The sequence below is a fragment of the Kogia breviceps genome, chromosome 8, assembly GCF_026419965.1.
Source record: "Kogia breviceps isolate mKogBre1 chromosome 8, mKogBre1 haplotype 1, whole genome shotgun sequence".
In the NCBI taxonomy this organism is placed as follows: domain Eukaryota; kingdom Metazoa; phylum Chordata; class Mammalia; order Artiodactyla; family Physeteridae; genus Kogia; species Kogia breviceps.
The window spans coordinates 94,206,610-94,349,583 of NC_081317.1; the positions used below are offsets into that span (position 1 = coordinate 94,206,610).

The 142,974-nt window shown below is 49.3% G+C and overlaps 1 protein-coding gene and 3 long non-coding RNA genes across 4 annotated transcripts; all 4 read left to right on the top strand.

The window, feature by feature from the left end:
• The first annotated feature begins 8,726 nt into the window (after positions 1–8,726).
• On the top strand, positions 8,727–52,954 carry LOC136794614 (uncharacterized). The gene is made up of 3 exons (XR_010841624.1): positions 8,727–8,779; positions 49,439–49,827; positions 52,049–52,954. It is a non-coding gene; the product is annotated as an uncharacterized lncRNA (long non-coding RNA).
• A 9,598-nt stretch (positions 52,955–62,552) lies between these two features.
• On the top strand, positions 62,553–65,746 carry GADD45G (growth arrest and DNA damage inducible gamma). The gene is made up of 5 exons (XM_059071594.2): positions 62,553–62,709; positions 63,928–64,341; positions 64,603–64,704; positions 64,836–65,049; positions 65,136–65,746. The coding sequence occupies exons 2-5, from the start codon at positions 64,289–64,291 to the stop codon at positions 65,244–65,246; spliced, it is 480 nt and encodes a 159-aa protein (XP_058927577.1). The 5' UTR covers positions 62,553–62,709; positions 63,928–64,288; the 3' UTR covers positions 65,247–65,746.
• Positions 65,747–78,320: 12,574 nt separating this feature from the next.
• Positions 78,321–96,698, top strand: LOC131761162 (uncharacterized). The gene is made up of 4 exons (XR_010841748.1): positions 78,321–78,662; positions 94,070–94,122; positions 94,581–94,801; positions 96,651–96,698. It is a non-coding gene; the product is annotated as an uncharacterized lncRNA (long non-coding RNA).
• Positions 96,699–112,779: 16,081 nt separating this feature from the next.
• Positions 112,780–117,110, top strand: LOC131761163 (uncharacterized). The gene is made up of 3 exons (XR_010841749.1): positions 112,780–113,027; positions 114,511–114,791; positions 116,988–117,110. It is a non-coding gene; the product is annotated as an uncharacterized lncRNA (long non-coding RNA).
• Positions 117,111–142,974: the final 25,864 nt, after the last annotated feature.

Genomic DNA, 142,974 nt, shown 5'->3' on the forward strand with positions numbered 1-142,974 from the left:
TTTTTTTTCCCCCTGTGTCTGGCTTATTTTACTTAGCATAAAGTCCTCCAGGTCCATCCATGTGGTTGCAAATGGCAGGATCTCCTTCTTTATTATGGCTGAGTAACATTCCATTGTGTATATATTTACATCACATATTTGATGGAGACAGGTTGTTTCCGTGTCTTGGTCATTATGAATAATGGGAAATGAACATGGGGGTGCCGATATCTCTTCTAGGTAGTGATTTCACTTCCTTTGGATAAATACTCAGAAGTGGAATTGCGGGATCATATGGTACTCTATTTTTAGTTTTTTAAGGAACCTTCATGCTATTTTCCACAGTGGCTACATCAGTTTACATTCTCATCAACAGTGAACGAGGGTTCCCTTTTCTACATATCCTCTCCAACACTTGCCATTTTAAAATAATAAAGATTTAAACAGTCCACTTAATGTCAGCAAAAAGTCAGGATGAATCCAGGGAGCTAGATAATCATTTTGCATCGAGGAGAAAAAGCCCGAATCTCCTGAAATTCAGTGAGTGTGCTGTATCCCATCCACTTTATCTCAGCCTGAACTGCCGGCTCAAGTTTTACTGCCGTAGGAATACTAAAAAGAAGGTTAGAGACAGAGAGAAGGAAAGACAGAGAGAGAGGAATGAGAGACAGTGAGAAACAGAAAAGACGGCGGGATAGTGGGTGTTATTCCATGAGAGTAGAAATGCGGCCAGAGCACAAGTTGGGCCCCCTGTGGTTCTGGAACTTGTCTCTCCTCAGCTGATTCTCTTTGCAGCCTGGTCTCCTCTGCAGGCCGCACATGGGATGGGAGAGGGGTTCTCACCATCTGTCCTGATGGAGTGGTGCCTTCTAAGCTTGGGAGTGAACATTTATGGAGAGTGGGGCCATTAAACACGTTGGTTTCGGAGGACCCAGCTCCATGTCCTGAAACTCCAGACATTGTGATTATTATTGATGATTCATACCAACAGCCTGTGTAGTCTTTTATCGGGTGTTTCCTTTGACCCCACACATTATCATTAATGATTTATTATTTGTAATTTCCGATGAAGCTGAAGATGTAAGTGGAAGCGAGTGGTTCCAAAGGTTTAACCGTTTCTTCCATTTCTCAGCTTTCACAACTAATAGGAGGAGGGAGGGGAGGTGGAGGAAGAGCAGGGATAACAGTTTAGAGCCCGTCAGGGGGCAGCACGTGGAACAGCGATAGGGAGACATCCCATCATCACAGGCCTGCAAACCTCCAGCAGCTCACCTGCCAGGGACAGGGGCAAAGCTTCTGAGTTGACCAGTCTGTCTTGGGTTTCGAAATCTTTGACTCAGGACTGGCTGACTTCACTCAGGTAACATCTGAAAGATTTAACCAAGAAGAGAAGACTGGAATTTTACTGTTCCCAAAGGCTTCCATGAAATTCCTGAATGCATCTGTATGGATGTCCTACTTAAAGCTTTTGTGAATTTTCACCCAATAATTTTCTTTTCATCCATCCAGATTATCCCTCCAAAGAGAACATGAAGGTAAATCAAGTCAAAAGTTCTGTTCATGGGCTTTTCCCCTGAGGGGGAAAAAATACTCCAGGAATGTGGATCTGAACCCAGGATGATCCAATGGGAAAACTGTCAACTTTCAATTATCCAACTTTGATGAAATCTTCCATGAATCCCTCACAGCCTCCAGTCTTATTTTCCAATTTCTCAGTCTGTGTTCAAGAGCTGCAGAATCAAACTTGGCTGCATCTGCAGCTTTGGGGCCCCTCTCCTTCATTCTCTTGGAGGTAGTGTTATTTCTCTAGAGGTATGCTGGCTCTCCCCATGTGCCCCCTGGCCTCGCCAAGTCCCTCCAACTGGAACGTTCTTCTTGGCATCTTCATTGTTGAAACTCTGTCCAACATCATCATGTCCCTTGTGGAGGCAATGTGGCCATTTATGTACCAAAATTGTCCAAGTGCAGACCCATTATTGAAGCTTTCTAAGAGTCATTCACACACGCATACACAGACACACACACACACACACACACACAGACACACACACACACAGGGCTGCAAGGATCCACAGGAGAATATTCCCTGCATGTTGTGTGCAAGGGCAGAAAATAATGGAGCTCATCTCTATGTGCAGGGACAAGTTAAATGCAGTATAGCACCACTGCCCTGGGATACACACAACTTTAAAAGGGTGTAAATATGCCCAGACACAGGAAGATGCCTACATTAACAATCTATTGCTACATAGCAATATACTGCAAACTTAGTAGCTTGAAACAAGACACATTTATTATTTCACAGCTTCTATGGGTCAGGAGTCTGGGCACAGTTTAGCTGGTGCTCTGAAATCAAGATGTCAGCTGGGGCTGCCATCTCATCTGAGACTCGACTGAGGAAGGACCTCCCTCCTCACTCACATGGTTGTTGGCAACATTCAGTTCCTTCTGTATTGTCAGACTGAGCATTCTCCATCTTCCCCACATGGCCACTTGCTTCCTTGAAGCCAGCTAGGGAGTGTTTGCTGGTAAAACTGACGTTATAGTCTAAAGTGACATAATCATGTACATTTCATCACTTTTGCCATATTTTGTTGGTTAGAAGCAAGTCACAGGTCCTCCCCACATTCCAGGGGAAGGGATTACATGTGAATATTAGGAGGTGGGCAGGGATCACTGGAGGTCATCTCAAAGTCTGTCTGCCACAAAGCCCATAACAAATTTTTTCATTAAAAAAAACAAGAGAAAAGGAACACAGCAGAGATAGATAGCTGACCACAAAGATTCTATGGAATCGAGCTATTGCTGGGAAGGGGCTTCCAACCTAGGCATCACTCCTCAGCACCCTCTTCTATCTAGCCAAGTGGCTAGTTCTCACCAATGGAACGTGAGTGGATGCAACACGTATCACTTCTGGTCCACAGGGTTAAGAAATGGATGTGACCTCCCCTGAGTTCTCTCTCCTCATCTGCCCACTGAGTTGGAGAGACCTGTGTTGAAGACGTTGAGCCACCAGGGGCAAGGACTTGAGTCCGTAAACCTGTGTTCAGAGGAGAATCCCCAAACGATAGCACCCATATGGATGGTGATGTGCCCATGAAATACATTTTTATCTTGTTTAGCTGTGCAGATTTCAAGACTTATTTAAGACCTTAAGTAATACATATGGTGAAGTATGAACCCATTAAAAAACCCTCTATATGCATGTATGTAGATATGTATGTAAGTAACAATATGAAATTTTCCTTCTCTTAATCAGGTAGGTAGAATCCCCCAGCTGTCTATTGCTATAAAACAAACTACTCCAAGACATTGAATCATAAAACAATAAACACTTTTAATCTCTTTTGGTTTCTGTGGGTCAGGAATTTAGGAGTAGTTAGTTGGGTGGTTCAGGCTGTGGTCTCATCTGAAGGTATGATTGTGGCTGGAGGACCCACTTCCAAAGTGGATCCCTACATGGCTGGGCTGTGGGTGCTGGCTGTTTGCTGGAGGCATCCGTTTCTCTCTGCATGGGCCTCTCCATAGGGCTGTTTGAACATTTTCATGGTGTGTACCTGGCTTCCTTTAGAGCAAGGGATACCAAAGGCTACCAGGGAAAAACAATGTCTTTCATGACCTAGCTTTGGAGGTCACACACAGTCACATCTGCAGTGTCTTACTGGTGACACAGGTCAGTGCTGCACAGAGTATGAGGACCAGGAGATGAGAACCAGTGGGACAATCTGGGGAATAGCTAACCACGGGAGGAACCAAAGGAAAATCCCTTGATGAGATCCTTGGGGCAGGGCATGGAAGCCTGAGGAGTTTAAACAAAATGCACAAACCAATACAATAAATGGAAAGGCTAAGCTGTTACTGATGAGAGCAGGGGCACAGGGAGAAGAGCATGAATGGGGGGCGGGTGCAAGCAGAGGGCAGCACCATATGGGATGGGTAGGGGTACACACCATGTGGTGAGCTCCGAGGGCTCAGTGAAGACAGAGATGGCTTTGCAGAAGCAGAAGCCTTGGCACAGATGACCATGCAGACATCAGCCCTCAGCCCACCAAGTGATTTGGGAACTGATGCTCTCTTCACCTCATGGGAGCTGGAGCTGAAATCGGGGAGTGTCTGTAGTGGGAGTCCTTGGGGGCTCACTGTCCAGCATTCCCATGAAGTGATAAGGAGGCTGCACGCAATTTGTACTCCACATCTGCTGCCTCCACCTCCCAGGCCAAGGAGATGTAGGGGTGGCTGCTTTCTGCTGTGTCTGGGTTATCCAAAGTGGGGGATTCACATGGAAAACTTTCCACTTCCATTCTTTATCTACAGAATAAAAATCTTGCCTGGTGCAGACACTGGGAGTGTGTGCTCACCCTGGCGCTGGTGCCCAGTTAAGTGGGATCCAGGGCTTCATCATCTCATCCAACTGCACCCACCCCCACTAAGGGACAGATGGCTCCAAACTGCAGAGTGAAGATTATACTCAGGATTTTTCAGGGTAAGAGAAGACAGCTGACAGCGTGAAAACATCCACTGTCTCTTAGATCTCACAGGACACCTCTCCCAAAATTACAGTAGCAAGAATTATGTAAAAGAGGGATTTACACCTGGAGTCACTACTGCAAACACTACCCTACAGGTGTATTCTCAACTGAGTACTAACCAGTGTGGTTAAGACCAACATTTTTAGCAGAACATTCAGAAATATTTTTTCAGCTTTGTTTCATCCATTAAAGGGTTTTTTTTGTGTGTTGTAATGTATGTAAAACACAAATACAGCAGTTACATGTAATAATAGACACACATATCTATGCTCTCATCTTTTCACTGACAGTGGTGCATGATCAGAAAATGTGGGGGCCATTCTTCCTGTCTCCTCCCACCTCTACCCTCTACCCCCAGAGGGCAGGGCCAGGCTTCCACCCTGGTGTGTCCCACTCGGCCACCACCCTTGGCAGGCAGGGAGCCCACTCTGCCTTGGGCTGATTCTCTGGTCGTCCCCTCCCCATGCAAGTCCTGCTTCTGAGCTTGGGCAATTTTTGGGCTCTGATCCGGTCAGCAGCATGAGGAGGCCAGGTTCAGGCCCAGGTTGGGAGACGAGGAGGGAAGAAGCCCTCGTCTGGGTCTGGCCCACGGCAGCACCACGTCAAAGAGCATCACTGCCTGCACAGCTCTGTGAGCCCCAGGCAGCACCCCTGCTTGCTGTTAATGCCACCCTGTCTGTGGGACTTGCTCTGCTCCTGGGGCACCCCCATCAACCTCAGGCTCACCCCTGGTATCCTCTGCACCCCACCACAATCTGCGAGGGCCATTCTTTCCCCTGTATCCCATCTTGTTTTAATTTGGTCAAATCATTTGGTGGATCTCCAGGAATGTGTCTAAACAGCAGACACAGAGGCCCAACAGCTCTAGCTAGCCCCTCACCCCTGTGACACTGTCCTGACTTCCTCCAGCCTGGTAGAATGGGGCACAGGGTGAAAGTTGCAGCACGGGTTCTGTTGGCCTTCAGGATGGCTGGTGGCCTGAGGTCAGCTGACACTGGCCCTCCAGCCCATCCTATCACCAGTCCTTCTCACCCCCACCTGGGGCAGGCAGAACTGTTTGGAGCCTTTGTATGATGACTTGCCAGGCATTTCGGTGTCAGATTCTGAGGATGGGCAGAAAATGTCCAGTGTCCCCACATGAGCTCCAGTCCCAGCCTCTGTCCATTGTTACTATAAATAGGGAGCTCTCTTACACCTCCCTGCACCCCAAATCCAAAGCAGCACCCTGTCTCTGGTCTGCAGGTCCTCACTGGAGATGCTCTATCGGGGTGAATATTCCGTCTCCAAGTGTTAGATTGGATGACCAGTCAGATCACTGTCCTGTTTCTCCCCAGCCCTCAAAGCAGCTACCCTTCATCACCTCGAGAACACAGGTAGAGCGTTGCCAGGCTCCCAAGGGGCTAAGGCTCAGCCATTGAGGCCACTCCCCGACACTGGGACCTGCAAACCAGGTCCCGGCTCTTTTCTGCACTGAATAGGTTGCCCCTGGAGCGCCTGACTTTAATCTGCTCATCTCTGGTTGGGGCGTCTCTGTGGGAATGGGGTGACCAGGGGTCATCCTAGACTGGGTTCGCTGCCAGTAAGGAACTTTCTCTTGTTAGGAATGGAACTGTCAGGAATTCATGCACAGGAAAGCTACTCCTGGAGCCCCTGGCCTCTCTGCAAGTTCCTAGACAGGAGCCATCCTTGCCCCATGCGTCCTGGCTTCTATGGTCAGGATTAGAAAGGTAAGAATGGATGAAAGCAATGCCAGGCGTTCAGTCCAGCTCGTCTTTGGGGGCTGTGTTTCCAGCCGAATGAGGCAGGCCTAGGTGTCTGATGTGCCTGGACCATCTCTAGTCAGAGGAATCATTTTCCAGTTAGCTCTGGGAATAGCAACCTCCCCTCTGTCAGGAGTCAGCCTGCATCACTCCTGGATCTGGGATGCTCACAGCCACCATGCACAGGGACACCAGTATCTGGTAGCCGTTCTCTGGCTGGCTGACGGCCTCTGCCTGGAGCTTTGACCTGTCCTCCATGGGGGTGCAGACAGCCTGGGGTGCCGGCACACACAGCTCGACCCAAACAGCAACCAGTGCTGACATCCTAGCCCATGAGAAGCCACGTATTTTTTTAAATCACTTTATGTTTTTTGAAGTATAGTTGATTTACAATGCTGTGTCAATTTCTGTTGTGCAGCAACGTGATTCAGTTATACATATATATATACATTCTTTTTAGTATTCTTTATCCATTATTGAATATTGAATATATTGAATATAGTTTCCCATGCTATACAGTAGGACCTTTTTATTTATCCATCTTATATATAATAGCTTTCATCTGCTAATCCCAAACTCCCAGTCCATCCATCCACAACGATCCCTCCTCCTTAGCAACCACAAGTCTGTTCTCTGTCTCTGAGTCTGTTTCTATTTTGTAGATAGGTCCATTTATGTCATATTTTAGATTCCACATATAGGTGATATCATATGGTATGTGTCATTCTCTTTCTGACTTACTTTACTTAGTATGATAATCTCTAGTTGCATCCATGTTGCTGCAGATGGCATTATTTCATTCTTTTTTATGGCTGAGTAATATTACCTTGTATATTTGTATATATACCACATCTTTATCCATTCATCTGTTGATGGACGTTTAGGTTGTTTCCATGTCTTGGCTATTGTGAATAGTGCTGCTATGAACATAGGGGTGCATGTATCTTTTTGAATTAGAGTTTTGTCTGGATATGTGCCCAGGGGTGGGATTGCTGGATCACATGGTAATTCTATTTTTAGTTTTCTGAGGAACCTCCATACTGTTTTCCATAGTGACTGCACCAACTTACATTCCCACCAACAGTGTTGGAGGGTTCCCTTTTCTCCACACCCTCTCCAGCATTTGTTATTTGTAGACTTTTAAACGATGGCCATTCTGACTGGTGTGAGGTGGTACCTTGTAGTTTTCATTTGCATTTCTCTAATAATTAGTGATGTTGAGCATCTTTTCATGTACCTATTAGTAGCCACGTGGATTTTTTTTTTTTTTTTTTTTTTTTTTTTTTTTTTTTGTGGTACGCGGGCCTCTCACTGTTGTGGGCTCTCCCGTTGCGGAGCACAGGCTCCGGATGCGCAGGCTCAGTGGCCATGGCTCACGGGCCCCCTCGCTCCGCAGCATGTGGGATCCTCCTGGACCGGGGCGTGAACCCGTGTCCCCTGCATCGGCAGGCGGATTCTCAACCACTGCGCCACCAGGGAAGCCCGAGCCAAGTGTTTTAAATGCGGTGGGAGCAACATCAATCATGATGGGGTTTCCAGATGTAGCGGATAAAAATATTGTCCCATGCAATATTTAGGATGTACTTACAGTAAAGTTTATTTGCTGTTTGTCTGAAATTCGAATTTAACTGGGTGGTCTGTATTTAATCCGACAGTCCTAACTGCACGGGCTTTGAATCTGGCTTCTGCCATCGAATGGCCTGAGAGCTGTCTGACCTCCCTGAGATTCAGTTTTGTAGTCTGTAAAATGCAAATGACAACACCTCCCCTCTGAGGTGTGTGAGAGCCTTCTAGCTGAGGGCCCGGCTATCTGGGGCAGTTACCCATCTCAGTGGGCAGGGAGAAGAAGTGAGATGGTGCTGGATGGCTTGCATTAATGCTGGTAACAAAGGTGGCCATTGACAATCAGAATTCCTGACCGGGATCTTCTGTGCGACACACAACAGGCCCTCTCTGAGTTCTGGGCATGTTCCCTTTATCAGCGCCACCATTGGCCACCTGATGTGAAAGGGCCTGAGAGTGTCAGTCAAAAGTTACCACATCAGAACTGCTCCATCACCCCGGTGGCCCCCTCCCTCAGTGCACTGCACGAGGGTGGAGGTGGGTCCCCTTTATGTTGGCCCCAAGAGGCTCCATGCCCAGCAGTCCTGGATGGTGACACTGATGTCTACTGAAGTTGGCCCCAGTCAGGCACTTTCCTTGCTCATGATGTAAGTGACACTGTCTCATCTTCATTATCGGGGGTCCAGCAAAGCCAGGGAACTCACCCATGGCTCCACAGCCTGCCGGTGGCATCCCAAGCCCTGCAAACTCTTGGCTGGCCTAGGTAGCCTGAGGCACCTCTGCTGCTTGGGAGAGTGAGTGTTCATATAGGGAGATACCTCAAGGCTGCTCCTAGGGCTCTACTGTTGCCATAGTGACAGATAAAATAGTGGCAATACCTCAGATTTACAAGATGTGGCATCTGGTGCTGTGATGGATACAACATGCTCAAGACTGGATTCTAATGTGGTGAGTGTCTATGGTTTCGTACCTGGAAGGGTGGGGGGTGGAAAGGATTCCATGGCCCACGAGACAGCTCCACCTCTGCAATTGCATGTTGATGTTATTACGGCACAGAACAGGTCATCCATGAACAGAAGCTATTGTTAATGAAAAATCCACACAGCTGACAGTGGAGAGTAAATTGAGAAATAGACTCAGAGGCAGAGCGAGATCTTTGAAATGATTCAATCCAGGGATTCTTAACAGCAGTCCCCAGCTCACTTGCACTTTATACCTTGGGAGATAATGATAAGGAATGCTTTCTACCAGTTAACCGGGTCTCCTTTTTTTCCTTATTTTTGGTGCCTTTGCTATATTGGTTTTCATTTTTAACTCTGTTCCTTAACGGCTTCTAGAACTCAATCTCCTCTTTTTCTTGCCTTATTCTCATTTGGGGATGTTTGATGATTAATAAAATAATGTTTAATCTATGTTATGATTTGAAAACTAATGTTTATTAACTAGCAACTTGTAAAGAAATAACCCCAGTCACGATGTCCATGCAGGGGTTGGATGTCAGATCCCCCAGATGGCCCCGCCACCAGCTGTGGGTGAGAAGAGTTGGATTTCTTGCTGAGGGGAAGGAGGTCCACACCCCCAGAGCTTCGTGGGCATTGCCCAGGGGTGGCAAGGGAGGAATCTAATGAGAATTGGATGCCTGATTTATGGTGGGCTCCATTAGGATTGGGTCTGGGATTCATGGGGCAGCAAGGTGAAGGATTCCCAGAATCTCAGTGTGCAAACTGTCTGTGGATGTTCTCTATGAAAGAGCTGATGGGTCTCTTGGGAAGTTCCTGTCATGAATAATTAAGCTATTTGCTTGGAATAGGGAAGGAATGCTAATGAAGATGGTCTGAGAGCAAAGCCCTGCTCATGTAGACGTGAGCACGGTGCATGTGCGTGTGTGTGTGGGTTTCCAGTTCTTACAGGACATGCATGGACATATGTTAATTTTGCACATGCTTGCTTGGATTATGATTTATGACAGTTAAAATGGACAATACCAAAAACAATATTGGAAAGTGAAAACATTGCCTTCTGCGCGGCACACTCCTGCTTAAACATCTCTAGGGCTCCTTTTCGCCCAGATCTCAGTTTCCAGTGGGCCATTACGTTCCCGGGGTCCTCAGCACCCACCCCTCTGTCAGGCCAGTGTCTCATGCTGTTCCTGGTGTCCACTGCCCTCCTCTCTGAGCGGCACGTGGTGACTCTCTCCCCATCCCCTCAGGGCCAGCCCCGTCCCCTCCTCCAGGAAACCTCCAGCTTGCTGGGCCTGAGGAGCCCCATTTCCTGAGAGTCAGGCCTGTTGCCGAGATAGTGCTGTCTACACACTATTGCTCACACCGTGTGAGGTGCATTCCTGCAGAGCCTGGGATGAGCACAATGGGTGTGTGTGTGTGTGTGTGTGTGTGTGTGTGTGTGTTTGTTTGTATGTAGGACTCTGTATATGTTTGAGTTTTATTGGGTTTCAGGGTGGAAATAAATGCAGAATAGTTAATCAAGAGGGTGATAGTTTTAATTTTCATTTTAGATAAAAATTGCAGTCTTCACACTGTGATCTCGACACGTAATTGACAGTTGTTACATTTCTAAGAGGCACTTTGCTTTCCTGGAAGGTTGCGCTCAGGTACTTGTGGGCAGATGTGTTCTCGGTGCTTCATGGCAGCCAGGAGCTCCTGCTCCAGGCAGCAGCCCCTGAGCCCCCCGGGGACCCCAAATTCTGTGTCTGCAGAGGGAAAAGCGAATGCAGCCCCATGGATGTCCACGCTCAATGCTGAGGAGGGCCTCAAATGACTAGCGAATCGGAAGAGACACCAGGTGTCCCTCAGCACATCAGGAAGGAAGTCCTGACAGTGGCAGCCAGGATGTCATAAAGTGACTTCAAAGAACTCAAATGTAGGCTTTTGAGGAGGTCTGAGACCCGAGGGGGCGGGGAACACCTGCGGTGGAGAGAAGTCCGGGCAAGCGTGGGGCAGAGAGGAGAGGATGGCGAGGGAGGAGCTCTAAGAAATGCACCAAGTGCCCACGAAACAGGCCTTGGTGAGTGTGCACTAAGTAGAGGGATGCCGGACCGCATCTCCCTTTATGGAGGGATTTGTAGATGATTACTTAGCTCACTTGGTATTATAGTAGAATGAACAAAAAGTCCTAAGCAAACAAGGCCAGGAACTCTGGATAAAGGCATGAGGGCAGACTTTGATTTCATCACATAAAAGATGATTTAAAAAGATGGTTTCTTATCATACTAAGTGAAGTAAGTCATACAAAGACAAACATCGTATGATATTGCTTATATGCAGAATCTAAAAAAATGATATAAATAAACTTATTTACAAAACAGAAACAGACTCACAGACTTAGAGAATGAATTTATGGTTACCAGTGGGAAGGGTGGGGGGAAGGGATAGATTGGGAGTTTGTGATTGACATGTACACACTTCTATATTTAAAATAGATAACCAACAAAGACCTACCGTAGAGCACAGGGAACTCTTCTCAATACCCTGTAATAGCCTAGATGGGAAAAGAATTTGAAAAAGAATAGATACTTGTATATGTATGGCTGAATCACTTTGCTGTACACCTGAAATTAATACAACATTGTTAATCAATGATACTCCAATATAAAATAAAAATTTTTAAAAAAAGGTGGTTTCAAAGTGGACCAATAGGAAAAGAGGATGGAATACCAGAATTGGGTATTAGTTGGATAAATTATGACACATCCATATTAGGTGGGGTTACATAGGCACTTAAACTAACATTGAAGAATGTAATGTAATGGCATCAAAAGATATCCATGACCTTATGTGAAAATACAGAAGGTAAAACACACACAGAAACAAACACACATACATGCACACCCCTCACACATATAGGTGTGTCTACATGTAAAGACAGGAAGAAAGTAGACAAAATTGCTAGAAATAATAGATATGGGAGGTGAAAATACAACAATTTTATTTTTCTCTCTTCTTTCTCTTTTTTCTTTTTCTCTTGTCTTTCTTTTTTATTTTTTAATGTCAGCTTATCTGTATTTAACTTTAGCTTTTCTTTTTTAAAATGAACATATATATGTATGTAACACATCTATACGTATGTTTTAAATAAGTAAAGCAATTTAAGAAAAGGAGTTTGGGAGACACCTACTAAACTCTGACTTAGGCCAGGCCCAGTCCTAGGGCTGTCTCTATTTTCTCATGTAACAATCCCCTGAAATATCTGTACCTCTTCTCATCGGTGGGTGGGTGCGGGCTGTCCCAGGACAGCCGGCTCATCAGTGCTGGGCCCCTGGCCTGGCATACTGGCCTCTGTAGCCTTCAGTGCAGGGAGAGCTCATCACAGTTTTGTGGTCATTTCTGAGCTCTGACTGCCATATGTCCTGGCTTGTCTGGAAGCTTAGTACCCTGCAGGCTGTGCCTGTCCTTTTGGGCTTCCGAAGAGACAATCAGGCCGAGCCAGGTAGGCTTTCTGTGCAGAGAGAGCTGAGGTTGCTTGGCACAGAACTCGGGCTTCACCCTGAGATGGCGCCAGGCCCTCTGCCTGGACTGTTAGAGGGACATTCAGTGACTGTCCACAGTGGGGCCCCAAACCAGGAAAGAGCCTTGGAAAAGACCCCACTTTACAGATGTCAGGCAAACCTCTGTGGGGTGTTGAGCTATAATCCAGATGTTCTTCTTGCTTCCTGTGTTCAAAGCAAAAGAGAAGCCCAGGTCTTTTTGTTGTAAACGGATACCATTTGTGATCAGGATGGGAAAGTCAGTGGTGTTGGGTTATGCGCGATGACAGAATTCCCCTGGCTGGTTACTCTGGGCCGTTTCCTCTTCGTTAGGGCGTTCATCATATTGAGGAAAATAAAATGCAATTCCCACTCTTCCAAAAACACACAAGTGTGTCTCAGTGCCCTCATGCCATTTATAACCCACAAGAGGATAGGAAGTTCACACACACCATTTTTCCTGTTACCTAGAATAGCAGTAGATTGTGTCCAAGACGAAAACTGACTCATAAGCCACAGGCTGAGTGTTCCACGTGGACACCTATTTTTTCCCTTAAACTATAAATTCCATAGTTCATAGTAAAGTCTCAGAGCCCTCTGAAGAGTGGTCATTAAAAGAGATGGGGCCCTTTGGAAGAAAATAGGCCTTGCTTATTAAATTCAGACAACAGTGGGCATTCATACACAGGGCTTTTGTGCAAGTAGCTGCAGGGGTCCCGACAGGACTGACCTCCTCTCCTGCAGCTGGTGGGAGCCCCAAGGAAGCAAGACACTTCCAGTGACTGTGACCGCATGATTTGGGCCATTAGTCACGTCCTTCCACTGTGGTCTTACACTTCGGGGAACTGCCTTTTCTCTCCTTCTAGCCTTTGAACTCACAGAAGCAGGAGTGATGTTTTCCTGTCTCATGCACAGGACCCAGCACTTTCTTGACCATCGTAGGTGCACAGAAGTAGTCTTTGCCACTGTTGACGATGCTCAGCTTTCTGCTGCTTTCTCTGCGCGCCTGCTCTTTTAGAACTGTAAAACCATCTCCATGTAGAGGTGCACGCTCTTGGGTGGGCCCAGGCTGCAGGCACAGGGCTCTCTCCTAGCTTAATACTCTTACAAAGCATTTATGTTGTATTAACGTAGGGAGCAGAGGTTCACCTCTAAATTGAGGCAAAGCCATATCCTTTACAAGAAGCCCAGCCAGGACCTCTAGGTGCTGGCACAGCCTGCCGTGCCCCTTTCCCTGTCCCCGGGGGCTAACTGTGGGCTTAGCAGGCAGAGTTGGGCACCACTCTCCTTTTCAGTCTTTTGGCAAATTGCTGAACCTCTACCATTTCTAGGAGATGGCCATGATGCTGTATTTGCTGCAAGGCGGTCAGGCTGGGCAGTGAGGTCCCTTCCAAAAGGGACGGCCAGTGGGCGTGTGGTACCGACTATCCTTCAACCTTCCACAGAGAGCAGATCTGAGACCCCGCAGGGGCAGGGGGGCTGCAGGTCAGCGAGAGACGGCTGAGTGACCGGGCAGGAGACCATTTTGGCTTTGGTCTGCATGAACATCTGCATGTTCACAGGTGTGCCTAGGTGTTTAGAGGTGGGCCCTGGGTGTGGGAGGGGTGAGGCGGGGCTTCTGTCGTGAGCCTGAGCCGGGAAGGTGTAGGGATCTGCTGTCTGCAGCTCGTTGCAGAGGGAGGGACCTGGTAGTGACAAGCTCCTCCCCCAGGCAGGGTCAGCCTTTGTGATTTTCAGGGAAGCTGGTGCGCTCGAGGGAGACAGGCACCCCCAGGGAGGGAGAGGCCGGTGGGTCGGGCAGTACGGTGTGATGCCCGCAGGCTGCTCACCATCAATACCTTCTCCTCCTGCTGAGACTTCACTGACTCCCCACTCCCCTTGTTGCTTCTCCTTGCATGGGCCACAGGGCTGGCTTTGACCTGGAACCTGAGGCCCGGGAGGCAGCGGGGGGAGAGAAGGCCAGGGAAAGTGCTATACTGGTCGTCACAGCTATTAGATCTGAGCATGTCCCTTCCAGGAGCCTTGGCTAGTCCCTCAGTGAACTGGGGAGGATGCTGTCTTTGAAAAAAGGTCAGTGCCACAGGATGTCCCACTCAGCGTGGGTTCTGGGGTCTACCAGGGTGTCAGCCCTGCTCCTAGGTCTGCCACGTGTGACAGCAAACCCTTACCATCATGTTGGTCCTTAGAGCACATGCATGTGCTTGTGTATGCACGCACACGTACACGCATGTGTGTGCACGCCTCTGTGTGTGCGTTGTTTATGTGTGAATGTGTGCTTGTGTGTATGTGTGTGAATGCCTGTGTGCGCATGTACTTGTGCATGCATGCGTGTGAACGTGTGTATTGGGGAGAGCTAAATACTCCTCCTTCTCTTGTGTATACATACACCTTGTGTCCTCAAACCCCAAGGTGCCACCTTTGCTGACCAGTGCATCTTTGTATGTCTTGGTCAGATGTTCACACACGGTCTTTGAAATGAGGTTGAGTGGACAGGACAGAAACACTCCCCCCATGCGGGTGGTGAACAGCATCTGAGCTGCAAGCACTGCAGCATCATGATGGGAGAATGTCTGACCCCAGCATCCGGCCACCAGGGCTGCCTTCGCCTTGGCCTCCTGTGGGGCAGGGGCTGCCGGAGTCCTCCTGGGTCCTGCCGGCCGCTCAGGCCGCCTGCTTTTGGCATCCCACAATCGGTGTTGACTGCCTGAGCTGATTTGTTTACAGTGTTTTAAAAGTTAATGTTTATTTTCACCAAGGTGAGAGATGCACAGAGTTTTAAGAGCCACAGACTTGAAAGGAAGACCAGAATCCCCTGCCTCAATTCTCTGGTTGCATTTCTCCTGAGAAGGAGCCTTATGTCACCCCAAGAGAGAGAATGTGGTCACAGAGCTTAGTGTGGCCTGTCCCTGGAATCCCAGTGTGTCCCTGTGTCTGGCTCCTCGACTCAACATCATGTGTGATTCCCCCAGGTGGTTATGCGAACAGCTGGGTTTATCCATTCTTATTGCTGCAAAGCATTCCATTGTGTGACTATGCTGGATGCATAATACAAATATCACTTAAATATATAAATAAGTATAATATACTTGTACAAAAATTATATATTGTATAAAAATATATTGGTGTGTATCATTACATAATATGATATCAGCTATATAATAAATGATATATACTATATATACCATGTGATATATAACATATTATTTATTGTGCATAGATCTTATTTATGGTTTATAGGTAATTTATGACATAATTGATCTAGTGAATTATCATATTCAATTACATATACACCATTCTACTGTTGAGGCACACTTGAATTGTTACAGTTTTTAGTTATTGTTTTTATCGCGATACAGTTGACATAAAGCGTTGTGTCAGTTTTATGTGTGCAACGTCATAATTTGATGTATGGATATATTGTGAAATGATTACCACATAAGTTTAAACATTCATCACCACACATAGTTACAAGTTTTTTTTTCCTTGTGAGGAGGACTTTTAAGCTCTACTCTCTTAGCAACTTTCAAATATACAACACAGGATTATTTTAGCTGTTATGAATAGTGTTGCGCTGGACGAGTCTTTGGGTGAGTATTCACCAGAGTGGAATGGATGTGTCATAAAGTGTGCATATGTTCATCTTCAGTAGATATGCCCAGGGGTTTCCAAAGTGGTTCAACCAATTTACATTCCCATCAGGAACACAAGACCATTCTAGTTGCTCTAAATCCTCACTGCTTACTGGTCATTGAGTTATCCTGTTTTATGAAGTGCCTACCCAAATTTTTTCCCCTTTTTTCATTGTGTTGTCTGCTCTTTTCTTATTGGCTTGTCAGGGTGCTTTGTATATGTGGACACAAGTCCTTGGTTGGGTGTATGTAGGTTTATATTTTCCTGACCTTATTGGTCTTTTTAGCGGTGTCCCGGGAGGTAGCTGATGATGATCCTACCCTGTTTAACTGAAGTCTGTCCTAACTCTCTAAGACTGTGAAACTATGCTTCACATCTCTCAACCTTGAGATAGTGGGTGGGAGAGCCTGCAGCTTTTTTGTTTTTGTTGTTGCATAGAGTTGCCTTTTTTCTCTTGGAGAAGGTCAACTTTTCCATTTTTCACCCTGCAGAGGACTGCTGCTAGCTTTGCCCTTGGAGTTCATCTCCCCAGACAGCCTGAAGACCCCCTGCATGTGCAGCAGATGCTGCCTGAGACAAACTTTGCCTACTTCCTACCAGGTAGATTAGTGTGAGCAGATAGATCTGGAATGGCTTACTGTGGCAATGAGAGAAGGCTGGGATCGATTATTTACATCCTTAAAACAAACAGCCTGTTTCAAAGGACCACTGATTTGGTGCCTCGTTGGTTTTTATATAACCCAGTGCTGATGCTGTCGGTGCCTCACCCCGAATCCCCATGGTCCACCTGAGTTCTGCAGTCACAGCACATGTCTCTCTCTTCCTTGCATGAGAGCAATCCCAGCACCCAGGGGAATATCCCCTGAAGTCAGGTGGGACGCAGAAGTGCAGGGACGTTAGCGACCCTGGAACAATCCACTTCGTCACCCACACAGGACAATCCTGGGTGCTCTCTACACAGTTTCTCAGAGGGTCCCCAGTGGGACCGAGCCCCATCACCCACGATGGTGAGCTGCCCACGAATGGGTCTTTGGTGCCTGTTCTCCCTTCCCAGGCTCATTTCCCCCCTGGGCTTCCTGGACTCACATTCCAAAAAGACTGCATGCATTCAAGGCTGTCTCAGGCCCTGCTTTCGGTGGAACCCAGACTATGATACCTGTTTCTTTCCAGGAAGGATTCAGGGAGTTCACGAAGTATATGTAACATATAATATGTCATGATGTGATATGACGAAAACCTTAGACTTGTGTTTTGGTGTCCTTCTCCCAAATTATAGCTACATATGACCATTGCTTCCCCAGCATCTGTGAAAATGTGTGGATGTATGTGTGTGACTGTGCTGAAAAATAATAATGATGACGATGGTGATATTACTGAGCAGGACCCCATGGGGTCTTCCTGGGGACAGACGCCTCTCCCATATCCTCTGCTTTAGCTCCTCTCTGAAGTACCTAGATAATAGTATCTGATGCATATTTCCTGAGTTTTTCAGATGCTAAAAACCACCACTGAAATGGAAGAAGTTAACTACTTGATGATCACCATCACGTAGCCCCCAGAAGGTGCCTAAGGATTGATAATGTTAACCCCTGTGACACTGCCCTGTTACCTCACCATCAACCAGTCAGAGAACTGTGCACAAGCTGATCACATACTCTGTCACCCCCCCTTCCCTCACCTGGCCTTTAAAAATGTTTTGCTGAGAATCTGAAAAATAATATACATTTATATATAATTGAATCACTTTGCTGTGCCTGAAACTAACACAACATTGTAAATCAACTAAACTCCAATGCAAAATAAAAATTTTAAAACATGCTATGCTGAAAACCTTCAGGGAGGGGCTTCCCTGGTGGTCCAGTGGGTAAGACTCCATGCTCCCAATGCAAGGGGCCCAGGATTGATCCCTGGTCGGGGAACTAGATCCCCCATGCATGCCGCAACTAAGAAGCCCACATGCCACAACTAAGAAGACTGCATCCCACAACTAAAGATCCCGCATGTTGCAACAAAGACCCAGTGCAGCCAAAAATAAAAAAAAATAAAAAATAAATTAAAAAAAATTAAAAAAAATAAAAAAAAATTTTAAAAAAAGACAAGAAAAACTTCAGGGAGCTTGGGGTATTTTGAGCACAAGCCATCCCCTACCCCACCCCCATTTGCCTTACTCAACCCTGCAATAAACCCTCTTCTGCTCCAAATTCCAGCATCTTGGTTTGTTTGGCCTCACTGTGCGTTGAGTACCTGAACTTGCGTTTAGTAATAGTAATAATAATAATACGGTTAAGATGTAACAGAAGACTTGACTGGTCTGGTCTGATGTATGTGCTCCCAGCTCATTTGATGATGGGGCAGAAATGCGCACAAACCCACCCTAAATGAAACGACAATTCCATTTTAGTGTGAGCCTTCAGTACCCCAACAGCAAGCCTGCTAGACTACACCCCCCAACCTGTGTGTTTTCTCCACAGCAGATGCTTATCAGCTGCATTTATTAAGTGATCTGAGCAAAACAGAAGGACGTCTTCCCATTGCGGCCGTGTGTCTTCCCCACATGTCTTGGAGGAAAGGACCTGGGCTGGGAGGTGTCCGATACTTCCCACAGGGAGAAAGACCACTGCCTTTTCCAACCAGGCCACGTGTCCCTGAGAGGCTTCTGTTTTTCCCTGTGCACTAACCCAGATGTCTGCACCCCTGTGCACACCCACAGGGTCCTCCAGCCCCAGTGCCCTTGGGGGCCACTTGCCTGTGTGAGCAATGTGGGTTTTCTGGGCACACATCCAGGAACAGACTGGGGGTTCCCAGCCCACGCTGCACGCGCCCAGCTCTCAACATGCAACATGCCACCCAGTACACAGTTCCTCCTTCCCTGCCCTTCTCCCTGCTGTGTCTGCCTCCTTGCCCGGCCCCAGCTCCTGGATCCCCAGGCCCCCAAATCCTTCACCCTTCCATCTACAATGTGACAACAATCTCCACTTCAGGGAATTGACTCAGTTTCTGCCAGAAGCAGCCCTGAAGGTGGTGATCCCAGGGCTTGGTGCCGTGCTCAGTGGTGATAAGGACCCTGCTCCTTCTAGACCATCACTTCCCCCACACCCAGTTTCCCTCCGAGTTGCACATGGAATCCCCTCCTGGATGGAAAGGAGGCTGGTGAAGGGGGTGGTCTTCTCCAAGGCCTCCCACCTCCCAACTCATGGGCCAGAAACAGGACCCCGGTCCCCCACTCCTTCTCCGCATTTGTAAGGCATTGATGTGACCTCATGGGCTTTAACCAATCTTTTTTATTTCTTTTAGTAACTTTTTCGGGGCTACTGATTTTTTTTAAAAATAATTTATTTATTTATTTTTGGCTGCGTTGGGTCTTCATTACTGCACAACGGTTTTCTCTAGTTGCAGCGAGCGGGGTCTCCTCTTTATTGTGGTGCACGGGCTTCTTTCTCATTTGCGGTGGCTTCTCTTGTAGTTGTGGGCTTGAAGAGTTGTGGAACGCGGGCTCAGTACTTGTGGCTCACGGGCTTAGTTGCTCTGTGGCATGTGGGATGTTCCTGGACCAGGGCTTGAACCGTGTCCCCTGCATTGGCAGGCGGATTCTTAACCACTGCGCCACCAGGAAAGCCCAGCTTCAACCAATCCTGCTGTATCTTCTGGCGCTGGCAACTATCCCAGAAATAAAATCTGGGATCTCTGGATGGGCAGAAACATAAGGGGAAGTATCTATCAATTCAGCAGCTGATAAGTTTTTGTTATCCCGTCGTTGAATCAACCTCCTTGAGAAGCAGTCAGTGAGACTAACTTTATGTTACAGATGTGAGCAAACGTAAGACACCCAGAGCACTTAAAATCAATAAAGGCTTGAAACGCCAGTTAAAAAATGGGCAGAGGATATGAGCAACAACTGAGAGCAACAACAGCAATTCCAAATGGCCAGTAGACATTCTCTAAAAGGAGCACAACTTCACTAGAGCCATGAAAAGCAAACCAGTGCAAGACTATTTAGTGTTTAATCCATCAAATTAACCACATTTGAAAAATGTTGTTTAATAGTCAGAGATAGTGAAGATGTGGGGAAATGGAACTCCATATTCTGCTGAAGGCAACGTAATTGGTACCACTTTTAGGAGCAAAATTCGGTGGGGCTAAGTGTCTTTCAAAATTTGAAATGCATATACGTGTCCATCCAGGAATTTTCTCTCTAGAATAACTTTCAAAAGAAATACCAGCACATTTGCCAATAACGTACATACCGTGTTCATCTTTCATAAAGCAAAAAAGCAGTAGAGTAATTAGTTGCCCTCAACAGAGGACTAGTTAAATGAATTATGAAACGTGCATATTATGAGCAGTGTGCAGCTGAAAGAAGGCTTTACGGCTGATGTGGAAATGGCCCTGGGTTTTAATATTAAGAGAAAAAAAGTCAGGTTGCAGAGTAGTAGGTGTAGTTGATGAATAAAAGCCTCCTTATGTATGTACACGCACAAACAGGTTGTGAAACAATGTCCGTCAAATTGCCAACAGCCGTCACCTGCAGAAATGGGTTTGGTGGCAGCAGCTGTGACTTTGAAGGGTCAATTTTCACTTTTACTGTGTACACTTCATATTATCTGAAAACTTTTCCATAAAGAAGATAGCTTTTGCCTCTGATATTGGTGGGCCGGGTACTTTTGATCACCTGTCTTACAAGGACAACCAGAAACGCTGACACAATGTAAAAGGTGGTGCTGGGGGCAGCAGGAAGCCAACAAGTCGGTGAGGCCCTGGAAGAGGCTTGGGACCCAGGAGGCTGCATGCAGCGCTGGGCTTTGCTTTTCTGCCACCGGTCCGTGCCACTTCCTGAGTCAGCCTACACAGGGCGGGCAAAGGTGGGTGGGGGATGGTATGGCCCATACTTCAGGTTAGGACCCCAAAGGGTTGCACCCTGGGAAGTCAGGTAGCCCGTGCATACCTGCATCCCAGCTCCCAGGTCATCCCCAGAACATTCTTGACGCTGAATTGAGGCCAGGGGAGCACAGACATCCTCGCTGCAGGAAGGTGGTATCATCCTCAGCCTCTGGGTGTGTCTATGAATGAGAGGGTTTTCAGAGAGAATATTTGTCAGCACACAGGCATAGCAGGGGCAGGGGTGGGGAGGCTCCCTGGAGGAGAGGGCAGGGGCTGCAGCCCTGGGCGAGGTGTGGGCTGTGGGCCTGCTGGGTTCACAGGAGGACACGCTCCTAGCTGGGCTGTGGGGTGTGGAGGAACATCTAGGGCAGTCAGCTGGCTCCTAGAATTCCCCATGGACTGGGAACCCTTCTTCCCGATGGCTTGGCAATCACATGGACTTTGCTCTCACCTGCAGAGATGACCAGAAGAAACCTCTATAGTCTGTTAACACTGGAAGACATCTTCAGGATGAGAAAAGTCAAGGGTCACTGTTAAGGGCAATAGCTGTGCCCCTAAGAATCCTCAGAACAGCACCTTGATGGAACCACCGGGCATCTGAGCTTCTGTCAGTTCCCGCGACATCACCGAGAGCTCCCCAATGTGCAGAAGAGTAAGATTTGACTTGGGGAATTTCTGGCCATGTTAGACTTGGTCATCCAATCCAATCCTTGGGTTAAAGACAAGCAGAAAAGCTGGCCAAGCAATTTTTAAAGTTTTTGACTGGGGCATCAGAGAACTAGCCCGGAATAAAGAACAACAAGACTGAGGTTCAGGAGAAGACAGCAGTTCAGAGACGTGGGACTGGATACAGTCACTTTTGCCCCGAGGTGCCTGAAGAGCTTAGCAGTGCATTTGCCATGCTGGAGGGAGGTGGGGGGGGCAATGCTGGGGTGTCAGCATGCCCATGGTCAACCCCTATACTTAGGTTGGAGCTCTAATGTCTGCGCTCTGGGAGTAACGCTGAATCGCAGGGAAAGTGAAAAAGAAAAGAAAAAAGAAAAGGCAAAAGACAGCCTTCACCAGGCTGTAGCCTCAGGCCGAGACATCTAGGGGCTTAGAGAGTCTCAATTTTTGAAGACAGTTAGGTAATGCCAGATTGCTAGTCGGCCAGGAGCCTCAAGGGAGTCACGAAAATCCTGTGGGTCTCAAACTATTTCTAGAAGTAATGTTCAGATACAGTGTCTAGTAAACCATCAAATTTAGCCTGAGGTGAGAGGAGACACGATTAATAAGAATAAGCAAAAAGAACCAGCAAGAGCCCCACAGGGGATCCAGAGATTAGAATTAGATTAGAAAATGCATCCTTAACTTCAGTCCAGGCCTTTTTCCACCTTGGACAGGGCAGCCTGGAGACAGTCTCCATACGATGAGTAGTGTATCACTTCACACAAAATGCAAGAAACTTAACTGAGAGTAATTCCATTGACCCTGCTGTCTCTTGTGCTACTGCAACCATGTGTTTTATTTTTACCAAAAGTTGAAGGCTTCTGCAAAGGGTTTATTTAATTTATTTTTTAAAATTTATTTAATTTTCCTTTTTCCCTTTCCTTTTTCTCTTTTCCTTTCTCTTTCTCCTTTCTTTCTTTCTTTCTGTTGTGGACTGAATGTTTATGTCCCCCCCAAATCTACATGTTGAAGCCCTAATCCCCAATGAGATGGTATTTGGACTTGGGGCCTTTGGGAGGTGATTAGGGTTAGATGAGGTCCTGAGGGTAGAGGCCCTGTAACGGGTTCAGTGCCTTTATAAGAAGAGATACCAGAGCTCTCTCTCTTTGTCATGTGAGGACATAGCCAGAAGACAGCCATCGGCAAGCCAAGAAGAGGGTCCTCACCCAAACCCAGCCATGTTGGCACCCTGATCTTGAACTTCCAGCCTCCAGGACTGTGAGAAACGAATGTCTGTTATTTAAGCTGTCCATCTGTGGGACTTTGTTATAGCAGCCTGAGCTGACGGAGGCATTTTCTTTCTTTCCTTTCCTTTCTTTCTCTCTCATCTTTTTCTTCTTCATATTTCAGTCTTACACTTTTTTCCTCCATGCTCATCTCAGCCATAATGTTACCACAGCTGCTACATCTCAAGACCTTCACTGGCCAGGCAGGTTTCCAGGTATTTACACAGAATATTGGCTTTCAGACTGTTTTCCCCCAGGTGAATTTGTGCTTATTTGATTTAACTCTATTGTATTTCCTATCTGGTTTTATAAATCAGATTTCAGTATTCCTAAGTATGATTTTGCTATTCGTACTTAGGTAGCACCTCCTTCTTCAGCATCATTTCATTTCTAATCAGTGGGCAGTTTCCTTTTCCATATCTGTATCTTTGTTGGAAGATAGATTTTAATAGACAACAGTCTCTTAAAATAGCATCCTATACTTCGTTTATTCTGTCTCTCACTTGGACTTGACATACACACTGTGAGTTAAGTGTCATGATCTTAATTTTACAGATGAGAGAATTGAAGTTTCTAAACATGAAGGGACTGATCTCAGGGCTTCCTGCCTGCTAGGTCAGGGAGGAGGATGGAGGGCTGAGTCTTTGGACCCCATGGGTTTTTATGGTTGATGAGGAAGAAACGTTTCAGGGAAACAAATTGATCCCCCCAGAGCCAGCATTTGCAAAAAAGCCTTGATACTAGTCTATACTTTGCAAAGAAGACTCTCAGAACATAGAGTTTTAAAGTAGACTTATTGTCATAGTCTTTTGTGACCGTAGGATCAGTGTTGTACTGATAAATGTTTAATAATTTCTTGGGCGGGTGGAGGTGCCAGCTGACTTACAGAACACGTGGATTTCTGTCGTGTAAGTAGCTCCCCTGTGGCTGATTTCAAGCTACCAACATGATATCACTGAGGCAGAGTTGGGGAGAGCAGCTTACTATTATATATTATTTCTATCACACAGACACAACAGACATGTGTCCTCAGGAGCATAGGTACTAGAAAAACATAGAAGTGGTGGGTTTTGAGTGTTTATTACCTTTGTTTTTTAAAAATTAATTAATTAATTAATTTATGGCTGCATTGGGTCTTCATTGCTGAGCGCGGGCTTCCTCTAGTTGCAGCGAGCTGCGGCTACTCTTCCTTGCCGTACGTGGGCTTCTCATTGCTGTGGCTTCTCTTATTGCGGAGCACGGGCTCTAGGCACTCAGGCTTCAGCAGTTGTGGCTTGCAGGCTCTAGAGTGCAGACTCAGTAGCTGTGGTGCACAGGCTTAGTTCCCCCGTGTCATGTGGGATCTTCCTGGACCAGGGCTCAAACCCATGTCCCCTGCACGGGCAGGTGGATGCTTAACCACTGTGTCACCAGGGAAGTCCCATTACCTTTGTTTTTAATATAATTTAATTATAAGTTTATATAACCTAATTCTTCACGATGGCTGTATTTAACAACCAGCTCATGAGATAGCTGCAAATCCAGCCACTGGCTCATGGGATCAATAGGAGCCCCAGCACCCTGCTGCTTAAGACGCTGGGAAGAAACTGATACAGGAAGAAAGACCAGGGCACACAATTCAATGCCAATCCAACTGGTCAGGGTTGTTTCTGCTGTAGCACGCTAACTATAACTATACAAATGGGCCTGTCTAGCCAGGTCATGAACAGCTCAGGGACGACTGTTTGGGAAGATGCACCCGACGCCTGCCTCTCTTGTCCTGAGTCACTGCATTTCAGGAGGCAACTGCAGCTTCTGCCAGCTTCAGGCTCTGAAACTGCAACCCACCTCTCCAGTGGGCAGAGTCAACTTGTGCCCCTGGGAGGAAGTGAGAATAGAAATAATAGAAGTGGAAATCAGAATTGGAATAGAGATCATGAAAAGGCCAATTGAGATCCACGGATTTGCCACTTCTGTAAATATTTACACGTGCTGATTATATTTGTAATCATCATCATGTGTGTGGAAATGTTTCACCTGCTGTTTGTTTAAAACATTCAAGGGCAACTGATACTGTCGTCTTGTGATTTTAATTAAATGTTTAGGAGAGCTTGAGTTCGCAATCAAATTTTAGGGACATCTGATTTAACTTAGAACGTGTTGTTTGCCAGCTGTGAGAGTCATGCTTGTTTAGAGCAGTTGTTCTCAAAGTCTAGTCTCCAAATTCTCAGGTTCTGTCTCAGACCTGCTGAGTCAGAAACTCTGGGAGGGGCAGCAAGTGTGTTTTAATGAACCCCCCAAGGGGTTCTGATGCACGCTCATGTTTGAGAACCATTGCTCTACAGGGATTGTTAACCCCTTAAGGAAAGTAAATTGGATATTAGATAAAACACCAAAGGTAGCGGACATTTCTCTCAACACTAAGCCTCTTGGACACTAAGGAGTCTATCTATGCTCTTCTGGAGCTTTTCCCATCAAACCCTTGGTTCTCCTCTGAGCCTCACACATTTTTCCCTTTTATAAAGTAGAGGATGAAGTAACCAAATAACAGCTGTTTCCTTTCTAGGTTTGGGGATAGGGGTTCTGGGATTGAAATCTGCCATGGATTTCAGGCAGGGCCAATGCTAAGATCGTCCATCAGATATTGATTTTTACTTGTTCCCTTTCCATTTTCCTCGCCCTTGTTCTAAGCAAAACATCAAGTCTTAATGTTGCCTTATCACCTTTTGCAAGGGGGAAACTGGGCACTACTTAGAGTTAGTGACTTAGGACGTGTGTGTGTGTTGAGGGGGGCAGTGTATATGCGTATGTGTTTTAAATCCTTCCCTCATTGAACAGCTGATGCTGGGTGGACTAATGGGAGGAGGGAGAGTCCAGGAGAAGAGAGAGGGCAGGGAGGGTTTTGGGGCCATGATTTAGTGCAGACCCATGCCCCAGGTCCTGACGGCACCCTGCAGAGTGACAAGGTCTCTGAGGAAAACGGTATGGTGCCCCAGGCAGACATGGCTTCCATCTTCACCAAAGGGTGATGCTGGCCTGCATCCCAGGCTGGGTGCATGCTGGGAAGGGACATCCATGCCTGTGAGTCCCCGAGACCTTGGCACACCCAGTGTAGGGGAAGGGAGGGAGTGTGCCTGAGGGGAGGGAGACTGAATTTTTTATTGCCCATGGAATGATAGCTCACAGCCAGATTTAAGTGGGTCTGGAGTAAATAAACGTGAGCTTTCTTGCACACAGTTGAAAGTGTGGTGAAGACTTTCACGCCAGCTTCGGTTACTTTCCCAGGGTTCTTGCCTTCCTCCGCCACGTGTTCTAATCCTCTCTTCTTTCCCCAAATATATTATCCCAGATGAACACCCAGCACATTGAATCTGTCCCTCCCATCTCTTTCTCTGTCTTTAGACAGAATATTATACAACTTAAGCTAAAGCGAAAACACTGGTAAGGCTTGAAACCTTACACTTTTTGGTAAGTGCCTCCTTACCACGAGGTGGTTCCTGCATGTTGGTGGTACAGAGCCCTTAACTCCCAGGGCCAGGGGGTCTTCGGGGAGAGCATGGGGCATCATGACTGACTCAGAGCTCGGTGACACAGGTCACCCCACTGTCCCCACTCCAAGCCTTTGGTGTGGTCAGAGCCCTCAGTGACCAGGAGCTCCGTGTTCTTCTGAGGCTGGTTTTGAACAAATGTTCGTGCCGGAAGCACAGGACATGCTGGGTGGAGGAGGTGTGCTGACGATGGGGTACTTTCTTCTTGGAATGGTCAGTAGTTTTCTTACTGATTCCTATTTTTAAATGTTAGAGAAATGAAGTCTGTCATATTTGTAGCAAAAATATCTTTTTGGTTTGTCATTTGTCTCCCAACTTCATTTGATATATTTTTGTCTACATACAAGCATAAACCTTTTCCACAGTCAAATACAGTATTTCTCGTCCTTCATGGATTTTTCCATCGCTTTTCTACCTAGTGAGCTTTCTCTCACATTGAAATTTGTTACCTATTAACCATTTTTTTCCACCTAATTGCTTTTATGGTTTGGCTAATATAAAACTAGGTGTCTTTTGGTGCGTGCAATACAAGTCAAAATGTAAGTTGTTTTATTTTCCTTAACTACTTGACCAATATCCCCTCAGCATTTGTTGAATAATCCATTCCTTTTTCATTGGTTTACTCTACTTCTTTTTTCAGAAAGACAGCTTGATTGAAGCATAATTTATATACCATAAAATTCACCCACTTTAAGTGTATGATTTAATAAATTTTAGTATTCTGTAGAGTTACGCAGTCATACCCATAATGGAATATCCCCAACACTCCCTAAACATCCCTTGTGCCCATTTGCAGTCAGACCTCACTGCCACTGCTCCCCTAGTCAACCGTGGATCTGCCTTCTGTCTCTAGGGATCTGACATTTCATATTAATGCTATCATACGCTGCATAGTCTTTTTTTAAAAAACATCTTTATTGGAGTATAATTGCTTTACAATGGTGTGTTAGCTTCTGCTTTACAACAAAGTGAATCAGTTATACATATGCACATGTTCCCATAACTCTTCCCTCTTTCGTCTCCCTCCCTCCCACCCTCCCTATCCCACCCCTCTAGGTGGTCACAAAGCACCGAGCTGATCTCCCTGTGCTATGCGGCTGCTTCCCAGTAGCTATCCACCCTACGTTTGGTAGTGTATACATGTCCATGCCACTCTCTCACTTCGTCACAACTTACCCTTCCCCCTCCCCATATCCTCAAGTCCATGCTCTAGTAGGTCTGTGTTTTATTCCCGTCCTACCCCTAGGCTGTTCATGACATTTTTTTTTCTTAGATTCCATATATATGTGTTAGCAGACAACCTAAGTGTCCATCAGCAGATGAATGGATAAAGAAGATGTGGCACATACATACAATGGAATATTACTCAGCCATAAAAAGAAACTAAATTGAGTTATTTGTAGTGAGGTGGATGGACCTGGAGTCTGTCATACGGAGTGAAGTAAGTCAGAAGGAGAAAAACAAACACTGTGTAGTCTTTTGCACCTGGCTTCTTTCAGGTAGCATGATGGTTTTTAGGTTCATCTGTATTGATGAACATTAGTTTGTTCCTTTTAGTCATGGCATAATACTCCATGGTGTGAACATATCAGATTTTATGTGTCCATTCATCGGTTGATGGACATTTGGGTTGTTTCTACCTTTTGGCTATTGTGAATTTAGCTGCTCTGACCTTTGACATACACATCTTTGTGTGGACGAACGTTTTCATATCTCTGGGGTAGGTTCCTAGGAGTGAAATTACTGGGTCATATGATAAGTTGGTGTTTAACTTTTTAAAGAAACTGCCAATCTGTTTTCCAAAGTGACTGTTCCATTTTACTTTCCTGTCAGTGGTGTATGAGGGTCCCAGGTGCTCTACATCCCTATCAACACTTGTTCCTGCAGGCCTTTTAAAACATTTATATTTGTTTCTTTTTTCTATTTTAAATTGGTATAGTTGTCAGTCTTTTTCAGGTTATGCTTTAAGAGTAACTATGTTTTCATTTCCTTCCATAGTGAGGGGAATGCAGACTGCCGCTTCTCTAACTTAATACTTTCTTATCTCAGGTCATAGTAACACCCATGAAAGTTCAGTTCCCCTAAAATATATATAAAAAAAGTTATTTCTCATCCCCTGTCTAACTCTTAAGCAAATTTTGAATTTTAGCTTTGATCTTTGAGCTTACTTCTTTGGGCTTTGGAGATGAAGAAAACACCATGAAAGTTTCCTAGTCTTAAAGTCCTTTTGGACATTGGGGCCAGAGCAAGGCTTTTCTCCTTGTTAATCATTTGGGGTGTGTGAAGGAGTTCTTCATTCAGTATTTTGCTCTGTGACCTTTACCCCAGGTTTGGCGCTGCCCCCAGGAAACTCTGGGCTGTTCGAACAGGAGCCGGAAGGCCTGTGTCCACGCAGAGATCCGGGACACCCTGCCTGCCTGCTGACCTGGGTGAACCCAGCTTGCAGCCAGCTCTTTGCACCCGCTGGGCATGCCTTGCCTGTGCTCGGTCACAGTGTCCTTGAAAACACTGGGTTTCCCCAGTGTGGACTAGAACTTTTTGTTCCGTGTTGTTCCTCCTCCAAAGACTGTGCGCCAGCTGACCAGAAGAATTAGGCACGAGGGTGAAGAATCCCCTGCACGGATGACTGTCCCTCGGTCACTGTTTCTTGCTGAGAGGCGTCTCCAGCACTCTTAGGTGTCTCACTGCAGTCTTGCAGAGTGCAGGGCAGAGCGGTCGTGAACGGGCATGATTAATTTCATCAGCTGATCTTCATTTCTGCAAAGTCCTTGTGGAGACCAGGCAGATGGACATAAATGGGGAAAGAGGTGTTTCAACACGGGTGCTCCAACCCAATTGCCCTGCACTCAGGGTTTCTCTGAGGATCGTGCCTGTGACAGCACCTTCCTTCCAGAGCTTCCTGCGGGGGACATTGGGATACTTTGGGGAAGAATTTTATAGACTATGAAGAACTTTCTCCTTTTAAAAAATACAGCTCACATACCATTACCATCTATTTCAAAAAATAAACCACTTCATCCATGCTAGTGGAATTTTTAAAACAGAGAGATATTATATAGGTATTTTTGTATATTTCTATTGTGAAATGATACACGTTCAGAAAAGTTCAGAAAACTTATGAGCCATGCGGTCATTAATTATGAAAAACCAAACCCCATGAACATCACCCGGTTCAAGAAACTACACGTGACCTGCCTCGGAGGGCTCTCCACTTCTCCACCCCACCTCCCTGACCACCACCGTCTCCTTAACTCACCCTGCAGGCTGCTCAGATGTTCATGATAATTACTTCCTTACTTTCCTTACCCTCTCAGCACCATCTTCAAACACTAACTATCATTTAGTCTTGCCTGTTTTTGTTTTTTTAATGGTCTCTTTTGATGAACAAAAGTCCTAAATTTGAATGCAGTCCAGGTTGTTCAGCATTTTCTTTGATGGCCAGTGCTTTTCATGTCCAGTTTAAGAAGCCCCTGCTGACCAGAGGTCTTGAAGGCAGCCCGTATTACTTCGGAAAGCCTTGTTTGGCCTTTTACACAGAGCTTCTCAGCCATCTGCCCCCAACCGCGTGAGGCAGAGACCAGGGCTCACATTTGATCCTGATGTCTCGATGCGACTCACTGGAAAGATTCAACTGAGCTGCAGTACCATTGTCCCCAGAAATCAAGGGTCATACTTGTAAGATGTCATTCTGAGCTTTCTAGTCTCTTCCATCAGCCTGTTTTCTTTTAATCCTTGTGCTAATATCACACTGGCTTAATTCCCAAGCCTTTATAATAAATCTCAGTAGAACAAGGTCCAGTAGAACAAGTCCTTCCACCTTCAAGTTTCATGGCTGCTCCGTTGCCATTTTAATTTTAGAATCAGCTTGTCAAGTTTCATACACGCACAAATGTTGGTATCGTGATTGGAATCACATTGAATTTATAGATCAATTTTAAAAGAATTGACATTTTTACAATGCTGAAAATTTCAATCCATAAACATGGTATACCCCTCCATTTACTTAGGCCTTATTTAAATTTCTTAATGCTGTTTCTTGTTCGGTTGTATAGATTCACACCTCCAGGTGTGCCCATAGCCGTCTCTTTGTGTGCTGAGCACTGCCCCATAACACCCACCCCTATTCTCAAGATTCCTCCTCCTCCTCCTGTCCTGATTTGGGTTTGAATCTTGACTAAACAGTGAGAGGATGGGACATATCTTTCTCCTCTCCAGGCCTCAGTTTCCCCATCTGTAAGGTAAGGACCCTAGTGCCTGTGTCATAGGTATGAGAAGATTAAACAAGAAAGTACACTTGATATGTTTCGTTAGAGTCTGAGACATAAGAGGAGCTCAGTTAATGTTAGTTTAAAAAACAGGACCAAGGAAACAAGCAACCTTCAGGATGGGTGCTGTTCAGAGGGAGCTTGTATGCTGTGAGGACCAGTCACACAAGAGATAGCCTGGGGTCTACTTTCTGGAGGGAGTGGTTCTGGAAGGCAGGATGGATTTGCATATGGGACGAAGCGCAGTCCAGGGCTCACAGTCTGCACCCCAGCCCCAAGGAAGTTCAGTGGCTTTTAGCCCACTGGTTAGTGAGCAGAGAGGCAGGTGGAGGCGGGGCTGTCATCCAGATGCAGGAAGGGGCGGCTGGCCCGGTGCTGGTGTTCTGACCCTGCAGAGGGCTGCGTTTCAGCCCAGCTCAGCCACTAGCTGAGGTCGCTGTGCATTACACAAGCTCTCACCCAGCCCTTTGTCTTCTAGTGAGGGCAAGATTCAGGCCGTACTCTGGGTTGTAGTAGCAGCAGGAGAATGGAGTCACTGACCGTTCCTGCCATTTATAAGTGGGACCTAGGTGACATCACACATCTAACTTCAGGGGAGGACCCAGTAACTCTGGCCTGGCCTCACGACATGTTCCAACGTGCCAGGGAATTTTACAAGCAACACTTTAAAGATCATAGTCGTAATGATGTTATGGAAAGCGATAGAAGGCAACGAGGGTCAAGGAGAAAAGCAGCAACAGAAGAGGTGCAGGCACGGGAGTTGCTATTTTAAATGCCTTGAGAAGGGACAAAGCATGGTAAACAGAGGCAGTTTTTTTTTTTTTCCTTGAAGAACCAGGACATGGGACATTTCTCATAGGAGAGGTATTCTGTCTATGGGAGGAGCTTGGAGCAAGGGGAGCAAGTGGGTCCATCCAAATGCCCCTGAATTCTACCTGAAGGGGTCCACGTGCCTTGGGAAACCAGTTCTCCCCTGTGACACACTTACTGAACAAAACCCAGTTTGCCAAACAGACGCCCACATCCTGGAGTTGATGTTGAAGGAGTCTGGAGAAACAACTTCCTGCTGAAATGGCTTGGATCTGGGTCTGACTTTCAGAGCTAAGGCAGAACATTAGATAGCTGCTCAGGTCAGTGGACACCGGAGACCATGGGACCCAGAGAGGATGGCAAGTGGCCGGGGGCCAGGGACCCTCCACCCCCTGCAGCCCTGTCCTTCTCAGAACCTTCAGGGGACTTCTGGCTGCTCTGTGACAGATTGTCTCCTTGAGTAAACTCTAGACAGGCTCCTCTGGGCCTTGCCCTGCTCTGTCCTTGACGTATCTAGCCCAATTTTAGCAAGAACCCTGCTAAATAAGTTTAGAGAGAGTCCCCTCATCCCTGATATCTGATCAAAAATTTAGAGCAGGCAGATGCCACAGTCAGATCTGTGTCTGTTATTTGTTATTTGTCACTCTGGCTCCAATGTGAGCATGTAAACACCAGTAGACATGTTGCCCCAGTTGTCCAGGGGATAAATAATCGTTTCCTGACCTGGGGTGTGCAGTACAGCTGGAGAGAAATGGATGGATTTAGGAATATTTGGCAATTAGAGGAGACATGGCCCTCTGGCTAAGTGGCTTCTTTTAGGCTACTGACCGCAGGAGGATGAGGTGGGGGAAATCTCTGTCCCCTTGCAGAGTGGGGCTGCCCAAGTGTGCAGCTGTGGGGTTCCAAGGAAAGGCTCAGGCTGCCAGAATTTCTAGGAAACTTAAAAGGAGGCTCAGATGCATCAGTGTAGAAATACAACCTGAACATAAAAAAAAAGTGCCTTGTAAAATCCAAACTTTCTTTCTATTCCCTGGATTCCTATTCAGTGCTGTCAACGGGCTTACACACCATCATCCTCACTCACTCAGTTGTAATCAGGTGTAGGAGTCTCATTTGAGGTTCTTAAAAAAAGACAAAACAAAATAAGAACCTTGACTTGCTAGTGGGCACATCTGCACCTATTGAGAGAGTCCATTCCAGTGTTCTTTCAGGAGTCTCATTGGGGTCTGGGTGTGGCTCTGCCAGATTTCATCTGGCTGCTTCTCCATTGTGGGCACTTGATTCACCTCCAGTTTCTCATTCTCACGCTTGGCTGGGCCACGGTTGGCATGGCAGCTCGAGAGCCTGTTATCTAGACCATGGAAATCATTCAGTGTTTGATCCAGTAATGTGGTGCCTGGGAAGTTATCCCAAGGAAACAACTGAAAGAGAAAAATAACTGCAGGAAGACGCTCTTTGTGGCGTTCTCTATGACAGGGGAACAATTTCAATTGGCCGGCAAGGTCAACAATGGGGGTAGCCCAAGTGTATTGGAGAACAGTAAAGAGGGTAGTTTCAAAGGCCATGAAAACATGGCAAACATGGCAAAATGCCCTCATAGTTGCAGTGAAACGATAAGCACACCGTGATTACAAGCATGAAAAACTGATGTATAAAACCTAAGGAAAACACCGTTGGTGCCAAGATGGGAATATGAGCAGTTTAAGTTTTCCTTTGAGAAACTTAATTTTAAGAATACTTAGCTGTCTCTTACAATACATAGAATTCAGGAAAATGATAGTAAACAACATTGTTGTCTAATTTGGGGGCAGTTATTTCTCTTGGATACCTTCACACTGACCACAGTTTTCCAATGAGAACGAGTGAAACATTTTCTGTTGAGTTTTGTGTGTGTGATTGTATTTATATTAACCTCTTACAAATACTATATCAAAATGGGCATAGATAACACAGCATGATTCTGGAAAGGAATACAATTAAATGAGAAACAGCATTTAGCAGCAAAACCCAAAACCCAAACCAAAACAGTCAGTGTACAGAGAGCTCCCTTATTTAACCTCAGATCCATGGCTGACACAATGTTACCCAATGTTGAAATAAGGCAGTGGACAGTTTATTGTTCTTGTATCTTTTTTTTTTTTTTTTTTTTTTGTGTGTGTGCGTGTGTGTGGTAGGCGGGCCTCTCACTGTTGTGGCCTCTCCCGTTGCGGAGCACAGGCTCCGGACGCACAGGCTCAGCGGCCATGGCTCACGGGCCCGGCCGCTCCGCGGCATGTGGGATCTTCCCGGACCGGAGCACGAACCCGTGTCCCCTGCATCAGCAGGCGGATTCTCAACCACTGCGCCACCAGGGAAGCCCTGTTCTTGTATCTTGTGTAGAAGTCATGCCCATTTGGTTGGGAGTGTCAGAACCCCACAGGCATGAGGGTAGGCCCAAGAAGGATTTGCAGTCCCCAGAGCTAAACCGTGGGAAGGGAGGGAGGCTGGTGGGCCCCAGGGTGACCGACGCCCAACCTGGCATCCTCTCCCTCAACCAGTGTGCTTTCTTGTTTTCCTCTAGGGGACTTGTTTTCTTCTGATATTGTTCAGCCCTCATTTAATGTATGCCATATTATGTCTCGATGCAGAAGGCGAAGTTAGGAGCAGACTTTGAAGGCAACAGGTGGGATGGCCTATCCCAGTGGTGCTACCTCGTCCCCTACCCACCCACCCACAACACACCCGTGCTCACTCATTCTCTTCGTTTATACACACACGTGCTTAAGTGTGTGTGCTAGCACACACACACACACACACAAACACACACATACACCTGTGCAAAATGTGAGCCCTGAATGGGCCATTCTGGTGGCATTGTCCCATGATGTGAGAACTTGGAAGGGGACAGTTTTTCCACCATGAAAGATAAACCCTAGATCAGGTCATTACCTGTACCACCCAGGCTATTGGTCATAAGCTGAGTGACTTGCTCAAAGTCAGGGACCTGGGCTGTCATGGTCACCACTTTGCATCCGGCATCTGAAACATTCAGTCTTGGTCAATGGAGGCCCATCCCTGAAAGTGCGTCTCCTCTGATGTTTTTGCATCTCTGATGCTGAGGACCAGACCCAGGCCTAAATGGTCCTTGGCTTCCCTAATTCTGAAAGCCTTTATTCACCCCAACAATACCCTTGAACTGCTGAACCTCATCACCTACAGCTGCTTCCTCTCTGAGCTGTGAGATCCAATGCATCATGTCTTGTGTTACCCCTGCTGTTCTAGCACTCTCATTTCCTTGGATCTAGAAGGCCTTGACATAGCTGCGCCCTTCGGTCTAATGGCCCTTCTAGTTTGTGAGTTCTTGGTGAGTTCTTTCCCTGAAGAATTGATGCATAATTTTAACCATGGTTTTGCCAGCATAATTAAGGCCCGTGTTGCCTTTCCTCTGCAACCTTCCCAAACTTGCATCCAATAACCCTGCTTCCACTTCTGGAATTAAGATGGTGTGCATTGCTTGATGAGATCTCCAGCTTCATGGATTGGGGACAAAATCACAGTCCTCACTGCCATGTGTCCTTAGTACAGATGAGTCCTCCATGTCTGTGGCCCTGGCCAGCTGTCTCTCCTGCTCCTGCCAGTGCTTTCTAAACCATTCTACTTTCCTCCAGGGTCCTACTTTTTTTTCTTTACATCTCTCTTGGTTGATGACCTTGCCTTCACCCCTGTTGCAAATTAGTACTGTTAAGACTGACTTTCTACTCTCATGTCAATCAGCTGGTCTACCTCTGCAACTTCCTGTCCCCTCCAGGGCTGGGCTGCACTCTCACTGTCTGGGCATCCTGTCAAATGCAGATTCTGAGTCAGCAGGTCTGGGGTACATTTTAACAAGCTCCCAGGTGAGGTCATGGCTACTGGTTCCAAGATTTCACCTGAGAAGCTGAGTGTTTGTGAACACCTACTTCTTGTTTCCTTAGCAAGTATTCATCCCTTCCTTCTTCCTCCATCAATCCATGTGATTCTGGGGAACTAATTCCACTATCTTCTTGTTTCTTGGCAAGGTCAATATTTCATCTTGTGCCAGGGACCACAGTGACTGTTCACAAGTGGACGTAGTCCCTGTTCCCTGCATGGAGCTCAGGGAGTTTTGTAAATTCTGACACAGACCTGCTTCTTCTGGATGGTTGATGTGAGGTTGTGACTCTGGTAACACAACTGCCATATTTTTTGCTCCAATGAGGCAGCATCTAGAGAAGGAAGCTAACCCATAGAGAGAGGCAGGGCCACGATGTCCCAGGGAGGTGGTGCAGAGCTCCCGTCACACTCACCTGAAGCCTCTCTGCCCTGGGCTTTTGTGTGCAGAGAAGCAATGTGTTCTTGCTCTTAGTTTAGGCCCATTGGCTCTGGTTTTCTGTTACATGTGGCTAAAAACATCTCGGATGGAACAAGAGACATTGCATAGGAGTGGTGAGAACAGATTACTAAATAATTCTGAGACAAGCCATTCAATACAATAGAATCAAATCTCTTACACCATATAACATTGCTAAGCAAATTATAATTAATTAATGGTTGACATAAAAACCATTATTTTCATATCCACCCATTTTCTCATGTTTCGCCAGCTCTTCTCTTGCATACGGAAATGAATCTCAAGTCTTCTCTTTACTGGTTGAGTTTTCTGCAGCGCTGTCTTTTCTTTTAACAAAAATTGTTTTCTTTTGGCTGCATCAGGTCTTCTTTGCGGCACTGCAGGATCTTCGTTTGTTGAGGCATGTGGGATCTTTTGTTGTTGTTGTTGTTGTGGCGTGTGGGTTTTCTCTCTCTAGTTGTGGTGCAGGGGCTCCAGGGCACGTGGGCTCTGCAATTGTATCGCAGGAGCTCAATAGTTGTGGTGCGTGTGGGCTTAATTGCCCTGTGGCATGTGAGATCTTTGTTCCCCGACCAGCGATCAAACCCGTGTTACCTGCATTGGAAGGCAGATTCTTTACCACTGGGCCACCGGGGAAGTCCCATCTGCAGTGCTGTCTTAATTAGTCATCCCTCTGCTGATGGGTAGGCAAGCTTGTGCTGCAGCCCATGGAGCACCACACTGGCCACCACAAGAAGCAGAAGTAACGCCATCCTCTGCTTCTCTCATTAACTCTGCATGGCAGGCATTGCACACGTATTAAACAGAAAAGGAAACTCAGAAATGCAAAAGGGCTCACCTAAGCTCTCTTGGGGTAGATGTGGCAGAGTTGGAATATCAATTCAGGAAGCTCCTCCAAAGCCATTCTCTTTATGGTAAACATTTGATGATCTCTTCCACCCTTTCTTGGGCAGGGGAAGCACCCTGTCCCCTCCCCGGCGGCAGACACACTGATTCTCCTAATTAGGGGGTGAACACAGGACCCAAGATAGCCAGTTAGATTCCCTCTCGGAAGTTTGCATCTTGAGCTGACACACAGTGGGGAAGTGTTAGAGCTGAGCCGTCCTGTAGAATGTCCCAAAGAGCTGGCTTATGTGGCTTCTACTGACCACCCCAGGCTTCCCAAGTCCTGGCTGCCCAGCTTTTCCATGACTATGATCTGCCAAATGGGCTTCCAATGGTTTTGGTTTGTTTTAAGTACGTTGGATTCAATTTCTGTTGCGTGCAACCAAAGGGCCATATTGATATTCTCTTCTTGGTCAACAGTATTTTCTCCCAGAGGAAATATCAAGGAGGCAATGGCTCTCAAGATGGGTTTTGGAGGTAAGCAGGAGTTAGCCAGTTACAAGGGGGTGGGGTTGAGAAGTCCAGTTAGCAAGGAAAGCATACTTATAAGCACAAGTGCTTCAGGGAACCTCAAGTATTCTGGTCTGGCTGTCACGTGGTTAGGAGAATGACCTGTGTTAGCCAAGAATGAGTCAGGAATGCAAACCCACTATGCAAGTTATGGAACAGGGAATGAGACCTTACACGGTCTGGGGTTGCTGGAGGGTGTGCATGGGTGGACAAGTTAGGGCTTGCAGGCAATTCCAAAGTGGGACCTCAAAAAGGAGCCCACAGAGGAGATGCAATGCCGCTGTCTCTTTGTGGCTCCTATGTGGGTTTGCCGTGAAGTGTCTGGTGATCAGCAGCAACAGAGGAGAGGGAGGGCAAGCTGGAACTTTCTGGTACTTCCAAGTCTCTCCATTACCTTATCTGATCACACAGATTTTCAGGGAGTCAGTGAAGAACACTAGCCTGCAACCACTAGGAAGGGAATGCTGGGGACACCACTCTGCCTGACCTAGTCAGCCAGAGAACAATCAAGCACGTGACCTGACCAGATTTGCAGCATTTGGAGGTAACTCAGCACCAGAGTGAATCCTGCAGCAAGTTGGGAGAGGCAGAAGGTGCCCATGGGAATTACACACATCCCCGTGAAGTGAGGAAGGATAGCAGAAAGGGAGGGTGCTATGGTCTCAAACTTTGTGTCCCCCCAAATTCATATGTTGAAACTTCACCCCCGGTGTAATGGTATTAGGAGGTGGGGCCTTTGGAAGGTGATTAGGTCATGATGATGGAGCCCTCATGAATGGGATTAGTGCCCTTAGAAAAGAGACCCCAGGGAGTTTTCTCACCCCCTCTTCCCCCTGATCTCAAACTTACAAACTCCAGGATGGTGAGAAATGTATTTCTGTTGTTAAGCCACCCAGTCTATGATATATTGTTAGAACAGCCTGAGAAGATTGAGACAGAGGGACAGGAGAGATGTGGGCAGTGACACATACTGGACCTGGGTAGTCAAACATAGCTGGTCAGTGAGGAAGATGGGAGTTTCTAGAAGAACCCCTAAGTCAGGCTTGGGTATCTAGAGGGAACAAAGGGGTATGAGAGGACAGTCTCCCTGAGCTGGAAGGATGAAGGAAGAAGTCCTTGGAAGTAGAGTTGGCACCATTTGCAGGATTCTGGATGGGATGGAGCTTGTTCAGAAAGACCTCAGGGACCTGGCGGAGGGAGAGGGGTCCCTCCACACCCAGTCCCGTGCCCAGGCTGGCAGTGTCTTGACTGAGCAGCACACACCTACAGACACTGGTTAATCTTTATTGAGCTCCCACCTGGCCATGCAGGTGACTCATTCATAACCAGGACAAACAGATGGAGAGATGGACAATATGAAAGAAAACCCAGCACAACTGGGCTCTGATAGAAGAGCATGGTGTGAACTCTCAGTCTGCCCCAGACCCGGGGTCAGGGCAGACTCAGCAGGGGACAGATTTCTAAATCACACCTGGAGGTTGAGTGAGAATCAGTAAAGTGTGCCGGAGAGAGGAATCAACACCGCAGAGCCCGAGGGCCAGGGAGAGCACGTGGCGGGAAGAGAGGAGATAAGTCCAGGTGGCCGGAACAACGTGCAAAGGGAGCTGGCAGACTCAGGGCTGGAGAAGTCAGGTGTTCACGATGTCTGACACGGCAATGCGGAAGGATGGATAAATCAATGTAGACACTCAAAATTAAAAATATTCTGTCTTTAACCTTTTGAATAAACTGAACTCTATAAACGTTAAGCAATATATGTAGTGTTTATGGAGTGATAAAATCAGTAGTGCAAAGCATTTAGCAAAAGGTTCTAATTATGTTTACATCATCCAATGAAGTTTTGAAATGACTGGTGCCGTCTTTGGTTTGCCCTGGCTGTCACTACCTGTCCCACTTCTGCGCCTTGTTGGATTGATGAAGCTGCACAGTCTTCTAAAGACCATCGCCTACCTTCACAGTCATTTGGGTACCCGAGGACACACTCACTGAGAATCTTCTGACATCACAGCATTGATCCTGGGATAGGACTTTGCTCAAATTCTGCCGAATTAACTGAGGTGACATTCAATAAGGCTTAGCTCTAATACTGCTCTTCAGAAACGACCGAATACATCAGTGAGAATGGCTTATTGGAATGAAAGGTTTATTTAGTTGGCTTAATTTTATCAGTTTTCCTTCACCCCTCAGCCCACAGTCTGTCATTTGGCCACCTTTTATGACTCAATAACTTAGAAGAACTTTTGGTTCAGCTTATTTTCACTTCTGTTATAACACAGCACATACATTTCTGTGTAATGTATTCAGACCTCCAGATGGTTTTTCTCTTTGATATTTCATTTTGCTTTGTTTTGATTGGAATATCATGGTCCTTCAGTGCTCTGATAGATTGTGCTGTGTTTTCACGAATATATTTTGCTTTGTATGTTTGATCACATTGACCATTCCTCAGGTTGATCCATTTGTTCTAACAACTGGAACTTCTTCCAGTAAAGCCACAGCTCTAGAAAAGTTTTCCTGTTCTGATGGTTAATGACTGCAACTTCACAATTCCTGTAGGAGGGAATCCAAAATGCTGGAGAGGGCCACCAAACTATCTTTGCAGTGTCAGTCTGCAGACCCCAACATTATTTTCCATTTCACATGATTTTAACTCCCTTTTTCTTCATATGTTATTTAATCCTCATATAGCAAGGTTTCCTTGTTATATGGTAGTAAATATAAAGTTTATTGAGAAAACTTAAAGCCAATTAGCTGATTTATAGTATTTTTAAATTTTATTTTTCAGAGATAAATGAATGCAGGATTATGGCTGATGTCAGATCAAACCATCCTAGTATTTTCTATCTGCTGGTTGGAACTCCATATTTTTCCTGCAATACTGCACTCCACTGCCTAGACAGGATCAAAATGACATGGATGTAAATACTTCACTCTGAGACCATGTTTTATGAGCACTGACAATAAAGTTTGATATATTGTTTCAGGTATCTTACAGTGTCACAAAACAATTAATTTACCATGAAAATCTTAGATTTTATATTTTAAGTAAATTATTAAAAAGACTTTTTTTTTTTCCCAAAAGGTTGAAATTTTATTGGTTATAATTGAAATTTTACTGTTTTGATTTATATATTTTCCCCCAATTGTTTTCTTTTTTCAGTCAGATATATATTTTGCAACAAATTGATTCCATAAATTTAAATTGCAGTGATATGTCCATATCAATATGATCTTTTGTCTTATTAAATGTATTGTGTCTAAAAATGCCAAATTATTTTTTAACTACACAGCAAAACTTTTAAATTGTGATGGTGGTTGTTAAAGGTTAATGTGATTTATGAATATTATTTGATTAGCTTTTCCCCAAATGCTTTATTATATGTAACTTATTCATAATGTTATTACATGTTTTCTCATTGATGGTTACAAATTGTTTCTCTGAACCGGGAGATTTCTCACTGCCCATTCTGATAAAGTAAATGTTTAACACTTTCCACCTTTAACCATATAACTTTTGAGTAACATTTCATCCAACAACTGTATTACAACAACAAAAGTAAGCCACTTGCTTTGCATGAAATTAGCAAGCTGTATTTTTTCATTTCAGGAGAAACAAAGTATTTCATGACAAGGTACTGCAAGTTATCCAAAGTATGAAAACAAGATGATGGACTTACTTTTACCTCTGTTTTCTCCCCAGAATTAAGAAAGACTGTAAAGGGGAATTCCCTGGCAGTCCAGTGGTTAGGACTCTGCACTTTCACTGCTGAGGGCATGGGTTCAACCCCTGGTCAGGGAACTAGGATCCTACAGCTGCATGGCGTGACCAAAAAAAAGACTGTAAAGGGTTAGACAGAAGGCATAACCCTGAGGGACACAGAGACAAGCAGGCAAATGGCAGTTACTGCATCTTGGATGCTGGTGATAAGATGGACAAGGGGTAACTGAGTGCAGACAAAGCTGAATTCTTTCTCAGCAATGTGGAGCCAGCTGAGAAGTGGGTCTAATTCATACACTGGAATGCAGAAAGGACTAGGAATCAGAAGCATCAGATGCTGCTGACGTGGGGAAGTGGATGCAGTAGGAAGCAGGGTTGTTAGGAAGTTTGTATGGGGAGCCATTTAAATCCTCTAGTCCTGTCCTCCTGCCCAGCTGCTCCTTGAATGCCCTCCTTGGCTCTGGAAATGTCTGAAAGTTTGCTCCCTGCAGAGGACCAGGTGAGGGAGGCTGGACTCAGACGCAGGCATCGCTGAGGGGGGTCACAGGCATCGCTGAGGGTGGTTGATACTGAAATGACATCTCACCTGCCCCCTTTCTCCACAAGAGTACAAGAACGATGGCAGCCAGAGGTATACCCTCCAGGCAGGAGACCTCATGACCTTCTCCAGAAAAATCCACCAGCCCAAGAAAAAAGGTGATGAAGTAACCCAGGTGACTGAAAGTCACAAATAGCCCACCAGCGGAATAAGTGTCCCTGCCCCTACCCCTGACTTTGCAGTGAGTGTTTTTGTACCTTGTTCTAAGGTCAGAGGGCTGTGAATCAGACATTTGAAGACAGAAAGCTTCCAACAAAAGAAACATAAACCAAAGTAAATAGAAAGAGCACAGGGGGGTGTTGGTGGGGGCTGGAACAATTGGGAGAAAAGACAAACAATGTAAAAATAAAAATAAAATTTCCTGAGAACTATGATTTGTATTCTTAAAGAAATAAAGGAAGATATTGCTCCTGAGAAATCAAATCAGGTAAAAACCAAAAAGGAATGTTCATAGCATAAAAACAGGTCTTGGAAACTAAAAAAATATGAACATAGAAATGAAGAGTTTTAATGGAGGTGATGGAAGGAGACTAGCGGATATCTCCAAGAAAATAGACTTGAAAAGAAAGTTAGGAAGAAGATGGGAGAGAAAAATGAAGACTATTAGAAGAGTACCCTAGGAGATCTGACATCTGAACAAAGGAACTCCACTAGTGGAGGTGAGAGAAAAGAGACAGGAGTTTAACAAAGAAATCACTTAAAATTCCTAGAACAGAAGGACTTGGGTTTCCAGTTTGAAAGGACCCACTGAGTGCCCTGCAAAATGGAAGAAAAAAGACCCATCTCAAATCACAAAACTTGGAATGTCAAAACGCAAACACTGAGATCAAGAACAATCCTAACACCTTACAGTGAGGGCTCAGAGGAATGGGACCCAAGCCCAACAATATGGCGGGGGCTCACAGGCAGTGAAGGAGTGTCTTCCAGAGATTGCAGGGAAATGATGTCCAACAGAGACGCTAGACCCAGAAGGGCAAGCAGTCAGGAGGAGGACGGAAAAATGACATTTCAGTCCTGCAAGTTCTTGAGGAACTTGCAGATACCCTTTCTCAGGAAGCTACTAGAGAATATGCTCCAGCAAAATGAAGGAACAAGTCAAGAAAGAGAAAAACAGGGGGTCCAGGAAGTAAGAGAGAGGTAAAGGAATGTTCACAAAGACCTGTTACCTGAGGTGCCCTGAGAGTCCTGTGGACCAAGGCTGCAGAGTGGGCACCCTGAGGGAGCAGCAGGAGGAAGACAGTTCTAGAAGGACTCCTTCCAAGAAAAGAAAATGCAGCTGGTGGAATACTTGATGTTTCTGGATGCATTGAGAATAGATTCATATTTCTGGTGAAGGGTTTTGGAATAAATTTGTAACTGGTACAAAAAATTTAATAGCCTGCAATACCTTACAGTGAAACAAACAATATCTTTTTGTGGCATGAAATGCTTGCTAATTAAAAAAAAAAAGAGTGGCTTATTTTTTTTTTTTAATGTCATAAATGCTGGGTGCAACTGTTGCTTGTAAGTCATTAAAAGTTGAAATTATTGGGCTTCCCTAGTGGCGCAGTGGTTGAGAGTCTGCCTGCCAATGTAGGGGACACGGGTTCGAACCCTGGTCTGGGAAGATCCCACATGCCGCGGAGCAACTGGGCCTGTGAGCCACAACTACTGAGCCTGCGCGTCTGGAGCCTGTGCTCTGCAACAAGAGAGGCCGCTACAGTGAGAGGCCCGCGCACCGCGATGAAGAGTGACCCCCGCTCTCTGCAACTAGAGAAAGCCCTCGCACAGAAACGAAGACCCAACACAGCCAAAAGTAAATAAATAAATAAATAAATAAATAAATAAATAAAGAAGCTTTCATTAAAAAAAAAAAGTTGAAATTATCAAACACATTTTAATCAGAATTGGCAGTAATGTACTGGTAAGTTCATGGTTCAAAGAAAGAAAATTTGTATTCATCAATGCAAAAACATAAAGGCACATTATGAATTGGTTACATACAATAAAACATTTGACATATACTCGGGGACAAAAATTATGGTAGTATATTGATAATACAAATGAAAAATATTTAGTAAATACTATAAAAAATCTGCAATATTTCTTTTAACATCTTTAGTGGAGTATAATTGCTTTACAATGGTGTGTTAGTTTCTGCTTTATAACAACGTGAATCAGCTATTCATATACATATATCCCCATATCTCCTCCCTCTTGCGTCTCCCTCCCACCCTCCCTATCCCACCCCTCTAGGTGGGCAAAAAGCATCGAGCTGATCTCCTTGTGCTGTGCAGCTGCTTCCCACTAGCTATCCATTTTACATTTGGTAATGTATATATGTCCCTGCCACTCTCTCACTTCGTCCCAGCTTACCCTTCCCCCCTCCTCTTGTCCTCAAGTCTATTCTCTACGTCTGTGTCTTTATTCCTGTCCTAAAAATCTGCAATATTTTTGACTGCATAGTTAAAAATAATTGAACATTTTCAGACATGATATAGTTAATGGAATTTAAAAAATAATAATATTGATATGAACATGTCATTGCAATCTAAAATTTATGGAATCAACATTTTGCAAACTATGTATCTGACTGAAATAAGAAAACAATTTTTGGGAAAATTTATTAATTAAAGCAGTAATATTTTAGTCATTACCAACAAAGTACATAGTTACATAGCTGAGATATATTGTATTAGCCTTCTCAGGCTGCCATAAAGAAATACTGAGTGGCTTAAACAATAGAAACTAACTGTCTTACAGTCCTGGATGCTGGAAGTCTGAGATCAAGGTGTTGTCAGATTCAGTTCTTGGTGAGAGCCCTCTCCCAGGCTGCAAATGGCTGCCTTCTCACTGTGTCCTCACATGGAAAGAAGAGAGGAAGTAAGCTGTCTGGTGTTTCTTCTTATAAGGACACTAATCCCATCATGGGACTCCATCCTCATTACATCACCTAAACCTAATCACCTCCCAAAGGCTCCACTTACAAAACCATCCCATTGGGTTTCAAACATATGAATTTTGGGAGACACAATTCAGTCCATAGAGCATATCTAGACTTTAAAGAGGAGATAATTCAATGGCTGGGGGTGGGAGGACACTACACCTTTGGAGAGCAGTTCCTCATCTCCCTGAGGCTAAATGGGCACATGCCTGTGACCTGGCAAGTCTGCTCTCAGATGTGTGCACATGTGCGTCAGTAGACAGGAGAAGAGCCACACCATCTATAATTGTAAAAGGGTAGGTAATGTAAATGTCCACCCACAGGAGCATGAATAAACTGGGGTATATGCCTGTGATAGAATACCACATATAATGACATGAATGTATCTCAAAGTGGTAATTATGTGCTCAGGACAGCAAGTTGCAAAAAGTTGAATTCCATATGATGCCAAATATACAAAGAAAAAAAACCATGCAATACACTGTGGTCCGTTGTTTATGGATATGTATTTATGTAGTATTTGGATTAACTTTAACTATATGAACAAGTTCCAAAAACAATATGGTGATGATTTTGACTGAAGTTCTATAAAACATATAAGATAAACTGAAGAGAAGGGACATATATATTCTACTAAGTTTCTCCATCAAGAAATAATATATGTCTCACCATACAAACATTTTTTGTACTCCCTTCTGTAAATGTTGATAGTTTTCTTCTTTAGCCACTATACACTTCTTTTAAGATTATCTATAGGTATTTTCTCTATTTTTGTTGCTGTTACTTCTGCTACTATTAATGGAATCTTTCTCCATTATAAATTATATTCTGTGATTGTTGTGTTATAGAAAAGATAAGATATTAATTTTTTATTCTTTATTCTTATATCTTATCTCTTCATACATTATAAGAATTTTAAGATGATTCTCTTAGTTTTCAGTACATTACTCCATTATCTCCTAATTGTAATACTTTTATTTTCTTTTAAATAATTGTATGTCTTGTTCCTGTTTTATTTTTTAATCTTCTGCATCGGCTGAAACTTCCAGAAAAATATTAAATAATAGTGATAGCAGGCAATTTTTTTTGCTTCTAACTAAAGTGAGAATGTCTTTGAAGTATGATATCGGTTGCCGCTCAAAATGAGATTTTTAGATTTCTCAACTTTTTACTACTAGTAGATGTTAAATGGTATAAAATTTACTTTTGGGCATTAAGTGAAACATTTTTAATTAGAGCTTTTTCATGTCAACGTATAACATTAACATCTTTCAACAGATTATATTTTAAATGCACAATTCTACCATTAGATGGTGCTGTGCCCCCGATTTTTCTGATGCCCTAACATTAAACTACTGATTTGTTGTTAAAGTTTTAACCTTTGAGTTCAATATGATCCTCAAATGAGTGTCCTTTCAACTTTCTCCAAACTGATCCAAAATTAAGAATATTTTTTTAAACCTTTTCCCCACTTTATTTGGTCAGTTTTATGGGGGGTATAATTTACACACAATCCAGTCTACAATCCAGTCCACAATCCAGAGTTCTAACAAATACATAGAGTCTTGTAACCTCACCCACAGTTGATATTTAGAACATTTCCATTACCCTGATAAGTTCCCTCATAAGTTTTTGTAGACAGCCCTCTTCCCTGACCAGCCCCTGGAAACCACTGATCTGCTTTTGTCAGTGGTTGCCTTTTCTGTAGTTTCACGCACACAATGTGTGATCTGTTGTGTGTGGCCTCTTTTCGGTAGCATCGTGCTTTTAGCGTTCATCCATGTTGTCAAGTGATTCTGTAATTTGTTCCTTTTTATTGGAGAGTAGCGTTTCATTGTACGGATATATGACAATTTATTTATCCATTCACCATTTGATGAGCATTTGGGTTGTTTCTAGCTTTTGGATATTATGAATAAAACTGCTATAAACTTTCATGTACAAGTCTTTGTGTTGACATATACTTTCACCTTTCTCTAATGAATACATAGCAGAGGAATTGCTGAGTCAGATAATTCATATATGTTTAATTTGATAAGGTGCTTCTTCCAGATCGTTTTTCCAAAGTGGCTGTACCATTGTACATTCCCCCAGCAGTGAATGAGAATTCCAGTCTCTCTCTCCACATCTTCACCAACACTTGGCATCATCAGTCTTTAAAATTCTGGTGGGTGTGTGTAGTTATATTTCATTGTGGTTTTACTTCACATTTCCCTAACGTCTAAGGTTGTTGAGCATCTTTTCATGGGCTTCTTGGCCATCTGATACTCTTTGGTGCACTGTCCAAATTGTTTTGGCCCTTTTAGAAAAGTGGGTTATCTCCTTATTTTTGAATTGTAACAGTTTTTAATATATTCTGGGTAGAAATCTTTTTTTTTATTTTTTATTTTATTTTTTTTTGCGGTACGCGGGCCTCTCACTGTTGTGGCCTCTCCCGTTGCGGAGCACAGTCTCCGGACGCGCAGGCTCAGTGGCCATGGCTCGCGGGCCCAGCCGCTCCGTGGCATGTGGGATCTTCCCGGACCGGGGCACGAACCCGTGTCCCCTGCATCGGCAGGAGGGCCCCCCAACCACTGCGCCACCAGGGAAGCCCCTTTTATATGTTTTGTAAATATTTTCTCATAGTCTATGGTTTGCCTTTTCATTTAGCTTAATGGTATCTTTTCAAGAGCAAACATTCTCAGTTTTGAAGTCTATTTTACTAAGTTTTAAAATATATGGTTCATGCTTCAGGGGTCCTATTTAAGAAATCTTTGCCTAACCCCAAGAGACCAAGATTTTCTTCTGTTTTCTTCTAAAAGTTTCATAGCTGTAGCTTTTCCATTTAGATCTATGAGTCATTTCAAATTAGTCTTTCTATATAGGGTGAAGTACGGGTTGAGTTTAATCATTTTGTTTTGTTTTTGCACGGGGATAGCAAGTTGTTTTAACACCTTTTGTTGAAAAAATTATAGTTTTTCCATTGAAATGCCTTGGCACCTTTGCCAAAAATTAATTGACCTTGTATGAGTGGGTCCATTTCTGAACTGTTTTTTTTCTATTGATCTATATGTCTATTTCCCGTAGACCTTATCACCATGCTCTCTGGGTAATTGTTCATTTATAGTACATCTTAAAATCAGGAGTGTGAGTCCTAAACGCTGCTCTTCTTTTTCAAAATTGGGTTGGCCATTCTAGGTCCTTCACATATTCACATACATTTTATAATTAGCTCAATTTCTACAAAAAAGTCTCCTGAGATTTTGTTTGGGATTGCAACAAATCTATCCATCAATTTGGGGAGACTTGACAGCATAACAATAGCAAGTCATGAGCATGATATATCTCTCCATTTATTTGAATTTTCTATAATTTTTCTCAGCTTTGTTTTATAGTTTGTGCATCTTTTAATTTAATACTAAACATATAAATTTATATAAACACTTATATAAGTATTTCATATTCTTTGATATCATTGTAAATGGGATTTAAAATTTTTTAATTTTCCAATTTTTCATTGTATTTCTAGCATACAAAAATTTCCAATACATTGTATTTCTAGTATATATGAATACAATGGATTTTTGTATATTGACCTTGTATCCTACAACCTCATTACACTCATGTGTTAGTTTTAGCAGCTTTTTTTGTAGATTCCGTAGATTTCTCTGCACAGAGTCTCATGTCTTTGTGGTAAAGCTGGTTTTATTTCTTCCTTTCCAATCTATATGCCTTTTATTTAGTTTTCTCTCAGGGACCTCTGTGGTAGGCAGAATCATGGCATTAGAGTGTGCATGTTCTAATCCTTAAATCTGTAAATGAATTAGTTGACATGACCTAGGGCAATTAAGTTTGTGGATGGAATTGAGATTGCTAACCAGTGACTTCAAGAGATTATTCTGGATTATACAGGTGGACCCAGTGTAACCACAAGCATCCTGATAAGGGAAGAAATTGGCAAGGAGGAGGTCAGAGTGATGGAGTGAGAGGGACTGGGTCACAGTTGCTGGCTTTGAAGATGGAGGAAGGGGAGAGCTGAGGAATGTGGGCAGCTTCTAGAAGCTGGAAAAGGCAAGGAAATGATTCTCCCCAAGAGTCTCCAGAAGGAGCCAGCCCTGCCCACACCTTGATTTCAGCCCAGTGAGATCTGTGTCAGACTTCTACTCTACAGAACTGTAAGATAATAAATATAAAAAGAATGAAATAATGCCATTTGCAGCAACATAGATGGACCTAGAGATTGTCATACTGAGTGAAGTAAGTCAGACAGAGAAAGAGAAATATTGTATGATATGGCTTATATGCGGGATCTAAAAAGAAATGATAAAAATGAACTTATTTACGAAACAAAAACAGACTCACAGACTTAGAGAATGAACTTATGGTTACCAGCACAGGGGGAAGGGTCAGGGGAAGGGATAGTTAGGGAGTTTGGGATTGAGATGTACACACTGCTGTATTTAAAGTGGATAACCAGGGACTTCCCTGGTGGTCCAATGGTTAAGACTCTGCACTCCCAATGCAGGGGGCCTGGGTTCGATCCCTGGTCAGGGAACAGATTCCACATGCCACAGCTAAAGATCCCACGTGCCACAACTAAAGATCCTGCATGCTGCAACTAAAAGATCCCTCATGCCGCAACTAAAGATCCGGCATGTCGCAACTAAGACTCGGTGCAGCCAAATAAATAAATAAATAAATATTAAAAAAAAATAAATAAAATGGATAACCAACAAGGAGGACCTACTGTGTAGCACAGGGAACTCTGCTCAATATTATGTAACAACCTAAATGGGAAAAGAATTTGAAAAAGAATAGATACATGTATATGTATAACTGAATCACTTTGCTGTACACCTGAAACTATCACAACATTGTTAGTCAACTCTACTCCAATATAAAATAAAAAGTTAAAAACTAAATGTGGGTAAGACTCCACTCTCCTAATGCAGGGTGCCCGTGTTCGATCCCTATTCAGGGAACTAGGCATCCCGCAAGTAAGAGTCCGCATGCCTCAACTAAGATCTGGTGCAGCCAAATTAATAAATAATAAATAACTATATAAATATTAAAAAATATATATGTGGTTTTAAGGCACTGAGTTTGCAGTAATTTGTTACAGCAGCCCCGGAAAATCGAACAACCTCCAATGTTGAAGAAAAGTGGTGCGAGTGGACAGAAGATGCTTTTTAAATGGAGTACATTGATTTTTAAATAATGCTCTTTACAATAACAATTGAAATCATTGCCATTTCCTGGACACCTGCCATGAATCTGATCTGGAATAAGATGGATCTGGACCCATTTAACATTAATCCTGGTGACTGTTACTTGAGAACTGAAGGATGAATTTAGACAGGGGTCCCCAACCCCTGGCCACGGACCGGTACCGGAACCGGGCTGCACAGCAGGAGGTGAGCGGTGGGTGTGTGAGCCAAGCTTCATCTGTATTTGCAGTCGCTGCCCATTGCTTGCATTACCGCCTGAGCTCCGCTTCCTGTCAGCATTATGGTGAGTTGTATAATTATTTCATTATATATTACAATGTAATAATAATAGAAATAAAGTGCACAATAAACGTAACGCACTTGAATCATCCTGAAACCATCCCCCTCCCCGCCGTCCGTGGAAAAATTGTCTTCCACGAAACCAGTCCCTGGTGCCAGAAAGGTTTGGGGACCACTGTTTTAAGAGATACCTCCAGCTCAGCGTGGTAAGAAGTATGGCTGTCATTTTGCTTCTCCATTAAACTATTTTTTGTGTGACATTTACTTTAAGCATTTGGGATTCCACAGCACACTGCCTGAAAATCAGGACTCCATGTTGACTCATTTTCTGGAAAAAGTTACGAGAAATTCATCTCACTTCAAAGAGTGTAGCAAGGCTGAGACATGTTGTAAAGTCGCCCTGACACTCTGGGATCCAGACGGAATCAAATCCATCTTTCAAGCTGGCCTGTCTCAGGGGGACAGTCCCTGCTCAGTAGGACTTACCTTGAATGGATTTCTGAGATCCTGGGGAAATAGGTTTGTCGAGGTTTAGGGCTGGTTTTCTTGGAGAGTATGTCTGTGTTGTTCTTTCTCTCGCTGTCTCTCTGTCTCTGTGTTTCCGGTGAGATGTCATGTTTGGCACTTAAGACACATATAGGAGATGCTGCCTGGATCTCTCTCTGGGCCTGTTTCTGTCCTTTGGCACTGGGCTGCCACTGTCGCCACCTACCAGTCTTTCTTTGCTTTCCTTTGCCTCGAATTTCTCACTGTAGCTATGTTTCATCTTGCAGCACAGAATTGGTGTTTATTTGTAAGCTGCCATAAACTATTTCCGGAGACAAATAAGTAAGTGTATGTGTCTCAGCCTTTTACTCCCTGTGCTCAAATGTCCCTGGGCCCCAGGCCAACTGCGAACCTTCATAGGATATTCTGCCCTTGGAGAAGTTAGCCTCCAGGACGGTTGGGCTACAAACCACCCAGCACGCTGTGCTGTGCTTTGTGCGTGGATGACCTGATCCTGCCCTGGAAGCACATAGCGCACACCTGATACATGCTTTGTGGGGCAGACACGCCTTGTCTGCTGGGCCAGTCTGGCCTCGGCATGATGGAGGTGGGGACCCCTGGGAGACTCTTTCTTACTCCTGGCTCCTTGTGAGAGAGGAGGCATCCATGTTACTGGGGCCACTAGGAGAGCATTTCCTTCCCTTGGATTTAGATGGTAGGGTTTCTGAGAATTGGGGTCTGTCTTTGGATTGTGTTTTTGCACACTGGATGTTGGCTGGCAGCCTCCTCTCCCCTCCAGTCTGGGCTCTTCCGCATGTCCTGTAATTTCCCCCGCACACCTGTTACGATAAAGACCATAATTCTATGGTCTTTCCTGTTCTCTTCTCCGTGGTGGGTCCCTTGCTTCAGAAAGAAACGCTCTCCAAATATCAGATCCCTTGTGTTAAGGGGAGAATTTCTAAATAAGTCATACGATTGAGGGTGGAGGGAACACTTGTTGGAACCTTCTGGGATTTAAGAAATGATCAAGAAGGTGCTAGAGTGGTCTTTGTTTTTAACATCCATGAAGTCTGCAAAATGTGCCCCTGCCTTTGTTAGTTGAGCTGTGGGGTGATCATGAAGCCAGTCCCTGCCTGGCCTGGGGGAGAGGCGTGGGGATGGGGAGTGGACAGCTGGCCTTAGCCTCAGATTGTCCCCTGGATGTCACCTGAGCAGCTGCCACAGAAGCAGCCTGCCAGGGGTCACCATGTTACTTCTGCTTAGTTTGGCCCAATTATCAGCAATAAAAGTTCCATCAGAGCGTGCGCTTTGCGTGGGGTGAAGGGGGTGGTGACACCTGTGTCTGGGGGCCCGGGTGAGGTCGACTCTTCTCCCCCTCTCACTGGGTACATTCTTTGCACAAGCCTCACGCCACAGACAGAAGCTGGGGTTCAGGCTGAGCTCCAGGCTGGTTGAGCCCATGTGAACTGAGGTCTGCATTCCTGACCCCGTAGGAGGGAAAGTCTCCATCCCTGCATGGTGTCCAGTGTGCAAAGAGCCCCTCCCAGGCTTTCCTAGTCCTGGTGGTGACTGGTTGCATGAGGGAGGGAAGTGGCCATAGGGACCCAGCACCAGGGGGTGGGCAGGGCATCACCCCGCAGAGAGGCCCTGTGCTTGGCGGCATGGCCCCTCACCCACCTACTATCAGCTCAAGGGAAAGGCCCCTAAAATTCATTTACTCCTTGTTATTGTTTTTGGAGAACTCCTTCCCATCTGCCGGATCCCAGCTTCCATGAGGAGGGTGTCACAGCCTGGAGCAGCGTCAGAATCCCCTGGAGGGTTTGCTGTAACAGATTGCCCATCTCACGTCCAGAGTTTCCGATTCAGGAGGTCCAGGTGGGGTCGAGAGTTTGCATTTCTAGCAAGTTCCCAGGTAACGGGGACCCCCGGGGAAAAACGCTTCGCAGTGTCAGGGCTGGGAGACACTGGGGACCTGTACCCCTATGCTGAGCCTCATGGAACCCTGGTTGTATGATCCACGACAAAGGGTTTGCGGTCAAGTAAGTCTGGCATTGTGGCAGGCCCTCACCTCTCTCTTGGAGATTCCAGATACACTGGGATAGAATAACACCTTTGATAAATCCTGCAGGGCAGCACCAGGTTTCCTTTAACCCCACATTTCCCAAACCTATTTAAAAATGGAGCATGTCTCTTGCCACCAGCCCTTCTACCCGGGGAGGATTCCATCAGGCATTAGTTTGAGAAGCTGATCCAGAGCTTTATCTTTCCCCTGGGCGGGGCAGAACCCCCCCCCACCCCCTCCCCGTTCACATGTCCCCTCCTTGACCTGGCAGGTTGAATCCAACTTTGTGAGTTTGTGTTTGCGGGAGCAGTGTGGCCTGTCCCTCACCTGACACCTGTGCCTCTTCCAGCCTCTTCCTCACCACCTTCCATGCCAGCCTCCTTGGCTTTGGGGAGCTCCTGTCAGGGGTTGCAAGAAGAGGGAGGTGGTGATGACCAGCAGGCTGGTGGTGCTGGGCGTGCACTTCCTGCAGTCGGAGCCCGTGTCCTGCCCAACCCCAGCCCCAGCTCACTGCCTTGAGCGTAGTACGTGCTCAACTAATGATTATGGCCAAGGTGGGCAGCACTGCCTGCCTGCTCCTGTCCTCTGGGTTAAAGCAGAGCCGGCCTCTGGGGAAGACCAGTGAGGATTGTCCTGGCACGCATGGATCTTCCTTAGGAAATGCTTTCTGACCCTGCGGAGTTCAGCCCGTGGAAACTCTGTGAGTAGTGGGACTCAGGGGCCTGTGCTCCCCCGCCCTGGAAACAGGGAGGGCCTCCGGGCTCGGAACTGACCAGCGCCCTGGACCGCACTGGCTTCCGAGTGCTGGGGGTGGGCAGCGGCCATGTGGTGGACAGTCGAACTTTCTCAGAGGCTTGCTCTCAGCCGGCTGCTGGACGGGGACTTCTCTGCACCCACCCCCAGGGTTTCTGGGTTATTGGGGATCGCAAATGGGGCTGCACTTCAGAAGACAACAGTGTCCTGCAGACTGCTTGGCAGAGCACTGAGTGCGGGTGGCCTGGCTTCCTGGGGGGCTGATGTGCTTTGTGTTGAGAGCAACATCTCTGTCTCTCTGTCTCTGTCTCTGTCTCTGTCTCTCTCTCTCTCTCACACACACACTGTCATGTCGGGCACACGGGGTCATGCATGCTGGTGTTGTGCCCTGGAAGGCGTGTGTGTGTGGGTGCCCGAGGGTGATCAGGACACTAGATTTTCCCTTCCAGCCAGGACTTGGGCTGGATGGCTTTGCAAGAAGAGATGCCTAGGTGTGGGGTGTGATCCAGGGACATGTGAAGGTCAAAGGCCCAACACATCATCGTCATGATGGAGGCATTACCAGCAGGGAAGGAGAGAAGCCAGGAAACCCCTCCCCTGGGGCAGAGTGTCCAGACGTGGCCTGTGCCAGGCCTCACTGAGAGGTGTGGGAGGGGAGAGGTGGGGACAGCAGGAGCAGAGGTGACCTCAAAATGTGCTGAGAGCTGGGGAACAGCAGAGGCTGCTGGAGCTGAGTGGGGAGGGGAAGGTGGGGGAGCAGGGGCTGAAGCCTGGGCCCTGGGCCAGTGTTTGGTCTTTAGCCACCCGATACAATAACGCTGGCCGGCCTTTTTCTCATTTGTCCTCGCTTCCTGGGCCAGCATGAACGTTCCTCCCACTGGGGCTGAGTCTCCAGGTGGGACTGTTGGAAAAGAGGGGTCAGTCCCTACGGGGTTTCAGGACAAAGGGAGCAGCTGGGCGGGGCAGCCGCATTCAGTCCCTCAGGGTTGCAGCACCTGTTGTGGAGGCTGAAAGCATCCTAAGGGATAGAGCGGCTCCCAGTCCTCTTGTCCAGAAACTGTGCCTGTCCTGCTGTGGACTTCTCTGGCAAAATGGAAATACATCACCCAGGCTCCCTTCTGGGCTATTAACAAATTAATATTAAATTTTAATTTAAAATTAATATTATTAATTAATATTAATTAATTAATATTATTAATATTTAATTTAAAATTAATATTAAAGTTTAATGGGAGTCCAGGGAAACTAGGAAAAGTTTCCTGCCTATCCAAAATACCAAGGGAGGGGTGTGAATGTACAATATTCCTAACAACTGTCCTCAGGCCAAGGAGCCTGGATTTGCTGCTGAGTCAGCAGAGCCTCCGCATTTGCACTAGTTACTGTGCTGTCTAAACTGCTAAATGACCCCCTACATCTCCCTGCAGAGCACTCATGAATTGGAAAGGGTAAAATGGTGACTTTATGTTGGAGAAACATGGAAGACTCCACCTTGATCAAATGATCACCAATATGGGACCATGAATAAGAACAGACCGATGAAAGCACGTAGTAATACCTGTCCGGAGGAGGACAAGACATTGCCACCTGCATCCCCTGAATAGAATCATGAGGGCACAGCAGACAAACCCAAGTCCTGGGACAGTCTGCAACATCAGGGGCTGAACTCTTAAGACCTACATGTCAAATAAGATCCATGTCACGTAACAGACTAAGGTGCTATTTCAGATTAAAGGAGACTGAAGAGACATGACAAGGGATGGTGCTGTGATCCTGGGCTTCCTTTGCTGTATAGGACATCTTTGGGACAATCGACAAAACCGCACTGTGGTCTTTATACTAGATGGTAGCTTCAACTCTACCAACGTTAGTTTTCTGATTTTGATTATTTTGCTATGGTTTATGGAATTAGGAGAATATCCTTGTTTGTAGGAAATATTGACATATACAGTGGTCAAGAGGCAGCATGCCTGAGGCTTACCCTCAAGTGGTTGAGAAAAATATGTATATTTGAGGAAGAGAGAAAAGGATGAAACAATTTAGTGATGTGGGGGAACTGGGTGAAGGATACACAGGAATGCTTTGTTGTGCTATGCTTGCAACTTTCTTGAGTCTGAAGTTTTGTCAAAATTTAAAAAGTTTAAAAAGATCTCCAAAACACAGCGACTGAACACAGCTTATGTGTCTCTCCACAATGACAGTCTGGGGCTACATGGTCAGGTGGGGACCCAAGACTGTCCCTATGCTGCCCTCTCCCCTCTTGCACTACAGCCCCAGGGAGGAAAAAACTGACGTTGATAGAAAGCAATCCTGTTTGAGCAAGTGACATGCAAGTTCATACTCCGTTGGCCAGAGCAGGGTCTGGTGACAAGGGAGATCGGAAATGCAACGTCCACCCGGGAGACCCCCTGCAAGGGCAAAACTTCATTCCATGGAATAAGGGGCAGTGGACTTGGGAGGGGGGACTAGCAGCTCACCACCTTCCCCTTTCTCCAATTCAGAGGTCATTTGGCAAACGGCCACGGCCTTGATGAGTCTCGAGGCTGTGCATCCAGTTCAGATGTCCCACGTCCACCACTGCTCCACTGTGGCCTCTGCTGGGTGCCTCAAATATCCCAAACCTATTATGGTCCAGCATGGCTCCTTGATTTTAGCTGTTCTTTCTGTCCTCAGCCTGTGCTGCACTGTCCACCTTACAGTGCCCTCCTGGTGTTCCTGCCCCCTGGAAGGCAGGCAAGTCCCCTCTCCCACCCCGTCTCTTGGCCTGGTTCACACCCAGCACCCTTGGCCAGTGTCTCCAGCAGTGCACCACACACCTGCATGCCACAGGCATCACCCTGATCTTACTAAGATGAGGATTCTCAGTTTGGAGGGCTGGGCACAGCCTGAGCCTCTGCACTGCTGACAAGCTCCTGGGGGAAGCTGATGCTGCAGGTCTGGGTTGGAGCTGAGTCCTTCGGAGATGAAGGAACTAGCACTGCTATTACTGCCAAGATTATGATCACAGATGGAGGCGGATGAGTCAGGAGCACACCAGCCCTTTTCTGAGGTGGATGTCTTGTGGGGTTCTGTCCGTGCTCAAGATTGGCACTATTTTGGAGACGGGTACCTTGTAGGTCCCTTCAAGTTTAAATTTGCCTATGAGTTGGTAAGAAAAAAAAATAATCCATATATTTCACTTCGTGTGGCTGATGAGGGGAGTTCAGAACACCAAAGGACCTGGGGAGATTCAGAGCATTTTTAGTTTGAATGGAAAACAGGTATATGAGCCACTGAGCTTCCCCTCTGCATGGCTAAGTGCTATATGGGCTGTGTCTCAGAGTAGCTGTCTAGCGGTGAGCCCAGGTTCTACCCACAGTGCAGTGGTATAAACAGGAGGTTTGCATGAGGTCTGTCAGCGGGCACTCAGAATCTCAGCTCTGTGATTAGCTGTATGATCTTGGGCATGCCATTAGTCCCCCTGAAACTCAGTTTTACCATCTGTAAAGTGGGCAGGAGTATTACAGCTGACACAACGTTCCCAGTGGTTGGCTCTGATTTCCCCTTTGTTGGTGTGTCTCTGTGTGTTCACCCCCTGCATCTCTACTGGTAGCGAAACCTACAGGAGCGTCCTCTAGACCTGCCTGGCTTCTCACAGGCTGAACATGGATGAGGCCGCTGCTTCTGCAAATTAACAGAAGTGTGTGACAAGAGTCTGCAGGCTCCCTAGAAACACAAAGGCTTTAGATCAAGGTGTAAAGAGGCTACTTTTCAGGCCATCCAGCTGTATTCTCCTTGACCACGAGATGGCACCCTGCAATCATGAAATCCACCACAGGCACCGTCAGGCAGGGGAGCCTAAGGCGAGCCAAATATTTTTTTGAAATCTTCTTTTCATTAGATGATATCCTTATCCTTCGTGGACCAAGTGGTTTTCCCCAAAGACCCTAGAAAAGGTTTTACAGAGAATTTTGTCTCACCCCTCTTGGTGACGAGCAGGAGCTCCATAGCCAGCCCCTCTGGCTATGGAGCCCATCTTTGTCACTTCCTGGCTTAATCTGTGTTCTTCATCCAACAATAGTGACAAAAGTACCTCCCTGAGAGGGTCACAGTGAGGTTTTTTTTTTTTTGTACGCGGGCCTCTCACTGTTGTGGCCTCTCCCATTGAGGAGCCCAGGCTCCGGACGCGCAGGCTCAGCGGCCATGGCTCACGGGCCCAGCCGCTCCGCGGCACGTGGGATCCTCCCGGACCGGGGCACGAACCCGCGTCCCCTGCATCGGCAGGCGGACTCCCAACCACTGCGCCACCAGGGAAGCCCCACAGTGAGTTTTAAATGATGTTTTCGAAGTGCTTGGAATAGTGCCGGGCACATAGCAAGTCCTATAAAAGCCTGGTAAATAAAACCTTAATACCAATAGTACTACTAAGAGCACACTGAAGAGTTGCCTCACTCTTTTCAAATAAATGACATTCAACACTGAAAAATCGAATTGCACCTACAAGAGTCCAAAATAGGTTGAGGATACTTAAATATTTGGAACTTCTGGAATTCCTGATATATTATGGAAACAATGGAAACAATTTTCCTAATTTATTGCTGTAATTCCTTTCTGGAAAGTAGACTTTTTTTGCTAAAGAAGGAGTGAAAGAACTTTATCCATTGCTACTTGCTAAAAGCACCTGCCCAGGTATTTGCCTGCTGGGCCCTCCTGCGTGCCTCCGGTGTGTGGCCTGAGACTCCGTCCCAGTCATTCCAGAGTTAACCTCTGAGTGCAATATCACCATTTTCACTCAGCTGGGAACAGACCTGCATCAAATGGCAAGATTAGTAGCTCAGGAGTCAAAGGTCTTGCTCCTGCCTCTCCCTCCCTAGAAGCACAGCCCCACAGATGGCTGGCTTCTTGATCTGTTACCATATGGTCAAAAATCGCTCGGAATAATGCCCGAAGCAGGAGTGGGGTTGATGAGGTTATTATCCATGAGAAGTTTGAATTTGTATTATATAAAACTGAATTGCAGAATGTCTAATTGCAGAAAAGCATCATGAAGAAAAAAAATCATCTATAATATCACTACTTTGAGATATAACCACCATATCTATTTTGATTTCTTTGTACAATGATAGTCATGTGCACTAAATGTTTTTGCACAATCAGAAGCACACAAATCTGAATCTTGCTTTTTCCAGTTCCATGTGAGTCTTTATCATGCCATGAAATACTCTTCAAAACATTTATTTATGGTCTTGTAGTGTTTCCTCTATGCCTACACCATGAATTAACACTCAGCCTCTAATGTGGCTCCTGAGTTGCACCATTAAAAGAAATACTGCAATAAACATTTCCTTGTAATAAACACTTTCTAAAAAATTATTTATTTACTTACTTACTTATTTATTTATTTTGTTTGCATAGGGTCTTAGTTGCAGGCACACGGGATCTTCATTGAGGCATGTGGTATCTTTTCCTTGTGGCACACGGGCTCTTTGTTGTGGCACTTGGGTTTCTCTCTAGTTGTGGCGTGCGAGTCTTCTCTTCTCTAGTTGTGGCGCGTGGGCTCCAGAGCGTGTGGGCTCTGTAGTTTGCCACCTGTGGGTTCTCTAGTTGAGGCGTGCAAGCTCAGTAGTTGTGGCACAAGGGGCTAGTTTCCCCTCGGCATGTGGGATCTTAGTTCTCTGACTAGGGATCGAACCCGCGTCCCTTGCATTGGAAGGCGGATTCTTTACCACTGGACCACCAGGGAAGTCCCTAATATACACTTTTGAATGCAATTCTTTAGGAGAACTTAAGAAAAGTAGATGTAATGAGTTGAAAAGCATGAACAGTTTAAACCATTCACTAACTTTTTGCTTCAGGTCAAAGTAAAGTAAAGTAAGAAGCAAAAACTGGCTTCAAGCTCTGTTCTGCTAACCGCAGCCTCCAACATCTTACTGTCCTTTCTGGGTATTTAGGCACTTTAAATTGTCTTTCAGAACATAAAGGAGGGCTTTCAGTTAGAAAGTTCGATGGCTTTAGTAATCTATAATATGCTATATGTTAATGTTTTCAGAAAGGTGACCACAGCATTCCAGCTAGCTGTATATTATTGAAAGTTTACCCCAAACTCAAATGCTTACTGGAGCCAGGCAGGGAATAAATGTGTCAGCAGGCCTAATGTGATATTTGGGAGATATCTAGAGTGATACGGAAAGTGCATGTCATCCACTCCCACCTACACAAACAAACAAGTCCGACCTGAATTTGTGAGTCGTTTTAGAACACTGCCCACCAAACAAAACCCGAATGTGAGCCAAATGGTGACCAGTTGTGACCTTTAGAAATGCCCTTTGAGGTTCACGAAGGGCAAAGGGCAGATCTTCATTTCCTAGGGGGCGAAACTGAGGTTCAGAAGGCTTGGGCACGTGGCTAATCCTGGAAGGATATCACATACATGGCTTGTCAGGGTTCTCAGCTAGTGTCACTGACTATGGCTGTGACGTATCGCAGATCATTTCCTACTCATGATAGACAAAGTACCAAATGTATGAATGATACCCCCCACCTCAGTTATTTCAAGGATTTCACTGAGCTAATGTGCCTCTCGCGCACGCTATGCAATTGCTCACCCAAGAATAACTGCTCCTTCCAGAAAGCCCTCTCCACACGGGGAGTGAGCACAGATGTCCGGCTTGTGCTGTGTGGGGATTTCTCTTTTCACATTTCCTGCTTGCTGTCCCAGCTGTCCTCTGAAGCCTCCACATCTACAGCCCTTGAATTTCACCTGGGGTCGGGTGGGGGGGGCCTGCACCGCTACTGGGGCGTGGCAGTGGGTGGGCTCAGGGGTGGCGGCACCGTACCTTTCCCGTTAGATGTTAGGATGCATTTGCCATGACGCTGCTGGGTTTTAAGTAATAGGTTTGTGTCTTGCACCAAGATTTGCTTTCTTCACTGAGTTAATGTCGTATTGTCACTGAGTTATTGCTGTTCGCCCCACCATCCATGAGTTTTTGGGAAAAAATATCTAACACTCTTCTTAAAACTCAAGAAGGCCTAGAGAAGGGGTTGGATGGGGTGGGGGTCGGGAGAGTGAGAGCAAGGTCTGGACCACTTGGAAAGGGGCCAACGTAGATCGCTCCAATGGCCCTGGGCCAACCTCGGAGACACGTCCTGCAGAATCTGGGACACAAACAGTGCACACTCCATTTGAGCTCATCTTTTAAGAGCCTGGCCCCTGTATTTTGCTGTTCAAACTTCAGCTTCTTCTCAGAGATTGCAAATGCAAAGGGGACAAGCAGGTAACATACATGAACAAAACATCTGGGTGTCTTTGCAGGGGCATGAGGGCGGCCTCTGATGAACTGAACAGCAGTGCTCAGTCTGGGGGTTCCAGTGCCCCCCTCCACCTTGTGGTTACCGGGGTGGTGGTGGTGGTGGGGTATGGCTGCAGGCACACGGTGGCCAAATCTTCATCTTTTCCAAGAGAAGCTGGACATGCAGATTTTACGTGAGAGTTGCTGGTTTTTGAAAGGGAGCAATGACTTGGACGTTTCCTAAGACATCCTATAGGCTAAAGGAACCTTACCTGCAGGCAGCACGGAGCTCTGAGCAACCCGTCTGTGCCCTGCAGCCTCTGTGGGGCCGGTCCTCATAAGGGGAACGAACCTGCAATTTAATGACAGAGCTTGTGCATGTTCCAAAAGCAAATAATTTCAGAAATTGCAAGAGGGACTGTCTCATAAGTTTACTGCTTACTTAAAGCCCACTACTTTCCATACCCAAATGAACAGTGATCTCCATCAACTTTTTTTTTTTTTTGTGGTACGCGGGCCTCTCACTGCCGTGGTCTCTCCCGCTGCGGAACACAGGCTCCGGACGCACAGGCTCAGTGGCCATGGCTCACGGGCCCAGCCACTCCGCGATACTTGGGAACCTCCCGGACTGGGGCATGAACCTGTGTCCCCTGCATCGGCAGGTGGACTCTCAACCACTGTGCCACCAGGGAAGCCCTCCACCAACATTTTAGTAAGGCCATGAGAGTGACTGAGAAGTGTTCATAAAAACAGCTAAATCTAAACATTTCCAAACGGCTTTTAAAACAGAGCATCTCTGAGGATGTCCTGTTAATGAAGTCACCATCACCTTCATGATTAAGGTTCAGGGGAAGGTTTAGGGGTGCTTGGGTGACATCACAGGCTCCTAGGACTGGGGCCTGCAGCAGGCTGACATGTGCATTGAATGCAGTTTGGGGGCATGGTGGCAACAGAGGGGGACAGGTGGGCATTTGCTATCATCAATTGTCTTCTATCTCAGGGTGGGCTAGGAGGGTGTCTGAAGGTACCTGGACTGGGGTGCCAGCTTTGCCCACCCCTCTCCTATAGTCTGACCATGAAACTGGATATGGGCTGTCCCAGACCCAGCAACCTCTGTAGTTGTCTAAACTGCAGGAGTGGGGTGGGGTGGGGGTCTGGTGGAGGACCAACTTAGCCTCCAGACAAAATGTTTCCTTCCTAATTGAGATGAGGGCTTTCGGGCCATTCAAACTGACCTGATAAACCCATGTGAAGCCATATCCTATGTCAGAAAGGCAGTTTTCCTGAAACTGAATACCTTAAAAATGTGAGTGAAGTTGAATAGCCTCAGGGGGTTGTCAATCAGCCCTCTTCCTCCAGGCTGGCTCAGTGCCAACTGGAAATGCTGTCTCCTGTCCCCCCTCCTCAGTGGCCTTCCTCTGGGAGAAGGGGCTGAGGCTGGTGTGTGGGGAGATTTCTAGTGTTTAAATGGGGGGGGGAGGGTAAGCGCTAAGATGTCAGAGAAGTCTCATTTTTGCAACATTTCCCGCGGACCTGGAAGTAACACATTTTAAGAAATGTTTAATACTTTAAAAAGAGTAATACCTAAGTCTCAACCATTTAAAAATAAATACATTTTATCCAATCAAGGCACACCGTTATTTTATATACCACCAACAAAGGAAGAAAGGAAACGGTAGCAAATAAATGCCACATGATGCTGCCTGGCTCCTGTGATTAGCAAACAATCTTATGGTTACCAGGGGAAAGAGGGGGAGAGATAAACTGGAGATTGGGATTGCCATATACACACTATTGTACATTTATAAAATAGATAACTAATAGGGACCTACTGTATATATAGCACAGGGAACTCAATACTCTGTAATGACCTGTATGGGAAAAGAGTCTAAAAAATAGTGGATGTATGTATGTGTATAACTGATTCACTGTGCTGTACAGCAGAAAGTAACACAACATTGTAAATCAGCTATATTCCAAAAAAAAAAAAAAAAAGACACCTCGGATTTCAGGGATGTTAGGTGAGCAAACACCCAATTCTTGACATACAGGAAGAGGCCTGCTTTTGCGGCTGTCCTCTGCCAGCTGGCCACCGGGGGGCGCAAGATGCCAGCGCACTCGGTTGTTTTCCTTACCTGTTATTTCCTCTGTCTTGCAGCAGCAGTCTGGGCTCCCAGAGAATCAACCCGCTCCGCCCGCCAACCGTCCTGTCCAGTCTCAAAGGCCTCACCTAGAAAAGAGGGGAGGTGCAATGGAATGCACCCCACCGCGCGTTTCAATGTAGCGCAGAGAGATGCAGACACCAAAAGTGATAAGCTCAGTGAGTGAACGGTCTGAAGGTGCAGGCTTATAGGTCCTTAATGGTCACAGCCAAGCAATGTCTATTAAAAGCTCTCAAGCTCTCGTTTAGCTTTATTCTTCTATTACTGGAATACCAGCTTTTAATATATGCATATTTAAGTCAATAAAACTTTTCGAAATAGACTAAGAATTATGGGCTCTTCCCCCGTCAGTACTGGGCTGGAGTCTCCTTTCGTCCCCTCCTCCTCCCTGGGTGGGTTTTGCAGTCCTTACTCTGCCTTCATTAATGTGCAGCTTGGACGGGGCTCAGCCGACTACCAGGGCCGTTCCTTGACCAGAGGGCCGGAGGCCAAGTCCCTAGAGGTCAATTAAAGTGTGGAGGAGGGAGATGGTCAGGGTCTTTCCGGCCGGCCTGTAGATGGCGCCCCGGGAAAGGGATTCCGAGCCACGTTCCCCAAGCTCTTGGGGCCTGGAGCCTAGAGGTACGGGCGGAGCGCACCCGACTGTGAAGACGGTGTAGCAGCCAGGTGTTCCTTCCAACTCCCAAGGCTGCTCCGCACTTGTGCTAGGACTGGGTGGGCGGAATTACATGCAAACGTTCAGCAGGGCCTGTGTAAGGGGCGCGCATCGAGGAGCACAGGAGTGGCACGCGGCCGCGACCCCCACGCGCCAGAGCAGCCTGGCGACCTCCACGCGCGGCGGGCCCTTCCTACCCCACCCAGCGGCAGGTGGACAGTGTCGCTATGAAGAGAAAGCCTTGATTGTCCCTCCTACAAACCGCCACACGCCAGATCTCCGCTATTATGCACCCTCCATAGAAATGCAAACGAGCCGCGTGCGCCGGCCGCAATCTGCTCGCGCGCCTGGGCGCCCCGCAGCGCTCTGCAGCGGGCGGGGAGGTTGGCTAGGACCTTTCAGCGCGCCCCGGTAGGGGCCTTGTTTGTGCTAGGAGAACCTCGCGCTCTGGGCCGTAGTGTCAGCTGGAGGGGGCTTGCACTCAGGCCTTTTGCAAGCTTAAAGCCAGCGCTGCGTGTTTTTACTTTAAGTTCCAGTTTAAAAGCAATGGTCTCATAAACTCCAAATTTAAAGTAAAGAAAAAATAGAAAGGTAGCAACAAAAATAAATGCAAAAAAAAAATTCATTAGATTCCCCAAAGGTGCGTTTCACAAATTGCAGCGTACTATTAGTCAGCAAGGTTTTTTTTTCTTTTCTCTTTTTAAAACTTTTTCCTTTTAAGGACTTGAGAAAAACAAAAAGGAGAGATGAAATCTGCAGGCTCCAGTCTGCCTGGTAACACCCCGACAAAAGCGGCAGATTTGAGGCATTGTCATCCCCCGCACCCCTCCCCACGTGGCCTTCTGGCACGAGCCTCCGGCCGCCGCCTCATTTGCATCAGAAAGCGGGCGCGGGCCAATGGGCGCGCAGGCTCGCGCCAGCTGGCTGTGCCAAGGGCCCAGCCTATATAAGGGCGCGCGGCGGCGCCGAGTCTAAGTAGCTGGTGGTAGGCGCGCCGGTTTGGGCAGTAGACCTTCTTGTCTTCGCTCGCGTCCGCTCCGCCCTCTCCTCTTGTGGATAATTTGCTGCTCGCCAATCGCAACATGACTCTGGAAGAAGTTCGCGGCCAGGACACGGTTCCCGAAAGCACGGCCAGGTAGCTCGGCGCCGAGCGTCGGACGTCTTTGGGCTCGGGGATCCTGATCCTGCCCTGGCCGCGGCTGGTTGGGCGTCAGTCTTCGGGCCCGCTGGGGTGGGAACTCGCTGGGTGGGAGCCGGGCGCGAGTGTGCCGGCTGGGCCGGGGGTACGGCACTGAACTGGCGCGCCGGGCTGGGGCGTTGGGGGTGCGTCCCCGGGGCTGAGGATCCCGGCGCACCCTCCTGCTAATCCCCGCTCACGGCGCTGGCTCGTCCGCAGGATGCAGGGCGCCGGGAAAGCGCTGCACGAGCTGCTGCTGTCTGCGCAACGCCAGGGTTGCCTCACCGCCGGCGTCTACGAGTCCGCCAAAGTTCTGAACGTGTGAGTATAGACGCGGCCCGGGCAAGGCGAGCGGGGCGGGAGGAGAGGCAGGGAGACCGGGGAGATGGCGGCGGGGTACACCTCGGGCTCCTCGACCCGACCTCACCGGTGCCTCCTCCTCGCCCGCGCAGGGACCCCGACAACGTGACCTTCTGCGTGCTGGCCGCCGACGAGGAGGACGAGGGCGACATCGCGCTGCAGATCCACTTCACTTTGATCCAGGCGTTCTGCTGTGAGAACGACATAGACATCGTGCGCGTGGGCGACGTGCAGAGGCTGGCGGCGATCGTGGGTACCGGCGACGAGGGGGGTGCGCCGGGGGACCTGCACTGCATCCTCATTTCGGTGAGTGTCGCCTCCGTCCCGATGTCGTCCCCGGCCCCGTCATCTGCCAGTGGCCAGCCAGGCTGACCTCTGAGCTCTCCCCGCAGAACCCCAACGAGGACGCATGGAAGGACCCTGCCTTGGAGAAACTCAGCCTGTTCTGCGAGGAGAGTCGCAGCGTCAACGACTGGGTGCCCAATATCACCCTCCCCGAGTGACAGCCCCGCGGGGATCCTTGGTCTGATCGACGTGGTGACGCCCCGGGGCGCCTAGCGCGGGGCTGGCTCTGTGGATGCGCCCTCCGAGGGCGCCGGAGTGCGGCGTGGAGACTGGCAGGCGGGGGCGCGTGGAGAGCGGCGAGGAGGTGCGGCTCCCTCCCGAGGAGGGACCCGGCGGCGGCAGGGGCAGGCTGGCCCCAGCCCAGGACTCTACAAGTGTGGGGAGCGGCTGCTCGCCCAGGAAGGCCGGAGGCGGGACCTTGGCCTCACGGCCGAGAAGGACGGACTGGCCGGGCAGGAGTGACTCAGCAGCCTGTACTCCCGGCAGAAAGGAGGAGAAAGGCAAGGCCAGGCGGCCTGGACTTGTACAACAGTTACAGGAACTCTGACGGATTTAGCAGTATGCACTGCTGTTTCAAAACGGACACGGGTGATGCTTCATTTTCTAAAGGATTATGCTGCTGCAGCTTTGAGTTTTACAATAAACTTACTGAAACAAACTTATTCTCTTTATTGAAGGCAGGGGATGTTTGCGGGGAGGTGGTTTGCAGGGCTGTTGACTGCTGAAATGCACGGAACTCGATGGCACTTGTTCCATCTTCCTGTTGGGGCTGAATAACAGGCTCCTGGGGTGCTGGAAGTGGGGGAGGGGACACCAGCTGGGTGTTAGGGCAGAACTTGAGCCCTGCTCCTATTTCTCTCCCTTTAGGAAAATTTTTAAACTTGCAAGACAGGAGCATACTTGGGATAAGACATCAGTGCAGCAGCTGGCCATCCAACCTGATAACAGAGGCCTTTCCCTCCTCTGCCCCCTCTCTCCTCTGCCCCCTCCTTTCCAACAGCTGCTTATCGGAACAGCTTGCAGGATGCAGGCAGCGCCTTCCTGCACAATGAGCTTTGCCTTCTGCGGGGCGCTGCCCTGTGTGGTCCCTGAGGATGGTGGCAGACTGCTCTTAGGAACCTTTTCCTCTTAAAGGAATGGCACTTACAGCAATGTCACCAAGGTATTAATATCGCATATGACATGATGACTGCATTTAAGTGTGAGTCATCATTTTGTCATGGCTGTGATAGAACTTAGAAGATCAGAGCAGAAACGGGAAGGCAGCATCTACACAAGTAGGTGTGAGCAGTTCTGAGTGGGGCTGGCATCTGCTATCTACTATTTTGAGTGTTCTCTGCCCACATCAGAGTTATGTGGACTGCTGCTATTCACAGCAGCTTTGAAAGACTTATAGGAGAAAAATAATTGAAATTTTTTTTTGGCAAAGACTTTCCTTAAGGAGGATCTAGGGGGGAATGTACTGAGTGAATCAATCATTTTTATTAGACCAATGTTTTGATTTCACGCTGGGGCCTAACTACACTGCTTTTGGCAGGGGAAATATACACGGGGCTAGATTGCTCTTAGCAAGCTGCCCAGGGGTCCATTGAGCCTTCTAGGCAAAGGAGGGGTAGTGTGCTGTTTTTCTAAGAAGAAAACTCTACTGATTTTTCAGCAGTGCCAGGTAGCTCATTCACCTTGTTGGGTGCCACTTTTTTAAGTTCTCTCCAAACTGTGAAAGAATTAACAGAACAGGACTGTACAAACTTAGTCATTTCTACTGTAAGGAAAACATCTTGTTTCACATTCATCAGCTCTTAAAATCCCCCTTGACAGAGGCCCAGTGAAATAATTCAGCTGTATTTATGCCCAAGTTTCATTCCTATTTCACCTACGGCTGCTCAAAACCTTGAGTTTTTCTGGTTGAAGTGGAGCCTTGCAGGGTGGGTCTCTACAGCAGTCTGCATTCTGGCCTAATGACCATTTGCCACAGCATGCTATAGTAAACACAAATGGGGCATAATTACCGTGAGTAAATGTAGCAGAGCATTGCATAGAGCAGGCGGCAGACCCTCCTGCTGGTCCACTGAACCTTGTAGAATAGTCACTTGGCAGACCTTAAGAAACTTGGCTTTCTAGGACTAGAACTTACAGTAAGGGCACCTGTTGGAGCCCCAGGGGCCAGGAAAATTTACAGGGGAAAAAAAAAGCATGCTTGGATATAGTGCCAGACCCTGGCACTATGCTTGTGCTTAATTTTTTTTGTGGGAGGTGTGAACAAGCATTTAATGTTATTAAAATGAAATACTCCATAGGATAGGTAATAAAACGCATAGTGCTTATAAACACATTATCGTATTCATACTTCCAACAACTCTGAGTGGTAATGCTTAGATAGACTAATTATCGCATGCACGGTGAGGTGATCCATGCAGACTGTTTAGCACAATGCCCTGCATCTAGAAAGCACTGGATGAATGTTAATGGCAGTAATACTGTACTTATGATGAAGACGTTTGCTAAAGATCATAGAAATCAAGTGGACTGGTGGATTTGGACCAGGCTGTCTGGTTCCAGGGCCCAACACTACCTGCTGTGCCACACATCTGGGAAGGAAGACTTACTTTTATAACTTTATACGTTTATAAAAGTTTTATGTATTCATTGCAGAAAACTTGTAAAACACAAGAAAAGGAAAGAAAAAAGTGCTGTAATGGGCCGTCTCCACATTTTGGTGTATTTCCTTCTCGCCTTTTCTACATCTCTGAGGGGAACATACCATGCGATATACAAAACCACATGCAGCATTTTTAAAGAAGCTCATCTTCCCCTGCATTTGGTTGTCTCCTGCTTCTTTTCCTTGACATTCTGCTGCATGCCCCCATGTCACTCAGTGACCTTGGAGGCCAGGGTCTTCAGCGCTGCAGCAGGCTCCAGCACAGTTGTGACAGCGCACACTGGTTAGGGAGTCCTATTTACCCCACAGGCCTCACCGAGCAAGACAGATGCCAGCTGTTTGCAGGCCCGAAGCAAGGCTGTGCCCACCCCAGGGCAATGAGTGTCAATCACGCTCATCTTTTAGTTCAGATAAAATTGTTTGCATCTGATTATGGCTATAAAAAATTGCACTGGCAGAAATGCTGTTGTAAAGATGAAACGAATACAGAAGCAGCTCTGGGGGTCAGGCGACCCTCGTACACACAAGGAGCTGGGGCTTCCATTCTCTCTCTGGTAAGACAAGAGGACAAAAAGATTGCCAAGATTTGTTTTAATTTTAAAGGCTGTAATTCTATGTATTATACATTTAATGAAAACATGAGCCTCAGTGACACAATGGGTATTGCTCTCGAGGCTCACAGAGAGCCATTTGAAAAACAGCGATAGAGTTTCTTGGAAGCATAGCAAGGATGTCGGCAAACAAAGCAAGGCTGTGAAGTCAGTTCAGGGAGCAGATATTTATTTTCGCTTCTTTTCAGAGTTCTTGAGCTTTTCTGTTGGTTTTTCCAAGCTATCAGCCCGTGCACTCCTCATGGGGTGTGTCCCCCCAGAGGTCAAAAGGAAACTGTCCTTCCTCAGCCACTGAGAAGACACTTGACAGCCTAACTGGGGCAGTGAGGTGTGATCCTGTGTGGAGAGAACAGCTGGGGACGACGGGGGGATGCCTGGACCCGTGAGGAGCATTCGATGTCTGTTCTAGGGCAAAGTTATACTCGGTCTTTGGAAGCAGCCTTATTTTTAACTCTAGCTCAGACTTTCCTTCTTTATCTTCCAGGAGATATTTCTCTTCTCTTGGCAAATAAGGTGTGCACGTGAAGAGCTCCTGGTATTCTCTCTTCCAGGCGGCGAGGAGGGTGTGGCCAGCAGTCCTCTGTGAGGGGCTAGGGCTGCTTGCAAGAGTCTGGATTCCAGGAGGTGGATTTCCTGCTGGAAGCTGCTGGAAACACCCCCAGGGCTGTGTGATTCCAACCCAACAGGCAGCAAAGACCTTTAGAGTCTCTGTGAGCTGGGCCTGGGAGGGGCTGCTGCTTCTCTACCTCATGGTGGGGAGGTGGCTACTGGGTTTGGGGGTGGGAGATGGGCTGCTCATTCATTCATTCCCTCATTCATTCGTTCTTTGGTTCCTTCATTCATTCAGTTGGCAATTACTGTTTGGAGCACAGTTCTAGGTGTGGACTCCTGACGGGTTCTTGTGGGCCTGAGTGGCTTGTGGCAGGTGAGTGTTTGGGTAAGGGAGGGGGGCGTCCAGCTGTGTCCCACACCCTTGTTTTCAAGGCTGGCCAAGGGCTGTCTGGCACCTTGGGGCTGCTTCCAGGGCGGCTGGGAGAATGTGATCAGAACGTGGGGTCTACCTGCCCATGAAGTTTGGAACCTGGCCTAATTGTCTGGTAATGTAATATTTTGGTCAAAGCCAAGTTCTCTTTCTTACTGCTGCTGTGGCTTCCTGTTGCACAGAATAGATACATTTGACTCTCTCCAGCTTCTGGATGTGGGGACTGCAGATCAGTGAAATACAGGAAAGCATGTTTCTTGTGGTCTGAAAACCTCAGTGGAGACAGTAAAATCAGTCATGGGAACATTGTTCAAAAGACGTAGAAGATTTTTCCCTCCAAGTGGGCTCTAATCCTATAAGTGCTGAGCATTTCTGTATCTCATACCAAGTGATTGATGTGGTTTTACTTTATCACCTCAAGGGGAGGAGGGATGTGGTGCCGTTTTTTTTTTTTTTTTTTTTTTTTTTTTCTGGCACGCAGGCCTCTCACTGCTGTGGCCTCTCCCGTTGCGGAGCACAGGCTCCAGATGCGCAGGCTCAGCGGCCATGGCTCACGGGCACAGCCGCTCCGCGGCATGTGGGATCCTCCCGGACCGGGGCACGAACCCGTGTCCCCTGCATCGGCAGGCGGACTCTCAACCACTGCGCCACCAGGGAAGCCCTGCTGCCGGTTTTCATGAGTCTTTTTCTTCAGTGTTTGGGGTTTGCTTTGGGTTGAAGTTTGCAAGCTCTTTGGTTATGCAGCTTGGTGGTTGAAGTGATTCACTTTTTTTTGTGGTCTCTGCAGTTATCCCCCAACTTTGTGATGGTGGCCTAGGTGACATTCACTTACATCACGTCTTCCCTGGGTGGGAATAATTCTGGAGGGTGATTTCAAATTTGTTGGATTTTTATTATGATAAAGTACAGGTGAATAGAATTGTAAGCAGCAACATTGATAAAGCAATAAATAGCAAAATGGAAAGAAAAGAAACAGACTGGAGAAAGCATCCTCTTTCTCAGCAAGATCAAAGTGATTCCTGGAACTCTTTGCATGGAGAGGAATTTGATGCTAAAATTCCAGGAAAGAGGACACTGATGGTGGATTAGGCACAGCTATCGGGACACCCATTAAAAACCATTGTGCATTCATTTTCTGTCCTTGGATTTCTGCAAATCACTCAAGTTCTGATTCTGTGGGCCCAAAACAATGATGCGATAAAGCCCACGGATGGGGTGGTTGGCCCCTAGTCATCAGATGCTCACCTTGGCTAGCCGGGGGTTTGGGGTCCTACTGGGCAGCCTCAGAGCCCATGCTCGAAGTCCCCATGCAGTCAGGGCCAGGACTAGCAGCCACTCTCCCTCCATGTGGCCTCCAGGCCCCTGGGCCCCCAGCTTCTCCAAAAGCACAGAGAACACTGCGGAGAAACCACTACCCACCCAGGTGCAGCTGAGGAAGCCAAAGGGAAATGTGGGCCAGGGGTGAAGCCCTGTGCCTTTGCTGGGCCACCCAGTCTTGGCCATCAGGGACTCCTCTGCCCAAGCAGAAGCCCCTACCCTGCACCAATCCTGATTATGCTGTTGGAGAAGAAGCTGTCCACCCAATTCCGGCAGCCTATTCCAGGGCAAGGGGACTATTGCACCTCTCAGCCCCCATGATGGCCTGGCAGATGGGCCGAGGCCTGGGCTAGACCTTGTTCACTCCCTCTCTGGTCACCAGCCACCAGCGGTGCCCCTGTAGTTGGACCTGCCCTTCCTGCTGCAGAAACATCTCTTTATCTCCCTACCTGTCCCTCCCTCCCCACCTTTTCCTCCCTCCCCACCCTTTCCTCCCTCCCCACCTGTCCCTCCCCTCCACACCTGTCCCCTCTCCTCCCCACCTGTCCCTCTCCTCCATACCTGTCTCTCTCCTCTACACCATTGGTGCAGGGTCTCCTCTTCTCAGATCTAGACTCTCCAGCCCCTCTGTGCTGGCCTTGAGCTGCCTGTCTGCCCCCCTGCTGTCATCCCCACCTCCCACATTGCTGGCAGTCAATTACCTTCTCATGACACCAGTGTCATCGTGTTACCCCCTTTCCCTGGAGACTATTGGGACCAACAGATTCCTATTGCTTCACTGTCCTGCCCTGCTCCAAACATCAGGCACATCTCCTCTCACTTCTTCGTGGGCCTCCTCCTCTACCCTCTCAAGGCTCCTCTTACATATTATGGAGATATGTTTACAAGCCTGAGTGTGCTTCACAGAGAGGGAGAGGGTTTCACCTGAAATACCTTGACTCCATCATGGTACTTGGGACAGGCTCACTCTACTGTCTCACTGGGTGGAAGGAAGCTGTGTTCCTTCCACAGGAGGAGGATGTACGTACATCATCCTTACATCCTGCCATGTAGTCTATAACACCTGCCCTTTGAATGCTTAATGAGAGAGGGAGAAGTAGAACCATCTAAGCAGGAACATTGGTTTGGTGTCTGTTGTAGGAGCTGGGGTAGGATTTGATCTTTCATCATCATGGTCATCATTTGATCACCATGATCACCAAGCACATTTGCCGAGTGCCCATCTGGTAATGGAATATAGATTCTAGAAAATTTGATGATGTTAAACATTACAAGAAGCAACACCAATTCTAAAAAATCAAGAGGAAGACAAACAGTGAGAAGCACTCACTTCAAGAAGGATGGAGGAGGAGGAGCAGGGAGCAGGCAGTGACATTTTGAACATGGACTACACAGTGGGAGGGTCTTGGCTCTCTTCTGCAGAAAGCAGGAAACCGCAGCGCATCCTGCATAGAAGTAGGATGGGGTCTCATGGGGATGGGAACAGCAGTCAGCCACTGAGGACTGACCTGGGTGTGGGGTGTTCCTGGAGGGGCAGGATGGCTTCTGAAGGTTCCAGTGTGTCTGATACTCCTATAGGGCCTGGGGAGACCTGGCAGCAGCAAGTGTTGAAGTGAAGGTGGGGCCAGGGGTCCCTCAGCAGCTTGAGGACTCTGGCAGTTGTCTCAGGTTCCCTGCAGAACAAACCATCCCCAAACTGTCTCTCATGATTGGCTGGCTTGGGCTCTGCAGTCCTTTTGATCTACCTGGTGCTGCCTGAGATGGTACCTGGAGGGCCTTGTGGAAGACTGGACTTGGACAAGGCTCCAGGATGTCTGAGCGGCTCTCCCTCCCCATGAGGCCTCCCCCTAAGCATCCTACATAGGCGTGGTGCCATCCCTGCTGGATTCTGTTGGTTCACCGGAGCCACGGGCCTGCATTAAATAAGGAAGTGTGATTCCTGAGACGGTGGTCCCGGGCTGCCCTCTTGGAGTGCAGCTTGGACTCCGGTTTCTGAGTCAAGTTTGAGCTAGTGAGTCCCTCGGAGGTGTATTTAAATGATATAACCCACTTTGAGGGAAGAACAACATCAAGTACAAAATGTAATCGTCCGTAAAATTTTATTTGGTGTGTGCCGCTGCTCTTTGCTAAGAGAAGTCTTCTTTAAAGGATGTTTACAAACACTAAAAATTGCTTAGATAAGTTCCACAGAAGACACATCCCCTCCTCAGCTCAGTGCATGGTTATTCAGCAAGTTGACATGAGGGTGTGTTGTGTGGCCCACATGGACAATTTACTGGTACCCGAGGGTGCCAGGCTTTGCATCCTCCAGCCTTGCAGATGTGGTATCAGCCCGGCCCCACCTCCCCATAGCCTTCCCCGGCCAGACCCTGCCACCCCCCCCCAAGCAAAGCCCCGGGACTTGACTTCCCTGCACCTCCACGCTGACCCAGCTCCCCTCAGATGTTCCCCCATGGAGAGTATGGCTTCACATTTCTGAAAGACGGAGCCTTCATCTGAAACATCTGGGCGGTCTGAGCATCTGTTAGAGAGTGAGTGGGTTCAGTGATGGGGAGGCCATCAGACTGTGCAAAGAGGAGCCGTTCAGCAGGGGCCGAGAGACCCTCACGTACTGGGAGTCAGCCAGGGCTGGAGGTGCGCCTCCGGGTGCAGTGAGGAAGGGGCTTCAGTTCTAATCCAGGCCTCTGTTAACTCACTGTTCTTCCCTTTTTGGTGGGAAAAAATAAGGTAATTTCACACAATGATTTAGGCTTGAGTACTAAAACTATCAACTAGTACAATAAGCTAAAATCTGGAATCTAGTTGAGGTGCAGCTGTGCTCGGCGCTCTCCAACACAGGCTCCCTGGGCCCCCTCTGGTCGGTGCCTGGAGAAGGGCATTGCCCAGACTCTGCGGCAGGGTTTCTCCTTGGACTTGGCCAACTGGAGGGTTGGGGGTAAAGGTCGGTGTTTCTTCCCTCTCCCTCCTCCTTTGGGGCCCTGTCCCTGGCAGTGCCCCACCCCCTGAGTCGTGCCTGTGCCAGAAGCCCCTCCCCATGTGCTCTGGGCTGACCACTTCCCCTGAGAACACCTGACCTTGAGCTCAGCATACCTGACCCTCCTCTCCCCTGTCATTGGCCAAAGCAAGGTCTGCGATTGTGCCTAAATCAGAGAGCAGCGCACCCGACACGTGCCCGCATGGAAGGGTCCACGCTGAGGCCTGACTATCGGTGGCATCCACTTGGACCCCCTTTGCCAGCAGGTGCTCTAGCCACTCTTGCTCTGCAGAATCGCCCTTGGCCACAGGGAGCCTTCAGCCAGGGCAGGCTGCCTCTCCGCAGACTCAGCTGAAGACCTCAGGCAAAGGAGGTGCGAAAGGCCACTCTGTGGCACCCACGTGGGAGTCACGCAGTGCTCTCGGGAGGGAGTCAGGCAGAGGCCTCCCAGCGCTCTCCCGCCTCCTCATGACCCCTCTCCCAAAAGCATCCCGTCGGTCACTTGAACTGAGGCCCTGTGTCAGCCTCTAGGGTCTGGGGAGGAATGTCCCCCGCTTACTGGCTGGGTCAAGGTATTCCCTCTGAAAGGCAGGACGTGCCTCACCAGATTGTCTGAGGACGTAGAGGGGCAAATGCATGCAAAGTGCCTGGAAGCAAGCCTGCAGGATAAGGCCTGCGGGGGAGACGGCCAGAGCCACCTCAGCTTGTTTGGTGGTTTTAAGGGCTAGGGAGTTCCCCCAGTTTTACAAAGCAACAGAACTGGAGACATTGTGCAGCCCTCCTATGCACTTCTCTCTGTTGACGGGAGGATAGTTGGGCACTGAATGACAAACTCAGAAAGTCGCTCGGCCCCAAGGCTCGGACCACCCGCAGGCGTGGCTCCAGGCCCTGCTGTCCACTGTGGCGCAGGCCTCTCTGCTCAGGTGCGGCGGCGAGGGACAGGCCGTGGCCGATGAGGCAGAGGGGGCAGGGGATCTTCCAGGGCTGCCTCTGGGGGCTGGGGAGAAATGTGCCTGAGAGGAAGGCCAGGGACCCCGAGCCGGGTCCCAGGGGCTGCTCTTGCCGGCTTCCACCAGATTCTATCCGGTGGCTCTTCTTGGCCCTGGGGAGAGCAGCCTGCAAGTGTCTGCCCATCTCCTGGGGTTTTGTACAGTGTCTGGGGCCCTCGAGACTTCTCCTTCCCATCAAGCCCCCGGCAGTGCTGCTGCTGCAGGTCCCTGGATCGTGCTGTGAGCTTTGAGCGCACAGAGGCTCCCCCCTGTACCCCTTAGGGTCAGGGGGACTAATCCTAAAGTTACCCTGAATGGGAGTTTCTGCGTTCATTTAACACAGGACTGCCCACAGAGTGCTAGTTCTGGCTGACCCCTGGCAGGAAAGGGGTCTGCCCCACCCTGTGGATTGGACCCTGTACAGGTAGCCATGGAGAAAAGGGAGAGGTGCCAGCCACCTGATGAGGCAGGAGCTGGTCCCAGGTCCCTGCCCCTATCAGGCATGAGGCCAGGCTCTGTGTTAGGAGCCTGGAGAGTGGGGGAGTTGGGGGCCTGCATTTGAATTCCTGACCATGGACCACTTTCCAGCTGTCACCTCAGGACTCTCGGTACCTCTCTGAGTGTCGATGTCCATATTTTCAAGAACTCTGACCTCGCACAGTACCTGTGGGCTCAGAGGTGCCCAATGCACCTGTTAACTCCGAACCTGAGGTCTGGTTGGGTTGTTGGCAGTCCCTTCCTGAGTCACTCAGTGCCTCTAGGAACAAGCTAGAGGCCTTTTTGCTCTTAAACAAAGCATTGAAGTCCATGAGCTCTTCAAGTCTCACAGTTATAAGATTCCAACTTTCTATGGTCCCACAAAAATCTGTTTTATTAGCAGCTTCCTCCAACACACCCACACACTCACTCATACACACCCCCCCACACGTACATTTCTATAGTCCTCTGTTGTGAGGCCCAATCTCTCAACCTTGCTGGACCTGTAGCTATGAAATGAAGTCAGCAGGGTTTGCTTTACCAACTTCAGACGGCCAAGGATGCATGAATAAAAAGGAAGCTCCCTTTCAGAGGGTGAAGGTGCCCTGAGAAAGACAAGAACCCCAGGCTCAATGGATGGCATGGCCATGTCCTGCGAGAGCCTTTCAAACACTCCTGGCAGTTTGTTTTTAAAATTGTGAGCGCTGGAAAACAACAGACAGTGCTTCTCTGGATTTTATTTCACTCTCCCAGGCTGCACTTTCTGAGATGCACTCTCTCACCCTTGTCTTCCTCTGCCTGTCACCGAGCCACGAGCTGCACAGAATCTCAGTGCTCATGGCCCTTTTTTCTTGCTTTTGCTCCTATCCGTGGAGGCTGACATCTGTCTCATAAAAATGCAGGGAGGCAACCCTATTTCAGAGCTGAAGGATCCAAAAGGTCTCTGCCTTTCCCACAGGGTAACTAGTCATCCCAGCTCTTTCCTACAAGCATTCTCTGTCCACAGCACTTGCCTTATTATTGTTTTTCTCAGGACTGCAAATTACTTCAAATAAACAAGCTAGTACGTAAAAAGTAATGGCTGGAATGCTTGGTTTCCACTAAACGATTATACTATGGGAACATTGCGCCTTCTGGAATACCGGGGTAAGGTGATGGATGGACAGCCGGTGCACAGAATGTTCTGTTCTGAGCTGCAAGTTGGTGGCTTTCATTCTCGTGCTTGGCCTTGCACAGGTTAGCAATCAGTGAGGAGAACTTGAGCTCTCAGGGTTCTCTGGGAGCCTGTCTCCTTTGCCCGGGGCCAGGTTCTGGCGCAGAGAGTAGATTCCAGAGCCGGCCCTGCCTGCCCTGCTTGTGAGCCTGGCTGACAAGCTCACCTCAGCCAGATGGAAGCTGCCGTTAGCATATCTTCAGGGAGCAGAGGCTCCCCAGGTAAAGCTGTCTGGTGGGAGGGGCAAGAAGAAAACTCTCTGGCTGGGGTCCGCTTCAGGTCAAACCTGCCGGAAGGCAGATCCCTAGCAAGTGAACCTGCCCCTGCCCAGGGCTGGCCCCACTAACTGATGCTGGTCCCCAGCCTCTCCCTGTCTCCTCTTCCGCCCATTGAGTCCACTCAGACATCTCTCGTGGGGTCACTGCTGAGGCCGTCTGAGTAAAGACGTCAAGGTGCCCTGTGTGACCCCGTCCACGGTGGACACCCTGTAAAGGCTGGATCCCTCTCTCCCACCTGGAACGTGAGCAATGCTGATTTTCTACCGCACGTTGAACGTGAGGCTGCAGCTTCACCCAGGGACTCCCCACCCTACAACCTGACCCCAGGGGAATTATGTCTGCGTGGCCGTCAGGCTGACCCCAGGAGGCAGCCTCGCCTTGGTCCACCTCTCCCATTAACGCATCCTGACCACCCCAGGGCTCACTTCTCAGGGAACGCACAGGGGCTCTGGGAAGCTGTTCAATAGGACTGTCTGTGTCACATCATCCACCATCAGGGAAACGTGTATTTCTCAACACGGCCACCGTGGGAGGTTTTGTGGAAGGAGGGTCTACAGCGGTTGCTGGGGATGACAGCAGATGAACTCAGGAGACAGAGAAGCCACCAGGAGAGACACGTACTCTGGAGGGTGAGGAAGCTGGGCCGCGGGCAGCCCAGCTAAACATGAAAGGGATTAAAGTACTTGTGGTGCATGCTGAGGTGGCATTTCTGTTTTATTGGAGAATGAAAGGAGAGAGGGTTTCCCGGTAGCCTTGGTATGTCGCACCATCTTTCTGGCAGAGAGTGAAGGCCACCAGACACGGGGATGGAATGGCTCTGCAGTTCCCAGCGGCCTTGCAGAGCTACTGTGTCATAAGCCAGAGAGCAACTGAAATTACACATACGTCCATATTTGCTGTTGTTGAAAGATCATCGAAGCAAGATTCCCGGAGCACAGCTTTGTGGCCCTTCTCAAGCTGGTCCAGGAATTGTTTACGAGGCCGGGTTTAACACTGTGCCAGTAATTGTGTATCACAACTGGACTTCTTGGATATCTGCTGGAATCAAGGAGCCAGACGAGAGGGAGGGAAATAATCTGAGTGAGAAGGAAGGGGGAACCGGAGCCAACTCTCTCGGTGACTCGGGATGACCTGCCCTTTTGCTCACACTGCCGGGTAGCCTTCTGCTGGCAGGACCTCGTGTACTGCTGATATTTTTATCTCTGTGTTAAGTGGTACTTTACCTTTATTGTTCTGGTTCCCCATCAACACAGCTTGCCATCTTCCCTTCCTGCCTTCTTTCTTGGCACTGAAGACACACACCTGCCTGCCTTTCCAATCTTTCTGGCAGGCCTGGGGTAGCAAGAGGAGGGCAGGAGGTTGCCAGCAGGACCCCCCTCCAGCAGTGGGCTGTGCTGAGAAGGTACAGGAAAAGCAGGTGGACCCTGTAGGCTCCTGGCAGCTGTCAGGCTATGTCCCTTCAGAGTGGCTCACCAGGGCCCTGCCTGGTCAGTTTGCTCAGTCCTGGGTCATGTGCACATGTTCCGTGCACAGGCCGCCCAGGAGGAAAGGACCAGAAACAACCACCCCCCCCACCTCATGGGCCAGGGAAACTGCTGCCCATGTGAGAGGCCCTCGGCACCCCACGGCCAGCTGGTTTGCGGCCAGGCGGTACTGAGCGTCCTTTGTTTCTCGCAGCGAGGACTTCCCTCTTTGGGTCAATTATGCAGCCTAAGAGCTGTTATTACTTCTGAACAAAGTGTGCCGTGAAGCCTGTGGCAGCTTTAAGGACAGCTTTGACAACCAGCACCCTGCCACCCTCCAAAGACAGGGGGAGAGGGCGCCCCCAGCTGGTGGCGGTTGCTTGGCTGGCTGCTTGGTCTTGTGGCCACCGCCCTGCCAGGGCCATGAGTTACCAGAGGGCATTTGCTTGTTCGGGAGACCCGTGGGAGGACCTGACATGCCGGGGAGATGCTCAGAGGGCCCTCCTTTTGACCTGCCTTGGAGGCCAGCTCAGCAGCGTGAAGAAAAGCTGTGGGGCTCAGTTCGTCCCTGGGTGCCTCGCTCAAGAGAACTGAAGTTCAAGGCACAACAGGTGAGAGGGGGCAGCCCCAGGGGCGTGGCTCCTGGGAAGTCGGATTTGGGATTTGGAGGGAAGCTCAGAGCTCACCTAGGCCTAATCTCTACCAGCCTGGGATCCATGTCTCCAGTGTCTCTGTGGCTCATCTCTGATTTTCCATGACTTCCACGGGTCCTTAAAGAGAGGATGAGCCCCACACCCGCCAGTGGGTGTTATAATGTGGGTCTAGATGGCCCCCCTCGGCATGTCTTTGACCAGGGTCGTGAACCCCATGGACGGGAGCTGTGCGTTCTCTGTGGCGGCTCATGCAGAACCTAGCACGGATGAGCTGACCCCAGGTAGTTCTGGAGACAAACTACTAACTATGACAAAACCCAAGTAGCCAGTGCAGAAATCTCATTCTATCTTTTTGTTTCACGGACCGTTCTGGGATGTTTCACAGGCTGAAAAGGGTTGAATCTGAGGCCACCTCCCCTGGTATATTTGATGCAAGAATTTAAGAGGAGTTGGAAGGAGGGCTACGAAAGGGAGGGACGGTATGGATGGGACCTGCCTGCCGGAGCTTCTGCTGGGCCAGTGCACATGTTTACAGTGGTTAGGTCAAATCCCCTGCAGGGAGAGCTTGTTTCCCCTTAGCTCCCGTGGAACGTTCTGGATTGAAGAGATGAGGCTCCCTGGCTTCGCTGCAGCTCTCCTTGGGGCTTGTTTTCTCTCAAGCACGACACAGACTTCTCTCCTGGGGATCCCTGACAGGGGTAGAGGTGGGTGTGGTCACCCTGCAGATGTTTTGGGAGCTCCCCTTCTAGGCGACAGACTGGGCTGGGCGGTGTGGGGCTCTGGTCAGCTGGTTCCTACCCTCGGGAAGCTGAGGGTCTGTCTTGTCCACCAGTAGCTGTGGTCCGGGGGGCAGGGGATGATCTCGGACCAGCTGGGAACAGCACTGTGGATGCTGCAGGATCAGCAGGCGGGTGGCCACCTCCACCAGACATCCAGGTGTGCAGAGGTGGGCCTGTTCAAATCGGACAGCGATAGCTTACTTCATAATCAACGCCTTGGTCATTGCTCTGAGAAGGCCAAGTGACCCGACAGCATCCAAGCCTGCAGGTGAAGGAGCCCTTTGCATGAGGTGGCCATGGGTTGCCCAGGCTGTGGGAGCTGGGCTGAGGGGGGTCAGTGAGACGGGGCCTTCACCCTTGTGCCTGGGTTGACTCGGTGCTTCCTGGTATGATGCTGGCCTTGCCAGCCCGTGGAACCCTGAGCACCGTGCATTTTAGGTGGTTTTGTCCCTTCACTGGGCATTTTTGGTGTTGTTGAAATGGGGCACAGAGCAATGGGATAATAAATTGATCTTTTTAAGGGTTGTCAATAATTAGCGTTGTTTTAGCTTAAAACAGAACATTAACTTTTCTGTCTAATCCTTTCGCTCAGTCACGGGTTTTCTTATTCACCGTTAGGCAGTACAAGGCTTTTTGCTAGCATGCACCTCTTAACTGTTCGGCTGCAGCTCAGTTCAGTGTGAGGGGCCCAGCTGACGACATGCTGTGTGTGGCCCCACACCTCCGAGCAGGGGCCACTGGGCTGCCCTTCGCCACCCCGTTTGCTCCGTCATAAGTGATAAGCATCACCCACCGCCAGGCTCTCTGGCTGTGGCCCTGCTGAGCCGTGGTGCTGTTAACGAGCTCAGTGAAGTAAAAATAGCTGCAAGGCCAGCCAGTTCTGTGCTTCCGAAAGTGTCTTTCTAGGCCCATCAGAATTCATCTCAGTGCCACATACAGGGCAGCTTAAATCAGGGGACAGATTTCTTTTTCTTTTCTACATTCAGATTCTCTAGAGTGAAGAACTGGAAGTGAGGAAGATGGGGAGAAACTGAGGTCCAAGACCGGCCTGCAACCCATGCAGTCATTCAGACCCCGTGCTTGGCTTGATGCTCTGTCGTCACTGCCCTGCAGTTCTGAACATCCTTGAGCAGGGCCGCTCACTCTCATTTTAAAAAATAAATAAATAAATAATTAATTAATTATTGGCTGCATTGGGTCTTCGTTGCTGCGTGTGGGCTTTCTTTAGTTGCGTCGAGCGGGGGCTACTCTTCGTTGCGGTGCCTGGGCTTCTCATTGCAGTGGCTTCTCTTGTTGTGGAGCATGGGCTCTAGGTGTGCGGGCTTCAGTAGTTGTGGCACGTGGGTTCTAGAGCGCAGGCTCAGTAGTTGTGGCTCACAGGCTTAGTTGCTCCGTGGCATGTGGCATCTTCCCCGACCAGGGCTTGAACCCCTGCCCCCTGCATTGGCAGGCAGATTCTTAGCCATTGTGCCACCAGGGAAGCCCCCCTCAATCTCATTTGACACTGGATCCTGTGTGTGCAGTCGGGGTCCTGTGGTCTCCCTGTGAGTAGGTCTGGTTTGCCCACAGCCACATGGAGATGTGCTGGGCACTGCACCCCCTTCCAGGGTCCATGCGGTTGGTGGAGGTGCCTCCTTAGTCTGGGTGGGACTCTGCTCCTGGAGTGGTCTTCCTGTTATATCTGGGCCTGACCTTGCATGGGTCTCTCTGGTGCTGACCAAGCCCCTGGGCCGGTCCTGAAGGGCCCAACTGGCCTCCACATTGGACCCTCCCTGGCATGTTTGTTTTCTCCTGGGCTCTCTGTCTGTGTCATGTCTATGTGGTTCCTTGAAGGGGAGGACCAACCCAGCTCTCTGTTGCCCTTGGCAGGTTTCACCTCCCGCAGTCGGCAAATGTTGGCTGAAAATCCCACTCTGTCTGTTGGCCTTGGAGGAAGGGACGTGGCCTCTGGGTGGCTCCCTGTGCAGCCCTGAGATAGAGTCCCATAGCGCAAGGGGACCCCAGAGGCTGTACCCTGCTGAAGTCACATCATTTCCGCCTGCAACACGGTTTGTTCTTCAGTGTCCACGTGCTTGGGCATTTTTGCTTTTCCTCAGGGCTCCTGTCTTGCATGGGTAGTTCCTGCAGCCCAACTGATGGGGCTGGAGGCTCACCCGTGGGCAGAGTGGTCCCAAATTCACACAAAACTCTGGATGAATGTTAATCGGGGCTACCACTACCAAAGTCAAGGTCTGAGCTTGCTAACATTTCTTCTGAAAATCAGGGAACGCTCCGCACTCAGGTGGATGTGAAAAAGCCCATAAGGCATGACTTACTGGCCAACAGAACCATTCTGAGAAGTGGGAAAAGTGGTCCTTATATTGCAGCTCTGAGTCATGGTCTGATATCAGCCTGCATGATGTCAGAGGGAAATAGAGTTTGACAAGGTCAACCGCAGAGCTCGGAATCCTGAAAGGGAAACTGTCCTCCTTCCCACTGCCTCTTGGAGAGGACAGGAAATCCCACAGGTGCCCGGATGCTGCCAGGCCTGGCCTTCAGTGATGTATGGTCCTGTAGTGTAAACAGAGAATGGGGAGGGGCGGGGAGTGGAGGGGTGATAGTGCAGGTTTGGGGCTTCAGTTAAGGAGCCCCTGAATTCTGTTACTCACCCAACACATTTTACACACTTAGTGCATGCCAGGTGCTGTTTTAGAAGTAGCAGACACACAGGGTGGCAGATCCTGCCCTGGGACAGATGGACATGTGGGGCAAAGAATCACACATGTCAGGTGATGACAGAAGTAAGCACATGATTACAAAGTGTCACAAGTCCATTAAGGCACATGCTAAGGAAGGAAAACTATGCTGAGAGCTGAAGGACCAGTGGGAGGGATGTAGGTGATGTGTGTGTGTGCAAGGTTAACCCAGATAGAAGGGACAGCATGTGCAAAGGCCCTGGGGTTGGAGACTCTTGGCCTGTTCAAGGGACTGACGGGGGGCAGCGGGTTGGAAATAGCTTCGTGCTGATGTGGTGCCACCAAGAGGAATTTACTTTAAATTACGGGTCCATGAAACTGCTTGCTTTTCCGGTGTGTGTGTGTGTGTGTGTGTGTGTGTGTGTGTGTGTGTGTGAGTGCGTGCACACACATAGGTGGCAAGGCAAAGAAGAAGGGAGCATAGGGGGAAGGAATTGGGCAGCCCCTGGTACCCCACAAACAGAATCCTGCAGGAGACTGAAGCTGTGGTCTTATAGACATCATGGTGTGGACCTGACAGATGGCAAACATACCATACGAGTGGGTCACACCAGTCACAGGCAGCCTGGGGACAGGGGTAAGACAGGGGTGGAGGGTCTTTTCCCTCAAAGGAGGGAGGCTGCATCTTCCCAACATTCCCAAAGGGCTCTTTGCTATTGATTAGGGGGGGGGACTCTGGGATTAGAAGAGAAAGTGGGGTGGGATGTTTTTGTTGTCCTTTTTTGTTAAAAAGGGGGTGGAAGTGCCATTCCCTGAGCACCTACAGGCATGGTCCCCTTGCTTTATCACAACCACCTCTTGAGAAGGAGTCCCTTAATCCCCGAGTCCCTCAACCAGCCAACAACACTGAAGGGAGGGCAGACGGCGGCCTGGGACCCAGGGGCTGTGCCTCTCTCTGCAGCCTGCTTGCTGGTTGGCCTTGCTCCAGGAGGCCTGACATCACAAGCCCCTCTCTCCTCATCCTCTTGCAGCCCTGGTCCTCGGCAGCCTCCCTGTCCTCTGGCTGCGCTGCCTTGAGGAGGGCCTGGTCTCCAGCCCTGTCCTGCTTCTGCCCTGAGCTTTCCCGGTCCCAGCCCAGAGCTTCCCACACCTGCAGCCTCAGGTTTCTCCTCTCATCCTCCTCTGTGGCCTGGAGAGCTTACTGCCCCTGAGAGTGTTGGAGGGGGGGAAGCTGAGGGAGGCGCTAGGTCCAGGGGGTGAGGGGGTTGGGAGGGCGCCAGGCCTTCGGTGTCGGGGGAAACTTGGGGGTTCTCCATTGCCCTGATCACCAGCAGGGTGAGCTCACCAAGCTTGCTTTCTCCTTTATGCAATGGAGATCTGGGGCCCGTTGGTCTAAATACTGTGAGCTGAACCCGTGGTCTCTGTCATGCAGACTTGGCACAGAGCAAAGTCTGTCCCTATAAGCCTCCTTCCTGCCCTTCCTTCCACCGTTGACCGCCCCTGGTCCCCGACAGAGCTAGGCTGTCCTTGGGGTCCCCAGGAGCCTGGGGTGAAGCTGGTCTGGGCCAGGCGGTGGTCCCAGGTTCCCACATGCCAATTCATTCCCATCCCCACATGGAAACCCCGAAAGATCTTGGGCGCAGAACATTCCCAGGTCTAGTTTGCTCCTTTCAGGCAGTTTCTTTCTGGAAAACAGTAATTTTTTTTTTGGTGGTACGCGGGCCTCTCACCGCTGTGGCCTCTCCCGTTGCAGAACACAGGCTCCGGACGCGCAGGCTCAGTGGCCATGGCTCACGGGCCCAGCCACTCCGCGGCATGTGGGATCTTCCCGGACCGGGGCACGAACCCGTGTCCCCTGCATCGGCAGGCGGACTCTCAACCACTGCGCCACCAGGGAAGCCCTGGAAAACAGTAATTTGCCAGTAATAAGAGGCATCCCTGTTGGACCAGACGGAGTGTCCCCGGAGCACAGATTCCATTGCTTATCATTAAGACTAGGGAAGAGGGAACCCCAGCACCCACTGTGGCCGCCCAAACAGTCTGCTTCCAGAGTTGGAGTTCCAGGCCCTGTGCTGGCAGCCAACTGGTTTTCTCCCTGTTGACTCTTTCATCTTCCAGAAACGACCCCTCACAATAGCCTCCTCGCCCTACTATGCATGGCTCCGTTTCTGTTTTGTGCCCTCCGTGCTCCCAGCTCTAGAGAAACCCCTGACCATCTAGTAAATACAAAAGGTATTGTCCCAGAAAGGCATCTTTTGACGTCAGTTCGTAAAAGACAAGCTCCCTGCCCATTTGGCAGCCGCATGCCCCTTAGAGGCAGCCAATATGAAATTTATTCCTTGAATCTCCCCTTTTTTGGTTTTAATAACAACACTCTTCAAAGCCAGCCTGCGTAGCAGGAGTTCTTTCCTCATCAGTGAAGGAAGCTTGTCCTCTCTCACGTTTGCGGCCGTCCCTTTCTCCTTTAACAGTGTCTACAGAACTTCGAGGCAGCCGTTCCTGCTGACAAGCCCGGGTTTCGGCCTGGTATTCGTGGGCCTAGGGCTCTGAGCTGAGAAGGGGTGTCCCGAGGCACAGATTCCCACTTTCCCCTTGATGAGTGTGATATTATGATTTATAATAAATATATAGTTTGGGCTTTGCCCGGTTTCCTGGCTCATGGCTCCCCAAACCCTTGGAATTCTGAGCTATGAGAACAATGGGAGCATCTTTTGTTATAATGTTTTGTCCCTTGTTCTCAGTTTCTGAAATTGCTTCAGAGCCATAAAGGTGAAATGGATGTCCTTTTCCACCATGCCTGAGTTTATGTTAATGAGGGGACTTTTGGACCACACCTAAGGCTGGGGGGCTTGTTGCCAGGGAAATCAACCATGAATAGAGGGTTGGAACTTTCAGCCCCATGCCCTGATTTCCAGGGAGGGGAGAGGACGTTGAGTCAATCACCAATGGCCAATGATTTAATCATTTGTAACTGTGTAATGAAGCCTCCACAAAAACCCAAAAGAACAGGGTTCAGAGAGCTTCTGGGTTGGTGAATCAGAATGCTTCCATGTGCTGCTGGACCGGGCCCCAAACTCACAGGGACAGAAGCTCCTTTGTTTGGGACCTTGCCCTAACAGGTGAGTAAATGGGTTTCCTGAGTTCTGTGAGCCTCTCTAGCAAGTTAATGGGATGCAAGGTTAATGGGAACCTCTGACCTATGGCTGGTTGGTCAGAAGCACAGGTGACCACCTGGACTTGCAACTGGCATCTGAATGGAGGGCGGTCTAGTGGGAATGACCCCTTAATCTGTGGGATGTGACACTACCTCCAGGTAGAGAGTGTCAGAATGAAATGAAATTGTAGGGCACCCAGTCAGTGTCTGCTGAGAACTGCTTGGTGTAGGAAAACCACACAGCATATGGTAACAAGCTACAGGCAGGTAAAGTTTAATGTGGTGGAAAAGATTCATGGTGAATGCTTTCCTGAGGCAAGACAAACACCAGGGTCAGGCTGGGAAGTGGTTGCTCTGGTCCAGTAGGGCCCCGCTGCCCTCCCGAGCTAACCTGAGAGGGCCAGCCATCAGCCCTGCATGGTGGGTAAGGGGGAGGTGCCCTCTGCCTGGTGCGCCTGGGCCTCCACGTGAACGTCTGCGCAGTGGCAGCCGCGAGCGTCTCCTGGTTTTTGTATGTGAGCTGTGGCTGGGCCTCTGGGTGATGCCATTCTACGTGTGGGCTTTATTGGTGTCCAATCACTTGATGGGTCATATGAACAGTCCCTTATAGCTGCCCTTCCCCTCTAAATATCTGTAAATGTTAACATCTTTGCAAGGTTGGGGAACACTCAGCCCAAACTGGATGAATAAGAATTACAAAATTATAGCCCTGGGGAGGGGGCTGTTTCTATCATTCTGCATGCTCCTTCTATCTTCCTTTCAAAATAAGCAGGATATCAAACCTGGAACTCACAGGGAAGGTTTGCTATGGACCCCGCAGAGGTGCCTGCAGGAAGGGAAGGCAATTCTCTTTTTCTGAGCTGCTGTCGGCCACACTCCATCTGATACCGCAGGTTTCGACCGGTACAGCCGAAGGCTCTGTGTTTTGGCCTGCGTGGCCTCCTCGGTCACTGCCCTCCTGAGGGGGCTGGGGCACAGTTAATGTGCCAGAACCTTGCAGTGCTTATCAGAGGCTGCCACGCCAGGCAGCCAGTGGCTTGGGGACTTTCTGAGCCCTCAGGATGTCTCCCCAGCATGTCCTTGTCCTTGAAAGGCACCCAGGAGTCCAAAAATGAGAGAGTCTAATTGGGCCTCAGACACTCTGGACTCCTTGTTCCTTCAGAACGGGAGATCTGGTTTATAACCGACAGTGTTGGCGTTTGCTTATAAGGACTTTACGAGGCCAAGCTTGGAAACCATGCAGAGTGTGCAGAGTTTCCAAGGCTCCAGCTCAGTGGAGGCTTCACAGCATGCTCGGCTGTTTGCCTGAGCTTAACTGGCTGACCTCCACTGCTGCATGTACTTATCAGCAACTTGTCAAAAGGGAAATTTTTCTGTTTTACAAGAAAATGGAATGTTTTCTGCAGGAGCCTTCCAGGACTGGCAGGCAGAACACCAGCAAAGGTTGAGAGAACTTAGTCCATGTTGATCCTGTGTGATGTTTGATTAAAGGTTTTTGTAAACTTCTGCCTCAGAAAGGGCTGGGGGGAAGGCCAGTGGGTTCAAGGGTCAGTCTTATCAGAGATCATGAGAAGTAAAATGCTTGCAAAATACTCTGGCATGGAAGACAAAACACAGGTCACATCCCAGGGAAACCTGCTTCCAGGAGGAGATTCCTGGGGTGCTCTTGGGATTAATACCATAGAAGGGAGCAGAAAAGCAGTAGGGTTGGTCAAATGGAGGTGTGCAGACTCCGTGCAAGCCCACTAAGGCCGCAGACGAGCCCTCAGAGCACCGGGGAGCACAGTGAGGGGCAGGGCAAAGCCCATCGCAAGGTGGAAGAAGACCAGGCTGCAGGTTGATGTGGGTGCACATGATTCAGGCAAGTCCTCCTTCAGCCACAGTTCCTGCCTGTGGCTTCCGGGCATGCACCTGCAGCCCAGAGGCTCCAGCAAGAAGCATTGGGCCGTGTGGCTGAGCTGGGGACTCCAGGACTTGGGAGCAGCCTGCGATCGATGGGAGCTGGGTGTTGGCGGATAAATTCTGACCCCCGCTTGGATGACTCTGAGGCAGCATCTATGTGTCACCATATTGAAAACATACAACTTTTATCTGTAGGGGTTCCCCAGAGAAGCAGAACCAATAAGATAGACAGATAGATGGATAGATGGATGTAAGAGGAGATCTATTATAGGAACTGGCTTACACATTTATGGAGGCTGAGAAGTACCTCCATCTGCTGTCTGCAAGCTTGAGAGCAGGAAAGCCTGGTAGAATTCAGTCTGAGTCCCAAGGCCTGAGACCCAGGAGCTCCTATGTCTGAGGGCAGGAGTAGATCCCACCTTAAGAGGAGAGAGGGAATCTGTCCTTCCTCTGCCTTTTTGTTCCTTTCAGGTCCTCAGCAGACTGGATGATGTCCACCCACACTGGCAAGGGTGATCTTTACTCAGTCCACAGAATCAAATGCTAATCTCTTTTGAAACACCCCACAGAGGTACCCAGAAATAATGTTTTACCGGGTATCTGGTAAATAGTTTTACCGGTCAAGTTGACGTATAGAATTAACCATCACACAGCCTTCTTCAGAAAACAGCCCCAGTGTGGCCCTCTCAGATTGGCTCTGCCTGGAGAAGTAGGACAGGAACCACCCGGAGCTCTTCGCAGGAGTAGGAGGGATGGAGCTGGTCTGGGCTGGCTGGGGAGAGATAATCTATCATGCCAGACCGAGACAATCCATGGGAGGCCAGAGGGTCTAGGCTTTGGTTTTCTTCTCCACCCAGCTTAGAGGAGCCATATGAAGAGCAGTTAGGCCAACAGACCTCCTGGTGGTTGGATGGATTAGTCTTTGTGGGCAGCGTCTTTAAAAACCACAATAAGGAAAGTTCTGGGATTTTGATCAGTGCCAAGTATTTCAGGGTCCAGGCCATGGCTGACATCCCTCCACGGTGCCATTGGAGACACTGACCAGTGTGTCCAGAGAAGTTCTGAAGGCCGGTTATGGCTTGGATGCTAATGTTGGCCAAACCACCATTCTCTGTGGGAAGGCCCTGAAGAGGTTACCAGCTCTTCTGAGGATGAACCAGGGCGATTCTTTAACCATGCCAGTCACCATCGATTTTTAGACTTAGGTATGTGCTCCGCATGGACTGTTCTCCTAGTAGCTGCGATGATCTATTGAAATAGGCACAAGCTGCCCAAAGATGTCGTGCTCTCGTAGATGTGTGGCCGGGATCCATGCAGATTTTCTTTGATCTGACTCATCACGTTGGAGAAAGCACCATGCCTCCCTGTTCTCCTGTGAGCGTCCTTTAAAATCAACAATGAATTAACTTCTGATGACCATAGATAACAATCGTCATAGATTTTAGAATTAAAATGAAAGAAATACAAACAACAGGGTGCTGATAGATTCCCTCCAACTCCCCTCAGTTCTCGGCAAGCACTCATTGATTGCTTCATGGAACCCCAATACCACCCTGGATCTGGAAAACTTGGGCCAGACCTTGTGGGAAAGGTTCCACTTCTGCCAGTGGCTTTGCCAGTGTTGAAACCCTGATGGCCTTTCTCTCAACCTGCGGATGTGTGCAAAACCTTCCCTGTGCCAAGGGCTGAGGGCTTAGCCTCGCCCTGGAGAGCAGACCCCCTTTTGGAGGCTGAGGAGGGCTCCTGGCTCCTTGGGGAGAGACCTAACCCTAACCTAACCTTAACCCTAACTGATGGTAGATGCAGCATGCAGCCGTGGGGCTCGTGGAATTAGTGGATTTTTTTTTACTGAGTTACAGGCTTTCTGCCCCTTCCAGTCAGCTATCTATATGGCGGCTAGTTTTCCACTGATTAGCTCCCTTCATCTAAGTAAATCCCTGAGATTGATTTTTTTGAATCCCCGGGTTGTGCTAGATACCATTCATTAAAGGAAATGAGGGTCTTTCCTCCAACATTCAAAAATACATTAAAAATACTTCAGTCGAGAACCGAGAAACTTGAAGGTGGTTCTGCGTTTGCAGACACTTGTTCCTTCTCTTTTTTGGGCTCGGTTGTACCTTGTGGCTGATCCCCCTCATTCAGTGGACCGGGGCACCCAGGCCTTTTAATGGCTCTCACCAGATGGTGGTCTCTGAGAGCCGGCCGGGGGCTTCCTTCCTTTCCTGTGAGTGATGAGCCTGGCTGTAGGGGGCAGTGGGTTTGGGTGCCCTTGCTGCTGTGAGACCAGTGTCTGTGACCTGGGTTCTTCAGTCCAAGGAGAGGCCTGGGAAGTTGAGCCATTTGTCCTGCAGGATGCGCGGTTGGTGCAATCCTCAGCAGCGTGACTATCCGAACCCGACCCTGAATGCATTATCTGTATGCTGATCTGCGAGTGCCAAGGCTCTCCCCTCCAGATTCCCAAGGCGGCCATGGCCGTGACCGTCCCCTGACCCAGAGCCCTGAGTCGGCCCTGTCCTCGCCCAGATTAGTTCTCCTGGCGATCCTCCCTCCACGTGAACCTGCAGCCTTGGGGCTGTGCCGTCCTTGGCCCCGGCCTGCCACTGCCTCTCTCAGGCTACTCAGGAGGGTTGAGGTAGATCGAGATTGCTCCTCCGCTAAGCTGGAAGCCTCAAGGGATGGGGGGCATGACTCAGGTTCCCAGACAGTTTCAACATCCGCTCCTGCATTCAGAGCATGTTCAGTGCGGTGCCTTCAGAGGGGTAAGCAGTCTCCAGTTTTCCACGCTCCCCACCCCTCCTTGTTGTAAACCTGGGCGTCTTGTGCAGCCACCAAAGGCATTGGGAGGTGTCACCTTCTAACTCTGAACTGGCATGAACGTCATGATTTCAAGCCAGTTAGGGACCAAGGCCCACCGGGTAGGCACCGGGGCTGCTTCTGGGAGGCGGGGACAAGAGGCCCGGTTCACATAGGTCCCAGCCCTCAGGTGTGGTTTCTCTTTGTGTCTTTTCAGTCCACGGACTATGCTTTGCTGTCTGACCTCCCTTTCCAATAAGCTCTCCTTGGGTGACTCACTGGCTGAGGGCTGTGATGACGTCACAGAGCAAGTGAGCAGAGGGCAGGTCTCCAGGCGCTGCCTGATGGATGCCCAGCCTCTCTGCTTGCTTCCCTCCTCCTCATCTCTTTGTCCACTTGGCCAGATCCCATAGGGCCTTCCCATTTTAGCTCACATCTCACCTTCTCAGTAACACGAGCTCCCACCCTGCCTGTCCCTGGACCCCCTGTTTTCCCTTTCCTGGCAGCTTGTCGCTGTCTGCATTCTACAGGACTTCAGTGTTTTTTTTTTTTTGTTTATGATGGGTTCCCCCTCTGCTAGCATGCAGACCCTGAGGGCAGAATCTTGTCTTGCTCAGAACAAATGCCGTGTTCTGAGCAGAATGCATTTCTGGGGTAAATATCTGGTGATTGAATCAAACACAGGTTGAAGCTGCGGGAGCCTTGCTCACCTCACCCTGAGTTCCATCCTCAAGGTGTGAAACCCAGGCCCCGAGAGTCCACTGACTTGCTGGAGATGACAGGATAGCCCTGGCAGAGGTGGAGTGGGGGCCTGGGTTCCACTCAGGGACCCTCCAGTGGCTCACCATTCCCATGAGCCACTGTGAATTCCCCACCCTCTCGTCCTCCTCAAATTCCCCCTGCAGATGGCGTGGAGGCCTGTGGGCAGCCCTCCAGGCACTGGATAAATGAGCAGGTGAGTGCGTGTCGAAGGCTCTGACCAGCCACCCCTGTGTAGCATGGACGGGGCGCTGGGCACAGGTTCTCGAGCCTGGCCTCCGTCACCAGCTGCTTGGCCTGGAGCAAGCTATGCCACTTCTCCGTGCCTCAGTTTACCCATCTGCACAGTGGGGATAATAAGAGCAGTGCTTACCTCCTAAGATTACTGTGTGGTTTAAAGAGGAAACTGTGAGGAAAGTGCTTAGGACAACGCTGGCCCTTTAGGAGGGATGCTGTAGATGTTCACTGTTGCATTAATAAGAGCAATACATGTTCTTGTTACAGTGTTCAGTAAACAGTGTAGGAAGAAGGAATGATACACAAGTGCACACATCCTTGGAGGGATCTGCAAGCATCTCACAGACGCTTTCTCAGTGCATAGCAGGCAACGCAGCAGGGAGTCTCCAGTTAATAGGTTTTCTTTTTGGAGCATCTACAGCCCTTTCTCTGTCATTTACTAGCCCTGCACGCACGCCCACCGGGAAGCTCATTGGTTTATCCTGCAGCAGCCTGTCCACTCAAGAACATATCAGTGGCGCCAAGGAATCCGTTCTGCTCCTTCCCTTCCTCCCATTCAGAATTCCTTCCTCCTCAGCCCGGTAAACTTGCTGCTGCTAATGGACTAGTCACTGTACGGAGGCTCCAGGACGCTGCCTCTTTCCTCCAAGTGTTGGGACTGCACTCCACATACTAACACACTATGTGGCCCCAGGACCCTTGCTGGGACCAGGTGGGGTCAACACTGCAGTGAGAGGAGGATGTGGATTTCAGGAGAAACGGCCGTGGAAATGACTGTGGTGAGGCTCAACCCGGAATGACTTCCTGCGGCTCTCTGTCCCAGCATCCTCTGGGGTCCCACTCCAGTAGCTTTCTGGCTGCGGTCACAATGGCCACCACCTCCCACCTCCTGTATGGCGTGTCCTCCCCTGGCCACATGGAAGCAGGTCTTGCTTCTGGCCAGCTTTGTTCTCCCAAGTGTAGATAGGACTCTGTTCCTTTTCCAGGGAGTTGCTTTCTAAGCAGCCCTGGTGCCAGCAGACAGAGTTGTTTTAGGGACGGGTGGACAGTCCGGCATTTGTATCGAACGTTCTGAGTCGACCTGGCCTGTGCAGGGTCACCAGTGGGAACTGTGTAATGGGAAAGTGAGTTGCTTCTGAGCCCCGTGTTTCACTGACATTCCATTTTCTTTCAGGGCTCCATGCAAAGAGCAGCTGTGGCTGCTGGCCTTGGTCTCTTCCACCTGGTCTTTCCTTCCTCCTCCCTGACTTCTGCTTCCCTCCTCTTCTGCCTTTCTGATCCCCATCCTGGCTCTGGAGGAAAGAAGAGACCCAGGCTTCAGGTCTCCCCGACCCCCAACAGAGGCTGCAGAAATCCCACCCCTACCCCAAGTCACAGATTAAAGGCCAGGAACAAGCCAGTCCAGGAGATGCTCAGTCTCCATGCTCTCTGGGGAGCAGCTTGGGTCTCCCAGGACACATGGGTTGGATGCTCTCCAGTCTGCCCTCCTTGCATCCAAGAACCCATCGGTTGGCTTTTACTGGCAGGCAGGCTCCCCCATTGCTGCAGTCTGTGGGTATGAGGAACATCAGACTTTCACTTCTCCAGGCTGATGACAAGAGTGGGGGTAGCAGGAAAAACACAGCCAACAGGCAGTCCCAAACTCCCAGGGAGGGGCAGAGACCTTCCCATCCTGAAGGTCAGCACCCTTGCCCGCAGCCCCTGCGATAACATTCCTCTCTCTCCTTTCGGTGTCCCAAAGCAGAAGTCCTTATGGCTGGAGCGGGAGGAAAGGATGGAGGAGGGCTGTCGGGCCTGGGAGAGGTGCTGAGGGGGGCTTAGTGGTACCTTTGGCCTTCCGCATAGACTCCTGGGTAGCTCTGCAAATCACCACCAACCAGGGCTCCTGGGAGGGGCTGAAGGCCTGCTGTGGGCCCCAGAAATAACAGAGGGGGCTTGGTCAGCTGTCTTCTTTCTAGAAGGCATGGAATCTGCTGCCCTGAGGGTGGGTGACCTCCCTTTCTGTTTCTGTTGTTCAGCCTCCTCTGAGACCCAGCTGCCCTGAGCAAGGTGATGATAGGACATGCTGGTGACTGGATTTCCAGGTGGGGCTGCCCTTGATCAGGAGGAGGGGCATTTGCAGCTGCAAGTGGACCCTGACTTCAGACCCAAGAGGGAGTTTCTGCAGGGCAGTAAGGAGAAGCGGTGACTGGCTGCTGGGTATCCGGACCCTCCCCTAGGAACACCACGCCCCACCCTTGCAATGCTCAAGGTCTCACCCACACTGCTCCTGACAAGGAGTCAGAGCTCGAGGGGAGCTGCCTGTCCCCCAGCCCGGAGGCAGCACAGGGGTTGCCTCCCCCAGTCGGTCAACAGGCCCAGTTATTGGAACAAGCTGTGAAAGGAAACAAGAGCTGCCCAGAGGGGCCGGGGCCTCCAGGACTGGCATCTAGAGGTGATAAACAAGTCTTTCTCAGTGTCTCCCCATTCAATGTGCAATTATCAGGACAAGGGCCCCTCCCTCCCAACCCAGATGCACCTTGCATATCTCACTGTGGGGTGATGGTCAGATAGCGAAGCCTCTGTCCACTCCTATAATCTTCTTGAGTTACCCTCTACCCAGTGGCCCCATCCCTAATTATTCCCAGAGTCCAGTGGAGTAGTGGGTGGGGAGAGAGAGAACGCTGTCTTTCAAGACCCCAGAAAGGCTCTGTGGAGTTCTTACAGCCAGAGCTTTCCAGGGCAAGGCTGGGGTGGGGTCCTGGCCTTTGCGTTCCTTGAACCCCGAGTGTTAGCGTTTCCATACTAAGGTCCCTGGAGGCCTGAGGTCAGAGGTCTATTTCCAGCATCACTCCCATTCCCTGTCCCCCCACCTCCCACCCCAAGGCAGTGTCACCTGCAGAGGAAGCACCTGGGGCCTGAGAGGGCAGAGGGCAAGTGCCAAGTCACCGAGCAGCAAGGCCCGCGACCGCAGTGCTGTTGGCAGGGCCACTGGAATTCATACCTTCCTCCAGCCAGCCTGCGCGGCCATTCTTTGGCAGCCTCCATCTAACAGTCTCCAAGGTTAATCTTTTCTCTTCTTTAAAGGCACCCAGCTTGCTGCCTCAGGCCTCTGATCATGGCGGGAGTCTGAACTGAAGGTGTGTGAGGGGTCTGGGAGAGGAGAAGAAAGGGACCAGGAGCTGTGGGCCTGGCCAGCGCTTGTCACTCACTGGTGCTGATAATGCAGACTTTCAGAGTTTACCTATTTCTTGTCCCTCTGAGTTGGTGCCTCCTGCTCAGTTAGGGCTGACAACCCACTGCTCACTGAGAGAGTAGCGTTAAGAAACAACTCCTCCTGAGTGGAACTTTCTAGCAGAATGCTGGGGGTGGGGCTTCGGAGCCAGACCACCTATGTCCCGGGGAGACTATCCCCCAACCCCTTCCCTGTGTGAGCTTAGCTAGGTGGCATCTTTTAGGCTTACCTAAAGATTTGCATGCTAGGCCCTGGGGCAAACTGTATCTTCCAAAGGGGTCACACCAGCATCCATCCCACCCACTAGCTCTCTGTCAGTGTGACTTTGATATTCCTATACCTTTCTGGAAATTGTGCCCACAGTGAACTGTGCTGGAGGTCTTGTTGTGAGGCTCTGAGGCCGTCAGGGGTCACAGACGTTGCCGGCTGCTCCTCTGGCTTCGCTTGCTCTGGGGGAAGCCAGCTGACCTGCTGTGAGAACATTCAGGTAGCTCGAGGATCATCCAACTTGCCCGCCGGGAGTGACTGCAGCCTCCGCTGTCCCCTGACTGACCCTCCTGGGACCCTGTGCCGGAAAAACCCAGGTGAGCGGTATCTAAATTGCAGCCCCAGGGAAACTGGGAGAGATAATAGAGATTGCTGTCATGTCCAGACATTACATTTTGAGTTTTGTTACTTAGCCATCGCACCCCGAGCAGGTCCCCAGCATGAAAGGAGACCGTCTTGCATTACTGAATCTCAGATTGCAGGCAGGCGGAGACTTCCTAGCTCAATGAAGCTTCTTCCAAAAATCCGGACCATATGCTTCACTTTATGAATAAAATATCTGTTGCACCCACTGACCATTTAGGTATCGATTTCTAAGGTTTTTGGATGTGGCTATCTTGTCTTTGATAAAACTCAAAGCAAAACTGAGATGTATACCCTTCTCCTGGGATCCCCTGGCACCTCACCCATGCAGAGCACATATTAGTACCTGGGATCCTAGTTTATTTTTCTCCTTTTCCAACCAGAAACCACTGGAAATAAGAAGAAAGAGACTGCTGACCTACCTGTTTGCCTGGGCATCTAGAAAATAATTTTAAATATTTATATGTGATCTGCAGGAGATTACACATTTGCCACGGAGAACTTCAATTATTAGGTGATCCACTAGAGTAAAAAAACTGTTCCCTTTCGGGAAAGCACTTTATAGGCCTGCTTGAAACTTTGCTCTGTTCTGCTTAAATGTGTTTGGAAAAAAACAAACAAACAAAAACTTGTACTCGCAAAAGCAAGTTGCCAAGTGGTTGAAATGGAAGGATGCCCTTGGCTTTGCAGTTCTAGGCACTGGCTCTGAACGTCCGGCTGTGTGCCTGTTTCCCATCAGCCCCTGCAAAGAGCAGCATCGTCACTTGGAGCCCCTTCCAGTGGAAAGTTTCTACTGTTCCCTGGGTGGGGCCAGCTCGACTTTTGTGAGGGGCAGCGTGTGTGTCCCCCTCTCCATATTGAGCACCGGTTCCCACCGCAGGGAGATATGGCCTTGGGACCCGGTTCTGCAGATGGGACTGGGTGGAACACGTCTTCCTTTGTGTTCTCCCCTCCCTTGTACTGGAGGGAAGTGGGGGGCTTGGATGGTGACAGGGCCCCTGGAGAGAAGCCCGATTCCCAGAGGACTGTGGAACAGGCACCCTACCCTACCTGCATTGGACCGGGGCGGGGGGAAAGCAAACTCTTACCTTGTTACAACTTGCCTTGGCTAGCCTACCTGCAGACACGCCTGGAGGTCAGGTGCGTTTCTGAGTTGCCCTGGTCTTTGCAGAGTCTAGTTGGTGATGTTCACAGAATAAGTGAGTGGAAGAGAAGGGTGACTTCACTTGTGATAGCAAGTGCTCAGTGTTTCCTATTTGTTTCCACAAGAGGAAAGAGGAAGAAAGGGCTGAGATAAAACACTGAATGGGAAAGTGGAGCCCGCCAAGCTCTTGGCGTCTTGTCCCTCATTTATGGCAGAAGAACGCTCCTAAGAGTTATGGAAGTGGGTCAGCCTTTTGAGTGGGCGGGCAGGCAGAACAGAATGTATTTCCAAGCGTTTACCTTTCTTTCAACCTATTTCGCACTGTGTCCTGGTCAGGCAGCATTACTTAGACTGAATTATTTTTGTCAGTAACCACAGCTGGCAGTAGCAAAATAAGTGAGTGAGGATGTTTTATATAATACGAGTCCCTTCCTTGACTATAAAATTTCCTTAGGAAATCTGGTTGTTTGGAACTGTAGACAAAAATAAAGGCATCCCTGGAAAGGACCAAGGTCAAATGGGTTTCTATATTAGCATTATGTATGCAAACTTGAAGTGAGGACAAGTGTATTATTGAATATTTTCTGCATGTGTTTGCACACTCATCCATAAAGGTACTAAATTGTCCCTCTCCCCTGTGTGTAAAAATATCATTCTAGGTACATGCACCTATGGGCCTCCTAAGCCTGTCCAGAATCAGAGCACCCACCATAGTCAACTCCAGTACATCAGAGCTGACATTCATAAACAGCCATCAATCACCCTGTTTCAACTGGAAAAGGAACGTGCAAAACGCCAAGTGGTAAACTATGACGGAAATCTGTTTTTTGGAGCTGGCGTGTTTGGAGTTAAAAGAGAACAATTAGATTTCCAACATCTTAAATGATTTTTATAGTGCATGTTCATGTCAAAGCGGAACTTTTTTACTTTTCCATTTAAAAAAGTAAAAAAAAAATTTTTACTGAAGTATAGTTGATTTACAATGTTGTGCTAATTTCTGCTGTACAGCAAAGTGACTCAGTTATACACATACATGCATTCTTATTTTATAGTCTTTTCCATCATGGTTTATCCCAGGAGACTGGATATAGTTCCCTGTGCTATACAGTATGACACTGTTGTTTATCCATTCTAAATGTAATAGTTTGCATCTACTCACCCCAAACTCCCAGTCCATCCCTCTCTCTCCCCTGCTCCCCCTTAGCAACCACAAATCTGTTCTCTATGTCTTTGAGTCTGTTTCTGTTTTGTAGATAGATTCATTTGTGCCATATTTTAGATTTCACATATAAGTGGTATCATGTGGTATTTATTTTTATCTTTCTGACTTACTTCACTCAGTATGACGATCTCTAGTTGCATCCATGTTGCTGTAAATGGCATTATTTCATTCTTTTTTATGGCCGAGCAATATTCTGTTAAAATTGGGTACCATATCGTCTTTATCCACTCATCTGTTGATGGACGTTTAGGTTGTTTCCATGTCTTGGCTATTGTGAATAGTGCTGCTGTGAACATAGGGGTGGATGTATCTTTTTGATTTATAGTTTTGTCTGGATATATTCCCAGGAGTGTTATTGCTGGATCATATGGTAGTTCTATTTTTAGTTTTCTGAGGAACCTCCATACTCTTTTCCATAGTGGCTGTACCAACTTATACTCCCACCAAGAGTGTAGGAGGATTCAAAGGGGAAATTTTAAATGGAGACGTGGAGAGGTGCAACTATTCCACATGTAATTTGCTTAATTGCAGGCCTGGCTGTGTGCTGTGGTTAGTGTATTTGTACTGGTCTATGCTCATACAAATTTTACTGGAATTAGTGGCTAGAAATGCCCAATTTTCAAAAGTAGACTAGGAGCTTTTAAAAGATGGGGCTGCAATCTCCTACAGATAGCATCCAAAAGCTTTTTGTGTACCTTTATTTTGAGCTGCAAGAATGATCTTGGGCATACCCTTCTATCTCTTCAGTGTACAGGGTCTGATGTAAAGTTTTTAGGACACAAGCACTGTGCCAAGAATGCTTGCGTCTGCAAAGAGCAGGGCACGCTCTTAGCCATAGCAAGTCACATTTCAACGCTGACTGTTTCAGAGATTAGATTTTAATATGTCTCACAGGAGCTAAGGGTTTCTTCAAAATCCTCTGACCGGTGGATTCCAAGTTTATGATCATATTTGCTAACTCCTCCTGTGGGAGACAAATCCCTTTCAGAGCCGGGGCTGCGTTAATGAGGATGATTGGGCTGTGGAGTAATGTTTTGCTCTTTTCAGCAGATAGACTTGTTTTTCTCAAGCTTTGGGAAGCGGGGGTAGTGGTGATGATGTCGGGGAGGTTGCATTGCCCCAAATCTCCCCACTCCCCAAGACTGGGGAGTCATAAAACCTCAGTTAAACTGAGTATGAATGCAAACCTCGCAGCCAAGGCCAAGACGACAAGGAGCAGGCTCCAGCTTCAGTGGGCTCCAGCCCCCAGCACTTCTGGTGACCCCAGCTGGGGATGCAGACACGGGAGCAGAGCTGTGCCCTGACTGAATTCTCACCCACGGCACCAAGAGCACGGCTGCTGTTTTAAGGTGGGGTGGCCTGTCTCATAGTAAGGAATATCCAGGACCCAAGTAGGTCTCCCTTCTTGCGGGGCGTAAGGGCTGAGGCCGGGATAACAAGGACAATAGCAAACGCGAGCATGACAATTTCCAAGGGCAACCGTCCTGCAAGCCCTTTACAGCTGCTCACCATCTTCTCTTCACGACAGCCGAGGCTCAGAGCCCGGAAGCCCGGTCGCTGGTGGTGAAGCCCCATCCTGGGAGAGCTGAGGTTCATTGTCAGGGACATGAGGGTTGGGGCAGTTCTTAGATGAGGGAAGGAGGAGAACGCCATAGAGGGAGGAAAGAGGCCTGCCCACAAGGCCCAGCTGGCATCCTTGTCCCAGGAATCGTGGACATCCTGCCTTGTGTGTTTGTAGGAAACAAACACATCCTGCCAGTGTGTTTGTAGGAAGCATAGCTGCGCCATCGCACACACTCAGCCTCACCGAGGGGTGGTGGCCCTGGTATGTGCCCCTTGCTCAGCACTTACCTGTGGCTCCTTGTTTGTGACACGAGTCCAAGAGCCGATGCTGCTGTTTCAGGCTGTGAACCCACAGGAGGCAGCAGGGGTGGGGCGTTGCTGTCCTCTGAGAAAAAGGAAGGTGCCCAGTTCCACCATCTGTGCCAGCCTCCATCTGTATCTACCTTTTTTTTTTTTTTCAATTAAGACTACTTCTTTTTAGACAAGTTTTAATTTCACAGCAAAATTGAGGGGAGGATGCTTCCCCAGGCTGATCAGTATGTGTGTGTGTCTAGGGTGAGGCCTCCTGGAAGCAGGATAGAGACAAGAAATTGATACAAATGGTTTATTTGGGAGGTGACTGCAGACAGTCCTGCTTAGGGAAGGGAGAAGGGAGACGGGAAGGGGAGGTGGAACCATAAAAGAGGTGCCTTGTTGCAAACTGAGCTCCCAGGTGCTGCTTTGGGCACCTGGGTTGGATGCTGGGGAATGCCTCAGGCCTTCCCGGTGTGGTCCAGCTGCTGTGTCCCTCCTCCTACTCCACACCCATTGGCTGAGGCCACTCCTGGAGGCTTTGGCTGAGAATTACAAGTCTGTGGTAAGGCCAGGCACCCGCCCTGGCCGCTCGAGGAGGACTTAGCACAGCCTGGCTTCTTGCAGGGCTGTGGGAGAGTGGTCTGTACAGAAGTCTTGTGGGAACCCCTGGGGCCAGGACTCAGACATTCTGGCTGGTGGTGAGGTCACAGGATTCATAGCAAGGAGTTAGGAACATTCTTTTGAAAAGAGATCTGCCCCATCACCCGCCACAATAGCCCGCAGGTCTTTCTCTGTTTCCGAGTGAGGAATCTCAGCCTCCCTGGTGACAGCCCAGACCTGAGGTGGAGTTACAGGATGTCAGCTGTCGCCAGGGCCAGTGCAGCTCTGTGTGGGCCCATCCAGGAGGCAGCTCTTGCTTTGGAGAAGGAACTGCTGCCTTCAAACACCCCTTCTCCCTTCTCCCCAGCCTATGCCAATCAGACCACCAATCAGACCACAGCCACTAGCAGCCTTGGGAACAGGCTTGAGGTTGGCATTGGGCCCGATCCAGGCCGTGTGAGAGTCATTCTTTGGCCCTGGCCAGTTAACAAACCAGTTTCCTGTCTTAGCACATGCCATTTTTATGATACTGCACAGTGTAAAGCTCTATCTTATGTGCTGGCTAACCAGGTCTCAGCCGCCCATGACTGCATGGCCAGAGCAGGCAGACCTCATCACCTCTGTCTTAAAGATGGGGAAACAGAGGCCTAGGAATTGGTGGGGTTTCCCTGGCTCACCTGACCTTGTATGTAAGCAGGTCTGGCCCCTGCTGGTGAGGGCTTGGCATCCTTCCTTCCCTGGACCACATGGCTGTTGAATCTCAGCACCACCTCTGAGAGTTCCTCAGATACAGCTGAGGACAGGAGCCCACCTTCTCACTGTGCCAGGGAGGGCTGAGCAGACCCTCTGGAAGTAACCAAATGATGCCATGCTTCTGATGCCCTATGCACTTTTCACCAGAAAACCTCCAAATCATCCAAAACTCTGAACCAAGTAAATGATACTTGTGCCGACATGCTTGGGGTGAAGTGCCTCGATGGATGTCTGTCACTTACCTTGAAATGAGCAAAAACTATGTTGCAGTGATGGTTGAAATTGACAGAAAACAATAGCAGCAAATGTTCACAGTGACATCTAGGCACTGGGGTTCACTAAGCGATTCTTTCAAATTTTCTGTCTATTAGAAATATTCACAATAACATGTTGGGGTTTCTTAGAGCTGCGAGGTCCCTTGGGATCACCCACTCATTTCTTTGTCCTGTCCTGACCACATGATGAGAATACTGTAGTGGAGACAGGGCCACCTACCCAGGCTTGAAGGCCCCGTGATGCATGTTCTTGGAAGCAAAGAGTTGTTGTGGAGGCCCAGGTGGCATCTTGAAGGACAGTTAGCAGCTGTGGCCCCAGAACTGACTCCTAGCATCCCTCATTGCTGAGACAAACCCAAGGCTCAACACATCCCTAGAGAGCCTTGGAGTGGGGTAGCACCACCCCAGGTTGACAAGCACTGGTTTACCCCTCATTTGACGTGAGAGAAGCCTAGAGAAAGCAATTCACCCCAGAGACGTCACATAGCATTCAGGTGGCCACGATAATCTAGAGCCAAGGGGTTTTGAGTCCTTGGCTGGGGCTCTTTTTTTATTCCCTGGCTTTTCCTAAGACTCTCAAAGGCTTAGACAGTCAGTCATTCAGGGTAGCAATTCTTTGCACTGGGTACCATTTAAGATACTGAAACCCACTGTTAATGTGCTTTCTCTCTTACCCAGGTCACAGTGCCATCAGGAGATGTGCTCGGAACTATTTCTCCAGGAGCTGTGACAGGTTTTGAGGACTCAGGCACAGCAGAGCAGCATTTGACAGGGCTGACCAGGTGTACGGATGCGGCCAGTGACACTGGAAAGGCTCTTCTTCCTCTGAAGTCCCTGGTCTAGGTAGTCATTCAACCTGAGACCAAGCAGTTCCTAGCGTGGGTTCATGTTGGACTCCACTGAGTCAGATTCATCATTCCTGGGAAGCTCACTGGGTGTGCATGGTGGCTGCACACCTAGTGGCTGCAGCTGACCCATGCTCACCTCTTCATTCCATCCTGGGCTCTCTGTTCTGATAACGTATATACACGAGGCAAGGTGGGTGAGGTGCCACTGGACTCAGAATGCCTGTAAGAGACACAGCAGTGTTTCCAGAGGCTGGTGAAACTCTGGGACACACCTGTTTCCCAAAGTTTGGCCTCAGTTTACCCGAGATGATTTAAATTTGTAGCATTATAATTTGGCTCTGGATTTAGTTATTCAGAAGCACTACAGAAGGTCTGCTGCAATTTCTGTTGAAACTGGTAGATTAATTATGTGTGTTTTTCTTTGTTCTCTCTGAATCATCATAAAATTATAGTAAATGAATACAGAAAGGTATAAATCCAGAGGGATGTGACAACAGCAGACTGGACATGTCAACAAAATTTTGCAAAATGGGAAGTACATGGTTTAGTGGAATAGATGAACTGCACACTACGTGCCAGCAAGTGTGGGTGTGTACATGTGTGCATGTGTGTGTGGGAGATGGGTAATGGGATAATAATAAGGAAATTTAAGGTTGTTCCAGTTACTCTTGGTGCACAACAAACCAACCTATAGTGACAGGAATATAATATCCTCCTGGATTCAGTGCTTAGGAATTCAGACAGGGAAGAGTGGGACTGGCTTATCCCTGTTCCTCCATGTCTGGAGCCTTAGCTGGGGAGACCCAAAGGCTGGTGGACCAGAGCACCTCACATGGCCCTTCATGTGGCTTGGGCTTCCTCACAGCATGGTGGCTGAGTTCTCAAAGGAGCATTCCAGGACAGCCAGATGGAGGCTGCTTGGCTTTCTGTGACCTACCTTCAAGAGTCACACAGCCTCGCTTTGGCCATAATCTGTTGATGAAGCAGTCATGAGACTGCCGGTAGAAAAGAAAGTTCCACAGACACTCACTTCTCAATGTGAGGGTGTCAGAGAATTTTGGAGCCATGCAGAAACCCCAGGAACTTGAAATCATAAGCATCAGATACTCTGAAGGCCAGAGTGAGGGCATAACCACCCTGCAGGAGGCAGAAGGGCTACTCTTCGGAGAGACTGACTTAGTGAGGCTCTGAGCTTTGAAGCCCTAGTCAGAGCTGAGAATGGAGAACCCAGGCTGAAAACAGATGAATCAAGTAAAAATCTAAAAACCCGTTTTCCAAATAGTCAGATCCCCTCCCACTCAGTCCTCTTTCCCCACTCAACTTAGGTATGTTGCCACTCTGCAGGCAGAATGTTGACAGATTCTTCTCTGGTGAGACTGAGAATGCAAAGAGAAAAGACCTATGGGATTGACATCAGTGGGTAGCTCAGTGAAATAGCCCAGCAACCACCTGATAGTGAAATGACCAGATGGCAAGCTCAGCCACACTGAGCTTCCAACCAGCCAGCTAGGACCTTAAATAGGGGAGAGACGACTCTAGACACCTAAGTATTTGAGGAAAGCTTCTAGTAGGAATGACAGAGATAAACAATAACAACAAATGATAGGAAGAAGAAACTCAAGGAAAGAGAGACAATGCAGAAAATAAAGACATATCCATGAAACTATAATGTGATATTAAAAGAACATTTAGAATATGTGAAAGAGCTCTTAGAAGTTAAAATTATGTAGCAGAAGTAAAAAAAAAAAATCAATAGAATTTTGGAAAATATTATTGAGGATATCTCCCAGGAAGTAGAAGAGAAAGACAAAGATAGTCACAAGAGAAACATTAAAGGATTAATCAACAAGGTACAACATGTGACAAATAGGAGCTCCAGACAAAGAAAAAGGAGAGGAAATTATCAGAGACAGTAACCAAAATGGAAGAATAGGAGTTTCCAGACTGAAAGAGCCACCAAGTGCTTAGCACAACAGTCTAAGAAAAGACCCATATTGGGCTTCCCTGGTGACGCAGTGGTTGAGAGTCCGCCTGCCGATGCAGGGGTCACGGGTTCGTGCCCCGGTCCGGGAGGATCCCACATGCCGCGGAGCGGCTGGGCCCGTGAGCCATGGCCGCTGAGCCTGCGCGTCCGGGGCCTGTGCTCCGCAACGGGAGAGGCCACAAAAGTGAGGCCCACATACCGCAAAAAAAAAAAAAAAAAAAAAAGACCCACATCAATGCATATTATCACGAAATTCAGGACATCAGCGATAAGGAGAAGATACTAAAAAGCTTCCAGAGAGACAAAAATAAGGTCATATACAAAGGATTTGCAATGAGCATGCCATAAGCCTCCTCACAGCAGCACTGGGAGTCAGTGGAGAGATGCCTTCCACACTGGGAGGGGAGGTGATCTGCATCCTGGGATCCTATACCCAGCTAAACTATCAGGCAGGTGCATAACTCAAATAGTAAATTTGCTGCTAGGAAACTTGACTGATTGCATGTGAAAATGCTCATATTTTCTTTGGTTTAGATCTATGTGGAATCTTTCAGGAAGGAACTATATAGTTACACTTGGTGTAGTATTTATCCTGAGGTTTATTCTTACCTCCTTGACATACCCTGCCCTTCGGCTTCTCTCATCTCTGCTTTTCTTTATGGTCAAACTTGAAAACGTAGTGTGGGTTTCTCCCGATATCTGAAAGTAGAGTGTTCCTATGAAACCTTTCACAAGCTGAAATGGTGTAAAGTGAGGAATCAGTTACCTTAGGACACATTTTGCCAACAGATGCACAAAATCAACTGAGATAAAGCACAGATGCTCACAGACACAGTTCAAAGCTATGGCAGCTTGATGCTGAGATGCTGAGTGTGGTTCCTGGGAAGAAGCTTGGCGGGGCCACTGTCGTTGCTCCGGGTACACAGTGCCTCTGAAACGGCCACTGCAAAACAAATGCGGAATGCTATTTTCACTTTTTGCCTTTTTTCATCAGAGTGCAAATCCTCTTTGGATATCTTTTGGTTAGCGAAAACAGGTACTGATGCAGGTCTTTCGTAAAAGTGAAGTGGTGCAAGGTGAACTTTTGAAAAGCGGGGGGTACCTGGATACATGAAGGGTTCTAACCTCCGTTGGATCCATGGACTCATTCTGCTTCCTCTTTCTCAACCCAACACTCCCCATGCATTCCATTTTCTCGACTGCCTTTTTATCCATTTCCTTATTTTTAAAATAATAAACATAATACAACGCAGAAAACATTAATCAAAGAGAAAGTCCCAATTCACTCATTTACTTAGCATTTGCATCTTCCTCCCTCAGGTTTTACTATTTACAGTCTGTTTCATGTTTTGCTTAGGAAGGTCTTCCCCATGACAAGCTTATAAATATTTCCTCCTACCTTTTCTATTCAATTCATATTTTAAAAGCATACTTATATACTTAATCCAACTGGCATTTATTTTTATGTGTGTTGTGAGGAACTTGGGTTTCAGCTGAGGATGTTTCTACTCTGCCCCACCCGCTGATGGTGAGGACACCTGGCTTCCCATCCAAGGAACATTTTCAGTCTCATCTCGCTTCCCCCACTAGGTGTCTGGCTGTGTCCCCACTCCTTCCTCACAACTTCCTGGGCTCCAGCAGGGGGATGGGTTCTCTCCTTCTTCCCTGGCTGCCCTACCTCAGAGTCCTACCGTGGCTCCTTGGCCTGGGCACCCCCACCCCGCTTCCAGCTGGCTCGGGACACCCTCCCCCTGGAGCGCCGGGGTCCCCCTCCACCTTTCCTCCTCCTGCCTGCTGCCCACAGACCTTATCTCCCCAACGCCTGTCTCTTCTGTATCCCTGAGAGACCCCAGGGTCATTTCTACTTCTCCTCCATCTGCTGTCACTGCGAGTCCCATGGATCCTGACCTTGCTGAGTGTGAACTTCCAGCTTCTGTCCCTATCTCTCCCCCTGGACTTGCAGAAGTCCCCATCCTTCCTCAGTCTGAGCTTTCATACCTCTGGGCCTTTGCAGGGCCATTCCTTCTGCCTTGAACCCCTTTCCTCTAGTCTGTCTGACAAAGCCCACATTTCCCTGAGAACCCAGTCCCACTCCACTCCCTTGCTCCATTCCCTGAGCTGCCTGAGCACAGAACCTTCCTCTCTGTCTGTGTTAGAGCTTGTGTACCCCCGGCCTGGTCCTCTTCTTCTGTGATGCCCATTCCCTGTCTCTCGTTTATGAGGCTGGAGCCCAAATCCTCCAGTTCCCAGGCCTTGGTGCTGGAGCCTCACACGGGCAGAACCTTGATGAGAGCACACATGGTCCCTGGGAGGTGAGGAGGACAACGGTAAGAATCTGGCAGCGAGGGAGGCAAGTTGCCTGAGGCAGTGCTGTCAGCCAGGGCCTCTAGCCAGTGGCTGGCCTGCCTACTGGGAGTCAGGCTGAGGCTGGAGGAGGTCAGGCTGCCCCGTCACAGCCCTTAACAGTGCAGCTGAAGGGATTCAGCCAGGAAGCTCTGTGGCTGGATGCCGTGCCTGGACCGCATGCAGATTCTTTGTAAAAGGATGCATTTTGTTCTTCCAGATCCCAAAGCCTTGTGCGACCCTGAAGAAATGCAGGCTCCCAGAACTGCTGTGCCACGATTGGGCTGCCCAGCACCTCTCTCAGGGAGGAACAATGGCTCCATGTCTCAGGGCTGACGTCTCCGGGTTGGATCTGACACACATACACAGTTTGTATGCTCTCCCTAAGCCCTGGAATGAATATGGTGCTGTGGCTCTGTCTCCTTCAGCATGAGGTTTTGATTTCCTGGTTCTCTGAGTGTGGGGAGTGACTGGAGAGCTGGCTGCTCGAAGCACGCGCTCTGGCCCGGTTAGAGGTGCAGGTCTGGTGCAGGCAGGGTCACCGTGGTCCTTTGTCCTCTTGGTGCAGAGTAACTCAGAGAAGCAGCTGTGTTTCAGGCTCAGACACTGGCCAGCACCATGATGGAGGCACTGCTTCCCTCGGTGGGACTTTTTCTGTAACGGCTCTGTCTGTCTGTCTGTAAGCCTTGCTCCACCCTGACTTTCTATAAACCTGGGGTGGCGAAGCTCCAACACACAGCCACCACCAAGTCCTTCCTCCTCCTTGGCAGATGCCACTAAATAATCATGGTGGTATCTGACCGTACACTCAGAATCCTTCTCAACACTTGCTGAGAGCTACCATTCCAGATGAACATTGTAGACAATCTGTGCAACTGGGTCAGTCAGGAGATGTCCTGTGAGGCGACCATTCTTGGCTCTAGTGTGAACACCGGCCTGTGTCCACAATGACAGTCACAGCACTGGGCGGGGCTACAGCAGGGGCTCCTGGTTCACTTCTCTTGTTCCACAGGCGAGGAGGTGGAGCCCAGAGAGGGTGATTGCGGGAGGACTGGCGTGCCTTCAAGCACGCCCTATAGGAGACATGGGGAGCACAGGCCCCATTTGGGCATGCTGCATTTGGGGGTTCCCTCTTGGAGGTGGAGTATGAAATTGACGTCACAGGCTCTGATGAGTGTGGCTGTGAGGGGCTCTTTTGCCCTGATGCAGCCCCGCATTTCCCTGAGGGCAGAGCCAAGCTCAGAGCACAGCATGTGCGCTGGTGCAGTTCCTGCCCTGGTCCTTGAACCTGTTTTCCAGGTGAAGATACTGAGGCCGAGCAGCTTGTCCAGATCCCTGGTTGGCAAATCAGAGCCAGGCAAGGGCCAGCTCGCCTGTTCCTTTCCATGAGAACCTCTCTAAGTGTGCCAACTGTCACTCTTTTGTTCCTTTGAATCTGCTTTATCACCTATGGGGCATTTCTGCTTGTTAGAAAGAACCTCACGCTCTCAGGACCAAGGCTGAGGCTGGCGAGGTTTGGGTCTATCCCACAGTGCACAGTGATGAAGCCAGAGCATCCTGCTACAGTGAGAAATGGGTCCCCACAGGCAAAGGAGAAGCAGCACCTGGGACCTGTTAAAACCACTATAGGTGTTTGCTGCAATTCAACTGAAATTAGTTAAATTTAAGTCTTTGTTAATAATGCCTCTGTGCTCAAGCAAATTGGCCTGACTGGAGTCTTGGGTGCATGTGGGTGTGTAAGACGTGCATCTGCACACCTGACTTGTCAAGGCAGTAGGTAGCTTTGCTTTCAAAAGGCTGCATGTCCCTGGATGCGGCACGGGTGAGCAACTGGCCCTACGCATGGATGGTGTCACTGTCGCTTCCCTGACTAAGCTCGGTGTGGCTGGTGGATGGGGACAAGCTTGTGGAGGTGGTTGAAAGTGACATAGAGGTTTCTGTCCTGGTGATCTATTGCCACATACCCCCCACCCTGTATTTGGAGGTTTAGAACAACAATCATTTTTATTGTATGTCCTGATGTTGTGGGTCAGGAATTGGGGCAGGGTACGGCTTATGGAGTCTCCTGCTCCTCCCAGAGCTGACGGAGGTCACTCCGTGATACCCATCTGCTGGGTGGGCTGCTCTGGGGCATCCAAGACTGCATCTCTCACATGCCCAGGGCCTTGATGGGAGTGCCTGACCAGAACGCCCCCATGTGGTCCTTGCAGGGTCCTTGGACTTCCTCCATGGACTTTACCAGAGTGAGAAGGTTCCAAGAGAGGAGGTGGAAGCTGCAAGCCCTGTGATCTAGTCCCAGATGTACCAGAAGGTCTCTTTGGCTGCATCCCCTCGAGGAGCAAGTCATGGGAGCCACCTCGGATCCCAGGGAGGGGAAATCGGCTGCCCTTCCCACTGGGAGGAGCGTAAAGACTTTGTGGCCATCCTTCATGCTCCACAGGCCATGTTGAGCCACCCGGAGTGCAGGGCAGTGTGTGCGGCGGGGAAGCGTGAGACCTAGTGCTGCAGAGGGGTCTGGCGAGTCAAAAATCAGAATCGCTCCTTGCCCTTCTCTGTGCTGGGAGAGGCTGGTGTTCTGAGCAGCTGGTGCTCTGAGACAGGGGCCAGAAATGTATCCTCCCTGCCATCTCCCTGCCCCTTTGGGGTTTAGCAGTAGCTCGTTTCTCTCCCCATTCCCTCCCCACCCCCAGTCCCTTATCCCTTGTCCTCCAGTCCCCCTTGTCCTCTACTCTCCGGTCATTCCTGCTGTTTGGAGGGCACACACTGCACCCTCCTTGCTGGCTGCTCACCAGCTCCGCTCCGCACGTGTCCCCTACATCAGCCCCTCTCTCCTCAGCCCCTTACGTTGCCATGTGTTTCCCGATAGGGGCCTGACCCACAAGGCACATTTAAAAATAATTAATTTGATCATATTTTCATAATCAAAGAACATGACAAAATTTTTATGAACTGTGAAATAAAACAGCAAATGCTAAAAAATAACTTGGGAGATTTCCCTTTTTGGGGGAGTGTTTAAGAGATCGCCAGGCTGTATAAGGGTGGTTACTCTGTCTCACAGATCTCGGGCCGCTTCTTGTGCTTTCGCTTTATCTTTGCAGCTGCGGTCCTGGGTGTGCTCGGCGGGCAGTGGCTTCTCATCAGGTTTGGTGGGGCCTGGAGCTTGTCCCTCCTTAAGACAAGGGCAGGATCTGAGCCCCACATTAGGAGAGGGCATGAGGGTGGGCTGGGGCACGACGACCCCGGGCGGCCACACTGCCCTTTCTGATTTGACCCTCAGCAATGTGTGTGGGGCCACGTGGATGTCTGCGCCGCAAGTTTGCCTCCGTGGCAGCTGAGACACTGTTGTGTGAAGCTTCTGGCAGGAAGCCCCGCGGCGTGTCTGGAGGCCCTCAGGGCTCACAGGCCCAGCCCACCACACTCCTTGCCACCGTGTCCCTCTTGCCAATCCCTGTGATGCCGAGATGCTGGTGGATGCGGGCTGAGGAGGATCTTGGAAAATGGGGAAACCTGGGGGTCGAGGTCAAACATCTGCCAGGGACATTTTCAGGAAAGAGGGAGTGAACTTCATGCCCTGTGCTTCTTCCCTCCGCAGCATGAGCCTCCTGTGCCCCGATGGCCCACCACCAGCAGACGCCTTCCCCGCATGTTCCATAGCCCAGCCAAGGCTGTCTCATGCTGCAGAGACCACGGTGACCTCAGACTCAACTTCATCAGCGTCCGTACTCAAGCCTCTCCCTGAACTACTGATGCTGACATCTGGTGACCCAGTCAGCCCACGTCTGGAGATGCAGGGAGGAACCAGGGCCCGGAGGCCAGGTCTTAATTAAGGAGCTCAGGAGCAGGAAAGCTTCTGTGCAGTGGCGGCAAATGAAGAACCACTTCCTTCTAGAACAGTTAGGTGCGTCATTCTTGGAATTAGGTGAATTGAATGAATTGGCACCGTGCCTTGGAGCCAGTCCAGGCTCCGGTCCACCTGGAGGGTCACCTTCTCCTGGGAGTGTTCTGTGCCAAGGTCACTTGACCAAGGAGCCGAGGTGACACTGGCTGGTCTTGCAGTGTCCACCCGCTTGAGTCTCCTCCCTTCAGGCTGTGGCTTCTGAGTGTTTTCTTCTTGTCTTAGTAGGTCTATTCTCCAAATATCTGACAGTCAAAGCCCCACTGCTTACTCTGGAGTTTCCCAGGACCCCTGGCCCTGTGCCCATGTGGAACTTGATCCAGCTACATGGAAATGCTGTGGAGAAGGCTTGGCCTTTGTAATATAGTTACCCTGACCTTGGCCCAGACCTTGGGCTGGGCTAGATGTGAGCCAGGGCTTCCCACAGGCTAGGTGCAGGGGGGCGCTGTGTGCTTACACAGGGCTCCCCCAACCGTGACCTGCAATCCCATGTATGTGGCAACTCCTGAGGACAGGACCCCCTCTATGGGCTGCCATCCTCTCCCTCCTGAAGGGTCCCAGCAGGCTCCCGGCTGAGGTCCTCGTCCTGTTGGCATGGTGCCCTCACTCACTCCCACCAGCTGCTCCTCTTTCACACCCTCTGGGATCCTCACAGCGGGGGATGGGATGTGGGGTACAGCCCGTCTCCTTCCCTGCCCTCCCTGGCCCTCCATGCTCAGACAGGCTTGCACTGGGAGATGAAAGAAGATTGCTCTGTGTCACAGCAGCTGGGTGAACTCCAGGTGTTGTGAGGGCGAGGAGAACCTTCTCAAGGAGGAGAAGCTGAGGACGACAGTCCCAGAATTTTAATGCAGTTACATTTCCCTTCACAAAGACACCTGTGAGCCCCCTTAACTCCTTTATGTATCTCACGGACTTTAGCAAATCACGTTGGGTTACTCTTTAATGGAATTATCCCCGCTAAAGGAATATCCATTAGATTGCATTGTGTATCTGCAAGGTCTTATCTTCTTTATAAACACAATTTCTCTATTTGTTGGAGATCAAGCCCCAGTACCTTGCATTCTCGCCTTGCAGAGAGGTACTATTGCAGTTCCTGCAGACAGGAACCTTCAAGTGTCAGAAATTCAGCCCAGGCGGAAGTGGCAGAGCAGGAGACAGCCTCTCTCTGTATTGCCTTTTAAAGCTTCCTGCAGCATTTCGTATACAGCATTAAGTATATTTCGGTTTGAAGTACACAGTTAAGTAAACTGTGTTCTAAGGGAGATGTCTAAGGGGTTGTACTTTCCTCCTTTAGCGGGACCAGTGTGCCCTGCCCATGCACCGAGGTGGCCGCAGGAGGAAGGCTGGTTTCTCAGGGCCCAAACCCTCTCCAGGGCAGCCTGCTCCCGGCCTTCCAGCTGCAGAGGAAAGATCTTGCGTGCATTTTGTGGTCTGCAAGCAGCTGCCACTGTGGTGAGGCCACACCCTTGGTGCCCAGGAAGCTCTGCACGCGGCATTCCACAGAGAAAATCAGAACCGGGAATGGGAACACACCCCAGTTGGACGTGTGATTGACAGAGCCCTGCAGCGAGCGGTCATGTGCAAACGTGTGAGCACAGAGCACAGACCACCCCTCTGGGACGTGTGTGCAGCGCGGGGTAAAGTGTTCCTACTTTTGGTGTGGTTCTCTCGCCGGAGCAGAGGGAGGGTGTGGCTGCTCCTGGCTCAGCTGGGCAACAGGCAGGCTCTGTCCATCCCCTGCTCTGGCTGGCTGCACATCATGTAACGACCCGCAGTCCTGGAGGGGCCTCTCCCTGTTGTGATCCCTATTTACCACTTCCTTGAGCCGAGACTGAGGCCGATCACCTGGCACGGGCTCTCAAATCCTTTGGCACATCTGAGAAGCCGGCTCAGCAGCAGGGCGTCTCTGCTGGGCTTGGGGACAACCCTTGAGTGCCTCTGGACTCCTGCCCAGGGTGGGGCCGGGTGGGGGCCTGGAAGACCGAGATTTGAGGTTGGGGAGAGCAGCCGAGATGAAATGAAATCTCGGAGGAGGCACCGTGCCTGCCTGAGAAGTGGCTTCTTCCCAGGACCAAGTGCTGACAAACAACACCGAGAACAGAGGGAAAAACAGCATCTCCTCTGCCCCACCCCCTTCCCAAGGGCAGCCACCTCCTCAGTTAATTGGAAAGGCAGAAGACACTGTTGTGAAATGCGACTCCTGTGCCATCGGCGCCTCTGTGGGCTCTTCACCGGGTTTATGGACAAATGGTCACATGCTGTTGTCCGCTTCAGAAGGGGTTCCGGGCAGCACACAGCCACCCCGAGAGGGAGGCCAGGAGCACACGTGTTGCACAACACAGCAGGGCCATCTGTCCCCTGAGCTGAAGGCCCCAGGAAGACCATCTGCCGACGCTGGGTGGGCAGGCCGCCTGTGAGCCTCCCCCAGAGCCAGTCAATCGCTCACTGCACGTAAACCAGCCTTGAAGGTGCTGCCTGGGTACCGACCTCACTCACAGCCTGCTTCCCCACCTGCCGGGGTGCACGGGGTGCAGTCCACACGGGCTCTGCCAGGCCTGCCTGGTGTGGGTGTGAGACATCTCACAGGTGGGAGAGCAGCTGGCTGGTGCCCCGGTGCTCGTGGCCTGCTCCGACCGTGGCCACGTTGTAACAAGGCAGGTGGGGAGCAGTGTTGCTGCTCTGTGGGCTAAGTGGATAGTATGTGGGGGGGCTATTAGGACCAGGTTAGACCCGGAGCTGTGCCGGGCTGCACAGGCCAGTCCCCTGTCCTTTGCCTGACCCTGCTGCCTGCACGGCTTGTCGGAGGGAAGCGGCCAGCAGAGGCCCTCCCCTCGGTCCTCTCCTGCCAGGCCGCTTGTGACGCTGTCCAAGGTTGTGACACCGGGCTGTCCCCGCACAGCAAACCACCAACACCTTTAGCTCTGGGGGTGGCACTCACAGAGCCTGGTGGGAGGCCATGGCTTGACCTTGGGACGCTACATCTGTTAAAGTACAGATGTCACCCGCAGAACTGTCACAGGTTTGAACCCTGAGGGTTCGGGAAGAGGAACAGAATGTGGACAGGATTCTTGAGGCGAAAGGACACTTATGAAAGGGCCTGAGATCAGCTGGGATGTCAAGACAAACGGCCCAGGGACTCCCCCCACTCCAAGTGCACAAAGAAAACGGGCCCAAGAATCCCCGGAACAATGGGACTTTGATGCCACACTCTCCACTCACCCCCCTGGGGCTTCCACGGGCCATCTGGGCAACTCTGGTATGTCCTGGGGTCCCCATCACTGCCCCCAGAGTGTTCTGACCTACTGGTAGCCAGGGTGGAGCCAGAGGGGGAGTAAAGTGAGCAGGCTTCCTTGGGGCTCCAGGGAGGATGGGGGTTGGGCTCTGTGTGAACTTCACCCTCCTGGGAGGTGGCTGGCCTGATCTGGCCCCACCCCAGGCTCCATAAGCGTGGTGGGTAGCCTTGGCGCCTGCCCGTGACACATGGCCCTGAGGAGATGTCAGTTTCCCAAACAAGAGCATCCCCTACCTCCCCCCTCCCCTCCCAAGTCCATGACCCTCTGGTTAAGACATCAGGCAGCCTGGAGCCTGGATCTGCACTCTGCTGCTATTAGTTGGGTGACCTTGGGCAAACCAGCATATCACTGAGATGATAACATCACCTCCTTCATAGGCTGTTCTGAGACACAAATGGGAGAATGTATGTGTAAGCCTGAGCGCAGTGAATTTCAACCAAGGTAGTTCCTATCTTCCGTACTGAAGGAGGGAGAGAGGTGAAAGTGGCTTTTAGGAGCAGTCCGTTGGAGAAGAGTTGCAGGCGTGGTCCCAGGGCACTGTCGGAGGGTGGGGCTGCTGCAGTGTCCGACGGTAGCCTGAGAAGGGACAAAGAACAAGAGCAAGATGCCGCAGGGCCCAGGATGCTGCGCTGTGCACATGGAGACTAAGCCCCTTCCCCAGAAACCTGCTCTCCAGATGGGGTGGGGGTGACGCACAGTTGAATTCAGGAGGGCCCCCCATTGAGCCCTGCGTCCAAGTGTGAGTGGCTTGCTGGTGCTGGCTCCACTGATAGGGCCTGGGAAGCCTGCACAAGTGAGTGCGTGAGACGGGTGCATGCAGGGCCAGCCCTTGCAGGGACATCATAAAGGTTATAAACACCCAATAAAGGGTGATGGAATGGGCGCCAGAAAGCAATGGCAAATCTGCCTTCATTGAGTTCTGCTCCAGGACTCGGTTGAATGTTAAGGATAAATGACCAGGGATAAAATTCACCAGATGATTGGGATTTTTAAGGACTCCTCAGGCTTTGTTATGCCAATGCCGTGGAGTGGGTAGGCTGGAACTCTGGGGCTCTGGGGACCTGTGGCTTCAGAATCACCCAGGGAACCTCTGATAAACACAGATTCCTGGGGTCTCCCTGGAGAGATTCTGGTTGGGCCAGGGCTGGGACATCTGCATTAAAATCCTTGCCTAGAGTTGGAACCGCTGCCATAGATAACTACGGAGAAGAACTGGGCAAGGTGGTCTTCTCCTCCAAAATCTAATTATTGGGGGCCCTGCTGGCAGGTGCCATGTCCAACCTGCCCAGACCCCTTCTTTGTGGGGCCAAGTCACGGGCTCCCAGATGTTGCCATCCCCAAAACCACTCAAAGCCTCTGGCCTTTCTCTCCGAGCCTCTCCTCATTTTGCTCTGAAAACTCAGCCGAGTTTAACCTCCACAGAGGCTGACTTTCCTCCTCCCCCAGCATGCTCCAGGTCACGCTTGGGGACGCATGAAGGATTTGACACCCACGTACACATTTGTCAGCTTCTGATCACACACCGAGCTGGAGGTGAAGGCAGCCGTCCAGGACACTGGAGGGACGATGTGTTCCAGCTTGCACGTGCTCAGCTGCCACCTGCAGAACCTGTTTGCCCACTCTCGCCCAGGACAGGAGCCAGAAGGAGCTGGGACAGGACCGCGCCCCCTCCTCTGCCAGCACTGGCTCCCCGCTGAGGAGACCTGGGAAGGGCCCGCCCTCCACAGGTGAGTTCAGGTGAGCCCTTAAGCGGCATCCGTGATGCGGTGGGAGCCTTCCAGCTTGAGGAGGCCCACGGAGGCCTGAGCTTCCTGTCAGCTGGGTCACCTGGCACCTCCCCTTCACAGCCCGCCTCCCTTCTCCCCAATCGTGAGTGTGTGTGTGACATTCTTAGACTCCTTTAAAGGCAGAGGGAGATGGATTTGCTTGCTCAAGTTCAGGAGTGCTGTCCGCAGGGATTGGACCAGCTGTCCAAACCAGCAAGCCCTGGCCAAGAGCTTCAGCCAGTAGACCAGAAGACTCTCCCAGAGAAGTTTTATAACCAGTTCTGATTCACTTTGTTTGATTTAAATGTGCATGTATAGTCTCCACTAAGCCTCATGTTTCTGCTGCAAATACTAAAGTCACCAGCAGGTCGAGGGTGGACGATCTCTCTGGTTCATTAGCTTATCTTCTGTTTGGTAGGAGACCCATGATATGCCCGGAATGTGGTGTGTCTGTCCACATACTGATCACAGCAGGGAAGTGATTTAGATAAGGTTAGAAATGCCAGTAAGTCCGGTTTTGAATCCTGACTCTCAAAGACACCGACTTCTCACAGGATACAGGTGCTAGAGGTGTGCCTCCATCCTTACAAGTCGGCCGTCTTCACTTGCTGGACATGAGGACCAGACAGTGACTCTTGTTTCTCTGCGGTTGGTCGTGCCACACTGCAGGGGCCATTGGCACACGTGAATTGGTTTCTTCCTAGTGGGGTGGGGAGACCTTGTCGTGTCTACATTATTAAGTTTGGGAACTTGAAGGTGCTTCTAAGAGGAAGATGCTCACTGCTGAGTCACGTGGGCAGGCAAGTGAGAAGGATAGTCAGGGCCATCTGGTTAACAATCCCTGGGGAAGGTGACTGTCGTTGCGTTCTGACTTTCATGGATGAGATGGATGGACGAGGTCCACGGAGAACAGCTAGAGGCTGGTCAAGCAGAAATCTCGGTTCTTGTCCCTTGTGCTGCTTCAGGACTTCCTCAGTTCAAGGGTGGCTGATGGGGAAGGCGTGGGAAGGGTGCCGCCCCTCTGGCATGTCTGCCCACACGTCTGGGTCCAGTGCAGCCTGCGGGACACGGATGGACTTTGGAAGTCGCAGCTCAAGGGAACACGGCGAGCCGGAGACAGAGACTTCCATCTGACCCCAACTAGACTGACTGCCGTTTGCCGGATCTGGGCTTGGTCACCCGGCTCTGCTCAGCCTGGCCATCGCCTGTGAATGGAGGGGACATCAGCTTCTATTTATTGGAGGCTATGAGTGGGCCCCAGGCCTGCTGCGTTCCATCGTCACAGCAGCCCTGTGAGCTGGGGATTATCTCCACCCCATTTCCCACCAGGGAGGTATGTCTCACAGAGGCTGGGAAAGAGGTCCACGTCCCATGACCTGGCAATGGCAGGAGTGTCCCGTCACCCGCAGGCTGGTTTGGATGGCTGCTCTGTTCGCTCCCCCCACCGCGCCCCCAGTTCTGGTGTAAGGTATAAAGAGATACCCAGGAGGGATGTGAAATCTGCGGGGCAGGGGGAGACTCAGGCTCTCAGGGGGAGGAGCAGCTTTCCAGATTCAGAGCCCTGTCAGCTGAAGTGTAAACCTGTAGAATATGTGGACCTGGGCCTAAGGGGTAATTTACAGATTCTTTGCTAATGTATGATGGACCTCCCTGTGAACCTGAGCGGATCTGGGCCCACAGAGCTGGCTGTGGCAGGGTCAGTGTGTCAGAGGCAGAGGCTACCAGGCGGCTTCAGGGGACCCCACACACCTATAGCAGGGCTGACATATTGTGGATGGGTCTCCTTGCCACACTGGTCCAGGTGCTGACACAGGCAGCTCAGAGGGTCCACAGAAGGCCCCCCCGCAGCCACACAAGCTTTGATGCCTTGGAGGACAGAGCCTTATCGATCAGCGTGGGCCGCACACTGGGCGAGGACTGGGCTCTGCACAAGCCCCTTGCCTCAGGCTGATTATTCTCTCTGGTGTTGGTACTCACAGGCAGGAAGAATCTGCAGTGGGTCTCCAAGGGGTGTGTTTGGTTGAAACGATCCCTGGGACTACTGGAGTTTTGTGGGCAGGGCCCAAACTTCCCGGAAATGCAGCTACCATATACGTTCAGGGAAGATCTCGACTCCGTGTCGCTCAGAGCTTTGTCGATCTTTGTTTATAATTTCAGAAAACCACGACACCAGTGGCGATGCCACCACCCAGGGGGCTGAATCATTGAGGCAACACCCGCTGTCAGGCCGCATCGCACCTGCTGCAGCCCAGAAATTTTATATTTGATGCAAGTATTGGAGGACTTGATCATGTTATCTCAGGCAGCTGTGCCTAAACATTTACTGTTGAAGTAGATTATAAATTGCTTTTCTTCAGTTTTCTTTTATATGGACATCGTCATTTTAGATTCTGTCTCTCATCTATCACTTATGTTGTTGTAGATGCATTCTATTATCCAGTTATTTAACTTCAGAGGAGTAAAGGGATTATTACAAATACTTGTTATGAAAAGAGCAGATTGATCTGATCATCCATATGCAGATGGATGCTGGAAATGGACGTGCAGCCCGGCCTCCCTCTGGCGAGCCTCCCTGTTGGAAAGGCAGCCTGCACCTGCATCAGGCCTGCTCTGACCTTGCTTGCCCTGCCCTGCAGGGGCCCCGACCCGACGTCCAGGCCAGCTCTGACTGTGGCTTACCCAGCCACATCAGGGGTCTGCATGGAAGGCTTATGGCTGAATCTAAGGGGGGCTTGTGGGCCCTGGGGCTCTGAGGGGGGCAGACCCCAAGCCAGGGCTGACACATGTGGTTCCCCGGGACTTTTCAGTGGTGTTTGCAAAGTGTGTTGACACAGCGAGGTAAGATGGCAGGATGGGAAATGAGAAAGGTGAGCTGGCACCGTCCAGTGGGCACCCAGAGGCCTATTGAACCCTTGGGTTCTTTCCAATGCTTCAGAAGGAAAACATAAGAACACCCAGAGCACTGCCCGTTTGGTCCGGGGTCCCTCTCTTAGAGGTGAGGGTCTTCATGTGCCATAAGGAGCAGGCTGGTCTTAAACAACCACCCAACCTGGGCGACTGCTTCAGTCTCCTCATAGCAGGTATGGGAGGAGCTGGGTTTCTTCGCTGACTCCACCACCAGCTTTGAGAACAGTTCCAGGAGAGGGTTCCAACACTGTTTGGGAAAGAATCCCGAAAGTCAGCACAGGGCACTCCCAGGAGACCCCTTTGCCGAATATCTTCCCTTTGGTTGTATAAATTCTGGCAGGTTTGGTGAACAATGGGGAAGGTCTTGTTCATTTACAGTCTCATCATGTCCATTTTCCAGAGGATTCTACGTTGAGCAATGTGAGTGCAGGTTACCACTGGTTACTGTGGAATCCAGCAGACAGCTGTCCTGGGGAAATCTGACATGAAAGATATGTGTGTGTGCCTCTGTGCATGTACGTGTGTGTGCATGAGCATGTAAAGGTGTGGACCCACGTGTGGGAGTGTGCACGCGTGTTGGCGTGTATGATTGTATGCATGTGCGTATATATGTGTGTTTGTGTGCATGATCTGGAGGGTCATCAAAGGGCCGGGACAAGGAATTCAGGCCCCCTGGGGCCCTTGGCAGCCATGCAGCAAGTCAGCAGGATTCACAAGACCCAGAGGCATTTGGAGGCCTCCATCTGTGTCTTCTAGGGTCTTCTGTCCAGCCTGTGGGCACATCCCCTTCTCGTGTTTGAAAGACAGGTTGGAGCAAATATGACTTGACGTGTACCTGGGTCCCAGTTCCTAGGTGGGTTTTCTGCTCCCCTCGCCTGACCAGTGACAAGCACGCCCAGCAAGTTGGCCAGGCAGTGAGGCTGCACTGAGATCCCAGCCTTCCTGGGTGCTGGGCCCCTTCCCTGCGCATGTGGGCTGGGAATCAGAACCAGTTTTTCAGCTGTGCACATGCTGTGAACTATATACCACCCGGGTGAAGTATCCTAAGATACTTCACCAGGTATCCTAAGATACCTGGTGAAGCATCCTAAGAGCAAATGCCTTAATATGTTGTAGTGAAACTCAGCAGGTTAATCAAGCCTCACATCCACCCGCTGAGGTTGAACTTTGTCTGCAAATGAGTTACAAAGCAGTTTTCAGTCCTCAGAGCTTTTTGGATTTTGAATGACTGGTAAAGCATTACAGATCTGCAAAAATAAACAGACCCAGTTGACATAACTAGACTTGAAAGTCAGACCTGGGTTTTGCCGGCACACAGTCTGTATGTGTGTGCGTGTGTGTGCATGTGCGTGTGTGAGTGTGTACTCTCTCCAGGCCTTAGGATGGTGGTGAGGTCAAAAGTCACCCCTAGATTAGCCCCCTCCTCAGGGCCTCTGCTGAAAGCGGCCCAGCTGCCGCTCCGCGGCTGCAGCAGCAGATGGCCCCTTGCTTGGGACAGGCAGGTTGGGGGCAGGGAGGCTCGGGCTGAGCTCTCAGCGCTCAGGCTGCCAGCACCCCCCTCCCCCATCACTCCTCTCAGCCAAGAGCGCCTGAAACTGTCAGTAGCTGCTGAGAGTGGACTCAGAGGGGGAGGCACCTCAGGTGGGAAGTGAGGGGGACCCGGGGACAGGCTGTGGCTGCTCTCAGGAAAGGAGAGCTTGGAGAGAGAGCCCCGGGGCCAGTGGGGCAGGTGGATCATCCCCTCGATGATCTGGAGGGCGGGTGGGTGTGCCTGCAAGGACAGCAAGGACGGGGAATGGCGTGGGCTAGAGGCCACCCTGCACCTGATGCATTTAGCAAAACCACCGCCCACCTACATGCCAACTTTGGGATAGGTGCTGCCACCGAGCTCTTAGAACATGTCTGCACGGGAGCCAGAAGTGTCTGGGGTCAGAGAAGGGGTGGCCCATTTGTCACAATGTCAAGCTGTGCTTGTCTCTCTGAGGTCCCCACACTGCTTTCCCCTCTCAGCAGAGCGCTGGGGCCCAGACCAACCCTCTCGGGCTTTCGTGGAAGCCTCACTCAGTGACGGGGCATCCTCGAGGGAGAAGCTGCCCTCTACGCAGGGCATGGAGGCAGGGCTGCATGACGTCACCAGGGATGCTGACTGGCCGTGCGTCTTGAGCGGGGGCTGCAGGGCGTCTGCCATTGCCTGTGACAGCCCATGGTCCTGGCGGAAGGGGTCACCCAGTTCTTGGGGTTGCTTGAGGCCCAATGAGTCTGAGATGGGGTTTCCTACACCTGCAGACAGACGGGGCCTAGAGTTACCTTTAAGCTAATTAAACAAAAATAATGAGAAGTGATGTCTGAGGTCCATGGTGAGCGTCAGCTTACAGGCCATTTTACCAGAGGCATCTGGGGTTGGAGAGTCACCTCAGGGGCTGACTTGAGGGAAAAGCTCTGGGTTTGTGACACCCTTGTGAGCACAGAAGACATTTTGAGAAGGGGGTTTCCTACTGGGAAGATTCCATGGCCGGAATTAAGAAACTCCTTATCATACTTTCTTTTTTTCCAGTTGGAGATTAAGAAAAGAAGTGTACAATAAAACTGAAATATACTATACATACAAGTCTAATTTATATGTACACTAGAAAGAACAATAATGAAAAACACCATACGCCTGGGGGGGTGCCCAGACTAATGGTAGAATGTGATGCACACTCCTTTTCTCACTTTAGCTTCAGAAACCACTGACCTGAATTCTGTTAATCGTTATCTCATCTTGTTTAAAGTTTTACTGTTTATGGAAGTCTTGCTCAGCAATAGATTGCTAAATTTTGCCAGTTTTTGAACCTTTTACAAATAAAATCATATTGTATAAATCCTGTGATTAGCTTTTTCCTGCTCATGCCCTTTGAGGCATAGACCTGTCGCCCAATCATTTCCACTGCTGCATAGCATTCCATTGTAGGAATCATTTGGATTGTTTTCAGGCTTTTGCTATTGAAAGCAATGCCCATCTGCATATCCCTTAAAGGCACAGATCCCAGAGTGTGACTGCTTTGGTTGAAATCCTGGCTGCCAGTTCCCGCTAGTGTGATAATTAACTCATAACTCCTTTCCCATCCCTTTCCTCTTCCTAGCATCTTGTCTTGCCCCAGTGCTACTCCGAGCAAGGCTTTACCTTGCTGGCATCCTTAGCTGCACTGAGCTGAGGCTTAAGGAGAGCCTGGGTGGAGAGTTCCAGGTGCTTGCAGCCAGGACCTCTTGGTGTTCTGTAGAGCAATGTGTGTAGAGACCCATGCCTGGGATACCAACAGCATCACCTGTGTAGACAAAGAACATCGAAGTAACAACTCAGCCAAGGAAAGGTTGCAGGAAGAGGTCCTGTGGGACACTTGGAGCTAGAGCCTGCAGTCAGAGGTCTTTTGAAACTGGGGGTGGGGTCCCAAGGAGACATGTGCTTGGAAAGGGACCAGCCATCTGGTAGGACTGCTTAGGGCCTTTTTAAGTTCTTGAGGAGAAGTCAGAGTGATTAAAAGTAACTCATCCAATGACATTTACCAACAGAAAAGAAGAGTAGTGGGAGGGGCGGGGCAACAATCCGTGGGTCCCTTCCTTCAGTCTGGCTTATTAGCCTGTGCTGGGCATCACCCTAGAGCCCGGAGGTAACAGTACCAAGGTGCCTACATCCTCTGCCCTCAGGAAGTTGGTCAGGGAACAATGTAAGGTGAGATGACAGATACTCTGTGGAAGGTAATGCAGGGTGAGGGATGGAGGGTGGGTGCTGGCTGTTAGAGGCCAGGGGAAACCTGCTGTCAGCTTCCCTGAAAAAATGAGAAGGCACGGTCTTGGGATGTGCCGGGGCTGAGAAATGACTGTGGGGCCTCTGGGAGGAGAAAGCTTGGAGTGCTCAGGAAACCCAAAGGGAGATCCCTGGGAGAGAGAGCGGAGCAGCCGGGAGAGGCTGCAGGTGAAGCAGCAGGTGGTATGCAGGTGTGCAAGAATCAGAGTCTCCAGTGGCTCCTGCGTCTGGGAGGTGTGAGCCATACTCTCCCCCATGGTAGAGAGTGGGTGTGGGGGGGACGACCCAGCATTTGGTCCCCACCTCCTCTGCCCTTGGTGGGGGGAGGCAGCTCCCAGGAAAGCACCTGGAGGCCAGACTCACCCAGAACTCTTTGGCTTTGAGGGTATGCCTTCAGGAAAAGAAGTATATTCCTGTTTGAATTGACTGCTTCACCCCTTATCTAGACACAATCACAGGGACAGACCGATGGGGGTCAATTTGTGTCCCTCCTAAATTCATATGTTGGAGTCCTAACCCTCAGTACCTAGAATGGGATCTCACTTAGACAGAGGGTCTTTATAGAGGCCATCAAGATAAAATGAGGTTATTAGGGTGGACCTCAACCTAATATGACTTGTATCTTTATGACAAAAGGGGAATTTGGACGTGCACACAAGGAGATACCGTGTGAAGATGGAGGCAGATATTGGGGTGATGAATCTACAGGCCAAGGAATGACAAGGGTTGCTGGCAAACTACCAGGAGCTGGGGGAACAGCCTGGAAGTCCCTTACAGCTTCAGAAGAAATCAATCCTGCCAACACCTTGGTCTTGGACTTCCAGCCTCCTGAACTTTGAGAAAATACACTTCTCTTGTGTAAGCCACACAGTGTGAGGTACTTTGTCACAGCAACACTAGGAAACTTATACAGGTGATGTAAAAGAGAATTTCTCCAAATTGGAAAGGTTCTTATCATCTTCAGGAGATTGATTTTTTTTTTTTTAATATTCTTCTATGGCTGTTACTTTTTTTCCCCAAAGAATTTGTGCTACTTTAATACTCAGTGTTAAGAAGGAGAAATCTAGATGAAACCATTTTGGGCAGAATTTGTTGGGTAACCAGCATTGCAGAATTCACATAGAATCTGCCTGCTGTCTACAGCAGCTTCTGAAGTCACCATAATACAGATGTAAGGTGCACAAAGGACACTGCTCCCTGTTGCTTTGCTGGAGGAATTAAGACATTGAGGGAACAGAAGCAAGTTGATGCCAGCGTTGCATTTGTCAGGAAGCTGCCACCAACATTTGTGGGTGTATTGCCATGTGGCACGTGACAAGTTTTATTGGATGAATGGGTTATGAGGAGCCCCCTGGAAAAAATTGTAGTCGTTGACTCTTAATCTAGAAAAACTATCAATTGTACTTGCATTCTTTATGCAGCCCTCGCTATATGTTTAGTATGCATGTTTATTTAGGATGATTGCTTTTTAAGCAATAGGCTGAATTCAGATGGGAAAGTTCACAGAAATGGTTTCTTGAAATGATGTTTTTCCAGCACAGAGACTGAGGAAGCTGATCAAACATCTGGAGTCTTGCCTGCTCAGGAGCTGAAGGGCAAACCCCACCCCGAAAAGGATTTTGGTTGTCCGGACGTAGTAGAGAGCCGACCCCAGGCCTGTGCTCAATTTTGGCTGAAGAGGCTATAGCAGAGTGGAAACTCAGTGGTGCATACCTGAGCACTGCAATTCTAAGAAGCAAACGATTCCTCTGGGCCATCCGGTAGCAGGAGCTAAAAGGAGGATTGAGATTTGAGAGCAGACAAGCAAGGAGGAGGAGAGGACATCTCAGGCTCCTCCTTTGGACTATCTACCATCCAAAACCAAGGCAGCCTTTCCATGTGGCCAGGTTTAAGGTGCCACCTCTCTGTGGAAGGGAGATCCAGGGCAACTAGGTGCCCCTTCTGTAGTTTTGCAAATGTCACCGGGAGTGAAAGTACGCAGCCAGTGCGCTCATCCCTTGTGTGCACACCACCCTGTCATGTTCCTTAGCCAATATCTCCCCCTGGGGTCTCAGCAGGCTCAGCATCTATCTCTACATAAAAATGACTTGTTTGAGTGAAAGCCACTTGTGTAAAGCTGAAAACAAATCTTTGGGCTGAAGGATGTGGGACTGCCTTTCCTGGGGCACTTCCTCCCCCGTGGTTAGAATGTTCAAGGCGGGGGTGGCCTGTTGGCTGGTGTCAGGCAGTCTTAGCTGCGTGAAAATGCCCAGGGTCAGTGAAGGCTCTCGGGGCAGGCGAGGGTGCGCAGTGGGTTGCCTTGAAACCAACACGATGAGAATACAGCTTTCTCCTTCACTACTTGTGCTCTGGGAGGAAGAGCAACGCGATGATATGGGAGGGGTCCTGGGCGCCCACTGTCAGCTCCTGCCTCCTCCGCCCGGCAGCCGGGAGTTCTGCCCTGCAACCAGGCCACCCTCCATCTGCTGTCTGGAATAATGAGCTCACCCCGCTGCTGCTGGCACAAGCCAACTTTCATTCTTCTATTCACTAGGTTACCCTTTCAGCTTCCCATTGTTCTTTGCTAATGGCCTTACAACGTGCCTGCCTGTTACCTTTCCTCCCCTGCTGGCGGAGGGCCGAGGAGGAAAGCCTCAATCTCTCTGACTTGAAGAGCTGGCCGGGGGCGGCAGGTCGCCCCTCCCAGACTTCACTGCAGCCACTGGTCTGGCGAAATATTTTATGGGGCACCTCCCCCTTCCACTGGGGAGCCGGCTGGGTTGCCACACATCCTGGCTTCTGGGTCTTTTCAAGCCCCACCTCAATCAAGCACATGGTTGTCCCTGCGCCTGTGACAGATGGCCCGGGCGCCTGACGTGGGTTAGAGGCTTGGCCCTCAATTCCTGAGAGGAGAGGCGACAGGGCAAGGTGCCCGGATGACTTGAGTGCCCCCAGGCTACACTGACTTTTAACTCTTTCTGGGTCGAGGGCCAGGTCCTGCAGGAAGAGGAGCCATCAGAATTGGCCCTTTCCACGTGGGCTTCTTATTATCTGCTGGTGCAGTTGAGGGCACAAAAGGGCAAGAAGGGCTCACATGGCAGCAAGACAATTCACTCCTTCTGTGGGGGTAGTTGAGAGCTTAACCGTGAGGTGCAAGCACTGCCCTCAGGGACAAGCGTCAGATAATAATTTACCAACACGTGGCTATTGTCCCTTTAGCTTAGCTGTACAGATGGATCCAAAATAGAGGGGTTTCTTATCTGAAAAGGAGACGTCAGAGAACAGAAGCTACTGGGACCCTGTCCCGAGTTACACAAATGTTGGCTGTGCCCAGCTCTCCCAGGGGAGATTCGGCCTCCACCGTAGGGGGGCTGCAGGACAAAAGTCGGGGAGATGACTCGCCGGCCACTGCCCTTTCAATGGCCAAGTTCCGACCTCTACAGCTTCCTAATCCGCGACATACACTTTGTGGGCAGAGGTTCTCGTGGTGAAATGGGAGCACATGCAGGGCTGCCGGCTGGCTTTGTGGTTTGAGTGCGTGGCTTTGTCCAGGCTTAAAAGCAGTGGCATGCTGTGCCAGAGCCGCCCAGCACCCAGGCACGTGGCCACATGGAGTATGCAAATGAGTCGGACGCTTGCCCGTGGCCTGGGGCACCTGAGCCCGCCACCCCACAGCCCTGGGAGGCCCAGCAGGTGCCACGTCAGGCAGGTGTGCAGCTCGCCATATGTTCTGGCCAGGGTCGGGTTTCTGCCGGCGTCTTTCAATTCCCCACCAGGTGAGATCCAGTGGGTGGAAGGGGCCCACACCAGCCTGTGGCTGCACCAGTCACCTCTGGGCATTTGTTTGCCCTGCGCTGACAGGTTTGTTTGAAACTTTGGAGCCGGGACAGCCCTGAAGCCTCCACCATAGCGGGTAGAGAAAGGTCAGAAGTCAGTGGCCAGGGAGATGGGGAGCTGCAGCCTACTGTCAGGAGCTTACAAACTGGGTAATTCTTTCTAAAACCCTCTGTATTTCAGAGAGCTCTGTTTATGGCTAAATTAGGCAGGTACCTTCTAAATGCACCGTCCTTCTCTGCAGAGCCCAGACTCAGGCTGCAAGACGGTCTAAGGCAGGGCCCTCCCACTTTGTTCCCCCTCCAATCCCCCTGGGGAGCTTTAAAGATCCCCGTACTTAGGCTGCACCCTTGAGAATGAGACTGAACACCCTGGAAATAGGACCAGGCATCTGTACACCCTGTTGCTCACATGACACAACAGAGCGTTTGAGATCCCACGGTTCAGAGCTCTGCTGCCCCACGCAGCAACCACCGGCCACACGTGGACACTCACACTGAAGTTATTTGAAATAAATGGAAAATTTAGCTTCTCGGTGTTCAATGGCTGTCTTGGACCGTGCCGAGGGAGAACACTTTTGTGGTCGCAGGAAGTTTGATGGGGCAGTGGTGCTGTGGAGAGTTCCTCTGATGCCATCTTTCACAAGCCGGGCACCGGGGAGGTGACCTGGTAGCTCAGGGCAGTGGCTGGTCTCCTGAATCCTCATTCCTCAGTGCTCAGGCTCCTGGGGTTCAGGGGTGTCCAAAGAAAGGCCTCCCTCCACAAAATCGAGTGTGCAGAGATGGGGTGCCCCAGAAGTGCCTTTTTGGACACCCTGACGGCCCCGCCTTCAGAGTGCTGGGCTCACTTTGGTCGGCCTCAGTGGTATATATTTCCAGGGAATCATCCTGTCTTCCGGTCACGTGTGTGGGGAACGCTTGCCCCACATCAGACTTATGGCCGTGACTCCTGAAAAGCATTAATGCAACTGAGCTGCCGCCCCCCAACCCCCGCCGAGGAGGCCAGCGTGGCGCATGCGCTGTGAGGGTGCAGCCTCCGTCTCCCCGTCTGGGTCTTGCCCTGTAATTTATCAGATGATCATTTTTTGCAGCAAAAGGGATCATGGCACACGCCGGGGATCTCTGACACGGAAGGTTTGGTCCTCCAGAGCCCAAGTGCAAACCAAAGAGCGTGGCAGTGAACGGGTTTAGACAAAAACGGTGCTGGGAGGGGGGCTTTCCTGGCATTTCACAGCACGTGCTGCCAACTGTTGCAAAAAGAAAAAAACACCACCCCTCAGAAGAAAGCGAGGGGAGATGTACATATTACTGCAGCCTGCAGCCTCCCTCCTCCTCCGTCATTGTTCCAGGGCCGGCGGCAGGCCCCGCGACAGCTGGGTATCACTAACAGCTGCTGTTTCCTGGGGTGAAATTAAAAGATTAGGGGATATGGGCACGTGCTGGCCTCAGGAGCCCAAACAATGCTTGATTTAGGGTGAAACTTGTCTGGGGAGGCTGACAAAGGAGGAGGCTCCGAGTTGGCCAGGGGTCAGAGGGGGAGCTGGCTCTGCGGGAGACAAAAGGGCTGAGGGGGGAGGGGACAGAGGGCTGGCTGGGGTGGGGGGGGACCTGGCTGAGTGAAAAGAGGCCTCGCAGCAGCTGCACCTGCTCCAGAAATTTGAGACGGTTCTTTTCACAAACACAAATGTGGGAGAAGAATAGGGGGCCACGCTTAGCTGAAATGACTCGTTTGCAAATGAAAGGGAGATTGAGAGCCCTTACATTGTCCAAGTTTTCACCTAAGAGGATGGAAAATGATTAGTGCACGCGGCAGCACGAAGTGTGCCTGGAGCAGATGGGCCAGCCACCCCGCGCTGGGCTCTGTGTTTACATAACAATCGTGGGCCCAGCCCGGCGGGTGCAGAAGCCCCGGCCCCTTAAGTGTCCAGCACGGCACCCGGCCGCCCCCGACTTGGGCTGATGCAGTTGCAGCCGGAGCCCACGACGGGAGGCCTTTGCTGCAGGCTGTATGGATGTTAATTTATGTGCCAGGCTAAATTAAATACACTTCATAGCCAAGAAGCCACAGATGACTGCTGGGGAGGCAGGCAGGCCCGCTTACGGTAGGCACAGTGGCTGTCACCCCCCGAGGCGGGACGTCCCACACTCCCCGATGGCTGTTTCCTCTTGCTGACTGGTGATAGATGGACACGACAGTGCGTTGGAGGGGTGCGTGGTCCTCCCTGCATGATGCGAAGGGTTTAACCGTGAGAGAGCACAACGGCCTATCCCCAAAGTCTTGGGAAAGGCTCGGCCACGGGCGCCACGGAAAGAGAGATGCAGCAGGAATGACCTCAGGGCTTCCCACGTGCCTTGAAGCCTCGGGGTGTGGTGGTGGTGCATGGGTGAGGGTCCTTGGGTTTGCACTCCAGCCTCACTTCTGAAATATTCCTGCCCCCAAGGCATAGCTTACTCTAGCTCACCATGAGGAAACATCAGAACCGCACTAAGAACAGTTTACAGAAAGCCTGGCCATATTTCTCAAGTCATCCTAAGGCAGAGAAATTCTGAGGACATGCCAGAGAGATGGCCTGCTGAGCGCAACCCACACTCTGCTTTGTTCTTTGCTATAAACGGCATCGTTGAAACAACTGGCAAAATCTGAGCGAGGTCTGCAGATTAGATACTTAGCATTGCATCAGGTTAATTTCCAGATTTTTGTGATTGTACTGTGGTTGCCCCTGCCTTTTAAGGAAATACACAGTATATAGGGGCAAAGGGCATCACCCCTACAACTGACTCTCATATGATTCATAAAAATAATTGTGGTGTGTGTGTGTGTGTGTGTGTGTGTGTGTGTGTGTGTGTGTTATGGAGGGAGAGAGTGAGAGAGAATGACAGACAGAGACAGAGAGATGGAGAGACAGGGAGAGAAGGAGAGACGGTGAAGAGGGGGAAGAAGGGAGGGAGAGAGGAGGAAGGAAGGATAGAGTGGTAGCTCTCACATCTGGGAAACCCGCTTGAAGGTGCTATGGTAGTAGCTCTTTATACTATTGTCAATTTCCTCTAATCTGAGATTCTGCCCAGATACAAATGTTAAGATGGAAATGGGCAATAGGAACACAGAGATTGAGGGGTCCCTCTCGCGCCTGTCCAGGTGCACTGGAAGTCCACAGTCCTGGGGCCTCTCAGCACGGGTGACTGTGGCCGTGGGAGGCTGGCAGGTCACTGGGTGGGAAGGTTTCCCGGGGGCGGAGGACGGAGACCTCCGGCTGCCAAATGTAGACGTGGGTGTGAGTGGGGTTCCCCGGGGAGGCAGAGGGAGGAAACCTGTCCCAGGGATGTCCCCGTGCAACCCATGTGACAGCTACAGCTGAGGTGCATTTTTCCCTCCATCCTTTGAGTCATTACCACGTTATCAAATTCAATTAACTGCTCCTCCTACTAAGTTTAAGCTAAGCTTAACTACTTTTGCTGTGTTGCTTCTCACTTCTGCCTATACAGAGGTTATTCAGAAATGCCCAGGCCCCATCCCAGAACACCTACAGCAGAATCATTGGGGGTGGGTGAGCAGGAAGCTGGCAACCTTGTGCTTTAAAAAGTTATTTTAGCGGGTTTGAATGCGCACTCTGGGTTGCAAAGGGGTCCTGGAAGGTTGGCCTCAGAGACCTGGCTATGTTCTTAAAAAGAGCAGGGATGTGACACCCGCACTCACCGTGCCTGAAGTGGTCCTGAGGGCAGGGTCAGGCGTGGGGTCATGCTGGCTTGAACCTTCATCACACAAAGGCTGATGTTGAGAGCCTTGTGTCCTTTAAATCCCCCATCCCAACCCTTGCTTAGGGCCAAGGCACACGTGGTAACAATGAAGTGTGTACTGCAAGGGACATGGTGTGAAAGCACATGCTCTCAGTCACTAACGGTTAGGGAGACAGGTCATCTTTGTCATGCATGGATGGGTCTTGGTGATACAGAACCCAGAGGTTTCCCCCTAAAACTCACTGAGCAGGGCCCGGTGTTAGCGCTGGTGCAGAGCACGAACCCTGCAAGAAGGCTTCTCAGACCCTTTCCTCTCAATTGATTTTAGTGATGGAATTTTAATCACTTCTTCCTTGTAGGGTTTCTGGGACATACAGGCATTATTTTTGCTTTCTGTTTAGAATGTGTAGGGTGGTATAAAAACTATCATTTCCTCTATGTGTTTTTACACAATGTCAGATGCAGCATGAATGTTTCCACAACAGGTGAATTTAGCTGGTCCACCAATTATTCTGCCTGGGTTAGTGGCCATGAGATGTGTACCTGCCCAGCTCCTTGGAGAGTGGAGGGGACGTCCAGGAGTATCTGGAGGAGCCGTAAGGGTACTGTCTCAAAGTGGACTCTTTAGAAATGAACGCTTCTGAAGGCTTCTGCGTAGCCTGTCCGCCTGCTCTGAAACCATGGAAATATGCTCTGTCCACACAGGAAGGCAATCAAGGCATTGCTGGGGGGGAGCACAATGAACGGTAGGATGCGGTTCCTTGATTGGACCTCAAGTCCTGTCTTAGTCTTCATTGTAGACTTACACAACAAACATTCATTTCTCACAGTTCTGGAGGCTGGATGTCCAAGAAGAGGGTGCCAGAATGGTTGGGTTTGGGAGAGAGCCCTCTTCCTGGCTTACAGACAGCCAGCTTCTCACTGTGTCCTCATGTGGCAGAGAGAGCAAGCTCTGGTCTCTTTCTCTTCCTATAAGGACACTAATCCCAACATGGGGGCCCCACCCTCATGGCCTCATAGAACTCTAATCACTTCCCGAAGGCCCCACCTCCAAACGTCATCCCACTGGAGGTTAGGGCTTCAACATGTGGATTTTGGGGGGACACAAACTTTCAGTCCACATCAGTCCAGATGATGAAGGGGAGCTTGCTTGGTGCATTCCTAACGGCATCTCATGCAAAACTTTATCTCATGTGTATGAAATATATTTGAAAATGGTCTACGGAGGCAAGTGGGGTTGAACTTTAAGTACAGGGCAGTTAGTGGGACTGTAGTTTACCAAACTGAAAAAGAAATTAAGAAAAGTTATCAACAAGGAAAACGTTGTTCTGTTACTTTGATAAGGTCATTTTCAATTCCTCTGAGAGACTTTAAACCCTCAGCTTGTAATGTCACAGAACACATTGTGCTTGCATGCAGACCTTTCCTGCTGAGGCATTGCCTACACCACTGGAAAGGGCTGTGTGTCCCTGGCAACTTTAAGGAAAGGGAAAGACCAGCAAAGAAAGCCCCTTCCCTGTCCTTCATTTTGCCTCCGGGAATGGGGGGGCTTGAGTGATAAGCAGGTTTGCGTAGGGCTGGCGGGCAGCTCGGCCACTTCCGTGCAGTGGTGTTCTTGCTACCTCAGCACAGGCATCCTTCTCAGAGGTGGAGGGAGGGATGCAGGGTGTTAGGGGTTTCTGTGGATCACAGGACACAAGGAGACTCCGGCACAAAGGCACCAGCTGCTGGTGACAACACTGGCTGGAGCAAGGGCTTGTTTGCGAGGCACTGGCTTCTGGCATCCTGGGCGGTGGGTGAGTACTCGGCTGACCCCTGCTTGCCTGCCCCCAGGGATCCACAGGGAACCCCAGGGTGGGGGTCCGGGACAGAGCCCTGAGTCCAGCCCAGATTTCCTGAAGGATGTGTGTGGGGGGACACGCCCCTCCATTCAGATGCAGCAGGATTGTACTCTTCAGCACAGTAAACACGGCAAAGCTTCCTTAGGCGGACTCCATGCACATCCTTGTCTGTCTGAATCCAAACCTTCTCTGTCCTGTGACGTTTGTGCCAGCTGAAAGCTCTGCTTTGCTGTGCCGATAGCCCTGGAGAGGGTTTGTGCGCTCAATAAAAACTAACAGCCACAACCCAGGAAGACAGAATTCAGCCATGGTCCTGCAGCCAGCTGGGCTGGCGGCAGGGCGGGCGTCGGCTGACTCGAAGACCTGGAGTTACTTCTCCTCTGTTCAGTCTCCTCATCCATGGGCTGGGGACAAGAATAGCCCATTGCTCTGCAGGGGCCACGATCTCACGGGCTGTCTGCTCAGTGCCTGGAACCACGCGTGGCTCCCAGAGGCTGAGTACTGCCATCCCTGTGCGGCGTAAGAGAAGGACCCGAAAGAAAGAAACTCTGCTCAGAAATGGTCCTCAGCACCACATGGTGACACAGCGGGAGCTGCACGTGGTTCGCATGTGCGTGGACTCTGTGTGTGCAGTGCCTGCACAGAGGAACCCTAAGAAAAGCAGAGTGAAGCAGGCAGCCCATCATAGCACACTCTCACCACCTGCCCTGCGACCCAGGGCACAGCTGCAATTGGCTCGAGTGTGGCTTGAGGCTCGTGACCCAAATCTCCTGTGTTCTCCTCCCTCCAACCTTCCCAGGAGGTCTTAGAGAGTTGACATGGCAGCTGTATCAGCACCCGGTGTCCCCCAGAGATGGCAGAGATGGCTGGGAGGCGCGGAAGCCTCCATTCTTGCATTGCTCCTGCGTTTTCCATTGGCTGTGGGATTCTGAGCTGCAGAAGCTGAGACCTTTGCTTGGGGCCTCAGCGTTGGGACATGCTGGGAGTGGCCTGTGTGGGGCAGGCAAGCTGGCTCCAGCGTGAGATGAGTGTAACTGGGCCGGGGCTGTCTGCGGCACAGGGCCTGGGAGGCCGAGGGAGAGGCCCCGGGGATGTCCAGCATAGACAGAGCCCGGAACAGAAGCCTTGGCTACACTCAAAGAAGGCGCGGACCTTCTTGCAACTGCTCAGCCATGCCCCCGAGGCGGTGTGCACTGGTTTCTTCTGTATGGTGCCCTCTCTGTGGCCCACAGGGTACCCAAATCCCTTTATTCATCTTCATCCTGCCCACAGGGTCAAGGTCCTTACAAACCAGCATAGCCTCCGAGGGTACTATTTCCAGCATGTGTAGCAAAAGGCATGGGTCTGAGAGTAGAAAATTGGCTCCTGTGCTTTTTTTTTTTTCCAATGAGAAAGCACATATTGTGCTGTCCTCCTAGCCTCAGAGCCAGAGGCTAATTAGACTCTAGTTTTCCATTGTTCTCAGGAAAGCAAAAGCTAAACATGCTCCTGGCAAAGGAGGGGGCAGCGGTGCCATGGGCAGCCCCTTTCTCTCTGGCACAGAGATTCCAGCCAGCAGCCTGGCATATGCTTGGCCTGAGGGCGAGGGGCTGGCAGGGCTCTGAGAGGGGTCTGTGTGGCACTTTTTTCTTCTCCAGCTCCGCCTTTCCGTAGAGGCACATTCCCTGGGCAGCAGATGCTCCCTGGACAGCAGGAGACGAAATGGCTCCAGTTGGGGCCAGCAGAACTTTGCATGCCAGGGTGTGGATGTGGCAGTTTTAAGATATGCCCATCTGTTCTGTGGCACCCCTCCCATCGAGGGGTGAAGTTTTCGTCCCCTCCCCTTGAACCCCGGCTCATTTTGAGGACTGGCGCTCCCTGGAGCCCTGAGCCAACATGCAGGAAATCCTACCATCTTGTGCCGCCATGTTGTAAGGAAACACAACACAGCCGGTGGGAGTGAGCACAGGTGGAGGCCTGAGACCACATGATGAGGCCCTGGCCAGCCCCCAGACACTCTAGCGTCTGCCTGGCTACAGGCTGCTGAGGGCCTATGCCAGAGCTGCTCAGCTGAGCCCTCCCAAACTGAGAAATCAGAAAATGACTGTGGTTGTTTTAAGACACTAGATTTGGGGTGGTTTTTACAGTGCGATAGTCAGAATACTTGGTATTTCCTACTATTACCTCTTCCACTCCCAGATCCAGAAACCAAATGCTTCCCTGGATGGCTAGTGGACACTTAGACTAGATGGCCCGGGAGTTCTGCATCTCCTGATATTGGCTCTCCACTAGGCCTGCCCATACGATGGGACACAAATGCCAGGCCCTGTGCTTGCTTATTTACAAGTGCCTCTTCGCTTATTTACTTTTAATTTCTCTCCTGCTTTCAAAGGGATTGCATGCACCTTGGCAGCTCACACAAGAGGTTAAAATAAAATCAAGGAAATTGGGCAACTTTAGTAGAAAAGTGGGGAAGTGAAATGAATACATCAGGAACCTGAGATAGAGTAGATACTGGAACTGAGTTAACATTTAACTCCAATTTCTCAGCAGTCAGAAGTTTTTAAAAGTGCCAGTTCTGAATTTAAGAAAAAAATGGCAGAGCAGTTCTTCAGGAGAGACAAGTTACTTACTTTCCTGGCACTTAGGTCCAGGAAAATTAAGTATTTGAACATATGGCATAGGCAGTAACATAATATTCAGTGTTTCCCACGATACTTGTTTTTTAAGAAAAGTCTTTTGCATGTAGTAACTTTTACTGTCATTGCATAATAAAGCTCTGGGTGAGACGGTTTGTCCTCTGCTGGGTACAGTCTATCTGTTGGCACCTGGACGGAGCCCAGGAAACCTGGGCGACAGAACCTACTGGGCGGCGGGGGGTGAGGGCAGGCTTCTCACTGTGCTTTTGGCAGGAACAGGATGGTGTCCGGAGAATGCCAGGGGTGGATCTTCTGTGCTGTTTGATTAAGGCCGGATCCTGGTGCTCTAGAGCCCTCCAGACAAAGTGAAATGCTGACATTCTCTTCTAAAAGTTCTGTAGGAACTCTGGCTCAGGCTGAGAGCCGGGGGAGAGAGGAGTCCCTGAGGGCTGTTGGTCAGTGTCTGCTTCTCCCTTAGAAGCGTTTCTTGAGCTGACCTCTCTAGAGTATGAGCTCGTCTTGAATGGGCAGCTGGCCCCACTGATCCATGCACGTGAACCAAGACCCAGCCTGGGGTCCTCCAGGGGCCCCTGGATCTGCGGGCCTAAGGAATGGCTCGGACTGCTGTCCTTCCACAGGAGCTGGGCCAGGCTTCCCTTCTCAGGCACCGAAGAAAGGCTCTGTGGTCCTAGTCATGGCGATAATGTGTTCATTCTTACAAAAGGCAGACACACACGGTACGAATGCCTTTATGCATTATTTCCCTGTATCAAAGATAAATCTTTTTTATCTGACCTGACCTGGGGATTTCATGATGGAATTAAACCTACTTCTGCCCTTGTGGTTTCCTTCCTCCTGCACACTTGCTTATACCCACAGACAGGCGGGGGCGGGGCACACGGGGTCTCTCCTTGACACTGGACATCAGGGAGGGTTGTCTGTGTGCCCCTGGTCTGGAGGCTTGTGCCCTGTCTCTTGGTGATGCCTGGGGATCTGGTGGGCATTGGTGCTCCACCTCAGGCCTCCAGGTCCATAGAGGGGTTGTCCAGTCCGGCAGAGCAGTGGGCCTGGCAAGAGGGCCTGGGGGCCCACATATGTCGGAACACGGCTACCCGTGGGCTCTGATGAGCTTCTCCACGGCTTGGCCCTGGATGAAACTCAGAGACTCAGGCAAACTCTGGGGCAGGATAGGGGGAGACCGGTGACTCCTGAGATGGAATTCCCCACCTACCTGGTGTGCTGGATCTAGCTGTTGATCTGTAGAGAAAAGGAGGATGTACTCTTTTCTGTTCATCAAGACTCACAGAAGCTTCAAGAACATTATTATTTTTTGACAGGATGATAAAATTCTGCTTCTTCCTACTTCGAACTCCATGCGATTCCATTAATTCACACCGAGCTGGCTCTGCTCAGCCTCTTACAGAATACCCAGACAGACACTGTGATATCCCCTCCTGCCACCCCTGGTGGAGGTGCATTCCTGGGCAGGAGCTCACCCCCAGGCAGCTGGCAGCCTCTCCCTGCCACCTCCCTCTCTCCCCACGAAGGGACCTAGCCACTGTGGAAATTTACCCCAAGCAGAGCAGACACGGAATCTTCTGTGGTCTCGCCCTTACTCTTCATGGACTGATTCAAGTTTGAATTCTGATTTATGCCACCTCTGAGGGCCGTGTGCCTTCTGAACAAAGGATTCCCTTTGGGGAGCCCTTGGCCCTCCTGCCCTGTCAGCTCCAGGAGCCCATGTGCTGCTGCCTCAACGGAGTGGGTGCCCGGCGGGTTAGATCTGGGACTGCTGGGACTGTGGTTTAGACCTGGGACCCATACACTTCCCAAAGCGATTCCATTGCAGGGGCATTTCCTCATATCCCTCTTTGAGGCCCACGACAAAGTTGCTCTCTGGGCGACGATGTTCCTATTCTCACTTGGTAAATAAAGTCACGAATGAAGACAGCCTGGAAGACTTTATTGTGACTGTGATGATGTGTCAGGGACTGGAAGCTGCGGTGGCCCTGGGATGTGCTCCTAGGCTCCCTTCAGGGAAGGACTTGTCCCAGCTGCAGGAAAGGTGGTCAGCAGAGGGCCTCCAGCTGTCATGACCACAGCATTACCTCTGTTACCGTTGCTGCCCTGCCCAAGGCCATCCCCTTCCGGGTGGCCTCAGGTGGTGACCAGTGGAGACAAGGGTGCAAAGCCTGACAGGAGCGGGGCTGCTGTATGCTCCTGGGTCCCGCTGACTTTGCTGGATGTGCCAGGTAGAGAGCGAGGTCAAGGGTGAGCTCACATGACCTTCGTCTCAGCCCTCTGTGCTTCCTGGGAAGACGCTGAGAAGGGCCTTGGGAGCAAAGGACGGTGAGTGCTCCTGGAGCCCAAAATGTCCTGGGGAATGAGTATTCCTCCCCATTTGTCGAATGAGAATACCCTAAGCCCCCTGTCCTCTGCAGAGCTCCTCTGAGAGAAGCCGTCTTTCCACCCAGGGCACAGCCCCAGCTGCACACATCTCCTGAGCAAAGATTAGTTGAAGGATCCCTGAATGACAAAGCCTTGGAAAGAGATGTCCAGGAAGAAAAGGACCCAATAGATGAGACAGTGTGATTCTGAATCTGGAACAATTTTGAGACAATAATCAAGGCAGCTATCACAAGGAGAAAAACAGGAGGCTCCCAGAGAAAGTTGTGGTACAAATATGAGACAAGTGAAAAAGTGGCATGAGATGAAGCCATAAAGAGCTATAAGAAATGAGAACTTGACCTCAATGCTAGGAATATTGTCCGCAGCCTGCAGTGTGTGAAATGGGTTCTTCAGAGAAGGACGTCCATCCGAAGTTGGCACTGCTTGGCGCAGAACTGAATAATGTTTTATAGTTACAATAATACAGACAACATTTGTTGGTTTTTAATTGTTAGAAATAATAAATACCGAAGTGGTTACTTGTTTTTCACTAAAGTAAAATGGTAAATGTTAATAACATGGACAATGTCCAAGTAAAAAGTAGTGAAAAAAGAAGGATGGAAAAGAAGGTGGGAGAGATGTTATTCTAATCTTATAAAGTAAGATGCCAGGAGTTGCTTTTGGAAGCTCTGATGGAAATAGAAATATGTATTTAAGAATAGTCTTCGGGTTCCAAAGGCAACAAATAAAATAACTAAAATACTAACTGTAAGTACCAGACATTGGGACAAGAGGATAGTATAAGTTAGCCATAGTAGAGGCAGAATAGTTAGAGGTAGTATAAGTTACAATCCTCATTGTTCAACTGGAAACCCAACCCACATTACCCAAAGCTTATGACTTATGAAAACAGATGCATAAGCCACAGGCAATCACAGATGACTGAAAACCAGAACTCTTCCAGGGTTCTCCTCTGGGAAGAGGGCAGGTATGGGGGGCAAGACTCTTGCCTTTTCATCATAAGCTCTTCTTTTATTAAGTGATGTACTGTGAACTTCATAAAAATAATAAAAAAATCTGTCTTTGTAGAAAACTGGAAAATATAGAAAAAGGAAAAATAGTAAAAAGTATTCACAATTCTACTGAGATATAACTAGTTAAGATTCTTATTGTTGGCATTTTTCAAATTTCAATATGGTAATTTCTCTTAAATAATTACTGTGTATATATTTTTTGATGTTTTCTCTTTTAAATGCTAGATTGTATTATAAGCACCTACTGATGACATCAGATTCCTTTGTAAATAGACTATCATAACTGTATTATAGTCCATTATTTTATGTACCATAATTTATATAATAATTCTCCTAACACTGGATATTTGGATTGTGTTCAATATATGTTACTATGACAAATTCTGAGGTGAACCTTTTTTTACAATATAAATCTTAGTAGTCCTGATGATTTCCTTAGGATATATTCCTAGAAAGGGGATTACAAGGTCAACATATATAAACATTTTAAAAATGCTATGTTGCAAAATTGCTTTCAAGTAAGATTCTACTTACTTTTTTTTCCTTTGGAGACCTACTGGTCTACACTTTGTCTTCATTTGTATTGTTCGAACTTGCAGAATGTATTCAATGTTAGTCACATATTTATCTGGGATTTGAGGTTTGCCTGGGAGAAATTCCATGAGTGTGTGGCATTGTTAGCATGCTATAAATATTGACCTCTGTAGCTAGGTGTAAAACCACAGGATTTGTAAATTCAAACCACTAATGAGTTCTCAAAATAGTAACTCTAAGAACTGAGTCAGGGTTGACTCAATTGTGCTGATAGCAGGAGAGAAATATTGCTGACTGCATGGAGACTCTACTGGTTGGGATGGGCTGATGAACCAAGATAGACCAAGATTAACTGTAAATGTGACCAGCTTATCTGACTTCCTCTCTTCTCCTCTCCTCTCCTTTCCTCTCCCCTCCTCTTTCCTTCCCCCATTCCTCCTTGTCTTTTTTTCTGCCTTCCTCATCTACTCATCCATTCATCCATCCATTCACCTATCCATCCATCCATCCATCCATTCATCCATCCATCCATCCATCATCCATCCATCCTACCAAGATTTTTGTAAGCTTCTTCAAATTACTACAGCACCAAATCTCTTTCAGTACCTCAAAAGGTCAGAGATTTTTCACTACAAAACACTATGGGACTGAAGACCTCTATGACATTTAACCATCAAAAGCAGCTGCAGAAAACACGTCTCCAATAATCCAGCACACAGGCTGTGTTTGTGGGAAGTCGAGGAAACACTCTCCTAAAAAATTAGCTATTTTTATCTTCAGTGAAGAAAACAGAAAATGAAAAAGGATAACATTCATATCCTAGGAGTTTACGAAGACCAAATCCATTTTTAAGCCTTTTGTAAAGAATTCAAAGCTCTCCAGAAGTTTCCTGTCACTGGGCAGGGCAGAATTTGATAAAGTACAAGTAAAGGAGGGAGGACTGACCTTAAACTGTGGTTGCTGTTAAATACTTTTCTGGTTTTGACTTCTCTTTTGCCTAGGCAACAGCTTTACTGAGATGGCTTCTTTCCTGTCCAGAGAAGAGAGCATCTGCACTCTTGATGGTTCTTCTGGATCATTAATTTCTCTTTGGCTTTATGGTTCTATCAATCAAATAAAATATTTTGGGAGAATACTGCCATAATGAATGGCAGTATTTTATGAATCCTCTTGGGTCATCCTCTGAAGTCAGCCCAAGCTCATCAAATATTTATAAATCCAATATCTCATTCAACAGCGCACACTGAGATTTCCCTGTGTGCTCCACACTGTACAGCATATGCTGTAAATGAGAATACCGTTCTGGACACTAGGATCTTCAAGCTCATTTAGGTGACAAGATGCACTTATGAAAGAGTTGACTAAAAATACAAATGAATGACAATGTGTTAGTACTTAGTCAACATTCACATTGGGGAGTAGTGGGTCACACTTAGGATGAAGTGGCCAGCAGATCTGAGCCCTGGGAGTTTGGAACTCTATCCTGGGGTCAAATGGGCATCACTGGGGATTTTGAGTTGAAGAATAAAATGGAATTTGTGTCTAAAACTAGAACGAGATTTACTCCTCTCTTAGACTCCACGTGGAAAGATAGAGATATAATACCTGTCACAGAATACTGACCGAATGATGATTAATTCTCATCCCAGCAGATGTTATTAAGACAGTCATATTGATCATTAAAACAAGGGAGACTGGGATGTCAGAGTTGGGGTCTGACAGAGTTAATTGATCAGTCCTGTACATGAGAACAACACTAGAAAAATAGTCAAGGAGGTCTACAGGGCTATAGTCAGATGGAGTTGGAGGTGATCTTTGGTCAGTTTCTTGAGCAGAAATTTATAGCCAAAATGGTCAAAAAAAAAAAAAAAGAAAATAGTTGCATCAGGTGGATGATGGTACAGGTGGTGGCCTGATTTAATGGAGAGAGAAACTATGTTGAAAAGCTAAGGGAGTGAGTAAGAGAAGGGTGGTTGGAATTTTTCTTTTTTAACATCTTTATTGGAGTATAATTCCTCTACAATGGTGTGTTAGTTTCTGCTGTATAACAAAGTGAATCAGCCATACATATACATATATCCCCATATCTCCTCCCTTTTGTGTCTCCCTCCCACCCTCCCTATTCCATCCCTCTAGGTGGTCACAAAGCACGGAGCTGATATCCCTGTGCTATGAGGCTGCTTCCCACTAGCTATCGATTTTACATTTGGTACTGTATATATGTCCATGCCACTCTCTCACTTTGCCTCAGCTTACCCTTCCCCCTGCCTGTGTCCTCAAGTCCATTCTCTATGTCTGCATCTTTATTCCTGTCCTGCCCCTAGGTTCTTCAGAACAATGTTTTTTTATTCCATATATATGTGTTAACATATGGTATTTGTTTTTCTCTTTCTGACTTACTTCACTCTGTATGACAGACTCTAGGTCCCTCCACCTCACTACAAATAACTCAGTTTCGTTTCTTTTTATGGCTGAGTGGGTGAGCTTTTTTTTTTTTTTTTTTTAAGAAAAGGAAGGACAAGCAGAAAACGGAACAGATGTGAGCATGAATGAGATGAAGAGGATAAAATGGGATGAAATATGGGTGAAAGATGAAGATGGGCAAACTTCTTCTTGATTCAGAGGATTAAGGGAGTGAAAGCCCAAGAACAAAGCTTTGGAGGGGGGATGGAGAACTTGGATGGGATGGAGATGATGTGCAGAGAGAAAGGAGTGGGCCCCCAACTCTGAGAGGCGGGCTTGCTGTTCTTATCGCCACCTGTCCCCTGCTTCCAGGCAGCCAGATCAAAAAACACACCAAACAGGATTGTGCAAGCAGACAGGACACCTGCGAGGATCCAAGGGGTGGGAGATGAAAGCTGCACGAACTGGAGGGTGAGGGATATCTGGGTGCAGATCTGGTATGAGTTTGGGGTAGAAAATTAACCACCAGAAATAGCCGTAGCTGCACCGATTTCCATTTCCTTTTTCATTTTTGGCAGGGGAGAAGGTGAGTTGTGACTAGGAGAGAGAGTTGTCACTAGGAGAGAGAATTCCCTACCATCATTTTTCTGTCTCCTGTGACAGGGCTGGGTGTGTTTTTTACCCAGGGAGGAACGTCTGTGTGCAGGGAGGGTGTGGGAAAGGACTTGAGGAGGGGACTCTGTTGCCAGGCAGGAGGGATGCCTTCTTGGGAGGGCGTGCAGTTCTGGAGTGCTCAGGGCTCATGGCAGCCTGTGCTCCAGCCACTGCTCACCCTTATCAGGGCACGGGGCTGCTGGCTGGATGCACTTTGTGTGGTGGGAGTAACCAAGTGACAGCCTCTGGTGAAGAACCGCTCAGACTTTCTTTGCTGCCCCATGTGTGAGCTCACATCAGATGAAACTGGAGAAGAAGGGGGTGCCCAGAACCCCTTTATAGTGTTTACGGAGAGAGAGGGCTGATCTATGCCCAGGCGGCCATCCAGTGGAATATCGGAATGTTGGCCCCTGGCCTTCCTCCCGAGGAGGGATGTGATCAACCTGCTCTACCCAGGTCTCAGGCAGGGCCTCCAGTCTAATCTTAAGCTGCATTTCAGGATTCTTTACTTCAACTAGGGTGGATGCACTAGGAGGTGACATGCAAATTTATGCAAATAAGAGGCAAATCAGCCCCTTGCTCCAGTCTGGATCCCTGTGTTCTCCCCTTCCTCAGGATGGGATTCTGGGGCTGAAGAGAGAGCAGGACCCTACCTTTGGCACAAGGCAGAGAGGGCTGTGGTTTGATTTGTCCTCCAGCACAACTCGGGCCCTTTCTACAAAGCTGTGCCTTTCTTGTCACCCCAAGAAGAAAGGGGACCGCTTGAACAGCTGGTGGTGTCATGGGCAGCAGCTGCCAAGCCACCTTGCCCAGAATCCAATCCTGGCTCCCCCACTGGCTGGGTACATGGACAGCTGTGATGGTTAAGTTTGAGTGTCAACCGGCTGGGTGATGGGGTGCCTAGATACTTGAGCAAACATTATCTTAGGGTTTCTGTGAGAGGGTTTTTAATGAGACAAACATTTAAATCAGTGGACTGAATAAAGCAGATTGCCCTCCCCAATGTGGGTGGGCCTTATGCAATCAGTCAAAGAATAAAAAGACCAGTCTCCCTGAAGCAAGAGAGAATTCTCTAGCAGATGACCTTTGGACTTCTGCACCATTGGCTCTTCCTGGGTCTCCAGACTGCTGCCTCGCCCTGCACAGTTTGGACTCACCAGCCTCCACCATCCTGTGGGCTAATTCCTTATAATAAATCTCTTTTTCTCTCTATACATGCCCTGTTGACTCTGTTTCTCTGGAGAACCCTGACTCTAAGCCTCATTTTATTCTCTCTGGGGTAAAAGACACGTGAATCACAAAAGTATATGGAGGATGAAATGAGATGATGGAGGCTGGAGGTCTTTACACTTTAGTAAGGCTTGAAACTATTTGGAAGTTTGTTAAAACTCACATCTCTGGGCCTTAGTCCAGGAGACCCTGATTCAGCAGGTCTGAGCAGGAGCTCAGGAATTTGCATTTCTACATATCCCCAAATGACGTTGTTGCCCAGGGAACACACATTGGGAACCACTGATGTAGGTGATGGTCAGGCTGGGCTCATTGCATGTGGATGCGATGCAGCTGGTAGGTGTCCCTAAATTCATCTGCACCAGGATTGGTGACTGCGGTGGGACTATGAGAGAAGACCCTGGTATCCTCGGACCCACCCAAATCAGGCTTATAAGGTCCCTGCTTACCTACAGCACATCTCATCACGGATCTCAGCATTTGGGAACAAAATTCACACAGACAAAGAGGTACCTGCAGAGTTTGCTGGTTTGCTTAGTTTCCAGAACACAGTGCATGAGCAGCTGTGAAATGTTCTCATCCCCCCACCTCCAAATGCACATGGGTGGCTCACAGTCTTGTAATTAAGGTGAATAAAGTTTAATTTAACTCCAAAGACTTGACATCTTTACATTTGGCACTTTAGAATAATTGAGTGCATTTTAAAGCCCTGGTCAAAAATCATCACTAATTTAAACAATGCTGGACTGTATTATTGAGGATAGTGAGGGGAAATCAAAGAGCTTAATCTGAATCCTTGGTCTCTTTGGGGATGGGAAGCTAAGGTCAGTCAAAGGCCCCAAATTTGGAGAAAATTATTTTGAGGTGATGTGTTTTACTTTAAGTTGCCTTCTTCAAATTCAACAGAGCCCTGGGAGCCATCTACAGCACCCCAGCCATAGAACGTGAACTGTGCATGCTGCATGCCATGCAGTGCCCGTCACTTGGATCTGGGCCCCCATGGAACTTAGCTGGTGATCTCCTCTTTCCTCTTTGCCCAGGTGATGCCCAGGAGTGCAGCATGCCTGCGGGTAACCCACTCAGCTGCCTGTGACTGCCAGATGCCCATTGCTTAGAGACAGGTCATCAGTTTGCATTCCCAGTCAAGTCTCTGCTCCCCCAGCAAATGCAGAAGGGCACCCAGGAGCGGACTGCTGAGCCAGAG

Excerpts from the sequence above, each read along its gene's own strand:
- GADD45G (XM_059071594.2), top strand. The coding sequence starts at position 64,289 with ATGACTCTGGAAGAAGTTCGCGGCCAGGACACGGTTCCCGAAAGCACG. Across the intron at positions 64,342-64,602 it reads GTTCCCGAAAGCACGGCCAG|GATGCAGGGCGCCGGGAAAG; the intron begins GTAGCTCGGCGC and ends GCTCGTCCGCAG. Across the intron at positions 64,705-64,835 it reads TCCGCCAAAGTTCTGAACGT|GGACCCCGACAACGTGACCT; the intron begins GTGAGTATAGAC and ends TCGCCCGCGCAG.